Source organism: Balaenoptera physalus (genome assembly GCF_965194825.1).
Source record: "Balaenoptera physalus genome assembly, chromosome: 1".
NCBI classification, from domain to species: domain Eukaryota; kingdom Metazoa; phylum Chordata; class Mammalia; order Artiodactyla; family Balaenopteridae; genus Balaenoptera; species Balaenoptera physalus.
In genome coordinates, this window is record NC_138882.1 from 157,395,540 (window position 1) to 157,508,369 (window position 112,830).

General features: G+C 44.4%; 3 protein-coding genes, 2 long non-coding RNA genes and 1 pseudogene across 7 annotated transcripts; 3 read left to right on the plus strand and 3 right to left on the minus strand.

The window, feature by feature from the left end:
- Nucleotides 1-17,595: 17,595 nt before the first annotated feature.
- Nucleotides 17,596-29,441, minus strand: LOC309646742 (taurochenodeoxycholic 6 alpha-hydroxylase-like). The gene is given in 13 exon segments (XM_082433319.1): nt 17,596-18,447; nt 18,449-18,611; nt 21,004-21,080; nt 21,224-21,288; nt 22,181-22,314; nt 22,400-22,590; nt 22,673-22,779; nt 23,245-23,399; nt 23,772-23,896; nt 24,859-24,986; nt 25,463-25,507; nt 26,147-26,288; nt 29,189-29,441. Coding segments are annotated over 13 exon segments (1,785 nt in total). The 5' UTR covers nt 29,384-29,441; the 3' UTR covers nt 17,596-18,189.
- LOC309646955 lies at nt 26,296-38,376 on the plus strand. The gene is made up of 2 exons (XR_014255689.1): nt 26,296-29,035; nt 38,002-38,376. It is a non-coding gene; the product is annotated as an uncharacterized lncRNA (long non-coding RNA).
- Nucleotides 32,266-37,984, minus strand: LOC309646897 (cytochrome P450 4A12A-like). 2 transcript variants are annotated; one of them, XM_082433710.1, is made up of 3 exons: nt 36,863-37,984; nt 35,686-35,762; nt 32,266-33,283 (listed from the first exon to the last, which is right to left on the minus strand). In XM_082433710.1, exons 1-3 carry the CDS (start codon nt 36,881-36,883, stop codon nt 33,115-33,117), a joined length of 267 nt encoding a protein of 88 aa, XP_082289836.1. In that variant the 5' UTR covers nt 36,884-37,984; the 3' UTR covers nt 32,266-33,114. The 2 variants fall into 2 exon arrangements, with proteins under 2 accessions (XP_082289836.1, XP_082289835.1); XM_082433709.1 differs by having other exon boundaries at nt 35,906-37,984.
- Nucleotides 38,377-52,450: 14,074 nt separating the features above from the next.
- LOC309657491 (cytochrome P450 4B1-like) lies at nt 52,451-63,451 on the plus strand (the record flags this gene model as incomplete). Its single annotated transcript, XM_082455032.1, is given in 16 exon segments — nt 52,451-52,470; nt 52,701-52,852; nt 53,020-53,064; nt 53,654-53,776; nt 53,779-53,780; nt 54,810-54,934; nt 55,216-55,366; nt 55,520-55,627; nt 56,424-56,608; nt 58,338-58,438; nt 58,441-58,470; nt 59,245-59,309; nt 59,410-59,449; nt 59,452-59,485; nt 59,910-60,016; nt 60,019-63,451. Coding segments are annotated over 16 exon segments (1,620 nt in total). The 3' UTR covers nt 60,351-63,451.
- A 1,046-nt stretch (nt 63,452-64,497) lies between these two features.
- On the minus strand, nt 64,498-90,639 carry LOC309646951. Its single transcript, XR_014255687.1, has 3 exons — nt 85,921-90,639; nt 68,366-68,410; nt 64,498-68,258 (listed from the first exon to the last, which is right to left on the minus strand). It is a non-coding gene; the product is annotated as an uncharacterized lncRNA (long non-coding RNA).
- Nucleotides 90,640-90,951: 312 nt separating this feature from the next.
- Nucleotides 90,952-108,226, plus strand: LOC309646766 (dnaJ homolog subfamily C member 14 pseudogene; annotated as a pseudogene). Its single transcript has one exon. The product of its transcript is annotated as a dnaJ homolog subfamily C member 14 pseudogene (transcript).
- Nucleotides 108,227-112,830: the final 4,604 nt, after the last annotated feature.

Genomic DNA, 112,830 nt, shown 5'->3' on the forward strand with positions numbered 1-112,830 from the left:
AAGTCAGAGTGAACAGAGCTCGAAAGAGTGAATGAGGGTGAGTAGACCTTACATTTTGGGAGTTAGTTAGGTCCAAACCATGTTCAATTAACTAGTAATTTCACATCTTAGTCATTTTATTCAGCTGGACTCTGAGCTGCTGCTCAAAACCAGGGTGGCATCTCCTTCTCTAAATGCACCGTAGTACCTGGAAGAGTGGCGCCTCTCTTCAGACCCTTGTTCTTTGAACAACCTGATTTTATTGCAGCAAGTGACAGTGGCTTCTGAGGCTCGTGCACATCCTTTCCCTTCCCACGGTTTGACTGTTCCGTAGATTCCATAAGCCAATCAATTATCTTTTTGCCTAGTTGAAGTTGTGTTTTTCTCACTTATAATTGAAATAGTCATGATTAAAACAAAACTTATGAGCGTTGCACTTTTAAAAGATCACTGTATGGTTTCCCCTTCTTTGCCCCTTTAGCTCCGGCCACTGCTGTGGTATCAACTCCGTGTGGGCCAGTTTCACTTGGGCACAGCTGCACAGCCCTCTGCTGGTGGCCACACTACTGGTGAGCTGTGTTGTTGTTGATGCCGGGGTGTGAGATGCTTGAGACCTGCTCAGTGTCTATGCAGGTATAACCAGGTACAAGGAAATTAACTCATTAAGACACAAACCCTTGAGCAATCAGAACTGAGAGTTGGTAAATAAATTCATCTCCCTTCCTTGCCTACATAGGTAGCCCTAAGAAGCTTTAAAACTTATAAGTCCTCTCCAAAGATGGTCCCATAACATCAAACAATCAGTCAACCTTGATGCTAAGCACTGATCAGATCAGTCACACACTCTTGACCGGTTTTCCTCGGTACGCTGCCCCAATTCCTTTCCCCCTTATTCCTGCTACCGTGGATTGTGCTCTCTAAATGAAACAGCAGCACATATGGCTTGCCTCAGTCTCTGCTTTCAGGGGAACCTAGGGGAAGACGCTTTGGCGGTCAAGCAAAGCATAGATTGGATCATGGTGAGAGTGGATGCAGAAGACCAGTTAGGAAGAGACCAGGAAGGAAAAGGCTTGAACTTACTTAGGTGCTTGCAATAGGATGGAGAAAAGTAAATGGATTCATATAATAAGGTAAAGGAGAGGGGGGAATCAAAGATGATACTGTCTCAGGACTAAGCGAATGCATGGCTGGTTCTTTATCTTTGGCCTTTGAGCTCCAAGTTCACTCTTGTATATACTCTGCTCTCTAATGCTGGGGCTGGGTCTCTGCCTACCATGTTTTATTTTATTTTATTTTTTAACATCTTTATTGGAGTATAATTGCTCCACAATGGTGTGTTAGTTTCTGCTCTATAACAAAATGAATCAGTTATACATATACATATGCTCCCACATCTCTTCCCTCTTGCATCTCCCTCCCTCCCACTACCATGTTTTAATACTCCTTTTCCAGCTGGTTTCCTGATAGGTCCTGACAATAGGAGGAAGAGAGAAGAGACTTCCTATCTGTTTTTCAGGTGGTCTCAGCATCACCCCAGCCTCCAGCTTCCTTGAGCACTCCCTGCACAGCCACGCAATGTCCTCTCCTGAGACATCTGAACACAGCCGCACAGAGCTTCCCTGCTGGAGGTCTGAGCACCAGCCCTGCGGGCCCCTCCCCTGAGCTCTTACTTTCTGATAATCTCATCTCTGCCCTTAGTTACCTCAGCCCTAAGGGTGGTAACCGCTTCCCCTGGGTTACCTCACTGTACTCTTTTTTTCCCTCTTTCAGTCTTGCAAAACCTGTATTAACAATTACCTGTATTTCTTTTTTCTGTCTGAAATACCCAGTGTGATTTCTGTTATACTGACTGGTCCTTAAATGCTACAGTTGCATTCTTGTAAGCTAAATGCACAACTGATGAGACCCTACTGTGTGCATCATGTAAATAAAAGAAAATTCATTTTCTCTTTTTAAAAGATACATTAAACAACATGTTTCTAACAATCACAAGCAGCTCTCCCTATTTCCTTCCCGCATTCAGCCCCGAACTTCTGAAATGCACACAAATGGAATCTTTGCAAATTAAGTATTGATTTCCCACTGACTGACACACTCTTTCCAGAATGACTTTCTTTCCCTATTGAAGTATTTTCATAGAAAATAGTTTTATGATATTATACTAAGCATAAAAATACATGCTAATCTAGAGGTTTAAAAAACTCCTTTCCGGAATTGGAAAAATAGAGAAAAAGAGTACATTAAGGGGAAAACCTTCTGGCAAGGGATACCATCTTGTTCCCATGAATGGAGAAAGGGTATAATTGTCAACTATTCTTACTGCACAGGCAGAAAGGTACTTTCTTCCCTGTTTCCAAAAGAGGTCAGAATAGGCAATGCAGCAATAAGAATGCTATTTTCAAGGAGAAAAAAACACAGGCAACCACAAATTCTGAAAATAAAGCCAGTAAACGTCTCAGGCTCCTATAGGAAATGAAACAATTGATTGCCCACTCTATGTCTGGCACTGTGGTATGTCTTTGCCTGCATTCTGTCATTTCTTCTTCTCAACAACCTTCTGAAGGAAGTTTTGTTATGCTCAGTTCGAAAGGAAAAAACTGAAGCTGATGAAGGAATTCACTCAGCTATTAGGAAAGGGAGCCAGGATTTGAAATCAAACATGATTCTGATTCTAAAGCCAGTGACCTGTTCTTCTGTTGTGACCTGCGGGGTTTCTGGAGGTAAAAGCTTTAGTCTGGACAGATGTACCCAACTAGATATCCCTTGTCATTTGACAGCAGTAGGGGTGGCTAAAATTACTTTATTGGGGCCCATCCATTTTGGCAATAGTTGGTCTTGGCAGGACCCCCTCTTTCCAGGTTTTAAGAAGAACTTGGTCCCTGGGGTTTATTTGTGAAGGAACTGCTCCTTCCTCTGCAGTTTTAGTGGGAGCTGGCAGTGTCTTGTGGGCCTAGTCCTGGGGTGCTTTCTGAACCTGTCCTAGTTTAATAATATATCTCAGGGCCTGGTTCACTTCCTCATCCAGTAGAATGGCAGTAGTAAGAAAAGGCCTCCCGTAGGTCATTTCAAATGGGCTAAGTCTCAGACCACCCCTGGGGGCTACACAGACCCTGAGGAGTGCAATAGGGAGCAAGTTGGTCCAGGGTCATGAGTGTCTTGGCAGAGCTTTGCTAAGGTTTTCTTTAAAGGATGGTTCATTTCCTCTACCTTCCCTGAAGACTGGGGGTGCCAAGAGGAGTGTAGCTCATAGATCCTATCCCTAGGGCCGTTGTGAGCCCCTGTGTGATTTTGGCTATAAAAGAGGACACGTTAATTGCTCTGGCGGGACTTTGGAAGTCCAAACCGAGGAATTATTTCTTTTAAAAGGGACTTAACAGACTTCCATAGCCTTTTCAGATAGGGTGGGGAAGGCTTCAACCCATCCTGTGAAAGTATCAACAAATACCAGAAGGTATTTATATCCTGATCGTGGGGGCATTTGGGAGAAATCTAACTGCCAGTCTTCCCCCAGATATGTCCCTCGGTGTTGAACTGGCCTGAGTAATGAAGGGGGGATTGGATGGGCCTGTGGGTTATTATGGGCACATAAATCACAGGCAAGTGTTACTTGTTTTACTGTTCTTTTAAGCCCCTTTCCTGAAAAAGCCTTTTGCATCAAGTTCCATAACGCATCCCTCCCATAGTGGGTGGCATCATGTAAGCTCTTGGTGAGTTTCCATTGTTGGGCTTCAGGGATTAGAACCTTATCCTCCTTTATATACCAGCCTGTGCTTCCCTTCTCATAGCCCCATTTCTCAGCATTTTCTTGTTCCTGTGGGGAATACTGGGGAAGGCTAGGGAGTTCGGAGGAGCCAATCACTAGAGCCATAACTCGCTCAGGTTCCTGCAGTCGAGCTGCCTGTTTTGCAATTTGATCAGCTTTGCTGTTCCCTTGGCTCACAGAAGACCGCTCCCTCTGATGACCCCTACAGTGGATTACTGCCACCTGGGTGGGAAGCTGCACTGCTTCTAAAAGAGCCAGGATCAAATCTTTATTATGTTTTTTGTTTGTTTGTTTGTTTTTGTTTGTTTTGTTGTTGTTGTTTTGGCTGCACTGGGTCTTTGTTGCTGCGTGTGGGCTTTCTCTAGTTGTGGCGAGCAGGGGCTACTCTTCGTTGTGGTGCGCAGGCTTCTCATTGCGGTGGCTTCTCTTGTTGCAGAGCACAGGCTCTAGGCGCGTGGGCTTCAGTAGTTGTGGCACGTGGGCTCAGTAGTTGTGGCTCATGGGCTCAGTAGTTGTGGCTCGCTGACTCTAGAGCGCAGGCTCAGTAGTTGTTTTGTTTGTTTTTTATACTGCAGGTTCTTATTAGGCATCAATTTTATACACATCAGTGTATACATGTCAATCCCAATCGCCCAATTCAGCACACCACCATCCCCACCTCACCGCAGTTTTCCCCCCTTGGTGTCCATATGTCCATTCTCTACATCTGTGTCTCAACTTCTGCCCTGCAAACTGGCTCATCTGTACCATTTTTCTAGGTTCCACATACATGCATTAATATATGATATTTGTTTTTCTCTTTCTGACTTACTTCACTCTGTATGACAGTCTCTAGATCCATCCACGTCTCAACAAATGACTCAATTTCGTTCCTTTTTATGGCTGAGTAATATTCCATTGTATATATGTACCACAGCTTCTTTATCCATTCGTCTGTTGATGGGCATTTAGGTTGCTTCCATGACCTGGCTATTGTAAATAGTGCTGCAATGAACATTCGGGTGCATGTGTCTTTTTGAATTACGGTTTTCTCTGGGTATATGCCCAGTAGTGGGATTGCTGGGTCATATGGTAATTCTATTTTTAGTTTTTTAAGGAACCTCCATATTGTTCTCCATAGTGGCTGTATCAATTTACATTCCCACCAACAGTGCAAGAGGGTTCCCTTTTCTCCACACCCTCTCCAGCATTTGTTGTTTGTAGATTTTCTGATGATGCCCATTCTAACAGGAGTGAGGTGATACCTCATTGTAGTTTTGATTTGCATTTCTCTAATAATTAGTGATGTTGAGCATCTTTTCATGTGCTTCGTGGCCGTCTGTATGTCTTCTTTGGAGAAATGTCTATTCAGGTCTTCTGCCCATTTTTGGATTGGGGTGTTTGATTCTTTGATATTGAGCTGAATGAGCTGTTTATATATTTTGGAGATTAATCCTTTGTCCGTTGATTCATTTGCAAATATTTTCTCCCATTCTGAGGGTTGTCTTTTCGTCTTGTTTATGGTTTCCTTTGCTGTGCAAAAGCTTTGACGTTTCATTAGGTCCCACTTGTTTATTTTTGTTTTTATTTCCATTACTCTAGGAGGTGGATCAAAAAAGATCTTGCTGTGATTTATGTCAAAGAGTGTTCTTCCTATGTTTTCCTCTAAGAGTTTTATAGTGTCCGGTCTTATATTTAGGTCTCTAATCCATTTTGAGTTTATTTTTGTGTATGGTGTTAGGGAGTATTCTAATTTCATTCTTTTACATGTAGCTGTCCAGTTTTCCCAGCACCACTTATTGAAGAGACTGTCTTTTCTGCATTGTATATCTTTGCCTCCTTTGTCATAGATTAGTTGACCATAGGTGCGTGGGTTAATCTCTGGGCTTTCTATCTTGTTCCATTGATCTATGTTTCTGTTTTTGTGCCAGTACCATATTGTCTTGATTACTGTAGCTTTGTAGTATAGTCTGAAGTCAGGGAGTCTGATTCCTCCAGCTCCATTTTTTTGCCTCAAGACTGCTTTGGCTATTCGGGGTCTTTTGTGTCTCCATACAAATTTTAAGATGATTTGTTCTAGCTCTGTAAAAAATGCCATTGGTAATTTGATAGGGATTGCATTGAATCTGTAGATTGCTTTGGGTAGTATACTCATTTTCACAATGTTGATTCTTCCAATCCAAGAACATGGTATATCTCTCCATCTGTTGGTATCATCTTTAATTTCTTTCATCAGTGTCTTATAGTTTTCTGCATACAGGTCTTTTGTCTCCCTAGGTAGGTTTATTCCTAGGTATTTTATTCTTTTTGTTGCAATGGTAAATGGGAGTGTTTCCATAATTTCTCTTTCAGATTTTTCATCATTAGTGTATAGGAATGCAAGAGATTTCTGTGCATTAATTTTGTATCCTGCAACTTTACCATATTCATTAATTAGCTCTAGCAGTTTTCTGGTGGCAGTTTTAGGATTCTCTATGTATAGTATCATGTCATCTGCAAACAGTGACAGTTTTACTTCCTCTTTTCCAATTTGTATTCCTTTTATTTCTTTTTCTTCTCTGATTGCCGTGGATAGACTTCCAGAACTATGTTGAATAATAGTGGTGAGAGTGGACATCCTTGTCTCGTTCCTGATCTTAGAGGAAATGCTTTCAGTTTTTCACCATTGAGAATGATGTTTGCTGTGGGTTTGTCATATATGGCCTTTATTATGTTGAGGTAGGTTCCCTCGATGCCCACTTTCTGGAGAGTTTTTATCAGAAATGGGTGTTGAATTTTGTCAAAAGCTTTTTCTGCATCTATTGAGATGATCATATGGTTTTTATTCTTCAGTTTGTTAATATGGTGTATCACATTGATTGATTTGCGTATATTGAAGAATCCTTGCATCCCTGGGATAAATCCCACTTGATCGTGGTGTATGATCCTTTTAATCTGTTGTTGGATTCTGTTTGCTAGTATTTTGTTGAGGATTTTTGCATCTATATTCATCAGTGATATTGGTCTGTAATTTTCTTTTTTTGTAGTGTCTTTGTCTGGTTTTGGTATCAGGGTGATGGTGGCCTCATAGAATGAGTTTGGGAGTGTTCCTTCCTCTGCAATTTTTTGGAAGAGCTTGAGAAGGATGGGTGTTAGCTCTTCTCTAAATGTTTGATAGAATTCACCAGTGAAGCCATCTGTTCCTGGACTTTTGTTTGTTGGAAGATTTTTAATCACAGTTTCAATTTCATTATTTGTGATTGGTCTGTTCATATTTTCTGTTTCTTCCTGATTCAGTCTTGGAAGGTTATACCTTTCTAAGAATTTGTCCATTTCTTCCAGGTTGTCCATTTTATTGGCATAAAGTTGCTTGTAGTAGTCTCTTAGGATGTTTTGTATTTCTGCGGTGTCTGTTGTAACTTCTCCTTTTTCATTTCTAATTTTATTGATTTGAGTCCTCTCCCTCTTTTTCTTGATGAGTCTGGCTAATGGCTTATCAATTTTGTTTATCTTCTCAAAGAACCAACTTTTAGTTTTATTGATCTTTGCTATTGTTTTCTTTGTTTCTATTTCATTTATTTCTGCTCTGATCTTTATGATTTCTTTCCTTCTGCTAACTTTGGGTTTTGTTTGTTCTTCTTTCTCTAGTTTCTTTAGGTGTAAGGTTAGATTGTTTACTTGAGATTTTTCTTGTTTCTTTAGGTAGGCTTGTATAGCTATAATCTTCCCTCTTAGAACCGCTTTTGCTGCATCCCATAGGTTTTGGGTCATCGTGTTTTCATCGTCATTTGTCTCTAGGTATTTTTTTATTTCCTCTTTGATTTCTTCAGTGATCTCTTGGTTATTTAGTAACGTATTGTTTAGCCTCCATGTGTTTGTCTTTTTTACGTTTTTTTCCCTGTAATTCATTTCTAATCTCATAGCGTTGTGGTCAGAAAAGATGCTTGGTATGATTTCAATTTTCTTAAATTTACTGAGGCTTGATTTGTGACCCAAGATGTGATCTATCCTGGAGAATGTTCCGTGCGCACTTGAGAAGAACATGTAATCTGCTGTTTTTGGATGGAATGTCCTATATATATCAATTAAATCTATCTGGTCTATTGTGTCATTTAAAGCTTCTGTTTCCTTATTTATTTTCATTTTGGATGATCTGTCCATTGGTGTAAGTGAAGTGTTAAAGTCCCCCACTATTATTGTGTTTCTGTCGATTTTCTCTTTTATAGCTGTTAGCAGTTGCCTTATGTATTGAGGTGCTCCTATGTTGGGTGCATATATATTTATAATTGTTATATCTTCTTCTTGGATTGATCCCTGGATCATTATGTAGTGTCCTTCCTTGTCTCTTGTAACATTCTTTATTTTAAAGTCTATTTTATCTGATATGAGTATAGCTACTCCAGCTTTCTTTTGATTTCCATTTGCATGGAATATCTTTTTCCATCCCCTCACTTTCAGTCTGTATGTGTCCCTAGGTCTGAAGTGGATCTCTTGTAGACAGCATATATATGGGTCTTGTTTTTGTATCCATTCAGCCAGTCTATGTCTTTTGGTTGGGGCATTTAATCCATTCACGTTTAAGGTAATTATCGATATGTATGTTCCTATGACCATTTTCTTAATTGTTTTGGGTTTGTTTTTGTAGGTCCTTTTCTTCTCTTGTGTTTCACACTTAGAGAAGTTCCTTTAGCATTTGTTGTAGAGCTGGTTTGGTGGTGCTGAATTCTCTTAGCTTTTGCTTGTCTGTAAAGCTTTTGATTTCTCCTTCAAATCTAAATGAGATCCTTGCCGGGTAGAGTAATCTTGGTTGTAGGTTCTTCCCTTTCATCACTTTAAGTATATCATGCCACTCCCTTCTGGCTTGCAGAGTTTCTGCTGAGAAATCAGCTGTTAACCTTATGGGAGTTCCCTTGTATGTTATTTGTCATTTTTCCCTTGCTGCTTTCAATAATTTTTCTTTGTCTTTAATTTTTGCCACTTTGATTACTATGTGTCTCGGCGTGTTTCTCCTTGGGTTTATTCTGTATGGGACTCTCTGTGCTTCCTGGACTTGGGTGGCTATTTCCTTTCCCATGTTAGGGAAGTTTTCGACTATAATCTCTTCAAATATTTTCTCTGGTCCTTTCTCTCTCTCTTCTCCTTCTGGGACCCCTATAATGCGAATGTTGTTGCGTTTAATGTTGTCCCAGAGGTCTCTTAGGCTGTCTTCATTTCTTTTCATTCTTTTTTCTTTAGTCTGTTCCGCAGCAGTGAATTCCACCATTCTGTCTTCCAGGTCACTTATCCGTTCTTCTGCCTCAGTTATTCTGCTATTGATTCCTTCTAGTGTAGTTTTCATTTCAGTTATTGTATTGGTCATCTCTGTTTGTTTGTTCTTTAATTCTTCTAGGTCTTTGTTAATCATTTCTTGCATCTTCTCAATCTTTGCCTCCATTCTTATTCCGAGGTCCTGGATCATCTTCACTATCATTATTCTGAATTCTTTTTCTGGAAGGTTGCCTATCTCCACTTCATTTAATTGTTTTTCTGGGTTTTTTTCTTGTTCCTTCATCTGGTACATAGCCCTCTGCCTTTTCATCTTCTCTATCTTTCTGTAACTGTGGTTTTTGGTCCACAGGCTGCAGGATTGTAGTTTTTCTTGCTTCTGTTGTCTGCCCTCTGGTGGTTGAGGCTATCTAAGAGGCTTGATGGGAGGCTCTGGTGGTGGGTAGAGCTCAGGCTCAGTAGTTGTGGCGCACGGGTTTAGTTGCTCTGCGGCATGTGGGATCTTCCCTGACCAGGGATCGAACCCTTGTCCGCTGCAGTGGCAGGTGAATGCTTAACCACTGTGCCACCAGGGGAGTCCTTTATTTTGTTTTATGGGGGAATTTCTAGCGGTTAATATTCTTCTTTCTTTCTGAATGGCAGCATGAGCACATAGCACGTGGAACCCATATTTAGAGTCAGTAAGAATATTTCTTTTCCTTCCCTAATTGCAAAGCTATCATTAATGCAATTAGTTCAGCCTTCTGGGCTGATGTCTGGTGTGGCAGGGTCTTGGTTTCTATGACGTCATCTGGACTAACTATGGCATACCCCGCCTTTCCCATTTCTACAAAACTGCTCCCATCAGTAAACCATTCGACCTCAGGGCTGTAAAGAGGCTCACCTAGAAGATCAGACCTGCTGGAGTAAGTTCATTCTCTGGTCTCTATACACTGATGCAGTAAGTCTCCACTCTCGGCCTCTGGAAGCAGAGTTGCTGGGTTCAGAGTTAGGCACACCTTTAAGGTAATGTCACGGGTGTCCATTAGGAGGGCCTGATATCTTGTTAACCTTCCTCCAGTCAACCAATGATGTCCTTTGACTTCCAGTACAGATTGTACCTGATGAGGGGCTGACACATCAAAGTGTTGTCCCAGGGTGAGCTTGGAAGCCTCATTAACCAACAGGGCTGTGGCTGCTACTGCCCGCAGGCCGTTTGGCCATCCCAGGGCCACTGAGTCCAGTTGTTTTGAAAAGTAAGCCCCTGTTCTCTGATCTGGTCCCAGCTTTTGGGTCAGGACTCCTAGTGCTATCTCTGACCTCTCGTGAACAAATAGGGTAAAGGGCTTGTCCAAATTTGGAAGCCCCAGTGCTACTCAATTCAGTCTTTAGAGTCTCAAAGGCCCGCTGGGGGTCCTTATTCCATTGAAGGAGTTCCCTTTCTCCTCCCTTTAGAGCCTCATATAGGGATCTTGCTATAAGGCCATAATTTGGAATCCAGATACGACAGAACCCAGCCATCCCGAGAAAGCCTTGGAGTTGCCTCTTTGAGGTTGGAGATGGTAATGCACTAATTGCTGCTTTTTGATCTATGGCTAGGGCTTATGCCCCTGGGGTCAAAACAAATCCTAAATATTGAGCCCGTTGCTGTGAGATCTGAGCCTTGGTTGGAGAGACTTTATATACCTTTCTTGCCAGAAAATTTAGGACCCTAATAGTATTTTGATCTGAATCTTGTTTGGTCTCAACAAGATTGATTTATCAATAAATCATCAACACCCTTCTCAAGGCTCAGTTCCCTTGCTAACGCATTTTCAGAAAGATGGGGGCTGCCCTGCAAACCCTACGGAAGCACTGTCCATGTATATCGGTTAGCCTCCAGGGTGTCAGGGGCTCTCCATTCAAAGGCAAAAACATATTGAGAGTCTGGATGCAGGGGAATATAGAAAAATGCATCTTTGAGGTTTAAAACAGAAAAATACTGAGCGCTCCCCGGCACTTGGGTGAGACAGGTCTATGGATTTGGCACCACTGGGTGAATAGGGATGACTGCCTCATTCACTGCTCGTAAGTCTTGCACAAACTGATACTCCCCGTTAGGCTTCTGAACAGGGAGGATAGGGGTGTTGCAAGGGGATTGGCAGGGCCTAATGAGACGTGTTTTAGGAATTTGCTGAGCAGCGGGTGGATTCCCCTCAGGGCCTCAGGCTTTAAAGGATATTGTCTCTTCCAGGGGTATTTTTTCCCAGGCCTTAACCTTATTTTTATTGGGGGAACACATTTTGCTCGAGGTATCCCAAACTGCAGGATCTACTTGTTCTCTAATTTCTTTTCCTCTTTTTTTTTTTTTAACATCTTTATTGGAGTATAATTGCTTTACAATGGTGTGTTAGTTTCTGCTGTATAACAAAGTGAATCAGCTATACGTATACATATATCCCCATATCCCCTCCCTCTTGCATCTCCCTCCCACCCTCCCTATCCCACCCCTCTAGGTGGTCGCAAAGCACGGAGCTGATCTCCCTGTGCTATGCAGCTGCTTCCAACTAGCTATCTTTTTTACATTTGGTAGTGTATATATGTCCATGCCACTCTAATTTCTTGGTGGATGTCTTGGGGAATATTTTGATGCCCAACAGGTGGGTCATTTGGGGCTACTAATAGATGCATTCTCTGTTTGAATTCTTTACCTCCTTGGACTTCACCGTGTCCTAAGAATATACTAGCTCCTAACTTATTCAGCAAGTCTCTTCTGAGGAGAGGGACAGAGCATTCTGGCATATACAAAAATGAGTGAGCAATAATAATGGACCCAATTCCGCAGGCAAGGGGAAACATAAATCGCCTTACCTTTGGCTGTCCATCAACTCCCATCACTGTACAGTCATGGCTGGAGAGGGGGCCGGCTGGCCAAGTCAGAACAGAGCAGGTGGCTCCAGTGTCTACAAGAAATTCAGTTCCCCTACCTGCCATGTCAAGGGTGACTCGAGGCTCCGCTGGAGTGATGAGAATGGACTGAGTGGGATCTGCAGCCCAGCAGGCGCTTGGGCCCTGTCAGTTGGTGTGCAGGAATCTATCATCCAAGAGATTTGCAAGGAACTGGGGCCGGTTGGGGTTGCCCCTCAGGCATCCCACAGGACAGTGCTCAGGACATTCCCTCTTCCAGTACCCCCCTTTCTGGCAAAGGCACACTGGTTTGGGCCCAGGCGGCTTCTTAGTGGTCTGTCCAGACTTCTTGGCCCTCCAGGGTCCCCTCGAGGTGGTGGGTGGATCAGAGCAGCCAAAAGCTGCCTTTTCTTTATTAGCCTCTCATCCTTATTGGCCTCCTCCATTAAGTCTCCGTTGTTATAGACCTTGAAGGCCTCCTCTACCAAGTTTGACGGTGGGGTTTGGGGCCCAGCCTCAAGCTTTTGTAATTTTCTCCGGATATTAGGAGTAGGCTGGGTGATAAAATGCATGGCCAATAGTGTCCTCCCTTCTGCGGACTCAGAGTCTGTACTGGTGGACTTCATGAATGCTTCTGTCACCCGGCTCAGGAAGACAGCCGGGTTCTCATCTTTTTCCTGTGTAACCTCTTGGACCTCATCATCATTTACAGGCGTCACCATACACCTTTTCATTCCTTCTGATAGACAAGTAATATAATGTCTCATCCTAGCCTGGCCTACACGATCTTCACAGTCCCAGCGTGGGTCATGATCTGGGATTGCATCCCCACCCACCTGATAAATTTGGTGGTATGGACTGGTGGCCAGTAAGCCATCTGCGTGTTCCCTGGCCTTTCTCAGTATATGCTCCTTGTCATCTGGGGTGCAACAGTGGGCCAGAATAGCCATGATGGCCTGCCAGGTGAGAGATCACTTAAAGGCACAGAAACTCACACAAGCTGTTATCAAAAGCAGCATTCCAGGACAACTTTTTTCTCTTATGAGAGAGAGAAACCAAATCCAGTCTTGCATCAGCCTACTCTTAATAAAATCCATTTACCTAATTAAATTTAATCCAACCTTAGAAAATCCTGACCACATACAAAATTGTTTCCTCAGTGCAGTGTTCCTCTTCCGCAAACCTTCTGCAAATTTCTGTAGCCATAATTTGTCCCTCATTCTTTCCCCATTGAGAAATATCCTGCTCTAGGACAAGACCACCCTTTTTCCTTTCAACAAAATATATTTCCATTCCTCATACCTTCTTTTCTGAAAACACGCATCCTACTTTCCTTAAGCAACCATGAACTGTCTTATTTATTTATTTATTTTTGGCTGCTTTGGGTCTTCATTGCTGTGCGTGGCTTTCTCTAGTTGTGATGAACATGGGTTACTCTTCTTTGTGGTGTGCGGGCTTCTCATTGCTGTGGCCTCTCTTGTTGCAAAGCACGGGCTCTAGGTGCACGAGCTTCAGTAGCTGTGGCTCACGGGCTTAGTTGCTCCATGGCATGTGGGATCTTCCTGGACCAGGGCTTGAACCTGTGTCCTCTAAATCCCATTGGCAGGCGGATTCTTAACCACTGCGCCACCGGGGAAGTCCCCCATGAACTTTTACATAAGCATTCCGTATATTGGTAGAGAACATTTCAAGGCAGTACCAAATAGCTTAATTTCTCTCTCACAAGAAGGCAAAAGTAGGTAAACTTAGACTTGTTTAGCAATTAATGTTGCAATAGTTTACTTTATTTGAAATGTCCTGAATATTCAATTAGTTCCTATGATTTAATTTAGTTTCAAATTTACCAAAATTTGGAGAGACTTGTTTTAGATAGATGTTTCCAAAATGTAATTATTCCTATGTAGGTTATCAAAAACTTCTTATCCCAGTACTTTTACTTAAAAATTTAATGATATCAGGTTACTTTCCCTGTTGACACGTTTTATAACAGAAACAATATGCACTTATAGACTTCCAGGAACCTTAGGTACAATGAAAGTATTGTACTTAATGTTGATGGCTCTAAAGACAGGTCTGTATTAATTAAACTCACAAGCTTAAGTTAGACAAGTTAATTTCTACAGAACCAGAGATTTCATAGTTTTCCTGCTTGAATTTAAAATGGCCCTCTTTTTCTTTTTTCCCTCAGTCTGGGGGACTACAGATGGATCAGGTACTTCTTAGAGCCCAGGCAGAATAGTTACGTTGCAAAGGCAGAGGCGGAGATGCAAGCCCCTTGATCCCAGGAAAGAATAGTTACATTGCAAAGGGAGAGGAGGGAAAAATGCAAGCTCCTGTCTTTTTTTTTTTGTTGTTTAAAATCCCACTAAGTAACCCAAGGCTAGAGTCTCAGGCTACGTGGGCTGTGTTTGTATTTCAAGGCTTAAGTGCTCCACCGTGGCCACAATGGCAGCAGAGACTTGCAGGAACAGTTGGACAGAAAAAACTACATCACAAACAAAGATGCCAATCACAAAGCTTAAAGACACAAACAAGAAGTTTCAGGATAAAGTGGACGGAGTGTAGGGGTGAGGACCAAGGGAGAGGTAAAGGGAGGAGGGACAGAAAAGAATGCCAGAAAAAGAGAAAGAGACAGAAAGAGAGAGATTGCCCTTTCAACCTGCCCCGCGGTGTCTATTCAGGCACCAAACAGTGCTCTTCCAGAAAGGGCCAGTGAAGGAGGGAGCCCACGGGGGTGATTAAGCCCGGAAACCAGCCAGTTGTATGTTGTCTGTGGGACTCTCACCCACACGTACACCAGTATATAGAAATCTGCCCCTTCAGCCCGTTCCCAGTGGGACTTTTCTTGGCGGCAGGAAAATAAAGGTGAGAATATTGGGATGATAGGGCTTCCAGCCATTCCACGATATGAGGTTTGAACATCTATCAATCTCATAAATCTCTGGTCAGGGAGAGCCCTCTGGACCACGGTCTGCATGGCGTGAGGCGAGCCTCTCCCACCTCTGCCTGTCACCCGTCAAGGTGAGCCGTTGCCGGCCAGAGGGAGCAGGTCTCACAAGCTGAGAGGAGTGATGCTGTAGCTGCCTGACATCCACTCTCTCGGAAGGACAGGACAGAAGGAGGAGAGAACAGAGAGAGGAGAGGACAGAAAGAGAAGTAGAGAGATTTCAGGAGAGGGAAAGGGACTAAGGGGAAAGGGAAAATGGTGAGGGAAAAAGGACGAAGGGAAGGGGGAAAGTGTTGCCTGAATGAGGGTACTGAAGCCCCCAGGGGCCAGGAAGGCAGACTTACCAAACGTGGTGACACTGAAACAAGAGGTTCAGGTGGCCGCTTGTCACCCACTGTGAAGCTGCGTTCGGTGGTCCCAGAGGTGCCCAGATCCTCCTCCCCGACAGGCACAAGGGCCCAACGTTGGGCGCCACAAAATATGTAACCGACCAGGGCTCTTGGCCTCCTCAATCAATAGAAATTGATCAGAGGCCAGATAAGAAATGCAGGCAAGGCTTTATTGGGGCCCCTGCTGCAGTGGGGGGGCGAGAACAAACAACAGGTTCCCTTGCTTGCTCGCTCCCTGGGCAGGGGGCGGGGGGAGCTTTTTCCTTATATGGGGTGAGGGTAGGGGTGTGTCCCGGGGTCAGGCCAGAGGGTGGCTTAGGTGTTTTTCCCACCCCTTAGGTGGTGTCGTGTGCAGGGGGCATGCGCAGCACCCTGCTTTTGCTCCCGACACCCTGTTTTTGCTCCTGACCCCCTGCTTTTGCTCTAGGCTCTTCAAAAGTGGCAGTTGGGGGTCAGAAGCAAAAGCAGGGTGCTGCCCATGCCCCCTGCACACGACACCACCTAAGGGGTGGGCAATAAGTGGTGCTGGGAGGACTGGACAGCTACATGTAAAAGAATGAAATTAGCACACTCCCTAACACCCTACACAAAAATAAACTCCAAATGGATTAAAGACTTAAATGTAAGACCAGACACTATCAAACTCTTAGAGGAAAACATAGGAAAAACACTCTTTGACATAAATCACAACAAGATCTTTTTTGACCCACCTCTTAGAGTAATGGAAATAAAACCAAAAATAAACAAATGGGACTTAATTAAACTTAAAAACTTTTGCACAGCAAAGGAAACCATAAACAAGACAAAAAGACAACCCTCAGAATGGGAGAAAATATTTGCAAATGAAACGACAAAGGATTAATCTCCAAAATATACAAACAGCCCATGGAGCTCAATACCAAAAAAACAAACTATCCAGTTAAAAAATGGGCTGAAGACCTAAACAGACATTTCACGAAGGAAGACATACACATGGCCAAGAGACACATGAAAAGATGCTCAACATCACTAATTATTAGAGAAATGCAAATCAAAACTACAATGAGGTATCACCTCACACTGGTCAGAATGGCCATTATCAAAAAATCTAGAAAAAATAAATGTTGGAAAGGGTGTGGTGAAAAGGGAACCCTCCTGCACTGTTGGTGGGAATGTAAATTGATACAGCCACTATGGAAAACAGTATGGAGGTTCCTTAAAAAACTAAAAATAGAACTACCATATGACCCAGCTATCCCACTACTGGGCATATACCCTGAGGAAACCATAATTCAAAAAGACACATGCACCCCAATGTTCATTGCAGCACAATTTACAATAGCCAGGTCATGGAAGCAACCTAAATGCCCATCGACAGATGAATGGATAAAGAAGATGTGGCACATATATACAATGGAATATTACTCAGCCATAAAAGGGAATGAAATTGAGTTATTTGTAGTGAGGTGGATGGACCTAGAGTCTGTCATACAGAGTGAAATAAGTCAGAAAGAGAAAAATAAATACCGTATGCTAACGCATATATATATGAAACCTAAAAAAAAAAAATAGTACTGTTGAACATAGTTGCAGGGCAGGAATAAAGAGGTAGGCATAGAGAATGGACTTGAGGACATGGGGTGGGAGGGGTAAGCTGGGGCGAAGTGAGAGTAGCATCAACATATATACACTACAAATGTAAAATACTTGGCTGGTGGGAAGCAGCAGCATAGCACAGGAAGATCGGCTCGGTGCTTTGCGATGACCTAGAGGGGTGGGATAGGGAGGATGGGAGGGAGGCTCAAGAGGGAGGGGATATGGGGACATGTGTATGCATATGGCTGATTCACTTTCTTGTGCAACAGAAACTAACACAACACTGTAAAGCGATTATACTCCAATAAAGATGAAAAAAGAAAAAAAAAGTGACAGTTGGGTTTTTTGGTCTCTTTGTATGTTTTGTTCAGAATTTGCCCCAACTGCGCATGGACATAGTTATTTTTAGCCCCATACCCTTTCTTTGTATTTTGTTGCTCGAAGAGAGGTGTGACCAGGGGCAAGCACTGCAGTGCTGCAGCAAAGGGTCCCAGGCCCAGCCTGTCTCTGCTGGGACCCTCTAAAGATGTAGTTGAGGAAGCTACGACAAAATAGCTGGGAGGCTCCTTCCCCGACAGGTGCCCGGGGTGAGCTTCTTCCCTCTGAGCCTTTGGAGACGAGCCCTTTCTCCTGACTCAGCTGTGATGGGAGCCTCAGGTGACAGGCGGGTTCTGGGGCATGAGGGACCCCAGAGTGTGAGGCTGCAGGGGCGCTGGGACATGCTTGTCCTGCTGGGGTCCTGGGCCCACAGACCAGGGGTCATGTCTCCTCCTCGTCTCCTCTGCCTTCCCTCCCCTTCTCTCTCTCTTCCATTCCATCCAGCTCCTTTCAAGGGAAGACACACACACTCCATGTGACATTGTGAATTTATTCAGGGAGTGGGAAAGAGGGGAAGCCAGGTGAGTGACAAACGGGTAGACCTGTAACACACGGGAGTGATCGGGGGCCCAAGGTGATGGTAGGCACACAGGACTTAGCAGCTACAGTAACGGCTGCCCAGGGTGTCCGTGTCCTAATCCCCGGAACTCAGAGCAAGCCTGTTTTAACTGAGTGGGCCTGTGTAATCACAAAGGGCCTTATGAAAGAGAAGGCGATGTGAAGACAGAAGCAGGGGAGCATTTGAAGAAGCTGCTGGATTTGAATATGCAGGAGGGCCCAGGAGCCAAGGAATGCAAGGATTGCAGCTCTAGACGTGGGAAAAGGCAGAGAGAGGGGTCCTCTCCTACATCCCTGCACAGGGGTCCTGCCAACACCTTGGCTGTGTCCAGGGAAACCCACTTCCGGCTTCTGACTCCAGAGCTGTCAGAGAATAACTCTGTGTTGTTCGAAGTCCAAAAGGCTGTGGCCAATTATTTTAGCAGCAAAAGGAAGTGAATTCAGGGACAGACAGGCAGGCAGAAGGAGAGAAAGACAGGGAGAGAGTAGACAGACTGGAGGAGGGCAGGCGATCAGGGTTTAGGTGGACAGTCAGAGACACAGGTGGGCCAGAGACAGATGGAGAGATAAGCAGATAGGGAGCCTGGAGAAAGGTGAGAGGAGGAGGGCAGAACGTCTGATGGGCAGGAGGCAGGAGATGAGGTAGGCCGGCAGTTGGGCAGATAGAAGCAGGAAGTGGGCACAGAGGCAAGGACAGGAGAGAGTGACAGCGAGACAGGATGGCAGGCAGGGGCCCTCAGAGCTCGTCCTTGTCCCCAACAAGGATTACAGGAGCTTCCTGAGCTGCAAGTGGATCCCGTTCTTGGACTTCAGCACAACTCTTGGAATGGGAACAGGGACCCTGGAGGGATCTGGTGCCAGCTCAAAGCGAAGCAAGGTCAGGGCCACGGCCACCTTCATCTCATTCATGGCAAACTGCTTCCCGATGCAGTTCCTGGGTCAGGGAGGGAGAAGGAAGTGAGCAGAGGCTTCTAACCCCTGCCGGGCATAGGGCATTCAGGGCTCTCCTCCACGTGGTCCAGCCCCGATCCCTTCCTTACAGGTCACACTGAACATGCCGCCCAAGCCTCGGTCCACGCTCTCCCCTTGACCTTTGCAAAGCCCACCTCTCTCCAGGACTAGCTCCTAACTCCTACTTCTGTTGTGCTCTCAGCAGGAGCAAGTCCTGTTGAGGAGGGTCGGCGCTCTAAGCCGCAGGGTTAAGTCATGTGAATCAGTAAATGTGAATTAGTACTTTGTTCACTCGTCCACAGGCAGTTTCTGGTTTCAGGCCACGCCAGGGCACTGCAGGGGGGCGTGGGCAACTCTCGGGCCCTCAGCACCCATGGCAGACAAGCATGGGCCCCAGTCCCCAGATAGGACAGGACAGAGTTGTGTAAGGAAGTCAGGATGGCAACAGGGAGGCTTCTTGGAGGGACCACGGGTTAGCGATCTTCAACCTGCTGGACCACTTGCCTCCCAGTTAATGCTCCGGCCTCCTGTCTCCCCTCAGCCCCTCAGTCAACCCGGCCCTGGAGCCTTCCCATTCCACTCCAGCAAGGCCCCTCCTCCCATCCCGTGGGCTCCTCACTGGCCTTTTCAGCCTCCTTGCCTCTCCTCTCTCTACTGAAGCCAGGGCAGCTCGGGGCCTGCTGTGCCCTCCATCACAGGGAGGACACGTCGCAGGGCCGCAGCTGGCGTCACAGCCCTCTCTGGGCTGCTCCTCACTCACCTCACACCTGTCCGGCTCCTCTTCTTCACTCAGCTCCTGTTGAGGTCCCCTCCCCCCGCCTCTGCTGGCCACCTGCTCAAGACTCAGTCTAGTGACCGCCTGGCCTCGTGCCTCTGCCTCCTGCACCTCTTTCTCCCACATCCCCAAGCAGCTTTAGTGTTAACTCAAGGACACATCACCGTCCCGTGACCAGGACAGTGCCAGAAACATGGAACATTCCACAATCTGCTCAGTGAATGAATGAATGAGTGAAAGAGTGGATGAATGCATGATGTCTGTCTTGTAAGGCAAACGTACTGACCACTAAACTATGGAAACGTCACATGTCTGTCTTGAATAGCGGTAGTTGTTCCTTGACTGTGAACTCTTGGAGCAAGGGAAATTCCTTTCATCTCTGTGTTCCCATCCTGTAATACAGGACTTGGCACACAGAGGCAGGCTTAATAAATAGCTTTCTATTTGAACAAAGTTAATTGAATTGAAAAAAAGGGACTGGAGTAAAATTAAATATTAATTCTGACCTAGGATTGAGTTGCCAGGTACCCCCTGTCCTCTAGTGGCAGCCGCATGACCTGCAGCCAATGTCTACAAGGAAGAACAGGACCCTGGCACAGACGAAATGCTAGAGCAAATTCTGGGAATGTGTTGCGTCAAGCCTGTTCTGTGAAGGTTGATTCACCAACTGAAAATTTCACAGAATTATAGACTCAGAAAAAACTTGGATTACTAAGTAGTTCCAAAGTTATGGAAGTTACTATTTCAGGGGGGATATGTAGCCGTTGAAGATTTTCACAGCAGTCATTTTGGAGTGTATCATCCAGCTTAACAGCTATTTCAAGTGTGCTTTATATTTTACATGCCAGGAACTTTTCAAATGCATGTGTCAAATACAAACTAGTGAGTTTTTTTAATCAAAAGCACTTGATAGCCCTCCATTTTAATCCTTTTCTCCAATGTTAGACTCTGGACTCTGGAACTGTGGTATATAAGCCCCGCTATATATAAAGACATTTGGCAACTAGAAAAGGTGTTAATACGCAGTCACAACTTTGTTGGGTTCAACTACAGAAATAGAGAAGACACACAAGGCTGTGTAACTTTCTTCAAATGGCAACTGTAACTGATCATATACATAGCTTGAAGCCTCAGGACAAGGAAGGCAGCTGGAAATCCAAACCCATGCAAACACGACTGCTGACACAGTGAGAGGTGGATCGGTGAATTAAGTAAAAAAGACAGTGGGCTGGACTAGAAATGTGCCAAGAGAGAAAACCAGCTTCTAAGATGACTGATAATTGGGAAAAGCAAACATCTGAAGTTTAAGTTTCATGGAAAATTCTAATGCTGAAAAGTCATACACCTAAAATGAGGAAAACCCTGGAATACTTTGGAGCGGCCACGGCCATGGAAATGTGGCTGCTCGTTGTGGAAGTCAGGAGGTCAAGGTCACCGTGGCGTGCCCTGAAGGCCTTCTTGTACATGGGAATACATGCCTCCTTCTCAACATGCCAACATACAGGGGCATAACTGCATACACCACCCATGAATGTAGACAGTCACACACATCAGGTAGCACCCAGTGACACCCGGCTGCCCCAGGCACAGAAGGCCTCACCTGGATCCTCCTGAGAAGGGCAGGAAAGCATGGCTGTGTCGATCAGAACCTGGTGCAAACCGGGATGGGTCAAACACCTGCAGAGAGAGCACCAGGGCCAGGGCAGGTGGGGTCAAACTCCTTGCGCCAATCCACCAGGGGACAAAAATCCCCGAGGGAGAGCAGGGGAGGCGCTGGTCTGGAGAGAGCATCCCATCCCCTCCTCCCATGGCCATCATACCTCTGGGTTCGGCCACACCTTCGGGTTGTGGTGAAGCCCATAAAAGGAGAGGGAGAGCGGGATTCCTGTGGGGCAGGGAGGAGAGAAGGAAGACTGATGGTACCCGTGGCAGCAGGGGCAATGTGCACAAAAGGTCTGGGAGCCACCATGAGATCTACCCTCCATCACTCTGAATGAAATGATGCTATTGCAAGACAGGTGGGCTGGAGGTGACAAAGCACATGAGCACAGATTAGGAGTAGGTAACCATGGCCCAGGACTGAGAAGGAAAAGAATCGGAGGCTTACTATTAGGATCACCTCACATGAAAACTCACATTTATCAGATGTCATCATGAGCCCTTGGAAAATGTGCATTAACTCATCTAATCCTCGCAGCAGCCCTCAAGGAAGGCACTCCTATCCCCATGTGCAGATGAGGCACCTGAGCCTTCAAGAGGTTAAGGGACGTGCCTGTGATCCCACAGAGAGGAGGTGGCAGGGCTGAGATTCAGACCTACTGGGCAGTGAGCCATTGGGTAGCTTCCAACCATGGCAGGGCTCTCAGACCTGAGCATCAGCTGCTCTCTGCCATCCACCTGAGGGCTCCCCAGAGACTGGACCATCTGACCCATGACAGTGGATTCTCTGAGCTCCCTCATTTACTTAGACCCCATATGAAAGAATCACATCTCCCCCTACTTCTTTCTGCTTTTCTCTTAAGCCTTCACATCTCAAGGAATTAGAATTTTAGGGCTCCATTACAAGACCACATTCAAGGGCTAGCATTTGCTTATTGAGCTTTCGTTGGTTCAAGTTCTTTGTCAGGCATTTTACAAAACGTCCGAACTGCAGAGTAAATATTAATTATCTTGAGGCGAAAACAACCGACAGAGCATCCCGGAGCTGGAAAGCACATGTGTATTTTTGATCTTCCATGTGGTGTTGCTTAGGTTTGTGGGTGGGGTGAAGTTCTTACCTGCAGGTAAGGAGCGTCCATCAGGGAAGGTGATGGGCTTGCTCAGATCTCTGCTAATGACTGGCACTGGTGGATAGAGTCGCAGTGCCTCCTTGATGCACATGGTGGTGTAGGGCATCTTGTCCAGGTGGTCCCTGAAAGGAAGCCCATCTAAGGGCGGGCAACCAGGAGTCCTCCACTCGCAGAGGGACAAGGTTCTCCCACCTGTTGGGCACTCACCAGGTGATGGAGGCGCCATCCCCCAGGAGGCTCTGGATCTCTTCCCGGCACCTCTGCTGATGCTCAGGGTGGGAGGCCAGAGCATAGAGGATCCAGGAGATGCCACTGGCTGTGGTGTCGTGACCCTCGAACATGAACGTATCCACTTCGGCACGGAGATCCACGTCAGACAAGCTGCTCCCATTCTCCATCTGCGGAGGCAGGGAGAGTGCAGGGTTTGCCCTTCCTCTGTGCTTCTGGGCAAAGCCTCAGGCCTCTCCTGCCCACACTCACTCTGGCAAAGAGGAGGATGTCCAGGAAATCCAAGTGCCTCTTGCTCCTCACCTTCTCCAGCTCTCCCTCCTTCTGCAGGTGAGCTTTCCTCAGCTTGATCACTGCATCTGTCCCAGAACAGTGGTTCCCAGGCAGAGCTGAGGGCTCCTGGGAGTTCAGATGCAGCGCCCACCATAGCCCCATCTTCCCCTCAGGCCCATTCTGGGTACCAGGTGGACGAGGACGAGGGTGGGAATGGGCGCACATGTCAGGGCAGAGAGCTCCAGCATCGTCTGATCCAGGTCAGAATCCCCTCAATAACACAGCCCATGGAGGCTCTGCCTGAATGCTGCTGGGAGGGGGTCTCATTCCACCGTCACCAACGTGGTGACACCTGTATCTCCCTGCACCTCACCTGACACCCTGACGTCTCGGTTCCCAATCCCTGCACCAGGGAAGTACCCACCGTGGGTGTGTGCCAGCCCCTGAAGAGGAAGCAGGAGTCTGGGCTCTGTCTGAGGGGTCAAGGCCAGGCCTTTTCACATGTGCATGATGAAGGGGGTGGGGGAGCCGCCCAGAAGGAGGAGCAGAACCTGTGTGTTGATGGGCCAGCTGGCAGGCCCGGTGGCTCCAGCGGCCTTCAGGGGTCAGCCTGTAGATGAAGTCGTTCTGGTGGAAAGCATTTCTTATTCGGGAAAAAGTCAGATTGCCGAGGTCCCTGATGGCCTGGATGTAGGACTGGATGTTCCTGAAGGGAGAGGATGCAGAGGAGACCGGAGTGGAGGAAGCCTCTGACCTGGGGACGGAGTGGGGCTCCGGGTGGGGATTCCTCAGTCAGTGGGGACAGGCAGCACAGAGGCTTTGTCATTTCTACCTTGCAGCCCGAGAGACCCTCAGTCCTTTCCAAGTGGCCTGAGCAGCCAGGCTTCTCCCTGTGCAGGAATCAGGGCCTGTGACTGAGTCAAGGTTGGTCTGGGTGGAATTTGGCTCTGGTCCATGGCTCTGTGCAGAATGTTGCTTTCTGTGCTGATAAGCATCCGCACTGCCCTAACTGCCTCTCAGGTAAGTCCTCCCCAGCTGGTGAGAACAAGGATCCTGCCATTGAAAGGTTGTCACTGACCTGTCTGTCTGGATGCTTCCCTGGTGGCTGAAGGCACACTTCATGATGGTTTCCAGGGTCATCAAGGAGACGTGTCCAAGGACCTCCAGATGTGAGTCCAGGCTGACGAGCTCCTCCCACTTGTCCTGTGGTGGGTGGGGGACATTGACCCTGCTCTGCTCCCCCAGAAGGCCTGTGCTGACAAGGCCAGGCTCTCTCCGTCTCTCTAAATCTTCGGATGAGATTTCCTCACTTTCTAAGCAGATGTGTTTTAGCAGTTTGAAGCTGTAACACATGTGTGTAATGTGATGTCTATTTTCTCGGAATCTTTTATTATATAATTAATTATACTCTCTCATAATATTCTGAATTCATTCTGAATTCTAGGAACAATTTATGATGATAATCACCTTGTGGCGGACCAGAAAACATTGTTTCTCAAGAGACAAAGGGGAAATCTTCTGTGTCCTGAGATTGGAGCTGGACAGGCCAACACTAGTAAGCAAATATTTCAAGGCAAGGAAAAGGTTAAGGGACTCTATTTGGGCTCCTATGAAGGGGCGATTCCTTTCATTCATCCATTGTTAACTGAGACCAGCTGGTGCTCAGTCTGGATCAGAGGTGAGGTTTGTCAAGACCTGGCTCTGTGAGTGTAGACTTGGCCTCATTTCCTCCCATGAGTGGCTCAATTCCATGCAGAGGCCCTGGGCCCCAGGCCAGAGACTAGTTGAGTGACACCCTGGGATGTCCACTCTGCCACTGAAACTGCCATTGCCCAGGGCATCCGGGGGCGGCTTGCACCGCTGTCCAAGGGAATGACCCTTGCTCTAATCCTCTGTGTTGAAGATGTGGAGATGAGAGGAGAGTGGACCCTGAATACAGTATGGCCCTGCTTTCCCTTGCCTCGGAGCAAATTGTGGATCCAAGCTACTGCCTGGGTACCCCTCTGTCCCATACAGTTTTGGTGAGCTCTGTCTCAGAGTACGTTCTGAATGCATCATTCTGGAGGTTGTGTCTGATGGACGTCTGAGGGACACAAGGGTCTGAAAGTGGACTTTGTCAGCTGTGCTGGATGTGAGTGGGTCCAGGTGACAAGGGATGGACTCACCAGCATCACTCGGACAGAGTCGGCCATGAGACCCACGTAGGGCTTCAGGATGTCATAGTGGAAGGCTGGGGTCAGCATCCGCCGGTGCTGGAACCACGTCTGCCGCTCCAACAAAAGCAAACCATTCCCTGGGCCACAGATGGGTGTGTGTGTGGGTCAGAGAGACTGGATCAGAGGGACGACTAGGGACAACTTGGGAGGAACCAAGGGTGTCAGGAGGAGGCACATCATGGGCAAAGGTAGGAAAGGCCAGTACAGTTCGGGAATGTGAATTTCCAAAATGGCTGGTCCATAGGATGTGATTATGACAGCTGTGAGACAGAGGCTGAAAAAGAGTAGGAGTGTAGGTGATAGAAGAATGAATAGTCAGGCTGAGAATATCGCAGAGGACTGAGAAGTGATGAAGATGAGGCTGAGCTTCAGGAGGGCTGTCAGCACCATTACAAAGGGTGAGAGTTTTACTGGAAGGAGAGAAATGAGGCTTGGCTGAGAGATGAGGGTGGGGACAGTATGCCTGGCACCTGTTGTTCTCCATTAACCAAAGAGGTAGCTCTTGGTAAACCTAACTGGTGGGTGGACTGCAGTTGTATTTAAATGTACTTACCAATCCAGGGGATCAGCAATCTGTAGGAATCATGAGACTTTGGGTCTGAAAGGTAAGGAAGGAAAGTGGAGGGCACCGAACAAGACAGGCAGCCCCCAGAGCAGCTGTGGTACCTTCCATTCCTGATGCTTGCCAGCTGGCAGTCTGTCTCAAGCCACCTCCCTCTCGCTTCCCATCCCTGACTCTCTCTGTCCTGATGGTCACTGTGGGCCCAGGAAGGCAGACTCAGTGTCCCAGCAGCAGAACACCCACAGGACTAAGATGGTGAATCGGCAAGAAAGATGGGCTCTGCTCAGTGCCACAGAGTAAGACAGAAGCCTGTGGTTTTCCTACAGTTTGTGGTGGTTTGGCCATTTCATGACCCAGGACAGGCAACAGTGAGAGGTGCCAAACCTAAATCAGTGTGGACAGGGAATTGTCTTCCAGACCTGGGATCATCTCAATTGGGTTAAAACAAGAAAGAAAGTAAGACAGAAAAGAGAAGTCAGCCCCACCCAGGTGTTTAAGCATTCACTATAAGTGAATAATGTTGGCCTTAGTCTGGCTTGTGGGCTGCAAGGGTGGCTGGTAGAGAGTCAGGTGTTGATGGCTGAAGTGCCAGTTTCTTCTGGAATTTCACAGATCCAGGGGCATGTACCCAAGAGGGAAGATTTTCTCCTGCTGGGATGTGGGTTTCCCTCTCACCTGATCTCCCCAGGACCACCTTCATGTAGTCAGGGTCATAGACCAACACTAGGGCTTTCGTCCCCCACAGCCAGCGTGCACAGGCACTTGGGTATTTCTCTACCCTTTTCAGTAGGGGTCGCAGCTCGGTCTCCTCTTGGAACTGTCACCAAGGGAAAGAGAAATCAATAAAACCCTTGTCTGTGTTCCAGTGCTGGAGTGGGGGTGAAGGGCAGGATGGGTACAGGGAGATCGTTCTTGATCGATCAGCAGAACTAGGAGTTTGGAACTATTTCTTATGACCTGTGCTCTGATCCAGACCTTGCTGGCTGTCCAGCTTTGTCCTAAGACCAGATTCTGTCCCCTTGTCGGGTAGATTTATGGGCCACCACTACAAACTGCCTACAGAAACTTCCATCAGGGATTGACTCCCTGGTGTACAAAACTTTTGGAAGTTATTCTTGCAACATTTACATGAGCAATTTATGCTAATTCATATCACTTGGTAAGCAGTTTTTTCATATAATTTTGTTTATTTAGAGAATAAAATAGATTATACTTAAAAAAATAAATTTATATATTAATTTCCTTTTGCTTACTGACTGCTATTTATCATCAATATTTTCCCAGCATACATGTAAATGTTTGCTAATATGAAAGAGTGTTAGGATGTATATGGCTAAGTGAAAAAAACTAGTACTAAATTGTATGTGTATATATTATTTTACATATTGAGTGTATACACAGTGATAGGATAGATTCTGGATGTATACATATGAAAACAGTATTGAACTAAGGTTCTTATACGTGGATTTTTAAATCTTACTTTCACTTACCGATAACCAGAAACTTTTATGCACTTCCCACCGCCTAGAGGAATCTCTTGAAACGCCTCAGCGTGGACCACAAAGGCCCTTGCTTTCTGGCTTTACCCTCTCTATTCTTGCCTGTTGCCGGGCTGGCGAGTCCACAGGACCCATTGCTCTGCCTCCAAAGATGCTGCTGCCAGTGGTCCTTGCACGGGCCCCACCTGCTCACACTTCTAGGCCTCTGCCCAGGTTCTTTCCTCTACCTGGTGGGCCCCTCCTCTTTGCCACAGAGCAACTGCCTCTCCTTAACCTTGGAGAATCAGCTTTGTTTTATCACCTCTGGATTCCTCGTCAACATTTGGTCCTAGGCATGTTCCATGCAGTCACCTTGTCTTTAATTCAATGGCTTCTGTGTAACTCAAAGCATCCCTCCGCCACTTTGGTATCTAATCTCTGCCTGCATCCTTCTACCATCAGGACTCACCAGCTCTGAGGTAACTTGCCTACTGGAGGATGGGTTCCTTCACTGAGCACGTATTTACTGAGCATTTACTATGTGCCCGGCACTGGTTTAAGGCACTGAATTAGGATGCGGCTGTAGATGCTTGTCTGTTTGGAGCCTCCAGGAAGAGACAGTGAGATTGAGGACATGACAGCCATAGGGGTTCATGAATGTGTGATGGAGGGAAGACCAAGCCTCTGGGGAAGCCTTGGGGCAGGGGCCCTAACTCAGACCTGGACGTTAGAAAGCTCTTCGTCATGCACGTGCTCAGTCATCGAGTCACCATTTACCAAGACGCTCTCGGGTTACAAAGATGAACCAGAGACGAGCTCTCCCATAAGGAGCTCACGACTATGACACTGCAGACAAAACTAGCTGAATCCGGTTAGCACTGCCTTATGAGAAGGACAGCCAAGGGAAAAAGGGCTGTCCCCTCTGCTCCTGGGAGACCCAGAAAGACATCTTGGAGGAGGTGGCTTGGGGTTGGGCCTTGGTAGACAGACATATGAGGGCCAAGATCATTCCAGGTAGAGGGCACATGGGAGCAGAGTCCCAGAGGCCAGAATGCCCAGGCAGGCGGGGAGGACGCTGAGTAACCTGGGGTGCAGGAGGTTAGGAAGGAGAGGGGGGAGAGGTACTGGGCCAGCCCACGTGGGGCTCGGGCTGTTTCCGGTTCCCGTCTTTGGCTCCACTCTACTCTAATCACGCTGCAGAGAAAGGGAGGCCTCAGCTCTCTGCAACCCCTGATTTTCTCCCAACATTTGTTCAGTCCACAAACCCTTGATGAGCCCCTCTCCACGTGGTCCCTGACTTTGCTCTGAGCCCCCCGCCGCCCAGGCTAGCGCTGCTAGGTCTGGGTGGGCCGGTGCTGCCCCTCCCCAGCCTGTGAGCTGCTCTGTCCCTCCTTCCTGTCCCTCCACACATTGGGCTGACATCCCTCCGCGCAGGCTCTGTGCAGGGCGCTGGCGGTGAGGGGGTTTCACGCTCGGTCCCAAGAGCTCATAGTCCAGTGAGGGAGGACACCAGGCGGGCGACGTCACCCTGTGGATGGTGCAACTCAAACGCCAGTTCTCCTTACCTGGCACCATCCTGGGAACCTCGCTCATGTGTGCCAGCAACTTGTCAGGGTTTAAGCACTGAAATCAGGAGACTGGAAAATTCCTCAGTCTTAACAAACCGAGTCACTTTGTCCCTACAGCTGACGTAATCCCCCACCCAGCAAGTGGGTCTCTTTTCCTGTCACCTGACACCTTCCTAGATTCCTGTCTGTCATCTCCACGGAAGGGAGCCCACAGGGCTGCATCCATCAGACTGATGTCTGTGCTCCCAGGCAAGCTCAGGGCCAGGCAGAGAGGACGGGATTGAGGGATGGGGCAGGGAAGCATCTAGAAGCCTGTTCTATGAGAACAGCTGAAGCTGCTCAGCCTGGAGACGGGGCAGACTCAGGAAGGAACAGCCACTGTCCTCAAAGTGCAGGGCTGCTAGGACAGCCTGCAGATCTACCTAAGGAGGAGCGTCTGACAGACCTGAGGACACCAGCACAGGGTCCTGGGAGGGAGGGATCTCCCCGGACTGGGATGAGGAGCCAAGACCTGAGAGGTAAGCTGGGTCCTTTTGTGGGGCCACGTGCTCATCCCACAACAAGGCTTTGTCCCATGGGCTTGCTGACCAGGACTATGGTCTGAGAGCCCCGGCCCTCCCTGCCCTCCCACTCCTCCTGCCCTCCCACTCCCCCGTCCCACTCCATCCTACCTCCTGCATGTGCCCATAGAGCCAGTGGGAAGGAGGAGACGGGAACTGCTGGAGGGCTTTGAGCAGCCACTGTCTGCGCAGGTAGAGCTGTGCTGCCTTGAGTAGAAGCAGAACCAGGCCGAGCAGGGAGGCCACCTGCAGGAGCCCAGAGACACCGCCCAGGGCTCTGGTGGGGCTCAGCACAGAGACACTCATGGTGCAGCGGCTTCTGGATTGCTGACTGTCCCTGAAGGTGGCTGACCTCCCCTGAGCACCCAGCCTGGTCAGGGAGGCTTGCCCCGCCCACCTGGGGGAGGGTGAGGGTGAGGGCAGAGGTTAGACCTGGGCCTCCAGAGTTGATTAACTGTGGAGAATGCACTTCTGGAAACAGTGGGAGAAAAGCTTTCTCAGCTGACAGTGACAATGACCAAGCGCAACCCCACTTTCCTTCTCCATATTACCTACCAAATATTTAAATGAGCACCTACAACATGTCGGGCAGTCTACTAGGTGCTGGGACACAGCCGCAAGCAAAGCAGACATGAACCTTGCTGACTTCAAGACAGTCACAGTCTGGTTTACCAACATTCAGTAGATTTGGTTGGTTTTATTATCATCCCATTTCAGAGGGGAAAACTGACTTCAGAGAAGAAAAGTGATGTGGCCAGAGGAAAACAGCCTCTGCTTGTTCCAGTTGAAACTGAAATCCTTCTCTGTTGGACTTCAAAGCTGCCTGCCTCAGCTGCCTCTGAAATGTTCCCCAAGGCTTGTACCTATCCACTATGCAGTGTGTCCTGGGTGACTGTGCCAGTGGACAGAGCACTGGCCTTGGATTCAGGAGGTCCAGCCCTAGGGCAGTTTCACTGCATATGAAGCTGGAGACTTGTCCTCTCTGAGCCTCAGCTTCTCCTTTGAAAGGTGGGATAATAATTCATTTCCTATTTACATCCTAGGAATGCTCATTCAGTCATTCATTCACTCAGCAAATATTTCTTGAGCTCACAGGCTATAGGTAAAGGTATAAAACTATATTAGTTAAGAAAAATTGTAGGCTTGTGCTGGAGGAATGAACAGTGTCCAGACCGATCAGGAAAGGAGAAAACTAAAAAAAAAGAATGGGGCTTTGAAGGGTGAATAGGAGTTCACCAGGTAGAGAGTGCTTCTAGAGGGATGGGCACTGAAAAAGTCATGGAGGTCATATGTGAAAGAGCAAGGGATGGGGAAACCTTCGTTTTCTGTCTCTTACATCCCTGTTTCATGATTCTCTTCCCCAAGATGAAATCCAGTGCCCATAATTCAGAAAGTAAAACACCAAAGATTTCCATGAAGAATTACTTGGAAGCAAGCTCTCTCAGGAGCCTTGAGTTTCCTCCTGACCTGCGCCCCCACAAAGTTTAACTTCTGTCCCAATAGCCTCTTCCTTTGCCTGACCTCATGACAGGTGCTTCACACATAACCTATGGGGCCACATTCTGGGCTCCTGTCCAAACTAAAGGTCGGGGTGACTAACCACCTACACACACGTCCTCGCAGCCCAACCTTTCACCCCCTCTCAGGATCCTCTCAGGTCTCTGCCTCTGCTGCCCCCGGGACTCTGAGCGAATAGACTTTCCTTTGTTGGTTCAGCAACTCGGTTCAGCACAAGGAACAGTAAAGAGAGTGAGTGCCCATCAGCCCATGCTCTGAGAGTGACCAGCCCAAGCCCTTCTGCACCACGTGACGCCAGGGGACCTGCCAAGCTTTCTGTCCAGGATGCTCCCAGCTAACTCTCCTGCCCCGCCCCCGGTCAAGCACAGAGTGTCCTCCTACTCCCAAATTTGTTTTTTAACATCTTTATTGGGGTATAATTGTTTTACAATGGCGTGTTAGTTTCTGCTGTATAACAAAGTGAATCAGCTATACATATACATATATCCCCATATCTCCTCCCTCTCGCGTCTCCCTCCCACCCTCCCTATCCCACCCCTCTAGGTGGTCACAAAGCACCAAGCTGATCTCCCTGTGCTATGTGGCTGCTTCCCACTAGCTATCTATTTTACATTTGGGAGTGTATATATATCCACCTGGCCCCTTCTTGGAGCAGAGTGAACTAGCCCTGTGACCTAGGAACGGGAAGGGGACTGGGCCGAAGGTTCCAGCTACAGGCAGTGGCTGGGAGATATGTCCCCTTCAGGAGGCACATGGCGGCATCACAGCATGGCACAGGGCTGCAGGGGGGGTCTCCTCTGGCATCCGGGGCCCTGGGTTAGGAAGGCCAGGGGTGGGACAGGAGGAGGACCTGAGTGCAGAAGCAGCAAGAGAGCAGGGCTGGTGCAGAGAGGCTGGTGGAAGAGTGCAAGGGGCCTGGCGCTGGTCAGGGCCCAGGGTCAGGAGGACCAGTCTCCCCGAGGTCTCCAGGAGTGCCAGGGTTGAAGAAGCCCGTCCTTGCTCAGGGGCTGGGCAGACATGCCGGGGACTGCAAGGGGCTGTCCTGTGGCGGAGGTGCACGGGCTGGTCCTCTGCTTCGGGTCTGACATCCTCTCCCAGCAGCCAAGCCTCGTGCCCAGCTGGTCCTCCCAGACCCTCCTGCACGGCCGCCCGCTCGGGCCTCTGAGGAGCCTGCAGGCCCTGAGTGTGAGGAAGGGCTGCCGGGGGCTGGTGACATGGCCAGGCTGGGCTCTTCTCCAATCTCATTTGGGGTGAAGGATTGGGTTCCCGAGGCCCTTGTGCTGGGCCAAGTCTGTGAGGCTTTTTTGCTCAGGGCAGGATGGGCTCTGGCTGGGCCCCTCTAGGGATGTAGCGACGAAGCTACCACACAACAGCAGGGAGGCTCCTTCCCCGACAGGTGCCCGGGGTGAGCTTCTTCCCTCTGAGCCTTTGGAGACGAGCCCTTTCTCCTGACTCAGCTGTGATGGGAGCCTCAGGTGACAGGCGGGTTCTGGGGCGTGAGGGATCCCAGAGTGTGAGGCTGCAGGGGCGCTGGGACACGCCTGTCCTGCTGGGGTCCTGGGCCCACAGACCAGGGGTCATGTCCCCTCCTCATCTCCTCTGCCTTCCCTCCCCTTCTCTCTCTCTTCCATTCCATCCAGCTCCTTTCAAGGGAAGACACACACACTCCATATGACGTTGTGAATTTATCCGGGGAGTGGGAAAGAGGGGAAGCCAGGTGAGTGACAAATGGGCAGACCCATAAGACACGGGAGTGATCGGGGGCCCAAGGCGATGGTAGTCACACAGGACTTAGCAGCTACAGTAACGGCTGCCCAGGGTGTCCGTGTCCTAATCCCCGGAACTCAGAACAAGCCTGTTTTATCTGAGTGGGCCCGTGTAATCACAAAGGGCCTTATGAAAGAGAAGGCGATGTGAAGACCGAAGCAGGGGAGCATTTGAAGAAGCTGCTGGATTTGAATATGCAGGAGGGCCCAGGAGCCAAGGAATGCAAGGATTGCAGCTCTAGACGTGGGAAAAGGCAGAGAGAGGGGTCCTCTCCTACATCCCTGCACAGGGGACCTGCCAACACCTTGGCTGTGTCCAGGGAAACCCACTTCCGGCTTCTGACTCCAGAGCTGTCAGAGAATAACTCTGTGTTGTTCGAAGTCCCTAAGCCTGTGGTCAATTGTTTTATCAGCAAAAGGAAGTGAATTCAGGGACAGACAGGCAGGCAGAAGGGGAGAAAGACAGGGAGAGAGTAGACAGACTGGAGGAGGGCAGGCGATCAGGGTTTAGGTGGACAATCAGAGACACAGGTGGGTCAGAGACAGATGGAGAGATAAGCAGATAGGGAGCCTGGAGAAAGGTGAGAGGAGGAGGGCAGAACGTCTGATGGGCAGGAGGCAGGAGATGAGGTAAGCCGGCAGGTGGGCAGATAGAAGCAGGAAGTGGGCACAGAGGCAAGGACAGGAGAGAGTGAGAGCAAGAAAGGATGGTAGGCAGGGGCCCTCAGAGCTCGTCCTTGTCCCCAACAAGGATTACAGGAGCTTCCTGAGCTGCAAGTGGATCCCATTCTTGGGCTTCAGCACAACTCTTGGAATGGGAACAGGGACCCTGGAGGGATCCGTTGTCAGCTCAAAGCGAAGCAAGGTCAGGGCCACGGCCACCTTCATCTCATTCATGGCAAACTGCTTCCCGATGCAGTTCCTGGGTCAGGGAGGGAGAAGGAAGTGAGCAGAGGCTTCTAACCCCTGCCGGGCACAGGGCATTCAGGGCTCTCCTCCACATGGCGCAGCCCCGATTCCTTCCTTACGGGTCACACTGAACGTGCCGCCCAAGCCTCGGTCCACCCTCTCCCCCTGACCTTTACAAAGCCCACCTCTCTCCAGGACTAGCTCCTAACTCCTACTTCTGCTCTCAGCAGTAGCAAGTCCTGTTGGGGAGGGTCGGCGCTCTAAGCCGCAGGGTCAAGTCACGTGAATCAGTAAATGTGAATTAGTACTTTGTTCACTCGTCCACAGGCAGTTTCTGGTTTCAGGCCAGGCCAGGGCACTGTAGGGGGGTGTGGGCAACTCTCGGGCCCTCAGCACCCATGGCAGACAAGCATGGGCCCCAGTCCCCAGACAGGACAGGACAGAGTTGTGTAAGGAAGTCAGGATGGCAACAGGGAGGCTTCCTGGAGGGACCACGGGTTAGCGACCCTCAACCTGCTGGACCACTTGCCTCCCAGTTAATGCTCCGGCCTCCTGTCTCCCCTCAGCCCCTCAGTCAACCCGGCCCTGGAGCCTTCCCATTCTACCCCAGCAAGGCCCCTCCTCCCATCCCGTGGGCTCCTCACTGGCCTTTTCAGCTCCTTGCCTCCCCTCTCTCTACTGAAGCCCTGGCAGCTCAGGGCCTGCTGTGCCCTCCATCACAGGGAGGACACGTCGCAGGGCCGCAGCTGGCGTCACAGCCCTCTCTGGGCTGCTCCTCACTCACCTCACACCTGCCCGGCTCCTCTTCCTCACTCAGCTCCTGTTGAGGTCCCCTCCCCCCGCCTCTGCCGGCCACCTGCTCAAGACTCAGTCTAGTGACCGCCTGGCCTCGTGCCTCTGCCGCCTGCACCTCGTTCTCCCACATCCCCAAGCAGCTTTAGTGTTAACTCAAGGACACATCACCGTCCCGTGACCAGGACAGTGCCAGAAACATGGAACATTCCACAATCTGCTCAGTGAATGAATGAATGAGTGAAAGAGTGGATGAATGCATGATGTCTGTCTTGTAAGGCAAACGTACTGACCACTACACTATGGAAACGTCGCATGTCTGTCCTAAATAGTGGTAGTTGTTTCTTGACTGTGAACTCTTGGAACAAGGAAAATTCCTTTCATCTCTGTGTTCCCATCTTGTAATACAGGACTTGGCACACAGAGGTAAGATTAATAAATAGCTTTCTATTTGAACAAAGTTAATTGAATTGAAAAAAAGGGACTGGAGTAAAATTAAATATTAATTCTGACCTAGGAATTGAGTTGCCAGGTACCCCCCATCCTCTAGTGGCAGACACATGATGTGCAGCCTGTATCTGCCAGGAAGAACAGGTCCATGGCAGAAAACTAATCCTAGAGCAAATTCTGGAAGAATGTTTGCGTGAAGCCTGTTCTGTGAAGGTTGATTCACCAACTGAAAACTTCACGGAAGTATAGACTCAGAAAAATCTTGTATTACTAAGTAGTCCCAAAGTTATGGAAGTTACTCTTTCAGGGAAGGATCTGTATGTAGCCTTTGAAAATTTTCATAGCAGTCATTGTGGAGTGTATCATCCAGCTTAGCATCTATTTCAGGTGTGCTTTATATTTTACATGCCAGGAACTTCTCAAATGCATGTGTCAGATACAAAACAATGAGTTTTTTATTATCAAAAGCACTTGGTTGTCCTTCATTATATTCCTTTTCGCCAATGAGAAACTCTGGACTCTCAGACTATGGTATATAACCTCCGTTATATATAAAGACTTATGGTAACTAGAAAAGGTGTCTTGTTTATATTAATACACAGTCACGACTTTGTTGGGGTCGACTACGGAAATAGAGAACACACACAAGGCTGTGTAACTTTCTTCACAGGGCAACTGTAAATGATCACATACATGGCTTGAACCATCAGGACAAGGAAGGCAGCTGGAAATCCAAACCCATTTAAACACGACTGGTACAGTTAGATGCTGGTTGCTGAATTAAGTAGAAAAGGCAGTGGGCTGGACTAGGAATGTGTGAAGAGGGAAAACCATCTTTAAAGATGACTGAAAATTGCAGAAACCAAACATCTGAAGTTTACCTTTCATGGAAAATTCTAACGCTGAAAAGTCATACTCCTAAAGCAAGGAAAACCCTGGAATACTTTGGAGCGGCCATGGCCATGGCAATGTGGCTGGTCGTTGAGGAAGTCAGGAGGTCAAAGTCTCCGTGGTGTGCCCTGAAGGCCTTCATGTATATGGGGACACACGCCTCCTTCTTAACATGCCAACATACAGGGACATAACTGCATACACCACATATGAATGTAGACAATCACACACATCAGGTAGCACCCAGTGACACTCAGATGCCCCAGGTACAGAAGGCCTCACCTGGATCCTCCTGAGAAGGGCAGGAAAGCATGGCTGTGTCGAGCAGAACCTGGTGCAAACCAGGATGGGTCAAACACCTGCAGAGAGAGCACCGGGGCCAGGGCAGGTGGGGTCGAATTCCTTGCGCCAATCCACCAGGGGACAAGAATCCCCGAGGGAGAGCAGGGGAGGCGCTGGTCTGGAGAGAGCATCCCATCCCCTCCTCCCATGGTCATCATACCTCTGGTTTCGGACACACCTTCGGGTTGTGGTGAAGCCCATAAAAGGAGAGGGAGAGTGGGATTCCTGTGGGGCAGGGAGGAGAGAAGGAAGACTGATGGTACCCATGGCAGCAGGGGCAATGTGCACAAAAGGCCTGGGAGCCACCATGAGATCTACCCTCCATCACTCTGAATGAAATGGTGCTCTTGCAAGACAGGTGGGCTGGAGGTGACAAAGTACATGAGCACAGGTTAGGAGTAGGTAACCATGGCCCAGGACTGAGAAGGAAAAGAATTGGAGGCTTACTATTAGGATCACCTCACATGAAAACTCACATTTATCAGGTGCCATCATGAGCCCTTGGGGAATATGCATTAACTCATCTAATCCTCACAGCAGCCCTCAAGGAAGGCACTCATATCCCCATGTGCAGATGAGGCACCTGAGCCTTTAAGAGGTTAAGGGACGTGTCTGTGATCCCACAGTTAGGAGGTGGCAGGGCTAGGATTCAGACCCACTTGGCAGTGAGCCATTGGGTAGCTTCCAACCATGGCAGGGTTCTCAGACCTGAGCATCAGCTGCTCTCTGCCATCACCTGAGGGCTCCCCAGAGACTGGACCATCTGACCCATGACAATGGACTCCCTGAGCTCCCTCATTTCCTTAGACCCCATATGGAAAGAACCACATCTCCCCTTGCTTATTTCTGCTTTTCTCTTAAGCCTTCACGTCTCAAGGTATTAGAATTTTAGGGCTCCATTACAATACCACATTCAGGAGCTAGCATTTGCTTATTGAGCTTTCGTTGGTTCAAGTTCGGTGTCAGGCATTTTACAAAACGTCCAAACTGCAGAATAAATATTAATTATCTTGAAGCGGAAACAACCGACAGAGCATCCCGGAGCTGGAAAGCACATGTGTATTTTTTATCTTCCATGTGGTGTTGCTTAGGTTAGTGGGTGTGGTGAAGCTCATACCTGCAGGTAAGGAGCGTCCATCAAGGAAGGTGATGAGTTTGCTCAGATCTCTACCGATGACTGGCACTGGTGGATAGAGTTGCAGTGCCTACTTGATGCACATGGTGGTGTTGGGCATCTGGTCCAGTTGGTCTCTGAAAAGAAACCCATCAGAGGGCGGGCAGGGCCGGACAACCAGGAGTTCTCCACTCGCTGAAGGGGCAAGATGTCTCCACTAGCTATCTATTTTACATTTGGTAGTGTGTATATGTCCATGTCCATGCCACTCGCTCACTTCGTCCCAGCTTACCCTTCTCCCTCCCCATATCCTCAAGTCCATTCTCTAGTACGTCTGCGTCTTTATTCCCATCTTGCCCCTAGGTTCTTCATGACCATTTTTTTTTTTAGATTCCATATATATGTGTTAACATACGGTATTTGTTTTTCTCTTTCTGACTTACTTCACTCTGTATGACAGATTCTAGGTCCATCCACCTCACTCCAAATAACTCAATTTCGTTTCTTTTTTATGGCTGAGTAATATTCCATTGCATATATGTGCCACATCTTCTTTATCCATTCATCTGTCGATGGACACTTAGGTTGCTTCCATGTCCTGGCTATTGTAAATAGAGCTGCAATGAACATGGTGGTACATGACTCTTTTTAAATTATGGTTTTCTCAGGGTATATGCCCAGTAGTGGGATTGCTGGGTCGTATGGTAGTTTTATTTTTAGATTTTTAAGGAACCTCCATACTGTTCTCCATAGTGGCTGTATCAATTCACATTCCCACCAACAGTGTATGAGGGTTCCCTTTTCTCCACACCCTCTCCAGCATTTATTGCTTGTAGATTTTTTGACGATGGCCATTCTGACCAGTGTGAGATGATATCGCATTGTAGTTTTGATTTGCATTTCTCTAATGATTAGTGATGTTGAGCATTCTTTGCCATGTGTTTGTTGGCAATCTGTATATCTTCTTTGGAGAAATGTCTATTTATGTCTTCTGCCCATTTTTGGATTGGGTTGTTTGTTTTCTTGATATTGAGCTGCATGAGCTGCTTATAAATTTTGGAGGTTAATCCTTTGTCCACATCTGACACTTTAATAAGAAGAGTTCATGTTAATAAGAGTTCTTGTTACCTCTTATTCTTTAGACCTGAAAAAACACTTTAAAGCGTTGTTGGGACTTCCCTGGTGGCACAGTGGTTAAGAATCCGCCTGCCAATGCAGGGGACACGGGTTCGAGCTCTGGACCGGGAAGATCCCACATGCTGTGGAGCAACTAAGCCCGTGTGCCACAACTACTGAGCCTGCGGTCTAGATCTCGCGAGCCACAACTTCTGAGCCTACATGCCACAACTACTGAAGCCCACGCTCCTAGAGCCTGTGCTCCGCAACAAGGGAAGCCACTGCAATGAGAAGCCCACGCACCGCATCAAAGAGTAGCCCCTGCTCACCTCAACTAGAGAAAGCCCGCATGCAGAAATGAAGACCCAACACAGCCAAAAATAAATGATTTATTTTAAAAAGAGTGTTGTTGCTACTATCATTAATACTTTTAATAATAATAATACTATCGGCTGCCTTCCCTTCCTGATGCTTGTCAGCTGGCAGTCCGTCTCAAGCCACCTCCCACTTGGGTCCCATCCCTGACTCTCTTAGGCTGGCTTGTGGGCTGTAAGGATTGCTGGTAGAGGGTCAGGTATTGAAGGCTGAACTGCCAGTCTCTTCTGGAATTTCACAGACCCACAGGCATGTACCCAAGAGGGAAGATTTGCTCCAGCTGGGATGTGGGTTTTGCTCTACCTGATCTCCCCAGGACCACCTTCATGTAGTCAGGGTCAGTGATCACAGGGCTAACCTTGCTCCCCCCTAGTCAGTGAGGACGGACACATGGGAATTTCTCTATCCTCTTCAGCGGTTGTTGATGTTTCTGTTCCTTTGGAACTATAACGAGAGTAACAAAATAAAAAACCCTTGTTTTAAGGTCAAGTGCTTGGGGTGGGGGTGAATGTTTGGACAGGCATGGGGAGATGGTTCAGAAACTATCCGCAGAGATCAAAGATTAGCACTGATGAGCTGGGCTCTGATCCAGATTCTTGATATCTCTCCAGAACTTGGCCTAAGATTGGATTCTGTCTCCTTGTTTGTTTCTCACTCAGAATTGCCATTATAAGTTTACACATAGTTCATGCTTGATAAATGTTCAGGGATTAACTCCATGGTGTATAAAACATTTTCATAGACTTCTGTAATGCTCAAGACAAACCTGTATAAGGGAGGGATTATTACTTGATCCATCTCACTGAAGAATGAGGCAACTCATATTAAAGGACGTGCCCAGGTGACCTGCATCTAAAGCCAAACCTGCTGACTCCAAGGTGTCCTTCCCTAGGGTTCCCAAGGCTCCCTGGGTGCCTCTATTATCAGGTTTCAAATCAATGTTCTAATTGCGGGGCACCGTGTTGACAAGCTTACTTTTCATATCTGTCAGCCCTGTATTCTTAGAGCCAACATAGAGCATGGTTCATAGGGATTGTGCCTCCTCACTTTTAAAAGAATCAATAATGTTCATGAAGAAGGAATGAGTACATGCAGGAGTGTGAATGAATGAGTTTTGATTAAAATTGCTGTTGCAAGTGACAGATAGAATCAGAGCTAACGGAAGAGAGAGGAAAAGGACAAAAAGAAAGCTGGGGCCCAGGGGCGTCTCACGGAGCCCAAGGGCAGGGGGCAGCCAGGCTGTGGAAGGGCAGAACCAGGGACTGAAGGGCTGCCAGGACTGTGTCTCCCATTCTTTCTCTCTGTACGTCCATGCATTCATCTCTCAGCAAGTGTTTATGGAGGCTCCACCTCGTAAAGGCACTTTTCTAGAAGCTGGTGATACAGTTACGAACAAACAGATACAGTCCCAAACCTTGTGCAGCTGGGTCCAGGCAGTGGAGGAGGGAACGTCTACCCTTCTGGGGTTGGCACCTCACCATTCTGCCACCATCATGTCTGAGTGGCACTGCTGAATCCTATTCCAAGAATCTGATTCTAATCTCATGGCCAAGGTGTCCACCTGCTACAATCAACTGTGGCTAGGGGTGAATAGGGTTTTCGAAGGCCACCGTGTGTGAGGGAAGAGATCTCAGAGCAGACATCCAAAATGTTTCCACTACAGTGAATGTCAAGTACATGAATGAGTAGATGGGTAGAAGGACTCATTCGTATATCTGGTAACTATGTGTTGAGTACTTACTTTGGGTCAATTGCCATCCTAGGAGCTAGAGATTCAGCAGTGAACAACAAAACTCCCTGCTATTGTGGAGCTCCTGTTCTAGTGGGGGTGTGGGCGGGGCTGACAGTCCTGCCCTGAACTGAGACGTGTCCTGCTTGAATTCATTCTGGGGCTGCTCTGTGTTCCCAGGTCACGTCCATCACTGGGACTGCCCTGCTCTGTTGATGCAGTGCAGGGACTGACTGGTGGGAACCTCTTACCACCCCAGCTGTGTTACCTAGTTTTCTTGGATCTCCTCTTGTTGGCCCAGAGGACCTGGGGGTCTCTGTTTCCGCACAGGAGCATGCCTCCTTTCTGATTGCTTGGTGCCCAAGCCACCCAGCTGCCTGCAAATCCTTCTTCATTGGCACTGCCTCTGTTCTACCCAATTATGTATGGCATTCTAATTCCTGACTCTGCCAATATTAGAGGTGTTGAAAGAAATCTCAGTATTATAAGAGCTAGAAATATTTGGTTGTGATTGCTATATTAGGCCAGTAGAAATTGAGAGATTAAGCACCATGAGTAATATAATTTATGTAAGAGAAATTATCTACTTATTGAATCTATATATTCTCTGATGGCCATCAGTGTAATAGAAACATCACTGGAGGTGTTTTAGTGGTTCCATCGGTCAACTCTTAACTCAGAAAAGTGACAACTGCATCAAAAAAAGACCACAATTTCTCAAAATCAAAATAATCTGGAAATCGAATACAACAATTTTCATGAACAAACTGGGCTTTGGCTGACTCTCTGTGGCTGATTCTAATAGTTGCCACCTTAGCTCCACTCTGCTGATAATTGCTCGGCCTCCTTCCCTTGAGAAAAGACTGGTTTTCACTGTGTGCCCTCACCCCCTGCATCCCCCCAGGGCTGAGTGCTGGCTCACTCAGTGGGTAGGCACTGCCCTTCCCCAGCCTGCAAGCTGCTCCTTTCTCTTCGTCCTCACTCCACACACTGGGCGGAGCATCTCTCCAGGTCAGGCTCTGTGCTGGGTACTGGGATACAGGAAGGGGATGATATCTCAGCCCCAGGAAGCTTGCAGTACGGGGTATGAGGGAAGAGAGCCCAGAGATGAACAGACCCTATTTAATGGCACAAGTCAAACGTCAGTACCCTTTGCTTAGAGGCCATCCTTGAGGCCTGATTGATCAGTTTGCCTGGGAATATCACAGTTTTAAGTACTCAGAGGCCTGCATTCCACCAAACCGAGCCAGTTGGCCCCCCTCTGGCTGACATAACCTCCCACCCAGCAGGTGGGTCTCTTTTCCTGTCACGTGACACCTTCCTAGATTCCTGTCTGTCATCTCCACGGACTGTGAACCCACAGGGCAGCATCCATCAGACTGACGTCTGTGCTCCCAGGCAAGCTCAGGGCTAGGCAGAGAGGGTGGGATTGAGGGATGGGGCAGGGAAGCATCTAGAAGCCTGTTCTATGAGAACAGCTGAAGCTGCTCAGCCTGGAGACGGGGCAGACTCAGGAAGGAACAGCCACTGTCCTCAAAGTGCAGGGCTGCTAGGACAGCCTGCAGATCTACCTAAGGAGGAGCGTCTGACAGACCTGAGGACACCAGCACAGGGTCCTGGGAGGGAGTGAGCTCCTTGGACTGGGATGAGGAGCCAAGACCTGAGAGGTAAGCTGGGTTTTCCCCAGGAACCACGTGCTTGTTACACAACAAGACTTTGTCCTGTGGACTTGCTGACCATAACCATGCTCTGAGAGCCCTGGCCCTCCCTGCCCTCCACTCCCCCTGTCCCACCCCTTCCTACCTCCTGGTTGTGCCCATGGCTAATTAGAAGCCCTTCAAGAACATTTTTTTTTTTTTTTTTTTTTTTTTTTTTTTTTTAAATTATTTATTTATTTATTTATTTTTGGCTGTGTTGGGTCTTCGTTTCTGTGTGAGGGCTTTCTCCAGTTGCGGCAAGTGGGGGGCATTCTTCATCGCGGTGCGCGGGCCTCTCACTATCGCGGCCTCTCTTGTTGCGGAGCACAGGCTCCAGACGCGCAGGCTCAGTAGTTGTGGCTCACGGGCCCAGTTGCTCCGCGGCATGTGGGATCTTCCCAGACCAGGGCTCGAACCCGTGTCCCCTGCATTGGCAGGCAGACTCTCAACCACTGCGCCACCAGGGAAGCCCAAGAACATTTTTATAATCACATTGGAGAGATAGGTTTTGCAATATCAATAGCATAATCATTTCTCCATTCAAATACATGAGAATTTCAAGATTAAGTTTTATCCTTAATCTTAATTATGATATTTTCCTACTAATAGGTTTACTTTGAACTGCAACCAGAAAATGTGCTCAACTGGGACTACATCCCTCACTTCCATCATCCATAGAGGGTCCACCAGTTTCAGTCCTACTTCACTGAAGTACTACAGTTGAAGCAGGAGCAGTTTTACTAATTCCTTTTTATCCTATGTTAGAAAATAATTATACAATTAAATATTTTATACTCTGCTTAGGAGCCTTTAATACATCGTTTATTGCAATCTGTTCTTAAACGAAAAATGGTATTTTAAAAATTGTTCCTTTCTTCTGATAAAACTTTAGCTATGTTCACGAAGAAAAAAAAGAGGATATGTTACAACTGATACCATAGAAATACAAAGGAACATAAGACTACTATGAATAATTAAATGCCAACAAATTTGCTAACTTAGAAGAAATGGATAAATTTCTAGAAACACACAACCTACCAAGACTGAATCATGAAGAAAATAGAAAATCTGAACTGGCTGATTACTAGTGAGGAGATTGAATCAGTAATCAAAAACCTTCAACAAACAAAAGTCTAGGACCAGACAGCTTCACTGGTGAATTCTATCAAACATTTGAAGAAGAATTATTACCAATCCTTTTCAAACTCTTCCCAAAACAGAAGAAGCGAGAACACTTCCAAACTCATTTTACAAGGCCAGCATTACCCTGATATCAAATGCAGACAAGGAGACCACAAGAAAAGAAAATTACAGGCCAATATCTCTGATGAACATAGATACAAAAATCTTCAACAAAATATTAACAAACTGAATTCAATAATAATTTAAAACGTGGAAGCACAGAAGACCCTAAATAGCAAAAGCAATCTTGAGAAAAACAGAACAAATCTGGAGGTATCATGCTCCCAGACTTCAGACTATACTATACAGTTATAGTAATCAAAACAATAAGGTATTGTTGTAAAAACAGACACATAGATCACTGGAACAGAATAGAGATCCCAGAAATAAACCCACATGTATATGGTTAGTTAATTTATGACAAAGGAGCCAGGAATATACAATGGGAAAAGGATAGTTTCTTTAATAAGTGGTGAAAATTCAGAATGAAGTGGAAGCATGGAGGGAAATGCTTATAGTCTTAGAGAATACACATTTCATCATAACAGAATGTTGGTAGAAATATAAACATTTAAGGCATTTCTGATGATGGCTCAGAAGGAAATGAGGAACATGTTATTGGAAACTAGAGAAAAGCAAACTTGTTATATAGTGGCAGGAAATTTAGCCGAATTATATGCTACAGTTGTGTGGAAAGCAGGACTTCTACGAAAACACCTTGGATATTTAGCTGACAAGATTTCCAAGCAAAATGTTGAAAATATGGCCTGGTTTCTTCTTGCTGCTTATAATAAGAAGTGAGAATAAAGAAATAAATTGAGGGAAGAACTGTTAAACAAAAGGAAACTAGTTCTTTATGATCTAGGAAATTGCCAGCCTATCCAGATTGCAAAAATTATGCTAAAATGAAGAGAATCCCTCTTAGGAAATCATGTCATGCAGAGAAGTCCAAGGGTGTCCTTTGCTTGTTCTGAAGAGGTCAGAGTGTGACTCATAGATTCTCTCAAGAAACTCAGAAGGCAGGAATAGAGGTGGGATTATTCAGAAAAGACCTTTGGAGGATCTTCCTGTCTAATGGTATGAATCCCTGTGACATACAGGGGAGATCCACAAGATTTATGAGAATGTTTTGTTAGCTGAGCTAGCTTGTACTGAAAGGGATCAAGAGAGGACAAAATGAAGGAAGGCTGCTGGACTCCAAATTCTACAGGAAAGAAACAAGCTAACAAAACTACTCAGCTGCAAATACGTGCTATCCTTCAAGAGAAAGGGAGAATGACTCCAAGACAAAATCTTAATGTCAGAGGGTACAATCAGGAGCTCAGAAGATGGAACCTCAAGCTACAAAGGATTATTCCCAGGCCTGAAATATAATGACATTTGCCCTGCTGAATTTTGAAATTGCTACAAACCAGAGACTCCTTTCTTCTCTTGTCTTCCTTATGGAATAGGCATGTCTATAACTCTTATACCGGGCTTTGTCCCCAATTTACTTTGGGAACAGATAAATTGTTTTTTACTTTCACAGGGCCAGATATTTAGGGGAATTTTGTTCAAGGATGGCTTATACCCAGGGTCTCACCCATACCAAAGTGAGATGATTTAGGTAATTAGACTGAGACTTTTGAGCCCATGATATTTCCATGAGACTTTGGACTTGAGTTGATGCTATAAAGGATTGAGGTTTTGGGGATTATAGGATGGAGTAAATGTATTTTGCAAGTGGAATGGACATGAATCTTTGGGAGACAGAGGGCAGACATTGGTAGGCTGAATAATGACACCCAAAGATATCAGATTCTAAATCTAGGACCCTAAATCTAAATTTATTTTCCAATAAATATTACCTTATTGGAAAAAATGGTCTGGGAACATGTGATTACATTCAGAATTTTGAGACTGGGAGATTGTCCTGGATTATCAAGGTGGCTCTCAGATTAAATTATTTGTATCCCGATAAGAGGGAGGCAGAGGTAGTTGTAACACACATGGGAGATGATCATGCGAAGACAGAGTGAAAAGAGATTTGAAGATGCTGACTTTGAAGAATGGAGATATGTGGCCATAAGCCAAAGAATTCCAGCAGCCACCAGAAGCTGGAAAAGAAAGGGATGAATTCACCCTAGAGATTCCAGAGAGAGTGTGACCCTGCCAATATCTTGATTTTGGCCCAGGGATACTGATTTCACACTATGGCCCCAAGGATGTTGACATATTAAATTTATATTGTTTTAAGCCACCAAGTTTCTGGTAAATTGCTACAGTTGCCCCAGGAGACTAATATAGGTAGGATAGTAATCCTTTCTCTGAATACTTCATAGAATTATTCATTCAGTCAGTCATTAATTCACCCAAAAAATACTATTTTTTGAGTTCACAGTTTAGTGCCTATAGGCAGAGAAATAAATTAGTACAATAAAATATGATAAAGGATTTCCTGAAGGAATGAATAGTAGGTGTAGGCAACCTAGGGAAAGAGATAATTAAAAGATAAAGGGTCTTACTAGCTGAACGGACACAAAAACAGGACCCATATATATGCTGTCTACAAGAGACCCACTTCATACCTAAGGACACATACAGACTGAAAGTGAGGGGATAGAAAAAGATATTCCATGCAAATGGAAATCAAAAGAAAGCTGGAGTAGCAATTATCATATCAGACAAAATAGACTTTAAAATAAAGACTATTACAAGAGACAAAGAAGGACACTACATAATGATCAAGGGATCAATCCAAGAAGAAGATATATTGTAAATATTTATGCACCCAACATAGAAGCACCTCAATACATAAGGCAAATGCTAACAGCCATAAAAGGGGAAATTGACAGTAACACAATAATAGGAGGGGACTTTAACACCCCACTTTCACCAATGGACAGATCATCCAAAATGAATATAAATAAGGAAACACAAGCTTTAAATGACACATTAGACAAGGTGGACTTAATTGATATTTATAGGACATTCCATCCAAAAACAACAGAATACACTTTCTTCTCAAATGTTCATGGAACATTCTCCAGGACAGATCATATCTTGGGTCAAAATTCAAGCCTTGGAAAATTTAAGAAAATTGAAATCATATCAAGTATCTTTTCTGACCACAGTGCTATGAGACTAGATATCAATTACAGGAAAAAATCTGTAAAAAATACAAACACATGGAGGCTAAACACTACACTACTAAATAACCAAGACATCACTGAAGAAATCAAAGAGGAAATCAAAAAATACCTAGAAACAAATGACAATGAAAACACGACAACCCAAAACCTATGGGATGCAGCAAAAGCAGCTCCAAGAGGGAAGTTTATAGCAATACAATCCTACCTCAAGAAACATCTCAAATAAACAACCTAACCTTACACCTAAAGCAATTAGAGAAAGAAGAACAAAAAAACTCCAAAGTTAGTAGAACTAAAGAAATCATAAAGATCAGATCAGAAATAAATGAAAAAGAAATGAAGGAAATGATAGCAAAGATCAATAAAACTAAAAGCTGGTTCTTTGAGAAGATAAACAAAATTGATAAACCATTAGCCAGGTTCAACACACAAAAAAAGGGAGAAGACTCAAATCAATAGAATTAGAAATGAAAAAAGAGAAGTAACAACTGACACTGCAGAAATACAAAGCATCATGAGAGATTACTACAAGCAACTCTATGCCAATAAAATGGACAACCTGGAAGAAATGGACAAATTCTTAGAAAAGCACAACCTTCCAAGACTGAACCAGGAAGAAATAGAAAATATGAACAGACCAATCACAAACACTGAAATTGAAACTGTGAGTAAAAATCTTCCAACAAACAAAAGTCCAGGACCAGATAGCTTCACAGGCAAATTCTATCAGACATTTAGAGAAGAGCTAACACCTATCCTTCTCAAACTCTTCCAAAATATAGCAAAGGGAGGAACACTCCCAAACTCATTCTACGAGGCCACCATCACCCTGATACCAAAACCTGACAAAGATGTCACAAAAAAAGAAAACTAGAGGCCAATATCACTGATGAACACAGATGCAAAAATCCTCAACAAAATACTAGCAACCAGAATCCAACAGCATATTAAAAGGATCATACACCATGATCAAGTTGGGTTTATCCCAGGAATGCAAGGATTCTTCAAAATATGCAAATCAATCAATGTGATACACCATATTAACAAATTGAAGGAGAAAAACCATATGATCATCTCAATAGATGCAGGAAAAGCTTTTGACAAAATTCAACACGCATTTATGATAAAAACCCTCCAGAAAGTAGGCATAGAGGGAACTTACCTCAGCATAATAAAGGCCATATATGACAAACCCACAGACAACATTGTTCTCAATGGTGAAAAACTGAAACCATTTCCACTAAGATCAGGAATAAGACAAGGTTGCCCATTCTCACCACTATTATTCAACATAGTTTTGGAAGTTTTAGCCACAGCAATCAGAGAAGAAAAAGAAATAAAAGGAAGCCAAATTGGAAAGCAAGAAGTAAAAGTGTCACTGTTTGCAGATGACATGATACTATACATAGAGAATCCTAAAGATGCTACCAGAAAACTACTAGAGCTAATCAATGAATTTGGTAAAGTAGCAGGATACAAAATTAATGCACAGAAATCCTTTGCATTCCTATACACTAATGATGAAAAACCTGAAAGAGAAATTAAGGAAACACTCCCATATATCACGAATAAAATACCTAGGAATAAACCTACCTAAGAAGACAAAAGACCTGTATGCAGAAAACTATAAGACACTGATGAAAGGAATTAAAGATGATACAAACAGATGGAGATATACACCATGTTCTTGTATTAGAAGATTCAACATTGTGAAAATGACTATACTACCCAAAGTAATCTACAGATTCAATGCAATCCCTATCAAACTCCCACTGGCATTTTTCACGGAACTAGAACAAAATATTTCACAATTTGTATGGAAACACAAAAGGCCCAGAATAGCCAAAGCAATCTTGAGAAAGAAAAATGGAGCAGGAGGAATCAGGCTCTCTGTTTTCAGATTATACTACAAAGCTATAGTAATCAAGACAGTATTGTACTGGCACAAAAACAGAAATATAGATCAATGGAACAGGATAGAAAACCCAGAGAAAAATCCACGCACATATGGTCACCTTATCTTTGATAAAGGAGGCAAGAATATACAATGGAGAGAAGACAACCTCTTCAACAAGTGGTGCTGGGAAAACTGGACAGCTACATGTAAAACAATGAAATTAGAACACTCCCTAGCACCATACACAAAAATAAACTCAAAATGGATTAAAGACCTAAATGTAAGGCCAGACACTATAAAACTTAGAGGAAAACAGGTAGAACACTCTATGACATAAATCACAGCAAGATCTTTTTTGACTCACCTCCTAGAGAAATGGAAATAAAAACAAAAATAAACAAATGGCACCTGATGAAACTTAAAAGCTTTTACACAGCAAAGGAAACCATAAACAAGATGAAAAGACAACCCTCAGAATGGGAGAAAATATTTGCAAATGAAGAAACTGACAAAAGATTAATCTCCAAAATATACAAGCAGTTCATGCAGCTCAATATCAAAAAAACAAACAATCCAGTTAAAAAATGGGCAAAAGACCTAAATAGACATTTCTCTAAAGAAGATATACAGATTGCCAACAAACATATGAAAGGATGTTCAACATCACTAATCATTAGAGGAATGCAAATCAAAACTACAATGAGGTATCACCTCAAACAGGTCAGAATGGCCATCATCAAAAAATCTACAAACAATAAATGCTGGAGAGGGTGTGGATAATAGGGAACCCTCTTGCACTGTTGGTGGGAATGTAAATTGATACAGCCACTATGGAGAACAGTATGGAAGTTCCTTAAAAAACAAAAAATAGAACTACCATACGACCCAGGAATCCCACTACTGGGCATATACCTTGAGAAAACCATATTCAGAAAGAGTCATGTGCCACAATGTTCATTGCAGCACTATTTACAATAGCTAGGACATGGAAGGAACGTAAGTGTCCATCAACAGAGGAATGGATAAAGAAGATGTGGCACATATATACAATGGAATATTACTCAACCATAAAAAGAAACGAAATTGAGTTATTTGTAGTGAGGTGGATGGACCTAGACATTGTCATACAGAGTGAAGTAAGTCAGAAAGAGAAAAACAAATACTGTATGCTAACACATATATATGGAATCTAAAAAAAAAAGAAAAGAAAATGGTTCTGAAGAACCTAGGGGCAAGACAGGAATAAAGACGCAGACGTAGAGAATGGACTTGAGGACACAGCGAGAGGGAAGGGTAAGCTGGGACGAAGTGAGAGAGTGGCATGGACATATATACACTACCAAATGTAAAACAGATAGCTAGTGGGAAGCAGCCCCATAGCACAGGGAGATCAGGTTGGTGCTTTGTGTCCACCTAGAGGGGTGGGATAGAGAGGGTGGGAGGGAGACAGAAGAGGGAGGAGATACGGGGATATATGTATATGTATAGCTGATTCACTTTGTCATACAGCAGAAACTAACACACCATTGTAAAACAATTATAATCCAGTAAAGATGTTAAAAATACATAAATAAATAAATAATAAAAAAATAAAGGTCAAGGCTGTTCCCAGTTTTGTGGGTAATAAAAAAATTAAAAAATAAAAATAAAATAAAGAGGTCTTGGAGGATGGATAGGAGAATACCAGTTGGCAACGCTAGAAAAATTTTAATGTATTAGCAAATCCATGGATATCATCCATCAAAAAGCCAGGGATGAGGACACCATATTCAACCCAACACTTCTCTCACTTTCCTCATGATTATCTCCTTCGAGGTCATATCCAAGACCCAAAACACAGAAAGTAAAAAAATATGCATTTCAGGAAGAATTCCTTGGAAGGCATCCTCCAAGGGACCCCATTTCCTACAGACCTGCTCTTCCACCTATTTACCTCTTACTCCCAGCACCCTCTTCCTTTGCCCGTCCTCGTGACAGCTGATTCATTACACAACCCATGAGGCCAGAGTTCTTTTCTTTCTCCCCTAAATCCTGGGCTCGGTCCAAACTCCAGGGCATGTAACCACTTACATTTATTCCTCTCCACTTTCCCCCAGCTCTGTGGTTGCTCTCCATCCCCCTCTGGGCCCCCCTCCCCACCCCCCACAGGGACTCTTGGACTCTGACTCTTTCCCTTACTTGGCTCAGCACCAGCTTTTTGCCCACAGCATAGGGGCAGTAAGGGAAAGACCTTTGAAGTGGGAGACACTGGGTTTGAATTCTGGTTGTACCTCTTTCTTTCCCTCCCTCAGTCCTCGGCTTCTTCTATATAGTTGGGCTCACAATGCTCGGTAATAGTGAACACTAGTGAGCACTTCCTATGTTCTAGGCACTGAGCAAAGCCCAGTATATGGTTTCTCCCACAACAACCCTACAAAACTGATTTTTTTAAAAAAAATCCCCATACTCTAGAGGAGAAAACTAAGGCACAAAGAGCTTAGCTGCCTGCTCAGGGTCACTCTCTTGGTAAGAAGTAGAGCCAGGATTCAAACCCAGGGAGTCTAGCTCCAGAGACTTTGCTGTTAACCGTGAACGTAGAGAGATGACTAGTGGGTTGAGCCTCTGTTCCATACATGACAGCCCCCTAATTTTCCACGGGCGTTTCATGCTTGATCTGTTTTCCAGTGTTTCCACGTAGCAGGAGAGTGTTTCAGGTTATCAACTCCATGTACTGGTATAAATGCAAGCCTCACTATCCAGGGCTGCTTTTGTGAGAAAGGGTTAGGCAAACCATGTGCTTAGATGGAGAAGTCATGGAAAATGATGTTTATGGAGACTTTTCAATGAGCTTATAACAAAGTGATCAAAGCAGACTGTACAACTCTGTAGCGTATGAGCTAAACTCAAAAAAACTGTGTCATCTGTGGTCAATATTTATTAACCAATAAATATTTTTCCCATTCATTTGGTACCCACACAACCCAACCAAGGACTCCTTGAAGGTTGTCACTAGGCGTTCTATGTCCTTATACCTTCCATAGCCTGGACCAGCGGACTGTGCCTACTGATGATGCCCAATAAATATTTACTGACTTGATGAACAGATGAAGGAGGGACAAGCACAGCTTTGCACTGGTTAGATCATCATCTTCAACAGACTAGGGTCAGTTTTGGGTGTCATATTTTAAAAAGGAAATTAATGTTTTTATTCCAGCATGCTTCCTGATTCAGTTTATAGACAACAGAAAGGCAGAAGAGGGGATGTAGTCATTTCCCAAGGCAGCAGCTTGAAGCGATTACTGCTGTGGGGAGATCACTCCAGGCACTTCTTGTTTTCTGTGTTTGAAAAAGTTGGTTTTGATGCTGATGCAATTTATCATATCTTGATTACTTTTACTCTCCTACAAAGACTGCAACTTCCAGGCAAAAGTTTTTTAAACCTAAATATTTGCTTGCTTTCCCCGTCCAGTGGAAGGCACAGAACTATTCTGTTTGTTTTCACCTGGGTCAATCTATATCATCACTTTTTACCTGGAATGAGATACAGAAGTGATTCTGAGAAAGTGAGGTATCTTACTCCGTACCCTGCACGACGCAGGCAGTATAAGCAGGAAAGGGTTAAAACTATCTCCTCAACGTTTGCATAGTGCTTATACTTTCCAAAGCACAATCACAATGACTCTTCAATTTACCAGGTGTTATTTACCTTGGTTTATGGACAAGAAAACAGGGCCAGGGATGTCAGTTGACTTTTCAAGGCACAAAGCAAGTAAGTGTCAGAGTTAAGACCATCACCTCAAATTTCTAACTCCAGGTTTGCTAATACATGGCTCTCACTCATTTTGTAGTTACTTGCTATGTGCTGGCATGGTGCCAAGTGCTTTCTCTATGATGTCTCTTCACCCTTTCAATACTCTGTCCTAGAGCACACACCACCCTCCGGACAACCTCTCCAACCTTATCTCAGGCCACTGTCCCACCTAGTGGCAGCTCCTGGGAGACACCATACTTTTTCCTACTCCAGACTCTGTGCTTGCTGTTCCCTCTACCTGGAATGCTCTTCCCTTACTCTTCATACAGTCAGCTCCTTATTACCCTTCCGGTTTGACCTTGAATGTCCTCTCCAGCAAGAGCCCATCCTAGGTCACTCTATCTAAGCAGGGTCTCCTCTTAATCTCTCTCCCAGTGCTGTGTTTATTTCCTTCTTAGTACTCACTACTTTCTGCAATCTTTTTACTTTGTTGTTTACTTGTTTATTATCAGTCTTCCCCCCATAGAAGGAAAGGGAAGGATCATGTTTCTCTCATTCCCCTGAGACAGGGCTCTGCACATAGCAGGTCCTCAATAAAAATGTGTTGCATGACATAACGGGGCTGGAATCAAGGTGGTCTCTGTATTGAACAAGAAGCTGGAATTCTCTTCCTAATGAAAAACTTTGACGCTGAAAAGAAATCTCTTTCTGGCTACAGTGGAGATAGGGGGTTGATGGCAGGCACCAGATGGAAGTAGGTTGACCAGTTTGGAGTTGCTGGGCTCACCCAGGGGCAATAGGAAGGCGGCTTGGACTTAGAGCAGTGGCTATGGGGCTGGAGAGGGGACTGAGCCCAGAGATGTGTAGGACAGGGTGACAGGGTGGGAGGGGGGGTGCAGGAGGAGGGAGTGGGAGCTCCCTGGGCCTTCCTGGGCAACCTCCTCTCTTCCCTGTTGGCCTGGCTGGTGACGCTGGGTTCCCAAGTGGCCTGGCCTTCTGTTGCCATTTCAGATCCAGCAGATGGGGAGTCTGGACAAGGTGGTGTCCCTACGCCCACCCATTCTTGTTGGGACAGTTCTTTGGCTTCCTGAACATCTATGACCCTGACTACACCAAAGCTGTGTACAGTCGAGGAGGTGAGGGCTCCTGGGAGAAGGTGGAGCTTCCGGAGAGCAAAGGAACCATGTGGGGAGGGGTCCTGGGCCTGTGCCCTAAGTCTAGGCAGCTGAGGTCCCCATTTCCGGAGGTTTCCTACCGGAAATCCCCAGTCCCCGCTTGACCCAAGCTTCACTTTCTCCTGCAGACCCTAAGGCCCCAGATGTGTTTGACTTCTTCCTCCAGTGGATTGGTGAGTGGGCACCTGCCTTTCCTGCCCTTGGTGCTGGGTGAGCAGGCGCCTTCCCTGTCCGGACCTCCCTGCCCAGTGCCCACTCTGGTAGTTGTTCCATCCACTGGACCACCCAGCCCCCAACTGCCTATGCTAAGCTCAGCTGCTCAGTAGGAAATGCGGGAGGAAGCAGGAGAGGTCCAGGCTGCCAGGGAGGTGGGTCTCAGGCACCTTCTCCTGCCAGAGTGTCTCTTCCCTAGAGAGGCAGGGCAAAGGCTCTGGACAATGCGGCCCTGTGAGGAACAGCTTCCTGGAGGAGGTGGCACTAGAGGTGATCCAGGAGATTTTATTGGTGGCGCTGGCTGGGGCCAGGGCCTGAGGAAAGGAGTGGTGGCAGGACCCAGGCTGGTGTCACCAGAGGTTGCGAGGCTGGGTGGCTGGAAGGCAGAGCTGGGTTGGGATGCAAGGCTGGGCAGGGAGGGCGGGGGTGGGGTTGGGTGAGTTGGCTGTGCTTGGCCCCCGGGCTGCCAAGGATGGGGCAGGATTGTGTGACCTGACCTGCCTGCCCTCTCCCACCCCTTCCCCAGGGAAAGGCTTGCTGGTCCCCCAGGGAAAGGCTTGCTGGTCCTCCAGGGGCCCAAGTGGTTTCAGCATCACAAGCTGCTCACACCTGGCTTCCCCTATGACGTGCTGAAGCCCTACGTGGCCGTGTTCGCCAAGTCCACACGTGCTATGCTGTGATCTCCCCGTGCCAGTCTCCTGGAAGCTGCGCTGCAGGGCCAGTTTTCCCTGGGGGAGGGCAGTGAGGAGAATTGCTGAGTTCCCGAGGCCCGCTTCTGTGTGCAGTAGCTGTGCGAGCCTTGCCCTGCCTGACACCTGCTGCGGGCCGGGTGCTGACCAGGTGCTGAGGCTCCAAGTGGCCAGGCAGCCCCGGCCCTTGTCTCCACCAGGAGACCCAGTCCTCCCTCTTCCCAGATCAAAGGGCCTCTGTGAGACCCCAGTAAAGCGCCTACTGTAGCAGATTTGAGGGCTGCCTGTACTTGAGAGTATTAGGAAGACCTTCCATATCTAAAAAGTGTCTCCGCATTCTCGGCCTAGCACAACTGCCTGAAATAACGTCAAGTGCAACTCACCTCTAGAATGGATGCCGGGGGACGTCCCTGGCGGGCCAGTGGTGATGACTCCGTGCTCCCAATGCAGGGGGCACGGGTTTGATCCCTGGTCGGGGAACTAAGATCCCGCATGCCGCATGGCGTGGCCTAAAACATAAAATAAAATAAAATAAAATAAAATAAAATAAAATAAAATAAAATAAAATAAAATAAAATAAAATAAAATAATAAAATAAAACAAAATGGCTGCCGGGCATCAGGGGTCCAGCTCAGAGTCTCAGGGCTGGATAATCCCCAGACGTTTCCCAGGCTGGTCTTTCCCTTTGCAGGAGGCTCCTCCCCAGCATCACTGCAGGCCTGACTTACACACAGGCTGTGCTGGGGAGCTCACCACCCCTCAGCCCTCCTCTCCCCTTACACACAGCTGCCTGGCTGGGAAGAAGTGTCTGTGTGTGCTGGGCGAGGCTGCCTCCTGGTTCTGCCCTCTGAGCCTGAGGCTTCTTCCCTCCACCACCCCCATAACAGCAGGATGGAGGCCAGGCCAGGGACCGGGGGTGTGTGGGGGGAGGACAGCAGAGGGTTCTGGAGGGCAGGTGTCGGGCACGCAGCCTGGCTGGCCTCTCTCCCTCATCACCTTCCATCTCTGGGTTCTAGGACAAGTGGGAGGAAAAGTCTCGTGAGCATAGGAGCTTTGACATCTTCTGCAATGTGGGCCACATGGCGCTGGACTCGCTCATGAAGTGCACCTTTGGCAGAGGAAAGAGCGGCCTGGGCCACAGGTCAGGGGGCCCTCGGGGCTGACCACAGTCTCCACCCAGGCTGGCTTGGTGGGGCGAGGTGGCAGGACTCCCGGGCCCTGGTCTGAGAGGAGATAGGGTCCTGCCCTAGGGAGCCCAGCTCAGGTGGAGCCGGGCCTTTCCCATGGCTCTGGTGGGAGGCTAATGGCAGGGAGAGGACGGGCAGAGAGCGCAGCGGCTGGGGCTGGATTGTGGAATGGAGCCGCTCGGGGGCTCTGCTGGGGGTCAGTGTCTGAGCATCCCTCCCTCCCTCCGCTGTGCAGGGACAGGAGCTACTGCCTGGCAGTCAGCGATCTCTTGCTGCTGATGCAGCAGCGCTTCGAGTCCTTCCAGTACCACAAGGACTCCATCTACTGGCTCACCCCGCAGGGCCGCCACTTCCTGCAGGCCTGCCAGGTGGCCCACGACCACACAGTGGGACCTTCCTGCACGGCCCCCCCACGGGAAGCCCAGGGTCTAGTCTAGCTCCTCCCGGCCCCTGGGGGACCCGTCCCAGTGCAGGACATCCGTTCCCCCTTCAGGCAGAAGGCGGGTCCCCAGGCAGTGACACCCTGTGCTCCCAGCCCAGACCAGGTCATCAGGGAACGGAAGGCAGCCCTGCAGGACAAGAAAAAGCGAGAGAAGATCCAGAGCCGGAGGCACCTGGACTTCCTGGACGTTCTCCTGGGGGCCCGGGTGAGTGCACAGTCGCCCGCCCCGACCTGAGAACTTGTCCCACACGGGTCTTCAGACCATCCTCCTGGGACAGGGCTCACTGGACAGCAGCAGGGGCTAAGCATTTTCTTCCTCTTTCCCCAGCACATACGACCTGCTTCTTGCCCCATGATACACATCAGCAAAGGCTCAGAGGTGGGAAGGGGCTGGCTGTGGCTGGCCGTGGCACTGGGGAGAGATGTAGTGGCAGGGACGCTGGGTCACATGCCTGAAGTCCCATTCCAGACTTCTAAGACTCTGAAGAATCTTAGCACCTGCGAATCTTACAAACTTAGGCTTTATACATTACTTATTCATTCATTCACTCATTCAGTTGGTCCTTTATTCACTCACTCCACAAACTCACTGAGCCCTACCCTGGCTTAGTGTCCGTTGTAGGGATGGAGATGCTGAGAAAGCCCTGGCCTTGGCCTCCAGACGCTCACAGTCTAGTGCAGGAGACAGGAGGTGGACATTGACAGACCGCTTCCTCCTCCGGGTGGTATTCTGTGTGTCAAGTGAGCCAAGATGACAGGGCTGGTGAAGTCACAGGTCACTTGGCCAGAGGGGTCAAGTCAAAGAAGGCTTCCTGGAGTAGAAGGCATCCAAGCTGTGCTTGGGAGAACAGATAGGAATCTAGGGGAAGGTCCTCACCCCCAGTCTGAAAAGGAGCTTTCCCTCCCTCCCCCAGACCTTCATTTGACAGCTACTGTTATGAGGTCTTGTTGGAACCTACCTCAGATGCCTTGGGCAGTCGCATTGTGCCTTTCTGACCCAGGATGAAGATGGGATCAAGCTGTCAGATGCAGACCTCTGGGCCAAGGTGGACACGTTCATGCCTGAAGGACATGACACCACCACCAGTGGCATGTCCTGGTTTCTCTACTGCATGGCCCTGTACCCCGAGCGCCAGCATCGGGAGGAGGAGCGAGAGATTCTTTGGGACCGGGACTCCATCCAGGGGTGAGTGAGGCTGTGGGTGAGCCCCGTCTGTCCTGCTTCCCGGTCCCAGGGAAGAGCTGTGCTTACAGGGCCACCCTGGAAACCAGGTGACGGCAGGTAGCCCTTGTCCTTTTCCCCTTCAGTGCTGTTGCTTTTGGGGGAGCTATGCGTGGACACAGCCCTGAGCCCTTTCTCTCACAACGGACCCTTTTCAGATGGGAGTCGTGGAGAGAAGGTGGGCAGCAGGAGGCTGACCTGTGTTCCGGCTCCCTCTGCTGGCAGAAGCTGAGTACCCTTCTGGGTTCCTGGACAGAGCAGGGAGCACGGGGAGAGAAAGGTTTGGAAACGGAGGATGCACACAGCTGGGGTAGCCGGGGGAGCGGATTCCCTCCCACCTGCCTTTGGAGGGCCGTGTGCAGCCTCTAGACTCCTCTGATGAAGGAGAAAAGGCTGTTTCCCAAACTCTATCACTTAAAAACTTGCAACTGTTTTCCGTTTCTTGGTTCAAGCTTGAGCTCACTGACACGACACTGGTTGACGCTGACCTCTCGTGCAGAATGAGCTTTGGCAATCTCCCACGGGCCCCTCTCCCATCTGTGCCCTCTGCCCCCCTCCCTTCCTCCCCTCAGGGCTTTGAGTCCTGTCACCTTTCTCTCTTTCTCACAGGGCTAGGCACACAGCAGGGGCTCCGAAAATGCTCAGTGGAGGGGAGACACTTTAGATTCACTGAGGGAGACTGACTGAGAACTCCAGGATCCGGGTGACGGACGTGTGGTTTTATTGGTCGGACGCTGGAAACCTCCCAGGGTGTCCGGCCGTGTGCCACGCGCTCCCCGGGGTGTGGGTGAGGAGGGGGAGGAGCCAAGATACTGCCCTCGGGGAGTTTTCAGAAAGACAGACTCACAGAACCAAAAAGCTAGAGAAAACCACAGAATGGGGTAAGACTGAGTGGCCCCGTGTTGAGAGCAGAGGAATCAAAAGGGGTGGGCCTTAGTTGGCTTCCTAAGGAGGCGTGAAACTCAGATAGGCAAAGGGGGAGAGCTGGGCCCTCCAGGTCGGGGAACAATGTGAACACAGCCTGGGGGCAGGGAGTTGAAACATTTAATTTTCATTTCATTGCATTTCAAACTTGAAGCAACTTAAAGGACACCTATTCAATGAAATGTAGAACACACATGAACAATGAGGATCAGGGGGAATAAACCCTAGAGCTGGGACTCTGTAATAAGGTGTTGCACAGTAGTTGTAGTTGGACCACATTTGGGTCTGAGCTTCCTAGTGGCAATCTATTCCTATATACAGAAAATTACTCACCCCCCTCTGAGCTTGTCACCGTTTATGCATTTCTTGCTTCATTTGACCAGTGTATATCAGCCCCTGTTCCTCTCCATTCCAGCTCCCCAGGGAAACCAAGCAGAACCTAAAGAGCTGTCCCTTGTGGGGTTTCTCTGGGGCCCTGAGAGACACAGGAGTGACCTTGTCTTTGATGGCCAGGAGCACATACACCCCTAGGGTCCTGTGCTTTCCCTTCCTAGCAGTGCAGGTGAGGGAGGGATGGAGAAAAGTGGAGCTAGACCCCTGGGTCCGAGTGGCCAGCCTATGTCCAGCCTGGCCTGGACACTTGGAGCACTCGTGTCCCTCTGACTCTCGGGTGTGTGATGGTGGTGAAGGGAGGAGCTGGGGCTGGGCCCGCCTTCCCGCAGGACCGTGTTGCTCGCAGCCCGGAAAGGCCTGGCTGTGTTGCTGGCAGCGATGATCTGAGGAAGATGACCTACCCGACCACGTGCCTCAAGGCGAGCTTCCGCCTCTACCCCGCCGTGCGCCGGGTGTACCGCCAGCTGAGCAAGCCCGTCACTTTGTGGATGCGCGCTCTCTACCTGCAGGTGGGATGGGGTGGATTCGGGGTGGAACCGCAGTCCTTGCGGGTGCTCTCTGTGCCCTCGCACCAGTGGGGAAGCGCCCAGGCTTTGTGTGTGGCCTGCGTCCAAGTCCTAGCTCCATAAGGTAGGGGTAAATCCCTCTACCTCTAAGCCTCTGCTCTCTCTTCTGTAACTGGCGATGAGAAGGGTCCCTGCCTTACTGGGTTGTTGTCAGGAGTGAAGAGACAATACTCGTCAGGGCTGTCATGTACCACCCTGCAGGTTGGGCCCTGAACAACTTCAGGAGGCATCATTCACTTAGGGTATGATGCTGTGCAATGTACAACCTGTATAACTGTGTGTGGTAGCTTTGTAAGGAGTGTTTAATGCTGGATCTGACACATAGTAAGCACCAGTGAATGGTAGCTGTCACTGCTGATAGCATAATATCATGGACGAGTTCTTCCCTTGAGAGTCAGTTAATGGAAAGCAGAAAGTGTGTGATAGTGCTTGCCTGTCCTACCTCGTGGCGGGGTGCTTCAGTCCTTTTTTCCTTTTCCTTTCCACAAATGTCTGTGGCACGTGTTGTGCTCAGTGAGGGGGCGGCAGGAAGTAGGTGTGATGATGATCAGAAGCACTTTGGTGTGTTGAGGGTGGTCACGGACTCTCTGTCACTGGCAGTGCTCAGGGAGGGGCTGGTACCCAGTTAGGGGGACGCTAGGGGATTCTGGCCCTGTGAGGAGGTGGGTCTGGCTGCCTCAGGACCAGCTGGTCACCAGGCCTCTGCTCTGCCCACAGGTAGCCTGATTTCTCTGCACATCTATACCCACCATAAAAATAGTGCAGTGTGGCTCGACCCTGAGGTACGACATCCCAGGGCCCAGAGGTCAGATGGGGTGGGTGGCTATGGGGTCAGCCTGCCCTAGGACCTGGTAGGTATTTAAGCAAGGCCTGTCCCCTCACGTCTTCGACCCCCTGTCCTTTTCCCCTGAGAATGTGGTTGGATTTTTGCCTTCATTCTCTTCTCTGCTGGGCCCAGGTAAGGAGAGCCTAACATCCCTGGTCCTCTGCACTAGGGAGGTGAGGATGGAGGATGTCGTTGGGGAGGCATCCTTTGGGGGATCTCTGGGATGAGGGGGACCATACTGGGTGTGTGGTGACCCTGATGCAGGGGAAGTTCCAGGGACCTTCCTCCTACCATTAGCATAGTCTTGTCCTTGGCAGGTGGGGTGGGTGAGTCGTTCCAAGAGAGATCCCCTAAGCCACAACCCACAATGTGAACCTACCTGGTCTGGGACCCTCACCATACTCCCAGGATCTGTTTCTTAAGCCCAGGTCAATCAATCAATCAGCCAATTATTCATCCAAAAAGAGTTACTGATTTCTGCTGGTCACTTAGAGCACTGGTTTCCATCACTCTGGACACCCCGTCGCCTGATGTCATTTTGTGCTGCTCATCGCAGGAACTGCCTCGCACAGCAGTTTGCCATGAACAAGATGAATGTGGTCACAGCCCTCTGCTTGCTCTGTTTTGAGTTTTCCCTGGACCCCTCAAGGCCACCCATCCAGATACCCTGCGCTCCAAGAATGGCATCCACCTCCACCTGAAGCCGCTGGGCCCCGGCTCTGAGAGTAGGGCCCCAGCCAGCCCAGGCTGTGGCCTCTCCCTGGGTGCTGCCGTCTCCAAGCTGGTTTGTAGAGTAGCTGTGTTCCCTTGTCTTCTGCAGGCTTGTGGATTAGAGGGGAATAGGCACCTGCGTAGACAGTCACCTCGAGGGCAGTGCCATGTAAACATGTGTGTCTATAAATGCTTACTATGCATGTGTTCCAGAGCTCACTCATTCATTCAACAAACATATAGTGAACACCTACTTGCCTCTAGACTCTCCATTCATCTCCCGTAATGTCGATCTTTCTAAACTTTACACAGCATTCGCAGCGGAAGCTGTGCCTTGGGATTGGTGGTTATGACCAGGCACTCACCCATTCCACCTGATAGATGGATGGCTTTTGGGGCTTGCCCCTTCACTGAGATCTGTGTCTTTGTTTAACTTTGTGTGTATGTGTTTGGAATATAACAGACATAAGGAAAAATTGCTTAAACCAAAAATACACAAGACAATGAATTTTTAAAGAAAACTCCCTGGTAACCACTGCTGAGGTCAAGGAATATGGACGATGGTTTCATGGGTGTATCTTCTGCCCCTCCTGAGACAGGTCTGTGTGGCACTCCTGCCATCATCAGTGTCTGTGTCACAGTCATCTGGTGCACTGGGCATGCGGGTTTTTGCTGGGGAAGGTGGCAGAGTGGCATCAGAGTGTGGCTTCCGGGAAAAGATGGTGCCTGAATCAGGCCTTGAGGCAGGGTGAGGTATGAAGGTGCAAAGGAGGACTTTTGGAGAGGGACTCAGGCTGGGGCCGCATGAGGAATTAGCACTCCTTCCCCAGTAGTCCCTGCAGCAGCTGCCTGATGGCTGGGGGCACGTACACCTCTAGGGGTCAAGTCTAAGGCCATTAGTGCACTCCAATCCAGGAACTAGACAGGTGTGGAAGGGAGGGCACTGGACACTGGGGGGAGGGGCAAGAGAGGGGACTTCTGGCCCTGGGACTTGGGGTTGTCTTTATGTTGCCCTGGGGATTGACCATCTGGAGACACATCCTTCCTGCTATTGATGCTTCCCCTCTGGGAAGAAGCTCCCAGCCTTGGAAGTTGGGCCATGGGCCACATGTTCACTCCTGCAAAGCCCTGTCAAGACTCAGACCTCCTTGCTCACCTGAGCCTGGGATGCCGAGGCCTCAGCCAGAGTGTCCCCCGTGCCACCCACTTTCCCCTCTGTCCTGGCCCTGGACAGACCTTTCTCTGCACAATGGAAGAAACGGTTTCAATAGGCATCATCAGGGAGCAGAGCCCAGTGTCCCAACCATGCCTGGCCCACGGGTGGCACTCGAGTCTAAGATGTGCCTACTGCCCTGATCTCTGGCTCCTCAGGAGGCCAGTGAGGCAGGACTGAGGCGGCTGTTATCCCACTTAAATACTAAGGGAAGGAACCGGCCGAGATGCTCATCAGGGAGGAGCTTGAGGGGAGGCCTTCTGACTCTGGCCTCTTTTGACTAAGCCTCCACGGGTAGAATTGCCTTTCTCTCTGAGGACACGTGTCTGTGGCAGCTCTGGAGCCAGAGGGAAGGAGGAGGCTCCATGTGAGAGGGGAGCTGGGACCAGCGGGCACCAAAGATGAATTCCACGTAATCCTACCCGCTCGCAAAACAAACCCTGCTGCCTCCTGGGATCCAGGGATTGTGTGCATGTGTGTGAGCAGAGCGTGGAGTGTACGAGGGGCACATATAGGTGAGGCTGCCCAGGGGTGACTGTCTATGTATGTGTCCTCGGGGGTGTGCATAGGAGTGTGGACACAGCTGGGGTCCTTCCTACTGCGTGGAGCGAGCAGGGTCTCTTCTTAGTCACTCTCTTCAGCTCCTGTAAAATCCTGTGGTTAGAGCTCACGTCCATGGCTGGCACCCAGAAGACAAAGTTCCCATCGTCCCACGCTCTGCGAGTGACCAGCCCGAGCCGGGGGACCTGCTAAGCTTCCTGTCCAGGACGCTCCCAGCTAACTCTCCTGCCCCGCCCCCGGTCAGGCACAGAGTGTCCTCCTGGCCCCTTCTTGGAGCAGAGTGAACTAGCCCTGTGACCTAGGAACGGGGAGGGGACTGGGCCGAAGGTCCCGGCTGCAGGCAGCAGCTGGGAGAAATGTCCCCTTCAGGAGGCACATGGCGGCATCACAGCACAGCACAGGGCTGCGGGGGGGTCTCCTCTGGCATCCGGGGCCCTGGGTTAGGAAGGGCAGGGGTGGGACAGGAGGAGGACCTGAGTGCAGAAGCAGCAAGAGAGCAGGGCTGATGCAGAGAAGCTGGTGGAAGAGTGCAAGGGGCCTGGCGCTGGTCAGGGCCCAGGGTCAGGAGGACCAGTCCCCCCGCGGTCTCCAGGAGTGCCAGGGTTGAAGAAGCCCGTCCTTGCTCAGGGGCTGGGCAGACATGCCGGGGACTGTAAGGGGCTGTCCTGTGGGGGAGGTGCACGGGCTGGTCCTCTGCTTCGGGTCTGACATCCTCTCCCAGCAGCCAAGCCCCGTGCCCAGCTGGTCCTCCCAGACCCTCCTGCACGGCCGCCCGCTCGGGCCTCTGAGGAGCCTGCAGGCCCTGCGTGTGAGGAAGGGCTGCCGGGGGCTGGTGACATGGCCAGGCTGGGCTCTTCTCAAATCTCATTTGGGGTGAAGGATTAGGTTCCCGAGGCCCTTGTGCTGGGTCAAGTTTGTAAGGCTTTCCTGCTCAGCACAGGATGGGCTCTGGCTGTGTTACCAACCAGGGTTCCTGTCCTCCTTAATCAAAAGAAATTGACCAGAGGCCAGATTGTCAGTGATAGCTGCCTAAGGATGAAATGACTTGCCTCTTGAACTAATGGGTACCTTCATTACTAGACACAGCCATCTGCTAAGGTTCTCCAGGATATTAGGGCAGAGGAAGGGCTCTCACTTGGGTCCAGAAACGGGCTCAGGGAGTTCACAGGTGTCATGAGATCATAGACAAACTCTTCTGTTGGTACTTGGAGTATGTACATATTTCTGGAGAAGATTCACTATTTTCTTCAGATTTGTAAAAAGATCAATGATTCACAAAAGGTAAAGAATAAAAACATGACACTTGATATTATTTACAACTAACTCTGTTGGGCATATTATCCTTTACAGAAAAACTTTAAGATTAGAAAGAAATTGAGCATTATTATCAATAATATTATCTTATTATTATTAATAAGAACTTGAGCATTATTTTTTGCTTGTGTGCCATCTCCCAATTGAGGGGATGAGAAGAGAGAGTCCAGTATTTTTTTTTTTAACATCTTTATTGGAGTATCATTCCTTTACAGTGGTGTGTTAGTTTCTGCTTTATAACAAAGTGAATCAGTTATACATATACATATGTTCCCATATCTCTTCCCTCTTGCGTCTCCCTCCCTCCCACCCTCCCTATCCCACCCCTCTAGGTCACAAAGCACCGAGCTGATCTCCCTGTGCTATGCGGCTGCTTCCCACTAGCTATCTATTTTACGTATGGTAGTATATATATGTCCATGCTACTCTCTCACTTTGTCACAGCTTACCCTTCCCCCTCCCCATATCCTCAAGTCCATTCTCTAGTAGGTCTGTGTCTTTATTCCCGTCTTGCCCCTAGGTTCTTCATGAGCTTTTTTTTTTTTTTCTTAGATTCCATATATATGTGTTAGCATACGGTATTTCTTTTTCTCTTTCTGACTTACTTCACTCTGTATGACAGACTCTAGGTCCATCCACCTCACCTGGAACAGGATAGAAAGCCCAGAAATAAACCCACGCACATATGGTCACCTTATCTTTGATAAAGGAGGCAAGAATATACAGTGGAGAAAAGACAGCCTCTTCAATAAGTGGTGCTGGGAAAACTGGACAGGTACATGTAAAAGTATGAAATTAGAACACTCCCTAACACCATACAGAAAAATAAACTCAAAATGGATTAAAGACCTAAATGTAAGGCCAGACACTATCAAACTCTTAGAGGAAAACATAGGCAGAACACCCTATGACATAAATCACAGCAAGATCCTTTCTGACCTACCTCCTAGAGAAATGGAAATAAAAACAAAAATAAACAAATGGGATCTAATGAAACTTAAAAGCTTTTGCACAGCAAAGGAAACCATAAACAAGACCAAAAGACAACTCTCAGAATGGGAGAAAATATTTGCAAATGAAGCAACTGACAAAGGATTAATCTCCAAAATTTACAAGCAGCTCATGCAGCTCAATATCAAAAAGACAAACAACCCAATCCAAAAATGGGAAGAAGACATAAATAGACATTTCTCCAAAGAAGATATACAGATTGCCAACAAACACATGAAAGAATGCTCAACATCATTAATCATTAGAGAAATGCAAATCAAAACTACAATGAGATATCATGTCACACCGGTCAGAATGGCCATCATCAAAAAGTCTAGAAACAATAAATGCTGGAGAGGGTGTGGAGAAAAGGGAACACTCTTGCACAGTTGGTGGGAATGTAAATTGATACAGCCACTATGGAGAACAGTATGGACGTTCCTTAAGAAACTAAAAATAGAACTACCATACGACCCAGGAATCCCACTACTGGGCACGTACCCTGAGAAAACCATAACTCAGAAAGAGTCATGTACCAAAATGTTCACTGCAACTCTGTTTACAATAGCCAGGACATGGAAGCAACCTAAGTGTCCATCAACAGATGAATGGATAAAGAAGATGTGGCACATATATACAATCGAATATTATTCAGCCATAAGAAGAAACGACATTGAGTTATTTGTAGTGAGGTGGTTGGACCTAGAGACTGTCATACAGAGTGAAGTAAGTCAGAAAGAGAAAAACAAATACAGTATGCTAACACATATATATGGAATCAAAAAAAAAAAGGTGATGAAGAACCTAGGGGCAAGACGGGAATAAAGACGCAGACCTACTAGAGAATGGACTTGAGGATATGGGGAGGGGGAAGGGTAAGCTGGGACAAAGTGAGAGAGTGGTATGGACATATATACACTACCAAATGTAAAATAGATAGCTAGTGGGAAGCAGCCGCATAGCACAGGGAGATCAGCTCTGTGCTTTGTGACCATCTAGAGGGGTGGGATAGGGAGGGTGGGAGGGAGGGAGATGCAAGAGGGAAGAGATATGGGAACATATGTATATGTATAACTGATTCACTTTGTTATAAAGCAGAAACTAACACACCATTGTAAAGCAATTATACTCCAATAAAGATGTTAAAAAAATAAAATAAAATAAAATAAAATCCCACCAAGTGCAAAACAAAAAAAAAATAAAAATAAAATAAATAAATAAATAAAAATAACAAGGTACCACTACACATCTACTAGAATGGTCAAAATCCAGAAGAGTGACAACACCGAATGTTAGCAAGGATGTGGAGCAACAGAAACTCTCATTCATTGCTGGTGTTAATGAAAAATGGTACAGCCATTTTGGAGGACAATTTGGTGGATTCTTACAAGAGTAAACTTATTCTTACCATACAATCTCCAATCATCCTCCTTGGTATTTATCCAAAGGAGCGGAAAACTTAAGTTCACACAAAAACCTGCACACAAATGTTTATAGCAGCTTTATTCAAAATTGCCAAAACTTTGTTTTTTGAAAGCAACTAAGACATCCTTCAATAATTGAATGGGTAAACAAACTGTGGTACACCCATACAATAAATATAATTTAACAATAAAAATAAATGAGCTATCAAGCCATGAAAATACACGGAGGAAGTTTAAATGCATATTGCTAAGTGAAAGAAACCAATCTAAAAAGGCTACATACAGTATGATTCCAACTAATGACGTGGAAGAAACAAAACTATAGAGACAGTAAAAAAAAATTAGTGGTTGCCAGGGGTTCAGGGCAAAGAAAGGAGGGATAAGTGGCTGGAGCACATGGGAGTTTTTAGGGCAGTGAAACTATGCTGTGTGATACTGTAATGGTGGAAACATATCATTATATATTTGTCAAAACCCATGGAGTGTACAACATAGAGAGTGAACCCTAAATTATGGACTTTGGTTAATAATAATGGTTCACCAATTACAAGAAATGTACCATACTAATGCAAGATGTTAATAATAAGGGAAACTGTGTATATGGGGGGGTGAAGAAGTATCAATATATGGGAACTCTGTGCTTTCTGCTCAATTTTTCTGTGAAACTAAAACCCTCTGAAAAATACCTTATTAATTAAAAGAACATGCTACAAAGTCTCTTTAAGTGAGTCAGTGTGATTCTAGCATACAAATAGAGAGATGAATGGAATAGAAAAGAAGGTCAAGAAATAGGTCCAAGTACATATGCCAATTTAGAATATGATAAAAGTGGTTATCTCAAATCACTGGAAAAGATGGAACTTTTTAATAAATGGTGATGGGACAACTGGATAACCATTCAGAAATATTAGAGCAACTCCTCATATCATACATAAGAATAAACTTTAAATGGATCAGAGATCTAAATCCAAGAAGAACAAAACCATGCAAGCACTAGAAGAAAATATGAATGAATATCTTTACAATTTGGTTACAGGGCAGTGGTTCTCAACCAGGGACAATTTTGACCCCAGGGGACATTCAGCAATGTCTGAAGATATTTTGGTTGCCACAACTGTCAGAGTCCTACTATCATCAAGTGAGTAGATGTTAGGGGTGCAGCTAAACATCCTACAGTGCACAGGACAGCTCCTCACTGCCTGGATAACAAAGACTTATCCAGCCCAAAATGTCATCAATGCCACAGTTGAGATGTTCTGGAATAGGGAAAGGCTTCTGACTATCACTCAAAATCTAGATGCAGTAAAAATATTGATGAATTTGACTAATAAAAATTTTTTAATTTGAGAAATTTTTATTTTTAACAAATTTAATATTTAATTTCCCCCTAATATTCTGCATTTTGTTTTTTCATCATAATTATGTAATAGAAAGAAAATGTGAAGAGTTTTTTTCACTAAGTTCTGTGTAGATGCCCCCAAATCCACTCTTGTTTCCTCCAATGAGCCATACAAATATTAACATTTTCTGTGTGGGCCATGATGAGAACAAGTTTGAGAACTACTGCTATACGTAACGTCCATTTGTGTCTTAAATAATTTCTAATCTGCTTATCTGAGTGTCCTCCTTATAATATCTATGTTTGTGTGTGTCTATATGTATGCATGTGTAGGTGTGTCTTGCAGGTTTCCTGGGGCAAATATATTTTATATTTAACATTTATTCAGTTCCAGGAACTGTCCTAAGTGCTTTACATATATTAACATATTTAATCATCACCACAAACCTAGGAGATAGGTTCTTTTTTATCTCCATTTTACAGATGACACTGAGACAAAGCAGTCACTTGCCCAAAGTCATACTGCTACTTAGTGGTGGAGCTGAGGAAGGATTAATTAACGGCCTGATAAATATTCTTTATTATGGTGTTCAAGAAAAGTGATGTTGAACTGCTTAAAAAGCTTAATTGATTTCACATATATGTGTTGGCATACGGTATTTCTTTTTCTCTTTCTGACTTACTTCACTCTGAAGAACCTAGGGGCAGGACAGGAATAAAGATGCAGACGTAGAGAATGGATTTGAGGACACAGGGAGGGAGAAGGGTAAGCTGGGACGAAGTGAGAGAGTGGCATGGGCATATATACACTACCAAATGTAAAATAGATAGCTAGTGGGAAGCAGCCACATAGCACAGGGAGATCAGCTTGGTGCTTTGTGACCACCTAGAGGGGTGGGATAGGGAGGGTGGGAGGGAGACACAAGAGGGAGGGGATATGGGGATATATGTATATGTATAGTTGATTCACTTTGTTATAAAGCAGAAACTAACACACCATTGTAAAGCAATTATACTCCAATAAAGATGTTAAAGAATAAAATAAAATAAAAATTTTTAAAGCTTAATTGATTTCAACTTTTATGTTTATGTTTTGTTAAAACGATTTATTTTTGGACCAAGCTTCTTTTATTTTTTTAAATTGTGGTAAGAATACTTAACTTGAAATCTACCCACTTAAGTTTTTAAGTGCACAGTACAGTATTGTTGGGACTTCCCTGGTGGTCCAGTGGTAAAGAATCCACCTTCCGATGCAGGGGACTCGGGTTCCATCCCTGGTCGGGGAGCAAAGATCCCAAATGCCACAGGGCAACTAAGCCTGCGCACCACAACTACTGAGCTTGCACGCCTCAACTAGAGAGAGAGAGAAGAAATTTTGAGTTTTCTTGGCATGCTGTACTATAGAAAGGGGACTTCAAGAGAGAGTGGGTCAGTCACCCCCTTCATTTGCACATACATACCAAGGCATGGAACCATGAACTCATACAGGAACTTGGACTTGGGATCTGCAGAGTCAAGCAGAGGAAACAAAAGACAACATTAGAGGAAAATTACCAAAGTTGGTGAAGGTTCTCTTCCTTTGCCTGCACTAACCATAAATAGTGAGCAAAAGGGAGCCCAGGGCGCATTCCTTATAGCCTTGGCCGCCTGGGGAAACATACAAATCTTGGTTCACAAAGCTGACAACAGCAGCCCTAGAAGGCAGACAGGTACACAAACCCAGATTCTTTCCTTGTTTCCACTTCTCCCAACAGAAACAGAGATTGCAAAGTGTCCAGAACAGGAGTTGGGACAATATATCACATCCTTTTTGGAAAGCAAATTAACTATTAGAGCAGGGACCAGCAGACCCCAGAGACTGAGAACCCTCTCAGGGTTCTCGTGATCTCTACCATGAGGGTGTTTTACAGCTCGTGTCCTTTACAAGGTGAACATGAGACTAATCAGAGCTGGGGGACTGGGAGACATGGAGGCTTTCAAGGAAAGGCTGCTTTCTTTTAACAGGTTTTACTAAGTGTAACGGAGGTAACAGCACTAAGAAGAAAGGTGAGCATATCAGATCTTAGTTTTACAAAGTTGAGGGAGCAAAAACTGAACATTTAAATTTTGTGGTATGAGATAATCTACCCTGGAAGCATTGAGAAAAGACTCATGGGAAGGTTAGATGCCTCATGCCCCACAAGGGAACACAGCTGAGAAACGTGCAGAAAACAAAAACATTTTAGACCACAATCAAGAGGTTAGACTGGCAAATGGATGGTCTACATTCAGGTTTACATACTGAACCAGCAGAGGCAGCACTACTTCTGAATTCTCCTTCAGGAGAATAAGGAGACTTTATGTTCAAGAAAGGGGGTGGGCGTGGGGAGTATTGCTGATGCTGAAGTCACAAAACCAAGAGAGGCAAAGGAAGGCCCTGGAGATCTGGTGGTGCCAGATGGGCTTTAAGATACACTGACCTAAAAGGGCCCACGGGAGTCTGAACTAGACAAGGGACTGGGGGATGTGGGAATCCCCTTCAGGATTGGTGGGAAACCTCTCCACACTTCCGCCAGTGTCTCTTAAAGGGCCAGTACCAATCTTTGCTTCAGAATTCCTTCAGCATCCTGCTTGAGGGTTGTGCATGTCACTCCTAGGAGGATTAGGATCCTGAGGTTCATCCCTTTTCTTACCCATTCTGCTCAGAAATGTCTTTGCATAGCCTGGGTCATAGATATAGAAAAAATGCCTGAAAGGGCCCAACCCAGTGAGGAAAGGCACAAGGGTATTTTTCTATAATCTCCTCAAGCTTCTCCATTTTACCATTCTGAAATATCTGCAGTGAAAAAAGTGAAAGAAATTAGAGAAGCCAGCCAGTCTGGACTCATCCCGTTTACAGCCGCAAGTTCAGCTCAAGGCCTGGATGAGGTCCCACATGTAGAGGGCCTTGACCCTTTTTCTGGAAATGAGTGAACACACATTCCTTGGGATTTCCAAGCCTGGGGTATAATTTTCTAAACAAGGTTAGTGTATTCATCTTTTCAATGTAAATATATGTTGTATCCCCAGACCACATCACTGTTGAATGACATATACTGTGAGCTGCTTTTCCAAGTGAGAAGGTGAAGTTAGGAGAGTCACACACTCTGCCTCACCTGCCAATGTCACATAGGTTAGGAGTGGAGTCTGGAAGCTGAAAAAAATGTTTTTACGTGGGAAGGAAAAAATGTTAGTAGACTGAACATGACCCACCATCCAGCTCACCATTCCCTCTCTGTAATTACTGATGACTGATTCTTTCTCATGACTTAATAGTAAGTGCTTCTCTAAAAACCTGCCAATTCCATCTACAAAAAAACCTAATTCTTTTCCATTATAACAGCAGAAGGCTCTTTTTCACAGGTGTGTAAAGCTGGAAGCAAACTCAAAAAACAAAACTCTGAGCTTCCAACATTTATAAATTAGTGTACAAACACTGCCATCAGAGATGAACTTTTTGCCTTGATAAGCAGATTACTATGGCTCCTTCTGAGTAGGTGGTAGATGGGCCTCAGGCTGAGCAGTTGGAGCTTGTCTCCTGCTGACATTTCAAAGAAAAGACAGGAGGCGAGAGGAGCTGAGTTCTGCTAGAGTAAAAAAATAAGATGACCACATTTTTTGGAATCAAGGAGACTTCCCAGACCACACATGTGCAGAAAAGATCCTCAGGGGTCAGGGAAGGGAGGGGGCACCAACCCGTAATATGTCCTGCCAACCTCCCAGAGACTCTTGCGCTGGAATCCATCTTGGCTAAAAGATGTGTGTGCACATCGGGTAGGGCACTGAGTCAGACCAGATATGAGCAATGAGCAAGATGATTGGCCAGAGGAAACCTGCAAGATGATTGGCCAGAGGGAACCTGGAAAACTGCCCCCATATAAGCAATTTAAGCCACCCCCAAAGCACAACTCTCTCTCTGAGCCCACCCATGTGTCCTTTTCACATGTACTCTGCTTCTAATAAATGCTTTACCCACTTTACTATCTTCATCTCTTTGCTGAATTCTTTCTTCAAAGAAGACAAGGACCAAGGTCCCATTTCAAGCCTGCTGGCCCTCGTGGTCTACTGGTTAAGGATTTGGCACTCTAACCAACGTGACCTGGGTTCGATCCCTGGTTGGGGAACTAAAATCCCGTTTCAAGCTGACGCAGCCCCCCCACCCCAGATCACTTCTAAATCACTGACAGTAAGATCCATTTACATCTGCTTGTTGTATAAAGTGGGAGGGTGGAGGGGCACCTGTGTGTGTGTGTCTGGTTGTGCCTAGCTATGCATTTGAGCACAATTGTGGGGGGCCTGACTTGCAAAGAAATCTTAAAGCTGGCAAGTTCTTCCTTGTGTGACCAATCACAGAATTTGCCATGTGATTGTTTGTTCTTTCCCTCAGAAAAGGTGGAAAACTTCAGTTCCTAATTTCCTCTTTTACCAGCTAGCAGCTCTAACCCATGAAGTGTTCCCTGGATAGTTTAGGGCCCCTAAAACATTGAGACTCTTGAAATCTAGTTCCTGAAATGCTGCACACTCTGTTTTGCTAACATTCCCACAATCAAGCCAGTGACAAGGGCCCACCAACAGTGCAAACGGTGTTTTCCAACAACGTAAATATTTATTCATTTGCAAACAATAAACAGATGAGTATTTATTAAGTGCCTATTGTATGTGCCAAGCGAATAGAGATGCAGAGAAATATAAGACAGGCGAGGTCTTTGCCCTCATGGAAAGTGTAACTTAATATGAGGAGTATTTCTTTAGGTTTGAAATTGTCATAGATGCCCTCAGCCATAAGCATTTGGTTATACTTTTAGTAACTCTTGCCTGGACAAAAAGGACAGAAAGCTATCGTGAATCTTGTAATAAATGAATTTATATTTCTTCATCCACAAATATAAATACATTTGAAAATAAGTATCACACATATTTAGGAAACACTGTCCAGAAACATTCGAAAAATGCTTAGCCCCTGAGAAATAGTAATAGCTAACATTTACCAAGCACTACGATGAGCTAGGTGCTGCTGTTGACCGAAAAAAAATGCACAACCTAAAAGTTGAGAATTATGTTTTAGTTGGCAGACAAAACTGAGGACTTGAGCCCAGAACTCAGCCTCTCAGATAGCTCTGAGAAACTGCTCCCAAGAGGTAAGGGAGGAACCAGGATATGTAGGAGTTTTTGTAAGAAAGATCAGGTAGTTGAAACTTCAAAAGATTACTGTTAATTAAAGAAAACCAGATCTCAAGTTAAGGAATTTGGCACTTTTCTATGTATCAGAAGATGCAAGAGTCTGGGTTCATTGAGATCATTCATTTGGTATGCACCTCAGCTGTCTGGGAACAGTATCCTGATTTTCTCCATCCTGAGTCCCACTGAGGGTGGTTGCAGCTGTTGAGGACTTGGCAGCCGGCAGCCCATTTGTCTCCATCCTGAGTTCCTTCAGGGCTAACCGGGGTGGCTGTAGTGGCTTGATGGCTCTAACATCCTCTGTTTGCTGACATGGTGGGCCACATTTTTTTACTCACACTGCCAAGTGCTTTCCATGCTTTATATTATTTAATCTTTACATCAGGAACCCTATGAAGCAGATAGGATTGCAATCTCCATTTTACAGATGAGGAAATTGAACCTTAGAGAGGTTAAGTAATCTCTCCCAGATTATGTAGCCAGCAACTAGTAGTAAGGATTCAAACCTGGGTTGAACTATGGAGCCCAAGTGCTACTTCTCTACACAGACTTTCCCTGAATTACATACAAGCATACACACACACACACACACACACACACACACAACACACACATACCCTGCATAAACACACACTAGGTCCCCCACACTGGCTGGGATACACTGGCCTACTGAATAAATGTCAGTCTACTTGGTCTATTCTTTGTAGTCAATAAATCTTTGAATGAATGAATTTATTTAGCATCCAATATATGTGAGCATTCAACAAAGTAGTCTTTTTACTGAAGTATAGTTGATTTACAATACTGTGTTAATTTCTGCTGTACAGCAAAGTGATTCAGTTATACATATATACTTTCTTTTTTATATTCTTTTCCATTATGGTTTCTCAGGATATTGAATATAGTTCCCTGTGCTATAGAGTAGGACCTTGTTTATCCATTCTACATGTAATAGCTTGCATCTGCTAACCCAAAACTCCCAGTCCATCCCTCCCCCACCCCCACTCCTCCTTGGCAACCACAAGTCTGTTCTCTATGTCTGTGAGTCTGTTTCTGTTTTGTAGATAGGTTCATTTGTGTCATATTTTAGATTCCACATATAAGTGATACCATATGGTATTTGTCTTTCTCTTTCTGACTTACTTCACTTTGTATGATAATCTCTAGTTGTATCCATGTTGCTGCAAAGGCATTATTTCATTCTTTTTTATGGCTGAGTACTATTCCATTGTATACAGGTATCACATCTTCTTTATCCATTCATCCATTGGTGGACATCTAGGCTGTTTCTTGGCTATTGTGAATAGTGCTGCTATGAACATAGGCATGCATTATCTTTTTGGATTATAGTTTTGTCTGGATATATGCCCAGGAGTGGGATTGCTGGATCATATGATAATTCTATTTTTAGTTTTTTGAGGAACCCCCATACTGTTCTCCATAGTGGCTGCACCAACTTACATTCCCACCAACCGTGTGCGAGAGTTCCCTTTTCTGCACATCCTCTCCAGCAACAAAGTAGTTATTGAACACCTACTATGAGGCAAGCACTAGCTTTATAGTGGTGAACAAAGACTCTCCTCTCACAGATGCTATATTCTAGTGGGGAGAAGGGGAGTGTGGATGAAAAATGTTGCCTGCCATATCAGCAAACAAAGGATGTTGAAGCCATCAAGCCATCAGCCACTACCACTGCCCCCCAACAGTGAGCCTGAGGGAACGCAGAATGGGAAAGAACAGGATGCTGCACCTAGATAGCTAAAGTGCATATCAAAGGAATGATTTCAATGAGCCCAGACTCTTGCATCTTCCCATACATAGAAAAGTGCTAAACTCCTTAAGTTGAGATATCTGGTTTTCTTCATTTTATTATTATTAATATTATTTTTGGTCACACTGTGCAGCTTTTGGGATCTTAGTTCCCTGACCAGGGATCAAACCCGTGCCCCCTGCAGTGGAAGCTCGGCGTCCTAACCACTGGACAGCCAGGGAATTCCCCTGGTTTTCTTTTTTTTTTTTTAATTAATTTATTTTATTTATTTATTTTGGGCTGCACTGGGTCTTCGTTGCTGTGTGCGGGCTTCTCACTGAGGTAGCTTCTCTTTGTTGCAGAGCACCGGCTCTAGGTGCACGGGCTTCAGTAGTTGTGGCTCGTGGACTCAGTTGCTCCACGGCATGTGGGATCTTCCCGGACCAGGGCTCGAACCCATGTCCCCTGCATTGGCAGGTGGATTCCTAACCACTATACCACCAGGGAAGCCCTCCCCTGGTTTTCTTTAATTACCAGTAATCTTTTGATGTTCCAACTACCTGATCTTTGTTGCAAAACTCCGACATATCTTGGCTCCTCCCTTACCTCTTTGGAGCAGTCCCTCAGAGCTATCGGAGAGGCTACCTCCCAGGCTTGAAGTCCTCAGAAAGTCCACCGAATAAAATATAATTCTCAACTTTTAGGTTGTGCATTTTTTTTTCAGTCAACAGGAGTGTATAGTAACAGAGTATATAATATGATGTCAGAGAGTGATAAGTGCTAAGATAATAAAAACAAAGTTAGGGATAGAGAGTACTGGAGGCCCCATTTTAGTTTGAGTGACATTTGTTCAAAGGCCTGAAAATAGTGCATGGAGAGCATTCCAACCAGAGAAGAGCATATCCAAAGCCCTGAGGGAGCCCTGAGGGAATTTGCTTGCCATGTTTGAGGAATAGTGGGAAGACCAGTATGACTGGAACAGAGCAAGGAATGAAATTTCTAGTCTTACAGGGAATTTTCACTACACACACATTTTCCTCCTGGAACCTTATGACTATACCTAAAATGTTACTGTCTATGTGAAGTAGTTCCATCCTTTCCTTGCGACTAAGTGATGAATCATCAAAAGGAGCATAAAAAGTAAAAAAAAAGGTAAATAGGCAGGGTTGGGGATATTAGCCAGCTTGATATATCAGCCACTTCTAGTCTTCAAAACTCTGATAGAGGCATCTCTAAAATATTCAAAAAATAATCTAGTAACAGTCAAGAGGGATATGGACTTTAAAACACTATGAATACAATTAAAAATCTGAAAATAAAACCATTCCATTTGCAGCAGTATCAAAAAGAATAAAACATTCAGAAATAAATTTAACAGAAGAAATGTAAAACTCATACAGCAAAAGCTACAAACCGTTGCTGAAAGAAATTTCTAAAAACTTAAATAAAATGAAGGACAGCCATGTTCATGGATCAGAAGACTCAATGTTAAGATGGCAATACTTCCCAAATTGATCTGCAGATTCAATACAGTTCCTATCAGAATCACAGCTGGATTCTTTGTAGAAATTGACAAGATGATCCTAAAATTTGTATGGAAAACAGAGGTATCCAGAACAGCCTTATTCTTGAAAAAGAACAAAGTAGGAGGACTCACACTTCCTGATTTCAAAACTTACTATAAAGCAACAGTAATTAAGACAGTGGTATTGGCATAAAGATAGACATATAGCTCAATGGAATAGAATTGAGAATCCAGAAATAAAACTTCACATGTACAGTCAACTGATTTTTGACAAAAGTGCTGTGAGATAATACAAAAATAATTGTACATATTATTATAATTATATATATATCTGCTCCTGGTTCCTGGCACAGAGCTCCTAAAACCCTTGTAATTCTTAAGTGATAAGAGCACTGGGAACATCTTTTGTTCCAATATTTGATCTTTGACCCCAGTTCCTGACAGAGTTCTTAAATTCCTTAGAGTTTCCTGGGTGATACCAGTGTCTTTTGTTCTAACGAGATGACTCTTGGTGGGCTCCTGGATGGGGGATGGTCACCAGAAAGCCCAAACCATGATTAGAAACTTAGACTCTTCAGCCCCTCCTCCCATTATCCAGAGATGGGAGAAGGGCTAGAAATGGAATTAATGATCATTCACGCCTACATGAAGAAGCCTTCATAAGAATTCCCTAAGTACAGGGTCCAAAGACCTTCTGGGTTGATGAACAGGTGGTGGTGCTGGGACAGTGGCATACCTGGAGAGGGTATGGAAGCTCTGTGCTCCTTCCCACACACCTTGTCTATGCACCTCTTCCATCTGGATGTTCATATGTATCCTTTATCATATCCTTTTACAATAAACCAGTAAACAGTAAGTAAACTGTTTTCCTGAGTTCTGGAGCTGTTCTAGCAAATTAATCAAAACTGAGGAGATGGTCGTGGGAACCTCAGGTTTGCAGCTCATGGGTCAAAAGCATAGGTAACAACCTGGACTTGCAATTGGCATCTGAAGTGGGGTGGAGGTAGTCTTATGGGACTGAATGTTCTCTTAATCTGTGGGATCTGATGCTATCTCCAGGTAGATAATGTTAACTGAGTACAGTTGAGGTAAATTGTAGGACACGCAGTTAGTGTCACCGAATTGCCTGATGTGGGGAAAACCCCCACACATCTGGCATCAGAAGTGCTGTGAGTGTGGTAGTAATGTGAGAGCAAAGGAGAAACACAGAAGGAAGACTGGAATCTTCCTACTCAGGTACCACAACAATTCAACTGGGAGAAAGAATAGTCTTCTCAACAAATGGTGCTCGGATAACCGGAATCCACATGCAAAAGAATGAACTTGGACCCCTACTTCACACAATACACAAAAATTAACTCAATATGGATCAAAGTTCTAAATAAAAGAGCTAAAAACATAAAACTCTTAGAAGAAAACATAAGGACTTAGTCTCGGATTTGGCAGTTGTTTCTTAGCTATGACACCAAAAGCACAAGCAATAAAAGAAAAAACAGATAAATTAGATTTCTTTAAAATTAAAAACTTTTGTGCTTTAAAAGACACTACAGAATGGGAGAAAATATTTGCAAATCGTATATCTAATAAGAAAATTGTAGCTAATATATATCTTTAAAAACTCTCTTACAACTCAGTAATAAAGACACATAACCCAATTAAAAATTGACAAATAATCTGAATAGACATTTCTCCAAAGAAGATACACAAATGGCCAATGAAGAACATGAGAAGGTGTTCAATATCATTAGTCATCAGGGAAATGCAAATCAAAACCATGAGAGACCACTTCATACCTACTAGAATGGCTATAATAAAAAAGACAGATAATAACAAGTGTTGGTGAGGATGTGAAAAAATTGGAACTTTCATACTGCTGATGGGAATGTAAAATGGTGTAGTCACTTTGGAAAAAAACTCTGGTAGCTCCTCAAAAAGTTAAACACAGAGTTACCCAGCAATTCCAATCCTAGGTATATATACCCAAGAGAAATGAAAACATACACCCACACAAAAATATGTAAAAAAATGTTCAAATAATAGCCCCAAATTGGAAACAACTCAAATGCCCATCAACTGACAAATGGATAAACAAAATGTAGTACATACATACAATGGAATATTATTCAGCCACAAAAAGGAATGAAGCATAGATATATGCTACACCATGGATGAACCTTAAAAACATTACACTGAATGAAAGAAGCAAGTTGCAAAAGACCATGTTATTTAATTTCATTTATATGAAATATTCTTAAGAGGCAAATATATAAAGATGGAAAGTAGATTAATGATTGCCCAGGGATGAGTGGATGGGGTGCTTTGGGACTGATAGCTAAAGGGTATAGGTTTTGTGGGGTTTTTTTAGATGATAAAAATATTCTAAAATTGATTGTGGTTATGATTACACAACTCTGTGACTACACTAAAAACTATCTAATTATACACTTTAAGTGGGTAAAAGTTTGTGGTATGTGAGTTATATCTCAATAAAGCTTTACAGAAAACAATGAAGCAATTCATCTACCAGCTGATAGAATATAGTAATGGTGTCAGTGAAGAATGGGATTTGCTTTAACAATGGACTAGTGGGTATGTAATAGACAAGCCAAACCAAATAGCACAGAGGGAACAAGAACAAGGAAGATACAAAGTACCAGGTGCTGAAGACATGGAATTAAGACAGGTTAGTGTCTTACCCTATAGTGGTCACAGTCTGGTGGTGGAACTTATGTTTCATTTAACAAACACATAGCACTTACAAAGTGCCAGACATCGTCTCAGTTCTTTTCAAATAACAAATAAATTTATCCTCTGGAAAAGTCAATAACATATCAGTAATTATATTACATGTAAATAGCCTAATTATTTCAAGTAGAAGACAAAGCGTGTCAGATTATATATTTTAAAAGCTTACCTATATACTGCTTACAAAAGACACAAGACAAAAAGTCCAAAAGGTTAAAAATAAAGGATTAAAAGTATCATTTAAATACTAACAAAAAAGTTTGTGTAGTTACACTAATATCAGATAAAGTAGAATTTAAGGCAAGAAGTCTTACTAGATATAAAAAGGAATGGTTCATATATAAAAAGGATTAGTCTACCAAGAAGATATAATAATTCAAAATCTGTATGCACACATACTATATCTTGAAAATTGATAAAACAAAAATGGACATCAAAACTAAAAAAAGAAATAAAGAAATTCACAATAAGAGTGGAAGACTTTAACGCAATGTTACTCAAAGCATGGTCCATAAACCAGTCCATGATGAGATAAGTATAGAAACTGAGCATAGCATTTAGAAATTTTTATAGTAATTTGACATTGTTGCAATTTCTGTTTTTTTTTTTTTAATGAAAGTAAACATCTACAAGAGATTGGAAAAAAACTGGTTCTTCACTACAAATACTTTGAGAAGCACTACGTTAATACATCATTCTCAATAGCTGGTAGAACAGATCTCTTGGGCCATTTTCAGTATTCCCAACTTCTGATTGATAGCTCCTTCTCAACTCCAGTTTCTGGAAGGTAAAAATCAAACTCTACTGAGAAACAGAGTAAGTGGAAGTTGAGGAATGAGAAGTTTAGAAAAAGTTAATCAGGTTAAATTTTTTAAAAAAGTTACATTGAGAGCAGTAACTTAAAGGAGAAGTAGATTAAACGAAGGGCTGGTTCAACCCCAGGTTTCCACCCTCTCCCCATTCAATATCCCCTTTAAGTCCCACAACAGATCAGAGGTTTTATTTTCTAGAAAAACTAAACCAGAGAGGCTCTAAGACTGGAAGAAATCAGGCATTGTGGAGGGCAGGGATGAATCATTGGACTAAAAATAGAGGAGTTAAATGAAAGACTGCATAACAAATAATTAGATCCCTAACTCCCTTTTTCTGCTCCCAGAATGCCAGAAGTCATCTGCAATCTCCTAAGTAAAAGGCAGATTCATCTCTAAGAAACTGAAAAAAATAAAATAAAAACAAAACCGCAGATACTGGCAGTTTGGGTCTTCCAACAGGTTTGCTCTCAGGGAAAGTTCCCACTCTGTACACAAGACTTCAAACATCTTTAGTGCCTCACTCTAGAAAATGAAATGACAGCCAAAGAGCATCTGACATTTGAGGATAGCCTCCAAGAAGAAAGGCATAAAGCAAAACAAACTGCAGTAGCCAGCCTCCAAAATAGCCTCCACTCATCTCCCAGCTTTTTATATTGTCCCCTCCCACACTGTACACGGATTTGTCAGTGTGACTGATTGTATACAGTACAAGTGATGGTATAAACATTCCAAGATGAGGTTACAAATGATTGCAATTTCCATCTTAGATTCTCTCTCTCTCACTCTTGCTCTCTCACATCTTACTCTGAGGGAAACAAGCTGCCTTGTTGAGAGCAAGGTGACTAACCCTTCCACCTTGCCTGACTGAAGGGGTTCCCGGGAGGTAAAACCTTCAGAACTAAAATCAGGAGACAACCAGGTAACCTGGGATGAGTGGGTCACCCTAGTTGTGAGCAGCCCTATGGAAAGGTCCATGTGGGAAGAACTGAAGCGTCCTGGCCAATAGCCTGTTAACAGCAATGTAAGTGAGCTTGAAAGTGGATTATCCAGCTCCAGTGGAGCCCTGCGATGACTGCAGCCCCAGCCAACCCCATGCAACCTTAGGAGAGACGCTGAGTCTCTCACAGACTCACCCACCTAATCAATGCCACTCCCAAATTCTTGACCTTCACAAACTGTGTGAGATAATCACCATGGGTTAAGTTGCTAAGCTTGGGGGTAATTTGCTAAGCTGCAATAGATAACTAATACACAAACAGAAAAAACACTGAAAAAAGTTATTAATACTTCAAAAAAGACATGATATAGCATTTCATGAAACAAGATAAGGATTCTATACCAAAGAGGAATGTGTTAAATTGACTGTAGTAATGGCCTCAATTTGTTAATGCCTCCCTGTATTCATACACTTTGATACTGTTCTCCCACACTGACTCGGCCATGTGTCTTGCTTTGGGAGGGTAGCAAACATGACTCAGAGACTTAAAAAGCACTTGCACATTGAAGCTTGGTCTCTTGCTATTCTTGAGACCCCGATACCATGTGAGCAAGGCTGGGCTAACCAGCTGAAGGATAATAAACTAGATGGAAGAGAACGAAGGCACCCAAGGTGACAGCCAGCCTTTACCTGCCCCAGCAGCTGACTGCAGATGCATCAGTGAGCCAAACTGAGGTCAACTGAGCCTGGATCATAACGGCAGAACCTCATAGCCTAGTCCAGCTCAAATTGCTGACCCACAGAATCATGAGCTAAATAGCTGTCTGTGTCTTAAGCCACTAAGTTTTAGGGTGTTTTTTAATGCATCATAAGGAAACTGATGCAAGAATAGATGAAGAATAGGACAGAGCTCTTGGAAATCAAAATTATGACAGTCAAAATTTTTCAATGTTTTAGTAGAAATTCTAGGAAGATAAAATCAAGAAGGAAAGATTTTAAAATGGATCTAGAAGGTTTATATCCAACCAATAGGAGTTCCAGAAAGAGAGAAAAGAGAAATTGAGAGAGGTAGGGGACGTATCAAAGAAATTGTAGTATTCACTGTTAATGTCCTGTCCCTAACTCTTCATCCTTACCACCTTAATATATGCCATAATCAGCAACTGCATTTATTAACCTAGGGTTTTTTAGTGGACATTGGAGCCTGCTTTGCTGCCTACATATCAAAAAGAAAAAATAAAATACTTAGGAAGTGAAACTTCCTCCTTTCCAAGTATTGGAAAACTATGTATTTCCAAACAACGAAGTGAAAGACTTATTCATTGAAAATTATAAAACACTGCTGAAAGAAATTTTAAAAGGCATAAATAGGTGGAAACACATCCCATGTTCATGGATTGGAAGATTTAATGTTAAGATGTGAATTCTACCCAAAGCAATCTACAGATTCAATGCAATCCCTATCAAAATCCCAATTATGCTTTTGTAGAAATAGAAAAATGCATTCTAAAACTCATGTGGCATAGCAAAGGACCTTGAATAGCCCAAACAATCTTCAATAAAAACAAAGCTGGATGACTCATTTTTCCTGATTTCAAAACTTACTACAAAAGTACAGTAATCAAAATAGTATGGTTCTGGCTTAAAAACAGACATATAGACAAATGGAATAGGATAGAAAGCTCAGAAATAAACCCTTTAATATATGGTTAAATGATTTATGACAAAGGTGCCAGGACCATTAAATGGGGAAAGGTCAGACTTTCAACAAATGTGCTGGGAAAATTGGATGTTCACATGCAACAGAATGAAGTTGTACCCTTACCAAAAATACAAAATATAACCCAAAAGAGATCAAAGACCTAAAACTTTAAAACTCTTAAAAGAAAACATAGGACAAAAGCTTCACAACATTGGATTTGGCAATGATTTCTTGGATACGACACCAAAGGCACAAGCAACAAAAGAAAAAATAGACAAATTCATGAAATTAAAAAATTTTTATACATGAAAAGACAGTATCAACAGAGTAAAAGGACAATCCACAGATTGAGAGGAGATATTAGCAAATCATACATCTGAGATCAATATCCAGAATATATAGAGAACTCCTAAAACTCAACAACAAAAAACCACCTGATTCAAAATGAACAAAGGACTGAATAGACATTTTTCCAAAAAGGAAATGCAGATGCCAACAGGCACTTTGAAAGATGCTCAACATCACTAATCATCAGGGAAATGCAAATCAAAACCACAATGAGATATCACCACATACCTGTCAGAATGGCTATCATCAAAAGGACAACAAATAACAAACGTTAGCGAGGATATGGAGAAAAGGGAGTCCTCGTACACTGTTGGTGGGAACTGTAAATTGGTACAGCCATTGTGGAAAGTATGAAGGCTTCTCAAAGAACTAAAAATAGAACTATCATATGCCTCAGCAATTCCACTCCTGAGTATATATCCTAAAAAAACCAAAAACACTAATTCGAAAAGATACATGCACTCCAATGTTCACAGCAGCATTGTTTGCAATAGCCAAGGTACGGAAGCAACCTAAGTGTCCATCAACAGCTGAATGGATAAAGAAATTGTGGTATATATATATATATATATATATATATATATATATATATATACACACACAGTGGAATACTTCTCAGCCATAAAAGATGAAATTTTTCCATTTGCAACAATATGGATGGACTTGGAGGGCATTATGCTAAGTGAAATAAGTCAGACAGAGAAAGAAAACTACTGTATGATATCACTTATATGTGGAATATAAAAAATACAACAAATTAGTGAATAAAACAAAAAAGAAGCAGACACAGATATAGAGAAGAAATTAGTGGTTACCAGTGGGGAGGGGGGTGGGCAATATAGGGGTGGGGGAAAAAGGGTTACTAGGGGATCATATGAAATCGTGTGTGAAACTTTTGAAAATTGTAAAGCACTACAGAATTTAAAGAATTTTCATTCAGGGACTTTCCTGGTGGTGCAGTGGTTAAGAATCCACCTGCCAATGCAGGGGACGAGGGTTCGATCACTGGTCCAGGAAGATTCCACACGCCGCAAAGCAACTAAGCCCGTGCACCACAACTACTGAGCCTGCGCTCTAGAGCCCACGAGCCACAACTACTGAGCCCACGTGCCACAGCTACTGAAGCCTGTGTGCCTAGAGCCTGTGCTCCGCAACAAGAGAAGCCACTGCAATGAGAAACCCACACACAGCAATGAAGAGTAGCTCCTGTTCGCTGCAACTAGAGAAAGCCCGCACGCAGCAACAAGGACCCAATGCAGCCAAAAATAAATAAATTTACTAAAAAATAATGAATTTTCATTCAATAAAAAAATTTTAATTAAAATTTTTTTAATTTCAAAAAAATGAACAAAAGAGTTAAATAGACATTTCTCCAAGTAAGATATACAAATGGCAATAAGCTCATGAAAAGATGCTCAGCATCACAGATCACTAGGGAAATGCACATTAAACTATGAGATACTACCTCACACCCATTAGGATGGCTGCTATTTAAAAAAAAGCACAGAAAATAACAAGTTTTGGCAAGAATGTTGAGAAACTGGAACCCCTGTGCGCTTCTGGTGGAAATGTAAAATGGTATAGCCACTGTGGAAAACAGTACAGTGGTTCCTCAAAAAATTAAAAATAGAATTACCATATGATCCAGCAATTCCATTTCTGGGTATTTACCCAAAAGAATTGAAAGCAAGGTCTCAAAGAAATATTTGTACACCCATGTTCACAACAGCTAAAATGTAGAAACAACCCAAGAGTCCACCAACTCCATTCAGTGAATGGATAAGCAAAATGTGGTATATACATACAATGGAATATTATTCAGCCTTAAAAAAGCAGGAAATTCTGACATATGCTACAGTATGGATGAACTTTGAGGACATTATGCTAAGTGAAATAAGCTAATCACAGAAAGGTAAATACTACACGATTCCACTTGTATGAGATACTTAAGAGTAGTCAAAATCATGGAGACAGAAAATAGAATGGTGGTTGCCAGGAGCTGGGGAAAGGCAGAAGTAGGGAGTTACTGCTTAATGGGTAAAGAGTTTCAGTTTTACAAGATGAAAGAGTTACAGAGATGGATGAGTTGATAGTTTCACAACATTATGAATGTATTTAACATCACTGAACTGTACACTTTAAAAATGGTTAAGATGGTAAGTTTTATTTTAGGTGTATTTGACAATAAAAAAGTAGGAAAAAAATTAGAAAATTTCAAGTCATCCTGAAAGCTAGAAGACAATGGAACATGTTTTCAAAATTATGAAAGAAATTTATTTCCAAAGTGTAATTCTATATCCAACCAAATTATCACTCAAGTTCAAAATTATAATAAAGACATTTACAATGATTCAGGAGCTCAAAAAATTCATCTGGCGTTCCTTCACTCATTCTCAAGAAGTCACCCATAAAAATGATTAAATAAATTAGGAAGAAAAAAGACATAATGTCCAGGAGACAGGAGATATGACACAGGACAGCACAACATCTGTGTACCAGGTCTAGAGAGCAACCAGTCCAGATTGGAACAGGAGGAGAGGTCTGTGGGAGAAATGCCTCCAGAAAAACATATGGACGGATAGATTGTTTGATATGTTCCAATATTTGGAAATATTATTGCGATGTGTTTGACAGACCTATTAAAGCATTTGGGGAAAAAATAGTGATAGATATTGAAAAACTAAGCAAGTGAGAAAAGGAGGAAGTTAACAACACCGTGAGGGGAAAAAAAGCTCTATGAGAAAAGGAACAAAATCAACCATTAGGTCAGTGATAAATAACATTTACATAATCAAAAGAATATAAATAATAATTTTTTATCTAATAAAAATTACAATATAACTATATTGGGACAGTAAAAGATGGGTGTAAGTGATTACTCATCATAAGGTAGTTAATAGATGGATAACTAAAATTATTAAATTAAGAAATGCAATGTAGTAATATTGGGTTGGCCAAAAAGTTCATTCAGGTTTTTCTGTAAGAGCGTGTATAAAAACCAAAACGAACATTTTGGCCAACCCAGTATTATCTTACAGGTAAGGATTTAAATAAACAGATAAAAGAAGGGAAAGTGGTTGCTTTAGGGAAGAGGGACTAGGAGTGGGGGAGCCAAAAGATCACACAATAGGTCTTCTGGGAACACCCTCCCCACCCACCCATCCTTTAAGATTCTGCTCAGACTTTCATAGAACTTTTTCTCCTCTAGGTAGAGATATATACTTCCCTCCAAGATTGCCTTGTCCCTAGGCCTCTGCCAAAGCACTCATTACCCTGTATTTTCATTTTCCCTTTGTGGTCTAAGTATACATCTGACTTGGGCCCCTTGAGGGCAGGCACCTGTCTTCTCTTTGTAATCATAGCACCTATCACACAACTGCCACTCAAAGTTGGTTGAATGAATAAAACAAGGAATGGGGTGGGGAGTGGATTTAGAGAACAGGAGAGAACAAAAGGTAAGGGGTCTCTCTCTACTTTACAAATTCCAATTAGTCAATATTTTTTGTGTGATTGGCTGGGGCTGCTCCCTACTTCACAAGAATCTCTGGATGGAAAGGACTAAGGGTGGTAACTATTGTGTCCAATTTTGTGTATCTTCTGCACTTAATAAGTATTATTTAGGATAACAGACTATTTTTTAGCAGTATATGCGGAAGGCTTTTTAAAACACAGTACATAAATGCAAGAGACGGGTGAAGCAATGAGACCTGAATTACACCACAGCTCTCTTTTTTCGTGTTGTGTCTTTACATAGCCCCCTCCCAGCCCCCAGGGAGGAAAGAAACTTCCTTTCTAGTGGCTCTAGGATGTTTCCATTTCCCTGGAGGGCTGTGAGAGAACAAGTCTGGAGTAATGAAAATGCCTAGAGCCACAGGCGGGGCAGGAGAGGTCTGTGCAGGATGGAGGGATGGGAGGGATGGGAGTAAGGGAAGGAAGCAACCACTTCTCTGCCCGCCCAGTTTCCAGCATCCTCCTTCACCCCTCCCTTCCCTCTATCTACCTTGTGATGCCCGTAGAACCAGTGGGTGGGGGGCCAGGGGAAGGGGCACAAGTCTCGAAGCAGCCACTGCATCTGCAGGTAGAGCTTGACGGCCTGCAGCCGCCCTGGAGCCAAGCAGAACACCAACTCCAGGTCAAAGGGCCTTGCCCAGTGCGCCCGGCGCCAGGAGGATTCCATCACTCTGCGCTGCGCGGGTTGCGGGGGAGCTTTCTGCAGCCCGGCTCTCGGGGAAGGATCCATCCACTCACTCCAGGGCAAAGCCAGCCCACCGCATCTCTGAGCCCTCGGGCAAGATCCCCGCTTCTCCCGGAGAAAGCAGGAGCGGTGGGAGGGGCAGCTCTGGCCTGGCCGGAGAAGGCAGGCGCGAGTTCCTGGATTTCTAGCCCTTTATCAATTGGTGCCGACCTTCGTTCAGGACACTTTCTTCTCATGGAGTGTCATAATTCAACTGTGACGGTTTTCAATCACGGAAGGTCTGAATTTAAGTTTTGAAATAATGCCAAAGCTGAGGTCATTGTTTTTCTTCTTTGCCACAAAGAACTAGTAAACTGCTCTGAAAAAAGAACTTCTTTCCCACTGAAATGCTATCAAACCCCACAGGTGTCTGGGGGCTGGTAGTGGGTGTGTATGATCACTAGACTTGAAGAGCGTGGCCTGTCCAGTGGTGCGCTGGTAAATGTTTTACAACTGGTTCTCACTCTGATTTCTGGTGCTTGCCAATGTCCACCATGTCCTATTTCAAGCCTGCCAGCAGAGGACCCAGAACACTCAGCTGGGAAGAGATGCAGAGTAGCTACCATCCTACACTATTTCCACCACGCAGACACAAGAAGGGCCCGCTGCAAGATTTGTGGATCCCAGCGCAAAATGAAAATGTGGGGCCCCTTGTTAAAAATGTATTAACAATTTCAAGATGATGACAGCAGAGCATTAAACCAAGCACCCTTTTGAGTGCAGAGCCCCGTGTGACTGCTCAGGTCCCGGGCCCATGAAGCCAGCCCTGGATACAAGAGACATAATTAATCTCAAACTTATCTATTATTATAGATAATGGTAAAATATAGTAAAATAATTAGAAAGTGATGAGTTTTTAGTACTTATTATGTATCAGGTGGTAAACTAGGACCCAATGGACCTAACTTCCCAAGCTGCTGTCCCCCACTCCCAGACTGCTTTTTATACATTGCCCACAATTCTTTTATTCATTCATTTATTTATGCTAAAACAGGCACACGTAAGGCGTTGGATTTACAGCCCAGAACAATAAACCCAGTCTCTGCTACAACTCCCTGCTCTCCTCTCCTCACTGCCTTGCACTCCTCAGGTTGGGAACCCCAGTCTCTGGAGCCAGATTTTACTTGGCAGGGTAATAGTTAAGACACACTCCAGTGAGGATGACTTCATCTGGACCGAGCGCTGGCCCTTTGAATCCATCGTGCACCACACATGAAGTGTTTCAGCTCCCACTTCTCCAGATCTTCCCACCTCCTGCCTACCTCCATCCCTCAGCTAGAAGTTGCTATTTGACAGTGTCTCAGAATCTTCTGGTTTATACAGTCTCTCCTGGGAGACTCATGGCATTTTCGTTTTTCAGATTCTTTCTCTGTGCCCTGCTCTTTCCCCAAATCATGATGAGTGTATGGTGGCCTTCATAAGACTGCATCATGGTGGTCGGGCTGAAGACCTCAGATCCATGCCTAGGGTCCTGGCTAGTCTAAGCTTCGTGAGGTCTAGTCTGGTCTGGTCCCTGGGTTGGTGAACTTCTAGTTAGTTCTCTCGGCAAGGTCAGGGCCTGAGGACACCTTAGCTGACCCAGTCATACCCAGGCTCTTGCTGGAGGTGTTATCCCTCTGAGACCTGGCCAGTCCATCAGCTGCATTTCATGTCCTTCCTTGGAAAACAAAGGAACTTTGGGGCTTTTTACACTATACCCTGGAACCTAAAAGAGGCTTGAGGGTGCTAGCTCAGGCCTTCTTCCTGCTTCACTGCCATTTTCACTCTGGTTCCTCCCAAAAATGAACTCTGTGCTCTCAACTTTTCCCTCAACTATCCAAAACTCCGCCTCCCCGGATTTTTCCTCCTGATGGGAGAAATCAGTTACTCTCGTGAACACTGGCTTCCTGGCCTCTGCCCATTCTTGCCTCAGCCCACCAGGCTGGAAGAGGTGGATTTTCCACAACCTCCATTTCATGTAGTAGAAACTTTCCTTATGATATTGCCTGTGTTCTCTCTACCTCTAATGGAGAGCGAAGATCTACAACCCACTCCAACAGTGGGAGATACAGGAATTTAGAAAATTATTTATTCTGGCCAAAGAATGGCTTACCATACTTACTGCGACTCAAAAATCCCATTTTGGGGAAGCCATCCCTTCCTTCTCTTGGCATTCCTATGCAAATGTCCACTGAATTAAATTCCTCAGCTGCAGTACAGGGGACAGGGGCCATTGAAAAAGCCCCCAGCAACACAGATAATGATGCTTGGCAGGTCCAGGTGAGGATTTCGGACTTGACTTAGGCCACTGAAGGGATTTAAGATGGAAAGTTACATGGTTAGGTAGTAGAGCACTCTGATGACTATTTGGATAATAACAGCAGGTAAATATTCATTGTGTGCCGACTAAGTGCCAAGTACTGTTCTAAAGTGATTTATATGTAGTAGCTCATTTAATTCTCATATTGAAAATTTGAGGTTGGTATTAGCGTTTTACTTATCCTCATTTTACATATATGGAAACTGGGACACAGAGAGATTATGCAATTTGCTCAAGGACATCAGAGGGTAAGGAAGCAGTTTCAGGAATCCACGTCCCAGGATCTTAACACTTATGGGAGCAAATTATGTGTGTGTATAGGGGGGTATAAGACCTGAACTAAGAGACCAGTTCAAATGCTATTGTAGTATTCAGATAAGATGTGATGATGGCTTGGACTGGGAATTTCATGGGACAGAGAGGCAGAATGAGTGGGAGAAATATTGGAGTGTATTTTTGATGGGAATTGGTAACTGACTGGATGTGGGCACAGTAGGGAAGAAATCTAGGACGATCCCTGTGTTTCTATTCATTGAGATAGACAAAGGAAGAAGAATCAATATTCCTAACACCACCCTCCCCAACACCCCCCAACCCTTGTCCTGTGTGTCTCGTGCTCTTCTCAAAACCATCTTCATGACTCACCTCCTCTATAAACGCTTCTCTAACCACCACCCCGCCCTTGGGAATCTATCCTGTGAACAATTAAAGCATTAATTTTTATAGCTCTCATTTGACACTTTGTTCATGTTTTCATTTACTATTCATTCCACAATCAGCAATCCTATGCAGCCTCTTTATGTATCTCTTTGTATATACAACTTGTCTTCCTAATTAGGTTTTGAAACTCTATGGTGATTCAAACATTGTTTTTTTCATCTCTTGGATTCCCTTGGAGCTCAGATTTGGGCTTGGCACACAGTAGATGTTTTATATTTATTTAATTTACTTGAACTAAGAAGACATATGGGAGGAGGGGGAGACTTAGGAAAGAGCAGAATGAGGAATATAGGAACGATCTCCAAAGCAAGGGGGCAACAAAGAAATGGAGACACTGCAGGTCAAGGAGTTTGTATACTAAGAGAATAAACATAGGGCAGGGAGTGGGGAAAGGAGCTGAGAAGAGGAAGAATAAATTAAAATGACGGCTGTTTTCATGACAGGGAGCCTGGTGTTTGTTCATAAGGGAGATGGTGCTGAAAAGTGCTGAGAGAGGGGCAATAAGAGAGAAAAAATGGGGCCGGGGATGAATGGGCATTGAATAGAATGGATGAGCTGGATGGGATGGGGCTCAGAAACTTCATAGATGGACATTTTTATGAAAGTATTGAGGCTAGGTAGAAATCACTTTGTTCTGCTCTTAATTTAACACAGTAGTCATAGTTTTTGAAGGGGTCCAACTAGGAAGATCAACACGTTAGAAGTATAAGAGACAAGAAAGGGGGAGTGAGTGGGCAGATTAGATTTCTGATGCCAAATAACCTCAATTTTCTTAGAGGATTCAGAGGCATCATCTGCCCTGGCAGGGGCAGGGAGGATTGAATGCCTGAGCAGAGTGGCGATTTGGAACAGCTGCTATAGCTAATGTTGTGGGCATGGGCAAGCAAGTTGTTAAAAGACAGGAACCAATAGAATTTACATAGCAGGTTCCATACAGAGGGCCAAGGACTCATAGTTCTATTATTTTCTCCCGCAAGAGCCTGAAGGTAAGAGAATGGAAATGTTCAAGAAGGAGGTATAGACTCAGTCCCCACACTCACTGCTGCCTCCTGTATACCAGCTAGTGCTGAGCAATGCCAGGATACAAAGGTAAATAAAAGGGAGGCCTTTCCCTGGGACAGCTCACAATCTGGTGGAGGGGACAGATTTATAAGCAAAGAGATACAGTATAAAGGATAAATGCTACAACTGGAAGGACCCACATGGATTATCTAGACCTTGTCCTGTCTTCCGAATAAGGAAATTAAATCCGAAAAAAGAAAGGGGGCTTGCCCTAAGCCCCTTATCACCAGACTGAGAATTTCAAGGTCCTTTCTCCTTTCCTCCTTGTCACCTGTATGACACAGAAGTTGCACTGTTCTCCCTAGTCCCTTTGAATGACACAACCAGTGAATCGGGGAGACCTTTGAATGTGTCTAATCGTGTTGCTCTGCTACCTTGAGTAATTCCAATATTTTAAAAACTGGGTAGAGGGGCTTCCCTGGTGGCGCCAGTGGTTGAGAATCCGCCTGCCAATGCAGGGGACACGGGTTCGAGCCCTGGTCCGGGAGGATCCCACATGCCGTGGAGCAACTGGGCCCGTGAGCCACAATTACTGAGCCTGTGCGTCTGGAGCCTGTGTTCCCCAACAAGAGAGGCCGCAATAATGAGAGGCCCGCACACCGCAATGAAGAGTGGCCCCCGCTTGCCACAACTGGAGAAAGCCCTCGCACAGAAATGAAGACCCAACACAGCCATAAATAAATAAAAATTAAAAAAAAAAAAAAAAAAAAAAAAACTGGGTAGAGAAGTGTGAGGCTTCAGAGGAGGAAAAGGAGCCAGCAGAGAGGTATGAGGGAAACCAGGAGCACCAAGGGTTATGGCCTACAAGGAGTGTCGAAACACGTGAAAAGAAAGATTGATGTCAAGTGCTCCTGAGACAACAAGGACCAAGTATAAAATGTGTTTCTTGGAATTAGTGTCATGGAAGTCAGTGGTAACTGTTAGAAGAGTTGTTGAAATGATAGCTATAGAAGCCAAGATAAAGTGGGTTGAGAAGTGAACATGATGGCAATTTGTTGAGACTGTGGAGAAAGCATTAACCACCCTGAAAAGTTTGGCTCTGAGAAAGAGAAAATTAGGATGTTACCCAGATGGGGATTTGAGAGTGGAAGTTAAGGTCTCCCCGCTACCCTGGTTCTTAGAAGAGAGAGGGGTTGGGATCCTTGGTGCAGTCACTAGTCTTGAGCTAGAAGGAAGAAGGAAAGGTTAAGGGTAGATGCAAAGTTTCACATTTTGTGGTATTTCAAACCACAACAGAGAAGAGCACAAAATGTAAATCTCATAAAAATCCCATAAAAAAACTCCAGATCATAGTTTTGAATTATATGCATATCACTCAATTTTACAATTTCAAGAGCTAGTCTCTTATCTTCTTTTTTAAAAATATAAATGTTAAAATAGTTTCAAAACTATTTTAAATTCAAAATACTTGAATTTAAGAGTACATTGAAGTCATCTGATCAAAAGTATACTTGCATAATATTGAGTTAAATAAATTGTTATTCTCAACAGTAAGTTAAACAAATGCCTTCAGCAATCCTTCACATTTGTTTGAATTGGGTGCAATTCAAAAAATAATAATTTTATTTGAGCTATCACATAAGTAACATAACTATAGGGCATAACAGCCTATGCTAAGATAGACTCTCATCCAGAATAATAATAACATCAAAATAATATTGAACCCATACTACATGCCAGGCACTTTGCATGCACTGTCTCCATTCTTCTAGGTAGGCCTTACTTACCATCCCCACTTTACAGATGAGCACATTGAAGGCTAGAGAAGCTAAGTCATGTGACCTTGATCTGTCCTCTGTATCACATGGTGCCTCCAAGGTATCATAAGACCCCTCCCCTGCCAGTTCTTCTCATTACACAGACACATATAGTGAGCCATAAATGGACCAACATTTTCTAATATCAACCTGCATTCATTATTGACTAAATAGTAACATTTTACCCTGGTAAGAAACAAAAAGGAAAATCAACCTGAATTATACATTTTGAAGTATTCAATATTACCAAATTCAAATCATCTAAGTATTTTCCCACGTGACCGCTATTCACATTTCCTTAAATTACTTAAATTCCTGAAACTTAGAGCAGAGTTACCTACTCCAATTACAATGAACTCTGAGCCTTATTCAGAATTAGAAAAATATATCCAGGTTCCTATATTCCTGTAGAACAGGATCCAAACTTTTCTATGGACAACAGAAAGAGCTTATTTTTCTATAAGTAAATACCGCATAACTTTATTCATAAAATGGTACCCATTTTGATAAACAAAAACTATATATACAAATATGAAATCTTAAACTTTAAGGAAAAACTTGACAAAGACTAAAGACGTTGCCTTTACAAGCAAATTTAAAAATTTTTTAAATATTTTAAACTTAAAATATTCTTCTTTGTAATGTGACATTAGCAAAATTATAAATGTGTTACTACTTCCTTTTTTTTCAATTGCTTTAGCTTCCATGGTTAACAGCACTAGCTCTATTAATCATGGCTAGCCCATTGTGTTACTTAAATGGCTTTTAATTTTTAATATGCAGAAAGACATTCTACCATAGAGACAACGATGGGAATTGTCAAAATAAAATTAATGAAGAACCTATTTTGCAAAACTTCCATGTATATTGTATTTATGATAATGATCTCAGCAGATCTGCAGAAGTATTTTTTCAATTTCATTTTTAATGATTTTATTCAAAGCCTTCATTGTATTGGTAATAGCTCTGATGGGTCACTTCATTTTTTGTTTTTTTGCAACCTTTATATTTTTTACAATAGATTTTCCTCCACTTGAAATAATTGGGTTGGAGGGGAAAAAATGCAAGTATGTCGGCATCAGTAGGTCAGTTCTTGAAATATTAAAATTGTTAAGTAATCACTCTATCAAGTGCATAACAGAAATGATACTTTACAGCCCTTTTGCCTGAAACTCTGGTCAGAGTTGGGAGCACACCATCTGGATCTCAGCCAGCGGAAAACGAAGCAAGAGAAGAAACCAGTCTTTCTGCCCTGTCTGCCCTACGTTAAACTTTCCCCAGGACAAGAAATAACCGAGCCAGTAAATGGGAGCAGGAAAGAGGGAAATGAGGATTAATGTCTCCAAAAATTATCCTGCTTTGTGTCAGATCTACTTACAGATCAAACCGCTGACCAGCTTCCTGCAATGTGCCGTTCTGTGGATGGAACATAACTCCTGGACTCACGTGGTACTTAAGCCAGTGGCAAACTAAGCCTCAGTTTCCCCAACTGTAAAACATGGCAGTGACAATAGCACCTACCACGGTCAGTTACTGTGAGAATTAAATGCACAGCACTGAGCACTGTGCCGGAGCAGCGAGTGCACACGTGTTTTTATACACTGTGATTATCAGAGAAACAAGGGCTCCAGCCAGGGAAACCTAAGGAAGTGAAGGAAGGGGTATGTCATTCAGCTATTCAGCCATTAAACAAACATAAATTAAACAACAAATATGTATACTAAACAAACATATCCCATCAATAAACAAATATGCAAAGACACTGTCATGCAGTTTACCATCTACCACATATTTCCCACCAAGTGAATGTTTATTAAGTGAATGAATGAACCATGGTTCAAACCTCTTTTTCAATGCTTTCATCCCTACATTTTCAAAAATTCTGAGTGAACCAGCTACAACAGCTACCACTATTGAGGAAATGGTGGGGTGGCTTTGCCCCTAGAATGAAGCTGAAAGCTGGAAATTACTTTATGTGCTGCTAAGGAACTGAAAAGCACAGCCAGAACCTTTTAAACAGAAAGATGCTCAAATGGGCAGAAATGAGTTAAGTAATAAGGTTAGGTAAAGGACTTTAAGTATTTTTTGTTACAGAAAAAGGGACTTACTTTAGAGACAAATGGACTTTTAGACTCTTGTAATTTAAAAGAATCCATACCTGGAACACAAGGAAGTGGAAATAACCAGAGTTTACAGAAATATGTCACTTTCAGAAATATTCCCTTGCTTGATTCTCCCGATTGCTCTGTGAAAGGTAGGGCAACATAAGGTTCATTTCACAGATAAGTATGCGGAAACACAGAGAGCTCCCAGGGTGAGCCAGATGTACAAGTGAGACTAAATCTGGGTTGCTGGTCCCAGCTCGGGCTCCCAGCAGCTGTTGCAAAAGGGACTGGCATGTGTATTGTTTCACATTTGTGTCATCTCTTTCTGGCCAGGGTTTTCCAGAACTGGTAGGAGGGCATGCATGTGTTGCCAAGGAAGGAGTATGTAGGAAAGGAGAGAGTGGAGGTCAGACAATCAGTCAGTCTTGAAGAAGCTGAGCTGGGGAGGTGGTAGAAAAAATGCAATGTCTGGGGTAGGGGCAACTTATATAAGTCAGAGAGACCCACCTGATGATCTACAAGGGATACTAATGTCTGGGCCCAGATGAGGAAGTCGTGGTCAGGGTGTTGATCAAGACCCAGTGCAGAAAGTTGGGGTGTAGTGATGAGGATAGATTCAGATCCCCCAGATTCCAGGGTAGAACAGATGCCTTACCCCCCCGTTCCAAAGACCCTTCCTTAGCCCATATATTGAGAGTCAGGGTAGAAGCCCTAAGTCAGTTCTTATTCTGGGAGCTCAGGAAGCCTTTGTCCTCCCCCTTCCCCACCTCAGAATGGATGCTTCCTATCTGTGCTTGGTATTTTTAAAGAAACGTAGGCTCTGCACGGGGTCCCACTCAGACTTCTTAATGAGCCTAATGGGGGACCCCGGGGGGTAAACTGACACTTTGGTCCCTGAGGGGGCGAATGGAGACCTCTCTGAAGTCTGACAGATACTTTCTCTTCCTGTTCTGCCTCACAAACTGCTGACTCTACTTTACAAACATCTATCAAATCTGATCTGTTCAGTCTTGCTGCTGCCATGGTTGTAGGTCAGACCTAGACCAAGTCAATGTCTTGCTTCAAAACCATCATGGGTTTTGGAAAAGGTCTTCTTTCTTGTGATGGCATGCAAGGCCCATCACAAGTTATATCCCTACTCTTACTTCCATCTCCATCTTCCACGGCCCTTTTTCCCCCTCAGCCACACTCACCTCATCATTCCCTAAAACCACCATGCCTCCAGACCTTTGCCTTTGCTGTTCCTTCCTTCTGATTCCTTCTCAATTCACCTCCTCCCCAATTGGATGGGCTCTGAAGATCCCAGCAGAAAATTCACAGCCAGTAGAAGATTAGAGAGGATAAAGCAAGGGATTCATTTCATATCAGGAATGCCAACGGGCACAGAGTTTCAGCCAGCTTCCTCTTGAGGCCTTTCTTTCTACACAGCTCCCCCGCAGGGACTTACTCCAGGTCCCAAAGGAGGTAGTCAAGTCCAGACCAAGAGAGGAGTCTACTAGCCCGGCCACTGTCATTGTTCTTACTGCCATGAGGTGGCACTGTTGGAAACTGGTTTTGCTCCGTAAAGCCACCTGGGAGTGATGCTGAGGTACCACTGATGTTGCCCAAGCTTCAGTCAGGGCTACCCACCTAGGGGATTGCTAATGTCACAATTCTTTTTAGTTGACACCCTCTCCCATTTCAGCCACTGTGTCTCAAAGCACTGCACCAGAAAAAGCTACTAGAACGAGCCACAAACCAAGGCAAAAATCATTCCTTCCCCTAAAAACTCCTAGGGCCTTATGTTGAATGTGGTGCCCAGTCTAGAATGTCCCTTTGCATAAGGTAATTTTATTTAAATGGAATCACTGCCCTTCCCTGCCACTGAGATTATCAGGACCACGTTGTTGGTCCTCCCAAATCTCCCTCACTTCCAGTTATGCAGCTGAGGAAGGAGTGTTTGTCCCTCTGTACCTGTTTGTGTAGAGAACTTTGACTCAGAGACACAGTTTTTGCCAAATCCCACAAACAGAAGGTCCTATTACACCCTGAGTTGTCCCAGAAAATGGATATCTATTCTCCCTACAACCCAAGGGACTCTCATGGGACAAACAGAGCCAGCTTCAAGGTGTACATCTGATTCTACTTCTAGGTTAATATCCAAAATATATAAATAGCTCATACAACTCAATATCAAAAAAACAACCTGATTTAAAATGGGCAGAAGACCTGAATAGACATTTTTCCAAGGAAGACATACAGATGGCCAACAGGCACATGAAAAAATGCTCGACATCACTAATCATCAGAGGAATGAAATCAAAACCACAATGAGATATCACCTCACACTTGTCAGAATGACTATCATCAAATAGAACACAAATAATAAATATCAGTGAGGATGTGGAGAAAAGAGAACCCTCACACACTGTTGGTGGGAATGTAACTCGATGCAGCCACCGTGGAAAATAGTATGGAAGTTCCTCAAAAAAATAAAAATAGAACTACCATATGATCCAGCAATTCTAATCCTGGGTATATATCTGAAGAAAATGAAAACACTAATTTGAAAAGATACATGTACTTCAATGTTCATAGCAGCATTACTTACAATTGCCAAGGTATGGAAGCAACCTAAGTGTCTATCAACAGAGGAATGGATAAAGAAGATGCGGTATGTATATACACAATGGAATACTAATCAACCATTTTAAAAAATGAAATTTTGCCATTTGCAACAACATGGTTGGACCTGGAGGGTATTATGCTTAGTGAAATAAGTCAGATAGATGAAGACAAATACTGTATGTTATCACTTATACGAGGAATCTAAAAAATAAAACAACTAGCGAATATAACAAAAAGAAACAGACTCACATATATAGGGAAGAAACTAGTGGTTATCAGTGGGGAGAGGGAAGTGGGGAGGGACGAGATTGGGGTAGGAGATTAAGAGGTACAAACTACTATGTATAACATAAATAAGCTGCAAGGATATATTGTACAGCACAGGGAATATAGCCAATATTTTATAATAACTATAAATGGAGTATAGTCTTTAAAAATTGTGAATCACTATGCTGTACATCTGAAACTTATATAATATTGTAGATCAGCTATACCTCAATAAAATTGATTAATTATTTAATTAAATTTTAAAAAAAAGGAAAGCCAAGATGAGAGATGGAGAGAATGTGACCCCCTTGGAATCTCTAATTCCAGGCCTATAGCATCCTGTGATTTGGTTATGTGAATCAGTAAAGTCTCAGGTTAGGTTTCTGTTACTTTCCACTAAAACATAAACAAACAAACAACAACAACAATGAAACTCCCAACTAATATATCTGATCCTCATTAAAAATTGCACGTTGTTGTTTTATAAAGGTTTTGTGTACCCTTTCTCTCTGTCTCTTAATGATAACCCTGTTAAGAAGCACATGTATTTTCTTTAAAAAATGAGACATAATTCACAAACTACAAAATTCACCATTTTAAGGTGCACAATTCAGTGGTTTTTAGTATATTCCCAAAGTGTACAACCATCACCACCATAAAAAAAATTTTTTTCGGACTTCCCTGGTGGCGCAGTGGTTAAGAATCCGCCTGCCAATGCAGGGGACATGGGTTCAAGCCCTGGTCTGGGAAGATCCCACATGCTGCGGAGCAACTAAGCCCGTGCGCCACAGCTACTGAGCCCACGTGCTGCAACTACTGAAGCCTGTGTTCCACAACAAGGGAGGCCACCGCAATGAGAAGCCCGCGCACCTTAATGAAGAGTAGGCCCCGCTCGCACAACTAGAGAAAGCCCGCGTGCAGCAAAGAAGACCCAACACAGCCAAAAAATAAATAAATTTTTTTTTTAATTTTTTTCAGTTGAGACTGTGCAACTTTTATAGCTACACAAATGGAGGGAAGCAGGAATAATTTCAAAGGAAGGTGTATTCATTTTCTACTGCTGCCACAAACAAAGTGCCACAAACTTAGTAGCTTAAAATAACACTAATTTATTATCTTACAGTTCTGTAGGCCAGAAGTCTGACATGTGTCTCACTGAGCTAAAATCAAGGTGTCAGCAAGGCTGCATTTCTTTCTGGAGGCTCAAGGGGAGAACCCATTTCATTGTTTTTTCCAGCTTCTAGAGACCATCCACATTCCTTGGTTCATAGACTGCTTCCACCATCTCCAAAGTCAGCAACACTGGATCTCTGACCCTTCTGTAGTCACATCTCCCTCTGACCACAGCCTGGAAAGGTTCTCTGCTTTAAGGACCCATGTGATTCAGTTTGGACCCATCCAAATAATACAAGAAAATCTCCCCCATTTCAAAGTCTTTAACTTAATCACATCTGCAAAGTCCCTTTTGTCATGTAAGTGACATATACACAGGTTCTAAGGATAAGAACGTGGGCATATTTGGAAGGGCTGTTATTCTGCCTATCACAGAAGGTAATCCAAAAGTTAACTGAGGGTTGTCCAAGTAACTAAGGTTTTTGAAGCTGAGATATTTGGCAAACACACTCATGAAATATAACATATTGGTTAAGATTCTTGGCTCAATATTCAGAACAAACCAGTTTCAAATAATGGGGCACTATTTGCTATCTGTGTAACCTTGAGCAAGTTACTTTGCGGCTTTGGAGACTCAGTTTCCTCTGTTGTAAAATGGGCATTTTTTCAGTACTTATTCATAGGGCTTGCAGCGGAAGCCCTTGTTCACCTTCAAGATCCCCCTGCAGAACCAAGGCATTCATTCCTCTAGCTCCCTGGTGTGTTGGCTGCTAATGGCTCAAAGATGCATCCTTCTCCGGGGATTGCCCTGCTGCAGCCAAAGGGCAGAAAGGACTGAAGATCAGCTCCAGAACTTAATTCCAAGAAGAACAAAGCTCCAGAGGAGATTAAACTTTCAACCTCGGCAGGATTGCCACAACAAAGTCAGGGTACCACTTGGGAAGAATGGGACCCTTAAACATGAGATAGGACATCTGAGTCAATGCACTTAAAAAGCTTGGGTCCCGAGCAGAGAGTGAACAGGAGGCGGAGCCGGGGGAGCTGCTCTCGGAACTCCTCCTGGCCCTCTGCCAGGGAGGAGTTACCGCAGCTCTTCGCTTTGGGGGAAGATGAAGAGTTAGAAGAGGAATATGATGAGGAGGAACCTCTTAAGTTTCCCAGTGATTTTTCACGTGTGCCCAGTGGAAAGAAACCTGCACCCTGGAGACAACGGCACCGTGTTCCAGCCAAGGAGGATACTTGGGAGGGTGGACGCAGCGATCCCAGATCCCCGGGTCTACATCGGCTGGGTCGGAAACGGAGTCAGGCAGATTAGCTCAGAGGACTGGAATTGTGGGGGAGAGAGGAACTGTGTCAGCCTGGACAGGCAGGTTTCTGGTGGCTGATCGAACTGCTGGTATCAGTGGGGGAGTACGTGGAAACTTATGGCCATCTCATCCATGCACGCAGGCAGCTGAAAGGCAGTAATCTGGACCTTTTTTGTGTCTGGGTGGGAGTCTGGGCAGGGCGGCTTGAGGGCAGGGCCCAGGTGATGTTCCAGTTTCTGAGCCAAGGGTTTCGCTATGGGGTAGGGCTGTTCACCCGTTTTCTTAGGCTACTGGGTGCTTTGCTGCTCCCGGCTCTGGCCCTTTTGTTGGGCTGTCTACAGTTGGGCTGGAGGTTTCCGGTAGCACTGAGTGACCGGTTAGGCCGGAGGGGTAAAGCCACCTGGCTCTTCTCTTGGCTGGCTTCTCCCACCTGGCAGCGGTGCCTGATTCTGCTGAGAGAGAGCAGGCTGTGGCAGCAGCTGGTAAGAATAGTTCAGTGGGGTTGGCTGGAGTTGGCCTTGGATCAAGCAGAGGACCAATAGGCAGGGGAATGCACCTGTAGCTAGTGGTTGCTACTGCCAGCCTGAAGAGGAAGTGGCTCAACTATTGACCATGGCTGGGGTTCCTGAGGATGAGCTAAACCCTTTTCATGTGTTAGGGGTTGGAGCCACAGCATCGGATGTTGAACTGAAGAAGGCCTATAGGCAGCTGGCAGTGATGGTTCACCCTGACAAAAATAATCATCCCCGGGCTGAGGAGGCCTTCAAGGTTTTGCGGGCAGCTTGGGACATTGTCAGCAACCCTGAAAGACGGAAGGAATATGAGATGAATCGAATGGCAGAGAATGAGCTGAGCCGGTCAGTGAATGAGTTTCTGTCCAAGCTGCAGGATGACCTCAAAGAAGCAATGAATACTATGATGTGCAGCCGATGCCAGGGAAAGCCATAGGAGGTTTGAAATGGACCGGGAACCTAAGAGTGCCAGATACTGTGCTGAGTGTAATAGGCTGCATCCTGCTGAGGAAGGAGAATTTTGGGCTGAGTCAAGCATGTTGGGCCTCAAGATTACCTACTTTGAGCTGATGGATGGAAAGGTGTATGACATCACAGAGTGGGCTGGATGCCAGCATGTGGGAATCTCCCCAGATACCCACAGAGTCCCCTATCACGTCTCATTTGGTTCACGGATGCCAGGCACCAGTAAGCGGCAGAGAGCTACCCCAGATGCCCCTCCTGCTGACCTTCAGGATTTCTTGAGCCAGATCTTCCAAGTACCCCCAGGCCAGGTGTCCAACGGGAACTTCTTTGCAGCTCCTCAGCAGGGCCCTGGGGCCACTGCAGCCTCCAAGCCCAACAGCACAGTACCCAAAGGAGAAGCCAAACCGAAGTGGGGGAAGAAAGTGAGGAGGCCCTTCCAACGTTGACACCCCCTCTCTTTCCACAAATCAGTGTCAGGGAGTCAAAAGGGCTGTGTACAGCTCAGGATGGAGTTTGATTTGTTTATTTTTAAATATTTAAAGAAGGGAAAATTTTAAGCTCAAATTGTTCACTCAGTACTTATAGGAAGCCCTGGAACTACTCTCCCTCCTCCAGCAGCACCCAGGAACTGAGTCTTGTCTCCTGACAATACCAAAGAAATAGGGGGTGGCTAGAACAAAGAACCTAGGGCCTGGACCTGGACTGGACAATATCTCCCGTAGTAGTGTGGGAACTGGGTATTTCCCTGGAGTCTGTATGCCTTTGTCTTGTCTTTTGCTTCTACAGCTGATGACACTTCCCCCCTCCTTTAAAAAAAAAAAATCTTGGGTCCCCAATCCCCCTTGAACGATTCCAGCCAGTTGAAAATCAACTCTTGTCATGCTCCTGGGCCCCAGTAGAGATAAGGTACCTAACCATGGAGCACGAATGACCATGTAGTCACAAACATTTGTTTGAGCTGGGTCTGTCAGACCTGCTAAGTCATAAGTTTGGGCAGGCCCAGCAGCAATAGATCATAAGATAGAAGTGGTACACCCGGGATCTGGTGCAGCTAGGACCAGAGAACACAAATAAGCTGCATGAGCTTTATGTTATGCATGAGCTAAGTGGCTCAAACTTTTATATTGTCCACCACTGTTGCTTGGGACACTTTCCCTCAGTTCATACCAATAGCTGCAGGTGTGGTCCTTTATGACTCACTGATGGAAGAGAAAAAAGGCTGAGCATGGTGCCCACGTGGGTTGGGTCAGTCTGTGAGTGCAAGTTGTTAATGGACTGCTACTGCTCTACAGCCCCATTCAGGGGCGGTTCTGAAGGGCAGCAGTGAGAGGAAATCTTCCCAACGCACAGAGCTTTAGGAAGTGCATCTGATCATACTTTCAATGAGAAATAGAATAAGAATATGTACAGACTCATGAGCAGTGGTGAGTGGCTTGGCTGGTTTGACTGGGACCTAGAGGGAGGAAGGTTAGAAAATAGGAGAGAAGAAGGTCTGGGAAACAGTTGTGTGGATGGAAAAATGGCAATGGGCACGAAGTGTGAAGATCTTTGTATTGCATCCTAATACCCACCCAAGAGTTTCTATCACAAAAGAAGCATAAAAAACCTGGTAGATAAAGTGACTCAATCAGTTAACATCAGCCTCTGTCATCATGTGTTCCAGTATTGGCACAAAGGGTACATGAGCAGGGTAGCCATAGTGGCAAGGAAGGAGGCTATGAATGGGTCCAATAACATGGACTCCCTCCTACTCATGAAGTTTTACCTAGCTACTGCCACTGTGAAACATTCAACCTACCAACAAAAGAGACCAATGCTAAGCCCCTGAAACAGGACATCCCCTGAGAAGATAAACACATTGGATATCTTGCATCCTGAAAGAGACAGGATTAATCTTAACTGGATTTGGCCAAGTTCCAGTTATTGGTTTACCATTCTTGCCTGCAGGGCTTCAGCTAACACCATTGTTCAAGGGCTTACACAGGGTTTGGCTTAACACAAGATCTCACACAACATCATCTTCGACTATGAGACCTGCTTTACAGGAAAGGAGGTATGGTAGTGAACATAGAACCATGGGATCCATCATATACTGCCCACCAAAAGGTTTGTCCTGAAAAGGTGATGTAATGGCCTTTTGAAAGCACAACTGAGGCTCCAACTTGGACATAATACCTTGTGAGGATGGGGTCCCATGGACATAATATACAACCTACTCATTGACCTAATGGTTCTGTACTTTCAATGCATAGATTACATCGGTCTAGAAACCAAAGAGTGGAAGAAAAATTGACTCTGCTCACCATCACTCTCAGTGATTCACTTTGGGGAATGAATGCTCCCTTTATGCACAAAAATAGGCTCTGTGGATCTGAAGACTTTTTTCCCAAAGGGGAGATATTTCTACCAGGGGCACAGCAAAAATCCCATTAAACATTAATCTATGGCTTCCACCCAGTTACTTCAGGTTCTTTTTACCAAGAGACAAGCAGGCAAGACAAGGAGTCCCATCCTGTAAAGGGTAATTGACCCTGATCACTAGGAGGAGGTATGGCTGCTATTCACGACGGGAGCAGGGTAAATTACTTTGACATCCAAATGACCAACTAGGAAATCTTCTGGTATTTCCCTACCCAATTATGACAGTAGACAGACAAGTGCATCCTGAGATGATCATGTGTGATCAAGTGCTCAGTCCCTATGGGATAAGGAGCTGAGTCACCCCATCTAGACCATCAGAGATGATAGCTGAAGATGAGGAAAATTTAGAAGGAGTAGAGGAGGGAGATGATGAGTATCATTTGTGACCTTGAGAGCACAAATGGTCATCTCATTTGCCTTCTAAGTTTCCCAAGGAAATTACTACATGAAGCAAGTGGATCCAGGCAGTGAACAGTGTGGATTATAAAGGAGATTATGGTGTACCACTGAGTTCCCCCTTTAGGAATGAGGTACATATTCCCCCAACTGCTAGGAGTATTAGCTGCTGATGGCTCACATCTATGTTCCTCTCTGGGAAATTCCCTAGGCCACATGAGCCTGCCTTGCCCAAGATAACATTCCCCTTTTAGGGGCAGCCTGCAATCAATGACTGGTCAGTGTAGAGGTACAACTGTTATTCCCCTTACCCCTTTTCAGAACAACTCTAAAGGACACCCCAGATTCAGTGCTTACTATGAGATTGCCTGAGCCAACTATTTCAAGTGTATCACAGTTCATATTCTCCCCCTGCCTAATCCCTGCTGTCCTTGCTTCCTCACAGGTGTTGTTCCATAGAGCATTTCCTAAAAACTACCTTCCAGTGTAGTATACATATTAAGGAAGCTAATTTAGTACAATGCTGAGAATATAGTATTGTGCCAAATAAATGATAGGCCAGTAGTAGCAAAACTGGAGTTAGAAATCTGAGGTGTCGGTCCTGACTCCAACACGTACTTGCTTTGTAACCTTGAGAAAGTCAATTGATACCTCTGGGCCTTAGTTTTCTTATCTGTAAAATAAGGTTAATAACACCTGATAAATTGAGGAGTAGATATGAACGTGCTTTGGAAAGGTTAAGCAGTAGACAAAGGTAGAGCAGACTGTTTTTTTGTTTTTTGTTTTTTTGCTGCTCTACTGCTACCAGCACTGTGTTAGGTGCTAAGGAAAGAAAATCTCACTTTCTTAGAACTTGCCTCTGACTCTCATTCCAGATAGGAAGTGGTGATACACAATGTTCCCAGCTGAAGAGAAACTTGACAGTTCTGTGCTTCGCCTTGGATGGGAAAAGTAGGCAAATATTTAAATATTTGAATATTAGAAGGCCCTCTGTCAGAGTGACATTAGGAAAGATGGCAAAGTCAGAAGCCCCAGGAATCCATATCTCCATCGAAACACTTGAGCTAGCAGGAGCTGTTTAAGCAACTATTTTGGAACTCTGAGTCTAGTAGAACACTCATAACATCTAAGGAAAAGCTTGATGAAGGGACAGGTAAATTTCAGTCAGTTTCAGCTTTCTTGCATTAGTGGCTACTATCTCCAGGGCAGGCAGCTGTGGGGACAGTGGCATGTGTTTCCAGTGCAACTTGCTGGAGCCAGGGTTGGCAATAAGGCCCTGTCCTCCCAAGGCTGGAGTTGAGTGTTTCAGTTGCTGATTTGCTGCTTTTCATCACTAAGGGACCAGCACAATATGTTTTGGCCCCCACAGGCTGAAATGGCTTCCCAACTAAGAGGGAATTTTAAGTGACAGGATCCCCCCACCCCATCTTGTGAGCCAGACATTTAAAGACATATTTTCCAGGTCACTGGCTGACAACAGAGACAATGGAAAATAACTGGCTGGCCACACACAGCAAGGAATACACACTTTGCAAAAATAGTTTGGAAGAGTCACAAGGGATGGCTCCCAGCTTCAACAAGTAAAATACAAGTAATGACTGAAGAGTGAGAGGATTAGATTTCCAAATTGCTACAACATAATAGTCAGAATGTCCAATAATCAACAAAAATTACAAAACATGCAAAGAAACAGAAAAATATGACCCACTCAAAGGAAATAAAAATATGACATAAACTATTCCTGAGGGAGCCTAGACATTGGAATTTTTTGTCAAAGATGTTAATCAACAGTGTTAAAAATGTTTAATGAGTTAAAAGAAACCATGGACAAAGAACTAAAGGAAATTAGGAAAATCGTGTTTGAACAAAATGAGATTATCAATAAAAAGATAGAAATTATAAAAATAAACAAAACAGAAAAGTACAATAACTGGTTCTGAAAAGTACAATAACTGAAAAGAAAAACTCACTAAAGAGATTTGACAGCAGATTTAAGCAAGCAGAAGAAATGATCAGTCAACTTGAAGATAAGACATTTGAAATTAGCCAGTTGGAGGAACAGAAGAAAAAGGAATGAAGGAAAATAGAGCCTGAGACCTGTGGGACCCATCAAGCATACCAATATGTGCATTTTAAGAATCTCACAAAAATAGAGAGAAAGAGGAAGAAAAAATATTTGAAGAAATAATAGTCTAAAACTGCCCAAATCTGATGAAAGATATGAATACACACGTCTAAGAATCTCAATGAACTCCAAGCAGTATAAACTTGAAGAGATCCACACTGAGACACATTATAGTCAAATTATAAAAACCTAGAGGCAGAAAGAGAATTCTGAAAGCAGCAGGAGAGAAGTGACTCATCACATACAAGGGATCCTTTATAAGATTAACAGCTGATTTCTCACCAGAAATCATGAGGGCCAGAAGGCAGTGGAATGATATATGTGAAGTCCTGAAAGAAAATGTCAATTAAGAATTCTATATCTGGCAAAATTATCTTTAAAGAATGAAGGAGAAGTTAAGACATTCCAAGATAAACAGAAGCTGAGGGAATTTAATACCAGTGCACCTGCCCCACAAAAAGTGCTAAAGAGGGACTTCCTTGGTGGCACAGTGGTTAAGAATCTGCCTACCAATGCAGGGGACACGGGTTTGAGCTCTGGCCTGGGAAGATCCCACATGCTGTGGAGCAACTAAGCCTGTGCACCACAACTACTGAAGCCCATGTGCCCTAGAGCCCATACTCTGCAACAAGAAAAGTCACCACAATGAGAAGCCCCCACACCACAACAAAGAGTAGCCCCCGCTTGCTGCAGCTAGAGAAAAGCTTGCGTGCAGCAACAAAGATGCAACGCAGCCAAATAAATAAATAAGAATATAAATTAAAATGCTAAAGAAAGTTCTTTAGCCTCAAATAAAGGACACTAAACAGTAACTTGAAGATATAAAACATATGTTAAAGAATACTAGTAAAGGTAACTTCATAGGTAAATATAAAAGCCAGTATTATTGTAGTTTTCTTTTGGTTTGTAATTTCTTTTTTCTACATAAATGAAAAGGAAAATTCATTAAAATTATATAGCTATGTTAATAAGCATACAATATATAAAGACATAATCTTTGACAATAATAATATAAAGAGGTTGGGACAGAGATGTATAGGAACACATGTTTATATACTACTGAAACTAAGTATTATTCAATAAGATTAATATAAATTTAAGGTGGTAATTGTAAGCTCCAAGATGACCACTAAGAAAATAAATTTAAAACATACATAAAAGGCAAGATGAAGGGAATCAAAAAGGCGTACTACAAAAGATAAACAAAATGCAAAAACAAAAAGGCATTAATGGAGGAAATGAACACAAAACATATGACACACAGAAAACAAATAGTTGAATGGCAGAAGTAAATCCTTCTTTATAAGTAATCACATTAAATATAAATGCATTAGACTCTTCTATTGAAAGACAGACTTTGGCAAATTAGATAAGAAAAAAACCAGGATCCATCTATATGCTTCTAGAAGAGACACACCCTAGATATAAGGACACAAACGGTTGAAAGTAAAAGGATAAAAAGTAAAGTAAAAGGATAAAAAATACATCCCATGCCAACAGTACCCATAAGAGAGCTTGGGTGGCTATATTACTATCAGAAAAATGGATTTTGAACTCAAAAATTTATAAGAGATAATAAAGGACATGATATATTGATAAAAGCTTCAATACAGCAAGAAGATATAACAATTAAAAAATATACACACCCAACAAAGGGGCCCCAGAATATATGAATCAAAAGTTGACAGAATTGAAAGGAGAGATAGATAGTTCTATGATAAGTTGGCGACTTCAATACCCCACCCAATAATATATTCTTTTCAAGTGCACATGGAACATTCTTTGGGATAGACCATATGTTAGGCCACAAAAAAGTCTGAATAATTTTAAAAGATTGAAATAATACAGGGACTTATCTGGTGGTGTACTGGTTAAGAATCTGCCTTCCAATGCAGTGGACGTGGGTTCAATCCCTGGTTGGGGAACTAAGATCCCACATGCCACGGGACAACTAAGCCCACACGCTGCAACCACTGAGCCAGCACACCACAACTAGAGAGAAGCCTGTGCACCACGATGAAAGATCCTGTGTGCCACAACTAAGGCCCAATGCAGTCAAAAATAAATACATACATACATACATACATAAATATTTTTAAAAAAGAAATAATGCAAAGTACATTTTCTGATTACATGGAATGAAACTAGAAATCAATAACAAAAGAAAACTGAAAAATTCACAAATTTGTGGAAATTAAACAGTACGCTTAAACAATCAATAGGTCAAAACCACAGGAGAATTAAAAAATACTGTAAGACAAATGAAAACAAAAGCATAATATGTCAAAACTTATGAGATACAGTGTAAGCAATGTTAGGAGGGAAACTTATAGCTGCAATCACATATATTGAAAAAAAAGAAAGGTCTCAGATGATAACTTAATTGTACACCTTAAGGATTTAGAAAAAGAAGAGCAAACTAAACCCAAAGCTGACAGAAAGAAAGAAATAATAAAGGTTAGAATGGAGATAAATAAAATAGAGAATAAAAAAGCAATAGAGAAAATCAACAAAACCGAAAGTTGGCTCTTTGAAAAGATCAATAAGATGACAAACCTTTAGCTAGATTGACTAAAGAAGAAAAGAGAGATGACTCAAGTTAAAAAATCAGAAATGAAAGTGGGGATATTACCACTGATTTTACAGAAATAAAAAGGATAATAAAAGAATACTATGAACAGTTGTATACTAACAAATTGGGTAACTTAGATGAAATTGACAAGTTCCTAGAAACACATAATCTATCTAACCGACTTAAGAAGAAATAGAAGATCCAAATAGAAGTGTAACTAGTAAGGAGATCAAATCAGTAATCAAAAACCTCCCAAATAAGAAAAGCCCAGATCAGATGGATTCACTGGTGAACTGTATCAAATGTTTAAAGAAGAAATAACACCAATTCTTCTCAAACTCTTCCAGAAACACTTCCTTTCTCATTCTATAAGGTCAACATTACCTTGATACAAAAACCAGACAAAGATACCACAACAAAAGAAAGCTGCAGGTCAATATTTATGATTATAGAAGCAAAAATCCTCAACAAAATACTAGCAAATTCAATAGTATATTAAAAGGATTATACATCTTGACCAAATGACATGTATTCCAGGAATTGCAAGACTGGTTCAAGATACAAAAATCAATAAATATAATACACCATGTTAATAGAACGAAGGGGGGAAAAAACCACATGATCATCTCAGTTGATGCAGAAAAAGTATTTGACAATATTCAACACCCTTTTATGATAAAAACATTTAATAAATTAGAAACGGAAGGAAACTGCCTCCAAATAATAAAGGTTACATATGAAAAACCCACAGGTAACACATACTCAATAGTGAAAGACTGAAAGATTTTCTGCTGATATCAGGAAAAATAAGGATGCCACTTTCATCACTTCTATTCAACACAGTACTGGAAGTTTCAGCTGGGGCAATTAGGCAAGGAAAAGAAATAAAAAGCATTCAAATTGGAAAGAAAGTAGTAAAATTATCTCTTTGTATATGATAAGATTTTATGTGTAAAAAACCCTGAAGAATCAACAAAAAAAATTGTTAGAGCTAATGAACCAATTCATCAAAGTTGCAGGATATAAAATCAACACATAAAATCAGTTGTATTTCTATATACTTGCAATGAACATCTGAAAAAGAAGCTTTTAAAAATCCATTTACAACAGCATCAAAAAGTATAAAATACTTAGGAATAAATTTAACCAAAAAGGTGAAAGACTTGTACACTGAAAACTATAAAACATTACTGAAAGAAATTAAAGAAGACACAAATAAATGGAAAGACATCCTATGTTAATAGATTGAAACACTTAGTGTTGTTAAGGTGAAAATACTACCAAAAGCAATCAATAGATTCAATACAATCCCTATCAAAACTCCAATGATTTTTTTACAGAAATAGAAAATCTCATCCTAAAATTTATACAGAATCTCAAGAGACACCAAACAGCCAAAACTAACTACAAAAGAAGAACAAAGTTGGAGGCCTTATACTTCCTGATTTCAAAACTTACTACAAAGTTACAATAATCAAACCACTGTGGTACTGGCATAAGGATAGGTGTATAGACAAAAGGGAAAAATAGAGTACTCAGAAGTAAACCCTACCGTATATGGCTTATTGATGTTCAACAAAGGTGTCAAGACAATTCAATGGGGGAAAAGACAGTCTTTTCAGCAAGTGATGCTGGGAAAACTGGATATCCACATGCAGAAGAATGAAGGTGGACTCTTACCTTACACCATATACAAAAAAATAACACAAAATGGATCAAAGAGTTCAAAGATAGCTTGCAGAATGGCAGAAAATATTCACATATATCAGAATGAAAAAGAATTCCTACAACTCAACAACAAAAAAACAGCAATTCATTCAAAAATAGGCAAGGGACTTCAATAGACACATCTCCAAAGAAGATATGCAAGTGACCAAAAAGCACATGAAAAGATGCTCAACATCATTAGTCATTACAGAAATGTAAATCAAAACCTATGAGATACCACCTCACACCCTTGAGGATGGCTATAATTATTTTTTTTAAAAAGCAAATAAAAAATAACAAATGGACAGGATGTGGGAAAATTGGGACTTTTGTGCATCACTGGTAAATGTGAAAGGGTGCAGCCACCATCAAAAACAGCTTGACAATTTCTCAAAAAGCTAAAAATAGAATTCTGCTCCTAGGTATATACCCAAAGGGATGAAAGCAAGGACTCAAACAGATACTGGTAAGGCAATGTTCGTTGCCACGTACTAACAACTGACAAAAGGTTGTTAAAAAAAGAAAGAACATAAGTGTCCATCAATAGATGAATGGATACACAAAATGTGGTATATACATACAATGAAATATTATTCAGTCATGAAAAGGAATGGTGTTCTGATATATGCTACTACATGGATGAAGCTTGACAACATTATGCTAAGTAAAAGAAGCCAGACACAAAAAGAAAAATATTGTATGATTCCACTTATATGTGGAATTTAGTATAGTCAAATTCATAGAGACAGAAAGTGGATTGAGATTACCAGGGGTAGTGGGAAGGCAGAATGGGAAGTTAATCCTTAATGGCTAAAGAGTCTGTTTGGCGTGAGGCAAAAATTTTGGAAATATGTAGTTGTAATGGCTACAGAAAAGTGAAAGTAATTAATGCCACTGATTTGTATAATTTAAAATGGTTAAAGTGGCAAACTTTATATTATATACATATTACTAATTAAAAAAATAAGAACATAATATACCAAAAATCATTGACGGTAAATGGATGAATTGTATATTATGTAAATTATATATCAATAAGGCTGGGTTTTTTCGGGGTTTTTTTAACTGTTTTTTTTTTTCTAACAGCTTTATTGGAGTATAATTGCTTTACAATGGTGTGTTAGTTTCTGCTTTATAACAAAGTGAATCAGCTATACATACACATATGTCCCCATATCTCTTCCCTCTTGTGTCTCCCTCCCTCCCATCCTCCCTATCCCACTCCTCTAGATGGTCACAAAGCACCGAGCTGATCTCCCTATGTTATGCAGCTACTTCCCACTAGCTATCTATTTTACGTTTGGTAGTGTATATATGTCCATGCCACTCTCTCACTTTGTCCCAACTTCCCCTCCCCCTTCCCCATATCCTCAAGTCCATTCTCTAGTAGGTCTGCATCTTTATTCCCGTCTTGTCCCTAGGTTCTTCATGACCTTTTTTTCTTTCTTTTTTTGGATTCCATATATGTGTTAGCATACAGTATTTGTTTTTCTATTTCTGACATACTTCACTCTGTATGACAGTCTCTAGGTCTATCCACTTCACTACAAATAACTCAGTTTCGTTTCTTTTTATGGCTGAGTAATATTCCATTGTATATATGTGCCACATCTTCTTTATCCATTCATCTGTTGATGGACACTTAAGTTGCTTCCATGTCCTGGCTATTGTAAATAGAGCTGCAATGAACATTGTGGTACATAACTCTTTTTGAATTATGGTTTTCTCAGGGTATATGCCCAGTAGTGGGATTGCTGGGTCGTTTGGTATTTCTATTTTTAGTTTTTTAAGGAACCTCCAAACTGTTCTCCATAGTGGCTGTATCAATTTACATTCCCATCAACAGCGCAAGAGGGTTCCCTATTACCCACACCCTCTCCAGCATTTATTGTTTGTAGATTTTTTGATGATGGCCATTCTGACCTGTTTGAGGTGATACCTCATTGTAATTTTGATTTGCATTCCTCTAATGATTAGTGATGTTGAGCATCCTTTCATGTGTTTATTGGCAATCTGTATATCTTCTTTAGAGAAATGTCTATTTAGGCCTTTTGCCCATTTTTTAACTGGATTGTTTGGTTTTTGATATTGAGCTGCATGAACTGCTTGTATATTTTGGAGATTAATCTTTTGTCAGTTCCTTCGTTTGCAAATACTTTCTCGCATTCTGAGGGTTGTCTTTTCATCTTGTTTATGGTTTCCTTTGCTATGCAAAAGCTTGTAAGTTTCATCAGGTGCCATTTGTTTATTTTTGTTTTTATTTCCATTTCTCTAGGAGGTGGGTCAAAAAAGATCTTGCTGTGATTTATGTCATAGAGTGTTCTACCTGTTTTCCTCTAAGAGTTTGATAGTGTCTGGCCTTACATTTAAGTCTTTAATTCACTTTGAGTTTATTTTTGTGTATGTTGTTAGGGAGTGTTTTAATTTCATTCTTTTACATGTAGCTGTCCAGTTTTCCCAGCACCACTTACTGAAGAGGCTGTCTTTTCTCCACTGTATACTCCTGCCTCCTTTATCAAAGATAAGGTGACCATACGTGAGTGGGTTTATCTCTGGGCTTTCTATCCTGTTCCATTGACCTGTATTTCTGTTTTTGTGCCAGTACCATACTGTCTTGATTACTGTAACTTTGTAGTATGGTCTGAAGTCAGGGAGCCTGATTCCTCCAGCTCCGTTTTTCTTTCTCAAGATTGCTTTGGCTATTCGGGGTCTTTTGTGTTTCCATACAAATTGTGAAATCTTTTGTTCTAGTTCTGTGAAAAATGCCGGTGGTAGTTTGATAGGGATCGCATTGAATCTGTAGAACCTGGTATATCTCTCCATCTATTTGTATCATCTTTAATTTCTTTCATCAGTGTCTTATAATTTTCTGCATACAGGTCTTTTGTCTCCTTAGGTAGGTTTATTCCTAGATATTTTGTTCTTTTTGTTGCAATAGTAAATGGGAGTTTTTTTAAATTTCATTTTCAGATTTTTCATCATTAGTGTATAGGAATGCAAGAGATTTCTGTGCATCAATTTTGTATCCTGCTATTTTACCAAATTCATTGATTAGCTCTAGCAGTTTCCTGGTAGCATCTTTAGGAATCTCTATGTATAGTATCATGTCATCTGCAAACAGTGACAGCTTTACTTCTTCTTTTCTGATTTGGATTCCTTTTATTTCTTTTTCTTCTCTGATTGCTGTGGCTAAAACTTCCAAAACTATGTTGAATAATAGTGGTGAGAGTGGGCAACCTTG

What these genes read in the sequence shown, in the direction of transcription:
- LOC309646897 (XM_082433709.1), bottom strand. Translation starts at nt 36,070, where the DNA reads ATGGAGGGTAGATCTCATGGTGGCTCCCAGGCCTTTTGTGCACATTGC. An exon ending in AGGTGTGTCCGAAACCAGAG is followed by an intron (nt 35,763 to 35,905) that starts GTATGATGACCA and finishes CTCTCTCTGCAG; the next exon opens with GTGTTTGACCCATCCTGGTT. An exon ending in CCCTTCTCAGGAGGATCCAG is followed by an intron (nt 33,284 to 35,685) that starts GTGAGGCCTTCT and finishes TCCCTGACCCAG; the next exon opens with GAACTGCATCGGGAAGCAGT.